This window comes from Lepidochelys kempii, chromosome 5, assembly GCF_965140265.1.
Source record: "Lepidochelys kempii isolate rLepKem1 chromosome 5, rLepKem1.hap2, whole genome shotgun sequence".
In the NCBI taxonomy this organism is placed as follows: domain Eukaryota; kingdom Metazoa; phylum Chordata; order Testudines; family Cheloniidae; genus Lepidochelys; species Lepidochelys kempii.
Genome location: NC_133260.1, coordinates 126,412,025 through 126,556,203, shown reverse-complemented (window position 1 = coordinate 126,556,203; position 144,179 = coordinate 126,412,025). Strand labels below are relative to the sequence as shown.

Genomic DNA, 144,179 nt, shown 5'->3' with positions numbered 1-144,179 from the left:
ACATAAATATGTAGCAAATGACAGTTCCTGCCCCAATAAGCTTACAGTCTAAAAGAAGTGTGGCTGAATTAACATTGCAGTGGGAATATTTTACATTTCCTGGCCTTTTTTGTATATAAGCTATACAACCTTAATGTTGCACTAGATGTTTTGTGCATTTAATTTTAATAATACATAATCTCATTCATGGTAAGTGTAAGTAGCTCATTAAAATATGACCACTGCACTACTCTCATACTAACATCACTTAGCCTTTGACCTATGTCTTAAAACACCACCCACTGTAGAATGTAGTAGCAAAGAAATGCACTGCTTCTCTTCTGTCATTATGTAAGTGTGATGTTCCTCTCTGGTGTTATCTGGACCAGTGATCTGCTAGGTCACTCCAATCCTTGACTCTAGGAGCCAACCTGACCCTGCACTGCTGTGAGAACCCCCACTCCTGGGCTGTTCACACACAGCCTCTGGCATGTAAGCCGCTCCTTGAATTGTGCAACCAAATGACACTTGCCAATATTTCCGGTCCCAGACACAACCCTAGGAACCTCTATCTTGCAGTGTCTGGTTATGCCCACTGGACACTGCAAGCTTATATGAGTTTGTCAATTTAACAAAGAAATTGATATGTACCAGGCTTGTTATTGCATGGGGAGTCTCTGACATGCTTCAAACCAAATGCACTGCTTCAGGTAGACTAAACAAACATTTATTAACTACAAAGATAAATTTTAAGTGACTATAAGTCAAAGTATAACAAGTCAGATTTGGTCAAATGAAATAAAAGCAAAACGCATTCTAAGCTGATCTTAAAACTTTCAGTGTCCTTACAAACTTAGATGCTTCTCACCACAGGCTGGCTGGTTGCCCTTCAGCCAGACTCTCCCCTTTGATCAGCGCTTCAGTCGCTTGGTGGTGGTGTCTGTAGATGGAGTTGGAAAAGAGAAGAAGAGCATGGCAAACATCTCGTCCTTTTATCATGTCCTTTCTTCCCTCTCGGCTTTGCCCCCACTCTTAAGAGTCAGGTGAGCATTACCTCATCGCAGTCCCAAACTGACCAAAGGGAGGGGAGGAATCACTGGAGAGTCCAACAGATCCTTTTGTTGCTGCCTAGGCCAGCGTCCTTTGTTCCTGTGAGGCTGGGCTGGGTTTGTCCCATACATGCCCTGATCAGGTGTGAACTGCCCCTCTGCTCTTGGAGAGTTTTCACCTGGGCTTATTTTAAGCCATGAAGACACATTTTCCATCTCATAACTATATACATGAAATTGTAACCTATAACATTACTGTAACAACAATTACTATAACATCACTATAGCAACAATGCTCAATGCATCATGAGCCTTCCGAAGACACCTGACATGACAAACTTTGCATTGGATACGACACAATCATTTTACAAGGATGACCATAGGAATGCTGGGTGTTCCCCTGAGGTACAGAGTGTCACAGTAAGTATATGTCTATCTGCTGGTGTTTTTACTTTCAATATTCATTTAATTAATGTAATGTAATTTAATTAATGTTGATCTTTGGTTCTCTCCCTTTGTAGTGATTTTGTTGTTGTAGGAAAGCTGTAGAGAAAAGACAGAGGTGTCCTCCCGGTGATAAGATCTGTGTTCATTCTAATCTCCTGTAAAAGAGATTTCTAGTGCCATGGGCCAGCCGCTGAGAAAGCTTCTGCAAGCCTCACTACTGAACTTGACATATCAGTTTGTACTGTGTATGTATCACATCAAAAATCGGCATTAAAGGAACACTAAGGTTGCAAAGTCAAGCACTCAAAATTAGGAAATGCAAGAATTAAAGTTGCCCATGCAACCCTAATTCGGCCCCCTTTTGTGTCTGCATTATGGCGCAATTTTGAATTACGTGACCCTTTTTTTTTTCCACTGGACCCCTGCCTCATTCAGTGTACTCACTGAGTAAGTAGCTATTCAGTATTTCACTTTACTCTGTCATTCAGTGTGGCCCCAGTCATTAAATTCTGCACACCATAAAAACCCTGCTCTGAATAGTGAATTAATAATTTCCACATGGGCTTTTCTAGGATGCTCACCACTGTAGCACCCGAGTGCTTCACAGACATTAATTAGGGCCACAACACCCTAGTGAGGGGTATTATTATCCCCATTTACCCATGGGGAACTGAGGCACAGCGACGTTAATGGCACAAGTGAGCGCTAATTTTGGGGAGCCAGTCTGGGACACCTAGGACCTGATTTATCAGAGAACTTAGTGTTTGATAGCATGTTGCACTCAGCTCCCATTGACTTCAGTTGCACATGTCAGTGCTAAGCATTTTTGCAAATCAGAGCCCAGGAAATGAGGAACACACAGTTAGTCGTCATCTGTGAAAGGTTTGGAGACATTGTCCAGCATCACCCAGGAACTCTGTGGCAAAGGCAGGGCTAGAATCCAATTCCCCAGGGCTGCATTCAACAGACCTATCCAACAGATTGTCCTTTCTCTTCCTTAAGTCCCCTGCTTCATTAACTACAAATCTTCCAACGGAGCCATGAACATGTATGCAGTGCGGTTCAAGAACTCCCTGGATGCCCGGCCCTTTTGCAGCAAGAGGGAGACCCTGGCACCCACTGATGTAGGATGCATCAGGTTGCACCCCTCTTCCAGCTCCTCCAGAACCTCTTACTGAGGGTCTGGCTGCACTTTTCTCTGCACTTCCTGATCTATGCACACCCCATCTGGGGCTCCATAAAATGACAGGATCTCCTTCTCCTCCCGGTGCTGGCCGAGAGAGCCATCCATCACTCCAGGAGGAGGAAGCTGGATGTGAGAGTTGGCGGTATGCTCCATGATTGTGGGGCCTATTTCCGGTTCCTTGTCCGCTGAGGTCTCCAGCCAGAGTTCATCTGGGCAGTGTCCACTGACTGCCTGGGGATGCCTTTGTGGCGTAGTAGGCACTATCCAGAGTTCTCTGCTCAGTGTCCCCTTCTAGATTCCTGATTTTTTACTGCTGACCTCACTCATGTTCCTGTTTTTTCATTTGTTGTCCCAAGAAACCAGTTGTGTCCTGGGCCTATTGATTCCTACCCCTTAACTGAGGGGGCAGGTCATTAGTTAGTGGCAGGCCTAGACCCGCCTGATTCAGTACTACAGGTAGTACAAAACTTCCAGCTTCTGCAATGAATGAAGCAAGGTTCCTTCAGACAATAGCCTTATTAACTACATCACGGAAATTAATTCCCAGGGCACTGTCCATCCTGTGCACTGAATGAGGGAGGGCCTCTGTGGGAAAAATAGTAGGTGACCCTGCAAGCAAAGACCGTCTCATAATACACAGGCACAATGGAGCTGAATTAAGATTGCAAAGGCAATATTTCTTCTGGCATTTCCTAACTGGGGAGTGCTTCCTAACTTTGCAAAGTTAATGCTCTTTTAATGTATTGTGTGTTTTTCTAGAAAAATCAAACTGAAAAAGCAATAATTCTACCACGTGGAATCATATTGACACCCCCATGGGCCATCAGCAGGGTGGGAATCTTCAGATCCACAGCACAGAACGCTGATGTTTGAGATAACAGAGTATCTGATATCAAGAGTAGGCTATCATCCAATACATGGGCCAAATGCTAGAAGGAGATGAGGCACATTTTGCCAGTGGGTTTCACAGCTATTTGCTCAAGACCCCTGGCTTCTATTCCAGGTTCTTAGGGAAGTGGGTTGAGTGGTTACAGGTCATTCTGCTCCCTTTCCCTTCAAGCCCAACCCCTTCTTCTTCTGGCCCCCTACTCTGTTGTTGTTCCACTCTCCTCCTCGGCCTCTCCTTGGCTCCTTGTCCCTGTCCCTCATCCTATCTCAGCTCCATGTCACAGTGCCCCTGCACCCATCTCAGTTCCTGGATCCAGTTCACATACCCCCACCCCTCACTCCTCATCCAGGTTGCCACCTGCTCTGCACTTCCATCTTGGTCTCCCCTTTTACACTCTCCTGGCCCCTTGTCCCACTCTCCCCCATTGCCACCACCTCCTCCTGAGGCCTAGGTCCTCCCTCTTCTGTACTCCAATCTCATGGTTGCCCCTCCCCCATGGGGCAGGGCAACCCGCCTGACAAAGTGCAAGTCCCCGCTCTAATGTATGGAGGTGCCTAGCCTAAACAACTGTAAGCATTTTACAATGTATGTTCCCCGGACCTTGCTCTGAGATGTGGCTGAACGGTTTTAGCTGAAATTCCACCCACCCCCCAGAAAAAACTACTCTGAGGCAAAGACCCGTCGTGGGAAATGGCAGCCCGGATGCTTAGAGTTTGTCAAAGTTACAAGCAACTGACATCAGCATCTTATAATGGACTGTGTGAGTCAGCATTCCTCAGGCTGGGGGTCCTGACCCAAAAGGGGGTCACAAGATGACTGTAGGGGGGTTGTGTGATCAACTTTTTCCTTGCCTTCAGTGGCGGGCAGCTGGAAAGCGGCAGCTGCTGGCTGGGCACCCAGCGCTGGCCCTGCACAAAGGTGGTTACTTAGCTCTGTAAGGGTCTTCACTAATACCGCGAAAAGTACAGAGGGGCAGGGAAGAGTCATCCCAGCCTGAAATATTTTCGAAGGGAAGCCCTGCCAAAAAAAAGTTTGAGAACCCCTGCTGTAAGTCAGCTTTGATTAGAGCTCCCTCTACCTGCACTGCCTTGAGAAGACTCACCCACGTCCAACACACAGTATGGGATTGGAATGTCTCAAATACCTAGGAAAGGATTATTCTGGATCTTGTAACATCATCTTAAAAAGCACAATATTTGGCCATAACTGCTTATGTGTTTGAGGGCAGGATCAAGATGCATATGTGGAAAATTGACCCTTAATCCCTAGACAACTTGCCAGTTCCCTCGTGACTGGCTCATGTCCAGGTTTTTAGCAAGGACAGTGGGGATGGTGAGCCAGGGAGAACAAAATGTCTGTAGTTTCTGGAAGATGAGGTGGGTTGTGAGTCAGCGAGTCCGGATCTACTTCACCTCCCCTCTACTTGGAACCAGGCCTTCTCCATCAGCTGCTCTTCCTGCTGCCAGCTTCACATGCTGTCAGGTCCCACACCGCCTGTGTCCAGGAAGCTCTAAAAGGAAAGTGCATGGGTCTGCATCAGACGGTGGGGAGGGAAGAGGTTTCCTGGCCTATATCCCAGAGTGGCTCGGTAGTGAAGAGTAGGCCAACTGAGAAGAATACATGGGTGGGGAGAATGAAACTGAATGCCTGAAGTGGGTGGGCACTGAACTTTGTCGAGAACTTTCCAAACAGAACCGTTTTCCATTGGAAAATGCTGATTTGATAAAATCAAAATATTTCTAGAGAATGTAGTGTTTGTTGACATTGTCATTGGGAATGTGGTGGGCCTGGCACCGCCCAGCCCCTTTGTGGCAGGGGTGAGATGGGGTTTCGGAACCATGCCACTCCCAAGTTTGCGTGTTTACCTCTCTGTGGGTGGCCTAATGCGGCCTAATGGCCTCTCTCCATGCAATCACCCCTTGGGCGGGGTAGTGTGCCCTAACGGCTAGAGACCATATAAATCGCTCCCAGCATTGGAGCAGTGCGGCCCAATGGCCAGAGTCCATATAACTCTTCCCTCGCAGGTGGGGTAGTGCGGCCTAGTGGCAGAGTCCATGTAACTCACCCCAAGTGTCAGAGCAGTGTGGCCCAATGGCCAGAGTCCATATAAATCACTCCCAGCATTGGAGCAGTGCATCCCAATGGCTGGCGTCCATATAATCATCCCTCTCAGACAGGGTAGCGTGGCCTAGCAGCCAGAGTCCATATGATTCCTGTGGCGTGTGTGTGTGGGGGTGGTGGTAAGGGGACCCGGGCCCGGCCTCTCCACCGGGTCCTGACCCAGGGCCTTGGTAGTAGCAAGTTCCCCTTGCCACCAGCTCGGCAGGGATCCGCCTAAAACACGCCAAGCGTCTGTACGGCTCTAACGCCGTTTTCCTCTAAAGTTCCCCTGGGTCACTTCCTACCATAAACTCCGGGTTCTGCACTTTGGGGGGTCCTCCGGTCTGTTCTCCTCCTGTGACATACTCCATCTGGGTATCAGAGTCCTGGCTTGGCTGGCCTCTGGATCCTGGAGTGCAGGCTGTCCCTCCTCAAGAGCTGGCGGCGTGCCTCCTTCCCCTCCAGCGGTCAGCCCCGACTGAGCATCTCTGCAGGCTTTTATACCTGTTCTCCAGTTGGAGCATGCCCAGCAGAGCCTCAGGGGCGTGGCTTCCTTTGCTAGGAAGGAACGGTTAACCCCTCTGCCCCGTCACAGGGAGCACTATTGAAACATTTAATTTGGATAGGGGTGAAATGCTTTGTTTAGTTTAGACATTTAATTCCTCTTACGTTATATTATCATTTAGACTAATTCTAAGGGAATTATAGACCGCGTATCCTAACTTCAATACCTTGAAAGCTATTGGAGCAAAAAATACTAAACAATTAATTTGTAAGCACCTGGAGGATAATAAGGTTATAAGAAATAGTCAGCATGGTTTTGTCAAGAAAAAATCATGCCAAACCAACTTAATTTCCTTCTTTGATAAGATTACTGCCCTAGTGGGTGGGTGGGAGCCATAGATGTGATATACCTTGATTTTAGTAACGCTTTTGACACAGTTCTGCACGACATTCTCATAAGCAAACTAGTGAAATGTGGTCTAGATGAAATTACTATAAGGTAGTTGCACAACTGATTGAAAGACCATACTGAAAGAGTAATTATCAACAGTTTGCTATCAGATTGGGAGGGTATATCAAGTGGGGTCCCACAATGGGTCAGTTCTGGGCCCAGTACTATTCAATATTTTTATTAAAGACTTGGATAATAGAGGGGAGATTATGCTTGTAAAATCTGCAGATGACACCAAGTTGGGAGGGGTTGCAACCACTTTGGTAGACAAGTTTAAAATTCAAAATGACAGTGACAAATTGGAGAATTGGTCTGAATTCAACAAGATTAAATTCAATAAAGACAAGTGCAAAGTACTTCACTTAGGAAGGAAAACTCTAATGCACAACTACAAAATAGGGAATAACAGTTTAAGTGGTGGTAGTGCTGAAAAGGACCTGGGGGTCACAGTGGACCACAAACAGAATGAGTCATCAATGTGATGCTGCTGCAAAAAAAGACTAGTATGATTCTGGGGTGTATTAACAGGAGTGTTGTATATAAAAGACACAGGAGATAATTGTCCCCTCTACTCGGCACTGGTGAGGCCCCAGCTGGAGTACCGTGTCCAATTCTGGACACCACAATTTAGGAAGGATGTGGAGAAACTGGAGAGAGTCCAGAGGAGAGCTACAAAAATGATAAAAGGTTTAGAAAACCTGACCTGTGAGGAAAGGTTGAAAACACTGGGCATGCTTAGTCTTGGGGAAAGATGACTGAGGAGTGATCTGATAACAGTCTTCCAATATGTTAAGGGCTGTTACAAAGAGGACTGTGATCAATTCTTCTCCATGTCCCCTGAAGGTAGGACAAGACGTAATGGGCTTAATCTGCAGCAAGGGAGAGTTAGGTTAGATATTAGAAAAAACTTCCTAACTCTATGGATGGTTAAGCTCTAGAATAGGCTTCCAAGGGAGGCTGCGGAGTCCCCATTAAGGGAAGGTTTTAAAAGCAAGTTGGACAAACCCCTGTCAGGGATGGTCTGGGTTTACTTGGCAGCTGCCACTGCACAAGGGGCTGGGCTTGTTGACTTCTTGAGGCCCCTTCCAGCCCTATATTTCTATCATTCTAACATAATATAAAAGTCAAAATCAAAACAAGGGGGCGATAGCTGACCTTTTGAGCTCCCTTCTAGGCTTATATTTTATGCTTCAATGAAAACAAAACATATTGACCATATCAAAACAAAACAGTCCAGAATTGCAAAAAATTCCAAGTTTTGACTTGTCCTGACTTGGGCCAACCCCAAGTTTCACTCTATTAAACGGAGCTGATGGGGGCTTGGAAAGGGTAAGGAAAGTTAGGGAAAGGGTGATTATGAAGAGGAAAGAGAGGGGAATACCGCTATGCTGGAATGGGACACCGCATTGTCTAGTAGCTAGAGCAGTAGGTGGGGAATCAGGAGGTTTGGGTTCTATTCCCAGGTTTGCAACTGACATGCTGTGTGACCTTGGGCTCAGTTACTTCATCTCCCTGTACCTGTTTCCTCTCCAACCCTGTCTCTCTTCTGTCCATCTAAGTGGCAAGGCCTTCAGGGAAGGGCCTGCCTCTCATTAAGTGCACAATGAGGCTCTGACCTTGACTCAGAAATCTAGGTGCTGACATAATAATAGATTCACATATTACAAAGGCCAGAGGGATCATTGTGATAGTTTGGTCTGACCTCCCATACAGCACAGGCCATAGGATTTCCCCAAAATAATCCCTAGGGCAGATCTTTTAGAAAAACTTCCAATCTTGATTTAAAAATCATCAGTGATGGAGAATCCACCCTGTTCCAGTGGTTGATTACTCTCACCCATCAAAAATTTACCCCTTATTTCCAGTCTGAGTTTAATTTCCAGCCATTGGATTGTGTTTTTCTCTGCTAGATTGAAGAGACCATTATTAAATATTTGTTCCCCCATTTAGATACCTATACACTGGGATCAAGTCACTTCTTAGCCTTCTCTTTGTTAAGCTAAATACATTGAGCTCCTTGACTCTATCACTGTGAGGCATGTTTTCTAATCCTTTAATCATTCTCATGTCTCTTTTCTATTAACCATCTCCAATTTATCTACATCCTGTGACAAAGCTCTGTCCTTGCCTCTGTGGGTCCCACGTTTCCTGGCGGATTTCGCTAGCCTCAGAGGCTCACTGTGACCCTCCACATAACCCTTCTTTCTCTAGAGACAAGGGTCACAGTCTACTGAGCCATTTTCATCATAAGCCAGCGAGGGAGGTGAGGAGAAGTTATCCTTCCTTGCACAGTCTCTGTTGTCTCCCAGTCTCAGTGATTAATCAGGGGGCAAAAGGGGAGGGGAGCCCGGGCCCATCTTCTACTCCGGGCTCCAGCCCAGGGACCCTAATAGTATCAGCTATGGTAGCTGACCTTTTAGAAACATGACATGTACAATTCCCTGGGCTACTTCCCCCACAGCAGCCCTCACTTCCTAAAGCTCCACTTCACCCTTACCTCAGGGCCTCCTTCCCTGTGCCTGATATGGTGTGTACTACTCAGCCTCTCCAACAGCGCAACTTCCTCCCACAGCTCCTGACATGCACACCCACCTGACTAACTGGGAGGCTTTTAACTAGTTTCAGCCAGCCCCTGATTGGCTTCAGGTGTCCCAATCAACCTAGCAATCTCCCTGCCTTCTGGAAAGTTCTTAATTGGCCCCAAGTGTCTTAATTGACCTGGAGCAGCTGCCATTTCACATATCCTGGTACCAGGGATTTGTTTAGCCTGGAGCTAATATTTCTATCTCCCACTACCTTTCTATAGCCATCTGGCCTTGCCCTGTCACAATCCTTCTTGAATTGTGGGCACCAGAACTGGACACAGGATTCCAGCAGTAGTTGCACCAGAGCCAAATACAGAGGTAAAATAACCTCTCTGCTCCTACTTGAGATTCCCCTGTCTATACATCTCAGGATCACATTAGTCCTTTAGGTCAGAGTTACACTGGGAACTCATGTTCAGCTGATTATCCACCATGATCCCCAACTCTTTCTCAGAGTCACTGCTTCCCAGGAATAATGGTAATAATGACTAGAGGATGGTGTCTAGGAAGCTGTGTAGCAAGCAGAGGTGGCTTGGACAAGACCTGAGGTGCCCTGAGCACCTCAGTGGAATTTATTGAGTACTCTAGGTTCCTAATGGCTAGCATGCAACATAAGGCCATGATGTTATGGACAGTCTGATGAATTTATGTATCATAAAAAGAAATCTCAAGTCATTTATTTGGGTTGCTGGAATACTGCCATAAAGATACAGCTCTGTAACGGATGGGTTGGATTATGGACTTAATGAAAGTTGGAATTTTTCCTCCCATTCTGTTTCATTTCTCTTCACTCTTTTGTCCTTAATTAAACAAGGATCAGGGAAGAGAATGGAAAAAAAAATTCAAACACTCCTCCAGAAGTAACAACTTTATTTATTTGTGTATTAGCAGTGGGTATAAAGATGGCCCTATATATAAGTTATAGAAACACAATGGTGCTGCATTGTTATGAATGAAAGATAAGCCAAGGGAATGGTATTGGGATCCAGATCAGGATTATACCTAGTCTAGGATTCAGGTATGAGGTTGGGAAATATAATGTAGAGAATAATCCTGTACTGTCAGATTCATATTCACTGGGGCAGAAATTTCCAGAGCTATTTTGCAAGACTTTGGCTCCCCCTGGTGGAAATATCTCACTATCAGGTATTCCTATGAAAATTTTAGCGGTAGCTGATCCAGTACTGTCAAATAGGCCCCTTTGAGTTTGGGCCAGCCTGCAACACTCATCAGTGCATACGCGTCAACCCTTGAAGCTGATGATGAAACCAAAGGAGGATTCTACTTCAACCTTGACCAAATTCTCTCCACCATCCCTAAAGAGGACATGCTCATACTCCTTGATGATTTTAACACAAGAGTTGGACGTGATTCAGAGTTTTGGAATGGCATGATTGGAAAGGAAGGAGTGGGCAAGACCAGTTCCAGTGGAATTCTTCTCCTGACCAGATGCATGGAACATGGCCTAATTTTCACAACACCAGGTACGAGACATTGTGGGAACACCCACGATCTAAGCATTGGCATCTGATCTACTATGTCATTGTCTGTGCTTGTAATCACCAAGAAATTTACAATCAGCAAAGCGATGACTGGTGCTGACGATTGTTGGACTGGCCATCGCCTTATCTGCTCCATCACTTCCATCAAACTGGCACCAAAATGACAAATGTGGAAGAAATCAAACAGACGGAAGATCGTCAAGAGTCTTAAGGATCCCACTAAATGTGACCTTTCCAGCAATGCCTCACTAAGAAACTGATGAATATCAAAACCGAGATGAAGAGCCCCAAATATCACTGGAAAGAGTTCAAATTGACTGTCCATGCTGCATGTGAGGGAACACTGGGTTTCTCAACGAGGAAGCACCAAGACTGATTTAATGAGAACGAACAGGAAATCCAGGACCTGATCAACCGTAAGTGCAAGGCCTTCTGTGCTTGACAGAATGACCTCAATTCCACGATCAGCTCAAAGCTGAAATTCAAAGGAAAACCTGCAAAATGAAGAACAAGTGGTGGGAGAACAAAGCAAAGGAAATCCAACAACTTATGTGGATTCTTCAATGCCACCAAAGCCCTCTGTGGACTCAGCACCCAAGGGATAACACCCCCTCGGATTCAGGGTTGGATCCAACCTCCACAGGGACAACAAATAGATCAGTGCACACTGGAAGGAATACTTCAAAGATGTCCTGAATTATGACTCCAATGTTGATGAAAGCAGCTTTGACTTAATCCTTCAACATCCTATCAAACCTCAGAACCCCACCAACATACGTCAAGGTAAAGAAAGCCAAACAGATGAAGAACAATAAGGCATCTGGACCTGATGGAATCCCCACCAAAATCTTCAAAGAAGGAGGAGAACTGACTCACCAGCTTCACGTCTTAATCCTCAAGATTTGGAATTCAAAAGAAATCTCAGCTGATCTTAGGGATGCCATGATCATGACCATCTTCAAGAAAGGAGACAAATCAGATTGTGGAAACTATTGAGGAATCGCCCTGTTGTTCACCTCCAGAAAGATTCTTGCCAGAATTCTCCTCAACCAGCTGCTTACCTTCGCCTAGGAAATCCTCCCAGAATTGTAGTGTGGATTCAGACCATCTCGGTACAACTGACATGATCTTCACTGCCCACCAACTTCAGGAAAAGTGCCATGAGCTACATCGTCCTCTGTACATGGCCTTCACCAATCTCATGGAAGCACTCAACTCCATCAATCGTGATGCCTTAAATTTGGATGCCTGCCAAAATTTGTAGCTGTCCTCCGACTCCTCAACAACAACATCTCTGTGACAGTCATCAGCAATAGATCCAAAACGCACCCTTTCCTAGTCAGGACAGGAGTCAAGCGAGGTTGTGTCATCGCTCCAACCCTTTTCTCCATCTTCCTTGCTGTCATCTTCCTTCTGGACTTGACATCCAATACAGGATGGATGGCAAGCCTTCAACCTCAGTCACTTCAGGTCCAAGACAAAGACTATCACTAAATCAGCCACTGAACTCCAATATGTGGACCACTGTGCCCTGTGTGCCCACTTGGAAGGAGATCTTCAAAAATTGTTGACATTTTCTCTGATGCCTACAACCAACTCGGCCTCACACTGAACACCAAGAAAACTAAAGTACTTCACCAATAGGCTCCGAATCACCAGGGTTCTGGTCCTGTAATTCAGAGCAATAAAGAGACCCTGGAGAACATCGAGCACGCCCTTTAGCTTCGCAGCTCTCTGTCACAGAAAACTGACATTGATGAGGAAATTCAACACCACTTTCAATGTGCCAGTTTTCAGACGCTTGAGAAAATGTGTCTTTGAAGATCATGACATCAAAATTCAAATCTAGCTTCCTGTGTACCAGGCCGTTGTTACCCCTGCTGTCTTGTACGGTGCCAAAACCTGGATCACATACAGCAGACACCTCAAGGTTCTAGAACGATACAATCAATGGTGCCTCTGCAAGGTCTCCCAAAATCAAGAAAGATGACTGATGCATGAACATCAGTGTTCTGTCCCAAGCCAAAACCTCCACCACTGAAGCTATGATCACCCACCACCAACTCTGTTGGGCTGGTCATGTTCTTCGAATGACAGAAAATTGACTCCTGAAGCAGGTTATGTTCTCACAACTGAGTCATGGCCAACGGACAAGTGGTGGGCAAAAAAAGCACTTCAAAGACACCCTCAAAGCCAACATGGAGAAATGCAATATTGACAAACTCATGGGAAACCCAAGCCCTCAAGTGACCAAAATGGAAATGGAACTTGTGGTTAGGATCCTAGTATTTCAAGTTTCAATGGAGACAATGGAAAATGGAGAAATGGGGAAGGAGAAAGAACAAGCCTCAGCCCGACTCAACAATCCAGATCCACCCTTCCATTGGGAAATGTCTGCCCCAACTGTGACAAGAGCTGTGGATCCTGGATCGGTCTCATTAGCCACCTGCGGATCCACCAGTGATAACTGGCTATCATTTTATGGAAGACAATTATCCTTGAACTCTGAGGGATTGCTGGCACTTCTGGTTTGGGTTCTGACAGGGAACCAAAACCTTAGGAGTAGATTTGAGTTTATGGTTAAAATTCAGACCTCCCTGAAATTATTATGGATTCAGATTCAAAGGTGCACCAACAGTAAAAATTAGATATAGGCATTTCTAATCAATGTCAAAGAGAGGTGTACCAAAACACAGCACGTATTGATTCAAAAAGGTTGTGAATCAAGATGATTGGCATCTGACTGCACCAGTCTCCAGTCACCTGTACATTTTGAAAATCTCACCTTGGATAATCTCTGGGAACAAATTTCTAAGCTTTAAAAGAACTTTTAAAATGACCTCTCCTGACAGAAATACAGAGCGTATTCTATTGCGGTCAAAATGAAAGTGGAGAAAAGAAAACAGCAGGCCAAAAAAAGCTTTGGTTTTTCAAGTTGCCTCCTACACAAAACAGCATCTAAAGAAGGGAGCACAAATGCTTCTGACGCTTGAAAATCATAAAACAGTAGGATTAAAAGATGGGGGGAAACAATTTGATCTGCCTGGCACCTGGGTGGAATTCTCTGGTTGTCTTACACAGGAGGTCAGACTAGATGATGTAATGGTCCATTCTGGCCTTAAAAATCTATTAATCTACGATGCTACAGTATTATTTCCCAGTGCTCTATCCTGTCCAGTTGTACTTTCCATCCAGTGGGAGACTATTCCATAATCAGATAGATCTAGAAAAGGATCTTCATTTCACGTTTGTAGCTTTCCTGTGTGTGAATTATGGCCCCAGCTTTGCTGATCTGTGAGGATAAAAATAGTATTTTACTGCCCACCATTGCTTATATTCTACTCTATCTTAAACCTCTATAAACTAAATATAACTTCAACACACAAATGCTACTTTCAGGGTTGATGATCATTACATTGGTTTGAACTATTCAGCATGAACAATCTTCCTTATGAACGGAGCCTCTTTCTTGGTTACAGAGTAACAGCCGTGTTAGTTTGTATTCGCAAAAAGAAAAGGAGCACTTGTGGCAGTACTCCTTTTCTTTCTTGGTTAGTTAATGGTTTGTCAGCAGATCCTGATTTCCTTTCAATGTATATTTTCAAAGTCACTAGCAAACACGTTGGATGAATAATTTTCAGACTGTGGGTTTTTTGTGAACTTTTTTGTTCATCTATTTATTATTCTTTCTTCATGCTATGTGGTTGGTCATGTGTGTTCCATGGTATTATTTCATGCCCTTAATTGGGTGGCTGAATTTTTTAAAATAGGAGAATAAAAAATAGCACATAGCAAATAACACAGATTATTTATCCAAAAATGCCTAACCCTTCATGACATTTGAGATTGAGAAACACGTTCATGAAAATGTGGTGGTTGTCTGAAAACTCACCAATAAAGAATATTACCTCACCAATGACAGCATAGTAAACTCTACACTTTTAGTGGCTGATCTCCCCCCCCTTTGAATATAACAATACTGACATTTCCATTCCGATAATTTTCAATCCCTTCTCACAAAAATCAGAGCTATTTAGGCCATACGTTTTTTGTGGCAGCAACTTCCTTTTATTATGTGTTTGTACACGGCCTAGCACAGTGGGGCCTCAATCTTAATTAGGCCTTGAGGTGCTATTATAATATAAAGAATAAAATATTTATTATCTTACTTTTAACTGAATTACTTCAGTAGGCACATAACTCCCTTCCTAAGAAAACTTTCTAAAGTCTCCTTTACAGTATCTGTTCATCAAGGTAAGTTCTTCCATCTTAGAAATCAAATTATGTTGTCAAGTACATATATTTTGTGTACCTAGCACATACAGGTCTCCCATTTGAAATGGATCACAATTCCTACAATCAGGCTGGTAACATGCACTCAAACTCCATCCTACCTCTATTTCTAGCATAATCAACACACAGCAACAAAGCATACTTCATACAGTAGAATGATACAAATAATGGCCCCAGTACCACAAACATTTATACACATGGGTAACTTACATATGAGTAGTCTCATGAAACTCAACTGAACTCAGTGAGACTACTCATGTGCATGATGTTATGCACATGTATGAAGGTCAGCAAGATTAACGTCAGTTTGTAAGCTCTTTGAGGCAGGGACATCTTTTTGCTCTGTGTTTGTATCGTGCCTGTACTCCATGGGGTAGTGCTCCATGACGGAGGCTCCTAGGAGGAGCTGTGTGAAGAACAGAATTTCTACTTCTCATTTTGGGGCCTACTTTGCCACTCCTACTCACAGTGAGTAGTAATCCATGAGGCTCCTTGTGGAAGGAGGCGCTACTCAGGTTGAGTGGCAGAAGTAGGCTCTTAGGTCAGGATATATGACTGCCACCATTGTTTCATGAAAACGTTGTACCCTGGAATTCCCAATGAAAGCTTCAAAGTTATTAGGTTTCTGATTCTCTTATTATTGTGCCTCTAATGCCAGATGGTGTTTTTTTTTTTTTTTAAAACAACAACAAGCAGTTTAAAGAGCAGACAGGAATGTCTTGAGTCAAAGCAAGAGGGACATTGACCCTTTTAACTTCTGCAAGAAAGAAGCTGAAGCTCAATCCAGTCTGGTCAAAGTCTGTTGTCTTCACCAAAGGGAGTGGCAGAAATTGCAAACAGTATTAAGAAGAGGTTTATGCCTCAACTGCTGCAGAATCGCACAGAACAGCTGTCAGAAACCTTCAGGCGAGTCTCGTGATAGAGCAATTGTGGTTTGGTTTACAGCACTAGTTGTCATTGATCAAGTCTAGCTTAGGTATTTATATTGCCTCCATCAACGTTGTATCTGAGCACTTCCATCTAATGTATTTATCCTCATAGCATCCCTCTGAGGCAGTGCTATTGTCTCCATTTTGCAAGTGGGGGGTTAGGCACGGAGAGACTTGCATACCCAGGGGGTCAGATGGCAGCTAGCCAGAGCCGACATGGCCACATTTCTATTTTTAGCATGCTAGCTTCAGCGGAGCTAGCATGTGTCTGTATACTCATGCTGGGAAGTGTGTCCCCAGCTGCTGTCTAGACACACCCTCTGTGACTTCTCTCGGGTCACACGGGAATTCTGTGCCAGAGCAAGGAAAGGAACAGACATCTCCCAGGACCCAGGCTAGCACCCTACCACTGGACAATCCTTCCTCTCTAGCCAATCAAGCTAGGAATTATTTTGGGGAAGCTCTAGGAATTGTCTTATGCAGGAGGTCAGACCGGATGATCACAATGGTCCCCTCTGTCCTTTGAATCTAGGAAAGAGGGATCCAAACCTATGATCATTTGCATACAAAGCATGAAACTTTCCACTGCTCTGCTAAGCAACTATGGCAGGCATGACTGTTGATTATTTATAATCAGCATGACAATTTTGACAGCAAATTATTGATCTGAGCATCATGGCCTGTAACTACTTCTGAGAACTAGACAGACTTTCCATTTTCGTTTAAAAAAAAAACCCCTGCTTATTCTCTTGATTAAAAAACTAGGGATGTGAAATGATCAGTCAGAATTAGCAGGCATATTGGAAAGCTTTGTGTTTCTTGTGCCAGGCTATTTGTAAGTCCTTGAAGTAACCGACTCGCTCCATCATGGCAAGTTGCCAGGAGCATATGGATTCTCAGCAGATTTGTATAAAATTTTTTGAGCTTGATCCTTCCTCAGCAGCATGGGGCATGGATCAACTAATCAGTTCCTTGCTATTATCTGAGCATGTCTCATCTAATCAATTCCCTGACATTTGCAGGGACTTGAGGCACTGCTGACATCTGTACTCCTGTACTCTGCCTGTGGCACACACAGTTTAGTCTTCAGAGGATTATAATGCTATGGTTTAGCTAATGTCATTGGGCTCAATGTAGGGCAATTTGAGTGTAATGTAATGGCCTGTGATATGCAGGTCAGATTAGATGGTCTAATGGTGCTTTTTGGCTTTACACTCTGGAAATAAACACCATCAAGCATAGTGATTACTATCATGGATCATCCCATTAAAGCAAAGGGGATTATGCATGAAAGGGTTTGTAGGATCTGGCCCTTAAAAAGCACTTGGTATGTAGAGTTTTTAACAGAGCCCTTGTGGATGGAACTTTTATGCGTGCTATGCTACAGCCAGCTGGAGATATGGGAATCTGCAACAACTGTAGGCCTATTTCACTGATTTCTGATGTCTGTGAAATATTAGCCAAAATATTGGCATCAAGGCTTGTCTGGGACAAAATTGCCACTTTCCATTGTTGCAGAATATCCCCAAAGTTCCACTGGAGAAGACACGGTACAGAAACTGTGCCTTCTTGTAGAATTGCCTCCCCGGATGATACACAAGGTTCAGGTGTCTCTTTTCGATCTGCCATCAGATTCTGACACTGTTACCATGCGGTTTTGTGATGTGAGTGAGAGCTCTGGCATGGGTAAGTGGAAACATCTTTAAGGGGTTCAGTGCCCCATGAGGGAGGGGGCGCACTACGGCCCACTGAGGTGCCAAAGGCATGCATGGCTATGATGAGATGTAGATCTGGGGAAAAAAAAATGGCTAAACCTTTTTTCATTGAAAAACACTAAACTAAACATGGCAACACTAAAACATTTTGCAAGTTTCTATTTTGCCGAACGGTTTGAGCTGAAAAAAACCCCAACCCTCCATTTCTTATTTTTTTAAAAAAGTAGAACATTTTGATTTTTTTCCTCAAAACAACTTTTAATTTCTGAATTTCCTTCCATTTAAAAAATTGCTCAAAATCAAAGCAAAACTCCCCCCTCCCTGACCTTTTGATTTGCTAAAAGTTCTGCAAGTTTTCATTTTCAGGTTGACCCCAAATGATTTTTTAAATTTTGATTCAGCAAAACGGCCAGCAAATGGAAACATCTGTTATTCGCACAGCTCTAATGAGATACGTATCAGAGGGCAACGGCTGCAGCCTTCTAGCCAGCAGTAGATAATAAAAACTACTCCAGGCCAGCACTTTGACTTGAGAATCCAGCAGCAGCAGTGCACCCTGGAGGAACTTGGCAAAAGGGGAGCAGACCCTGCAGCCACCTACCTCTTTCACTGCTTCCCCACAGCAACAAGCATCACTTCCCTCTCACCAGGGCCAAGTCGCAATCAGTTCACCTCCATCCCTTCACAAGCTGACTATGGCATGCAACCAGTCCTGTGCCAGAGGCATTGTTTAGCTTGCAGAGAGAGTAGCAGCCAGAGAAGTCCCCCACCAGTGATCAGATCTGCTTTCCAAACTCCTCTTTAGAAACAGTAAAAACAGAGTAAGTGGTTTTGAAGGCCCTACTGACGGTGTTGTGTTTTTGCTATAACACAGCCTGAAACAGAAGCACCAGTTCTCTTCTCATTTGGAACATTTCCATGTAAGAGAGTGATACACACAAATAATCCCAAGGGCCTTTTAATCTGAGCAATCAGGGTTTAGTAAAATGTACTTAGACTGAGCAAAAACTTGGAATTGAAATTAGCACTGCTAGGAGGCAGTTTCTCAATTAAGGATTAGCCTTCCTATACCCTTTCTGCAAAACTTGCTGCTTGCTTCATATCCTTTTACCAAAGCGCATCATCAAAGTGATAAATGTGTGTTCTCCTGTGGGAAAGTCAAGCAACAATGGAATTACAACTCATGATGCTCTCTCAGGATAGGATGCTCATTAGCCAATATCAGCTCTTAGATTGTAGCACTGGCCTTCTCTTCCCTCCTCAAAGTCTCTGATTTTGTTGTGTGGTGCATTGACATTAGCCTTCAGTTGTTTGCAAAGAATCCTTTTGCCCATTCTGCTTCTTTCTTACACAAGGCAGAACCATCCATCCAGTTGCCTGGCAAGAGCACACAATCTGTTTTCCAGTATCCTTTTGACGGAATAAGTGCCTCTTGAGCACTTTTGACCCATGGCAACTTTAACAGAACCCTCACTGTGCCTGTCAAATGCAACAGTTATTCTCTTGAACTGTGCACTGGCAGCAGTACAGATTCCGTAAACACACTCGCCGCGTCACCGCGTATGATGGACCTAAGCATTTTCAGTTGCTGCTACTGGTTTTTTGTCATCTCTGAGCATATAGCATTGCTCCTAAACTGTAACAGATGGTTGGCGTCTCAGTGCCCAGTTGTCAGTGGGAAAGCCATTGTCAGCTCTCTGAACAGGAGCCAGTAATGAATTTCAGAGTAGCAGCCGTGTTAGTCTGTATCCGCAAAAAGAAAAGGAGGACTTGTGGCACCTTAGAGACTAACCAATTTATTTGAGCATAAGCTTTCGTGAGCTACAGCTCACTTCATCGGATGCATTCAGTGGAAAATACAGTGGGGAGATTTATATACACAGAGAACATGAAACAATGGGTGTTACCATACACACTGTCAGGAGAGTGATCACTTAAGATGAGCAAATACCAGCAGGAGAGCGGGGGGAGAGGGGGAAGAAAACTTTTTGTAGTGATAATCAAGGTGGGCCATTTCCAGTAGTTGACAAGAACGTCTGAGGAACAGTGGAATGGGGAGGGGGAAATAAAAATGGTGAAATGCATCCGATGAAGTGAGTTGTAGCTCACAAAATCTTATGCTCAAATAAATTGGTTAGTCTCTAAGGTGCCACAAGTCCTCCTTTTCTTTTTGCGGATACAGACTAACACGACTGCTACTCTGAAACATGGGGAAATAGTTTTACTTTGTGTAATGACACATCCACTCCCAGTCTTTATTCAAGCCTAAGTTAATTGTATTCAGTTTGCAAATTAATTCCAATTCAGCAGTGTCTCATTGGAGTCTGTTTTTGAAGTTTTCTTGTAGAAGAATTGCCACTTTTAGGTCTGTAATCGAGTGACCAAAGAGATTGAAGTATTCTCCAACTGGTTTTTGAATGTTATAATGAATTTGTTTCCATTGTCAAACTCCCGCTGCATTCTGCCACTGACAACTACTCTATCACCCATTCACGTTGTAGTATCTTTTGAAGATTCACTTTTCTGCCATTTTAGAAAACTAGGATTAGGTAATGCAAACTGGCTTGGGCCAGATGCTCGTCTGGTGTAAACTGGGGTTGCTTCGGTGACATTGATTTATACCAGCTGAAGATCTGTTCCTTTAACTTTAAATTCTTTCAGGAATCTTCTGATTTGTTTCAAAACCTTCCATTAATAAAGATAAACAGTAGTTTCTCCAGGACATTCCGCATGCAAGAGAGATCAGTAGCTAGGCTTCTATGTTCTGTAGTGTGGAAGAAGACACATCTGCGGAGAAAATTTTGAATTCCTGCAGGGGAGTCATCACTGCACATCCATCATTGCGGTCATGCTGTTTCCCAGCCCTGGGAAGGTTAATGGTGGATGAGATGTGTGACAGGTTGGGTCACAGAAACCGCCCTGGGGCTGCCAACTGATGTGCCAAGACTACTTCTGCTCCTGCTTTCCCTGCCATCTTGTGACTCCAGAACCCTGCCTGGGTGTGCCAGACATGCTTGCTGACCGCAAACACAGACCCAGGGCTGAACCATGTCCCACAAACTGCAGGCTTAACTGAAAGCAGCTTAAGAAGTGTTCTTGTCTTTAACACTCAGATGCCCAACTCCCATTGGGGTCCAAACCCCAAACAAATTGTTCGCCCTCTATAACACTGATAGAGAGGTATGCACAGCCGTTCCCACCCCCAGGTATTAATACATGCTCTGGGTTAATTAATAAGTAAGAAGTGATTTTATTAAATACAGAGAGTAGGATTTTAGTAGCTCCAAGTAGTAACAGACAGAACAAAGTAAATTACCAAACAAAATAAAATAAAACCTGCAAGTCTATGCCTAATACAGTAAAAAAAACTGAATACAGATAAAACCTCACCCTCAAAGGTGTTCCAGTAAGCTTCCTTTTACAGACTAGTCTCCTTCTAGTCTGGGTACAGCAAACACTCACACCCCCTGTGATTACTGTCCTTTGTTCCAGTTTCTTTCAGGTATCCTTGGGGGTGGAGAGGCTATCTCTTGAGCCAGCTGAAGACAAAATGGAGGGGTCTTCCAGGGGTTTAAATAGACTTTCACTTGTGGGTGGACACCCCTCCCTTCCCCTATGTAGAATTCCAGCTACAAGATGGAGTTTTGGAGTCACATGGACAAGTCACATGTCCATGCTGACTCAGAACTTATAGGTAGCAGCCATGGTTCACATGCTATCTTGAAAGTCCTCAAGTAGATGTCTTATGTGGATTGGAGCCTTCCAAGATCCATTTTCGTTTAGTGTTTATTGATTGGTCACTTAATTTGCACATTCCTTTCTCAGGAAGCTGACCAAATGCTTTATTAAGGTTACTTAAAATTAAGCAAGTACACGGCCAATATTCATAACTTCGAGTACAAAAATGGCACATGAAAATAGGATGAATATATTGAGTAGATCATAACCTTTACGGAGATATGTTACATGGCATATGTATCATAAAACATATTTCAGTTATGTCATATATATTCATAAGAATATTCCCATGAAGCATTATGGGGTGCAATGTCACACCCTCCTCCTGAACTTACTGCCAGAGACTTGGACACTGTCCGTGGCAGAGGCAATACATGTAAAATCCCTGTTTGTCTTTGGTCACACTCCCTATGATGTCATTCATAAGTGTTCTAGCAAGTTTTGGGGTTCCTGGTCCCCGGGTGCCTGAAAACAGGTTGGGGTGTGGTATTGCTAACAGAATGCGGACAGCAATATCTGTTAAAGTGTAGGTGTCTTGGCATTTAGCCACCAATGTCATGAGGCGGCATGCCTCAGTTTCCCCTTCTATACAGCAGCATGGCCCTGGTATGCTTTTGCTGCTGTGCCAAGCTTCCAGTCTGTTCACAGGTATAGGCTGAAAAGTAACAGGCTTGTGGGGCTGTCTTGTCACCATCCCTAGCATGTACAACGGTTTCTTCCACAAATCAGGTCTGTCCCTCATCTTTAAAGGGTTTACCACTAGTATTAACTCCTTTGTCTTGAGCCATAGAAGAAGTAGCAAAAGACACCAGATTAACAGCAAATCTATGGCGGACAGGCTCTGTTCACACAATTTGATTTGTTTAATGTCTATTACCTTTTTCACTTCCTTTGTGTACCATGATAGGTGCCCAGATGCAGATTCTTCTGCCTCTTTGGAGAAGGCTTTTAATTCAGGCATGTGTTTGAGGCTTTGGCAAGGAAAGGGTGTACTGCAATCATGCCTGCCCTCGGCCCCTCCCTCTGGAATTTCTTTGGGCTGGACCCCACACACTTGTGAAGTAATGCAAAGTTTTTCTTCCTTCTGCCTTGAAGAGACAGTTTTATCTCTTACAGGTGTAGCAGGCCAGGAACATCTTTCAGTGCCTTGGATTGGTAAGACCCCTTTGGACACCCCACTTCCTGTTCCCAACAGGTCAGCTGGATGGACTCCCCCCTCCAGGAGATCTGACCCCTAGTTTTCCCTTAAAACCTGATCCACAGGGGAGGGGTCTGGCATTTTAAATGCAGATTTTTCACCCTCCTCCTGGGAAAGATCCTCCCTAAAAAAGGTGGGCAGACTCTCCGGTCCTCCCTCACTTTCCACCTTTAGGATAGTACCTGAGTCACATTTTCAAGCTCTTCTCTGCAACCACAAGGGCTAGAAACTTACATGTTCCTTAAAATGATTGGTTTCAGAGTAGCAGCTGTGTTAGTCTGTATTCGCAAAAAGAAAAGGAGTACTAGTGGCACCTTAGAGACTAACCAATTTATTTGAGCATAAGCTTTCGTGAGCTACAGCTCACTTCATCGGATGAAAACTAAGATTCTCACTTGAATCCCAGGAGCTGGAGATTTATGAAAAACACCAGATATCCCAAAACTCACAGTAAAATAGCAAGAGTTGGCAACACCTGAGTGGAGCCCCCATTGACTTCAGTAGCCATGCATGTCAAATTGGGGGAAGGATAGCTCAGTGGTTTGAGCATCGGCCTGCTAAACCCAGGATTGTGAGTTCAATCCTTGAGGGGGCCATTTGGGATCTGGGGCAAAAATTAGGGATTGGTACTGCTTTGAGCAGAGGGTTGGACTAGATGACCTCCTGAGGTCCCTTCCAACCCTGATATTCTGTGATTCTGTGTAAGCATTTATCTTACACCCATCACCCGAGCATCAGATCACATATGGACTCAAAACGCTCGAGCAAACAGTTCCTTGCTGAAATCATAGTACTGCATATCTGTTTGGTCTTAATGCTCAAGATTGTAGGCTGGTGCATTTTAGCAAGGAGAGCAGGTGTCGATAGACATTTACCCTGGGAAAAGGTTGCCACACACCCTACCGCACCCGTATCCCCAACCCGCTGCAGCTACATCCCATTCATAGGTGCCATAATGTATTTTAAACTGTTTGGTGCTTAAATATCAAAGAAGCTGGGCTGGTTTTCCAATGGCCGTGTCAATGAGCTACATACTTGTTGCATTGTGCTTTCCCACACTTAAGTGTTACAAGTTTTAGCCATGTACCAGAATTTATCTGGGTGTGGGTGGCTGTTTCTCTGGCCTGCAACATATGGAAAGTAGTGTGTGTCTGTGACAGAGTAGAGGAGGTGGAGTCGGTCACTTTGGAGTGGAAGACTACACTCTTAGCTATGACTATGCTGGCTGTCCCTTGTATTTGGAACGCTTTCAGTAAGTCATGTCTCCTTTTAAACTCTTCAAACCATTGCTCCAGGGCTACAAAAGTAACCAATGTTTTATTTCTTTTGCAGAGCTCCCACTGGAGCAGGAAGGCATGCGTTTGGCTAACAGGTTTCAGAGTAACAGCCGTGTTAGTCTGTATTCGCAATAAATTGGTTAGTCTCTAAGGTGCCACAAGTACTCCTTTTCGTTTGGCTAACAGTAAATTCTCTCCCTGATTTAGGTTCAAGTCTCTTATTAAGAGCCTGCATTTCTTTGCAGTCATGAATTCTTTGAGGACAGGTATACTTGGACAGAGCCTCCCACAAGTCATTAGGTATTTGCTGTGTAAACAAATGTGCAAAAATAAAGAAGACAGTGCTATGTTTAAATTCATTTATGAAGCAATGTAGGGCAGTTCTAATAACCAGACTAACACGGCTGTTACTCTGAAACCAGAGTAACTAAGTATGCTCTGCTCAAATTTTGACACATTTGCTTGGTTTCCGGGGGAACGAAGAACAGCCAGAGGTTCATCCTCTGGTACTGAATGTACCTGTGACAAACTGCTAAAAGGATTCTTAAATACAAGGAGTGTTTTCCAGAAACTGGCGAGTGTTATAAATTACCTGGTAATAACGCTCCTGAGCAATGGAGCATGAAACTTGTATATCAGGGACAGAGGCTCACCAAACACTCTGCTGATCATAGAATCCTCATTGACAGGTCAAGCTGGAAGGGACCTAGAGAGGGCATTGAGTCCAGCCCCGTGCTGGGGCAGAACCATGTAAACCTAGACCACCCCTGACAGGTGTTTGTCCCACTTGTTCTTAAAAACCTCCAGTGAAGGGATTCCACAACCTCCCTTGGAAGCCCGTTCCAGAGCTTAACTGTCCTTAGAGTTTGAAAATTTTTCCTAATATCTAACTTAAATCTGCCTTGCTGCAGAGTAAACCCATAATGTCTTGTCCTGTCTTCAGTAGACATGGAGAACAATTGATCAGTGTCCTCTTTATAACAGCCCTTAACATATTTGGAGATTATCATCGGGTCCCTCCTCAGACTTCTTTTCTCAAGACCAAACATGCCCAGTTTATTAACCTTTCCTCACAGGTCAGGTTTCTAAACCTTTTATCATTTTTGTTGCTCTCCTCTGGGCTCTGTTAGGATATAGATATTCAGGCCTTTCTGCAAATGCCTATACTTTAAGAATTTAGATATATGTTTATCATTTAGCTAGTTATAGAGGTATAAAAGAAAGAATCAAAATCACTGTCTGACTGTATGAGGCCTTTTCTCACTGTGATAGTCTGAGGCCCTGTTCTTAGGCTAAGGCCTCTGGCTAAGCAGCAGAGGCAGCCATAAGCTGGGAAGCCAACGGTCACATCCTCACATTCCAAACTAGTCACATTGAAAGAAGGTGCTATTGGGCTGTTAGGAATACAATCCTGTCCTGATAATGCCTATAGCCTTCAGAGAAAGGGAAGTGCCTAGAAGATGTAAAAGGAAACATAGTTTGATAGCATCCTGTCTGGCAAGAACTCACTTATCAATAGCTGGGATGTGAAATCCTCATTTCTTTGTTGTTCTATCACTGTAGTCCCCATTTCCCTATTGTTCGTCTGCATAATCTCTGTCTGGTTCTGTGGTTGTTTCTGTCTGCTGTATAATTAATTTTGCTGGGTGTAAACTAATTAAGGTGGTGGAATATAATTGGTTAAATAACCATATTACAGTATGTTAGGATTGGTTAGTTAAATGTCAGTAAAATGATTGGTTAAGGTAGAGCTAAGCAGAACTCAAGTTTCACTATATAGTCTGCAGTCAATTGGGAAGAAAGGGGGGGACTGGGAACAGGGGTGGGGGAATTGGAATCATGTTTGGCTAAGGGCAAGAATGGGAACAGGGACACAAGTAAGGCTCTGTGGTGTCAGAGCTGGGAAGGGGGACACTAAGGAAGGAAATTGGAATCTTTGCTTGCTGGAAGTTCACCTCAATAAACATTGAATTGTTTGCACCTTTGGACTTCGGGTATTGTTGCTCTCTGTTCATGCGAGAAGGACCAGGGAAGTGAGTGGGTGAAGGAATAAGCCCCTAACAGGCTCTCTCCAGTTTGTTCACATCTTTCCTCAAGTGTGATGCCCAGAATTGGATACAGCACAGAGGTAAATAGCAGGGTTCCCCCTGGATCTGTACTGGGACCAGTGATGTTCAACATATTCACAAATGATCTGGAAAAAGAGGTAAACAGTGAGGTGACAAAATTTGTAGATGATATACAATTTTTCAATATAGTTAAGTCTAAAGCAGACAGCGAAGAGTTACAAAGGGATCTCACTAAACTGTGTGACTAGACAAGAAAATGACAAATGAAATTCAGTGTTGATAAGTGCAAAGTAATGCACACTGGAAAAAATAATCCCAACTGTACATACAAAATGATGAGATCTAAATTAGCTGTTACCATTGAAGAAAGATCTTGGAGTCACCATGAATAGTTCCCTGAAAACATCAGCTGAATGAGCAGTGGCAGTCACAAAAGTAGAATGTTAGGAAAGGGATAGATAATAAGACAGAAAATATCATACTGTCACCATATAAGTTTATGGTATGGCCGCAGCATGAATACTACACGCAGTTCTGGTCACCATATCTCAGAAAAGATATTTTAGAATGGGAAAAGTTGCAGACAAGGGAAACAAAAAAATCAGGCATATGGAACAGCTTCCATCTGAGGAGAGATTAAAAAGACTGGGACTAGAGACTAAGGGGGGATATGATGGAGGTCTACAAAATCATGAATGGTGTGGAGAAAGTGAAGAGAGAAGTGTTATTTACCCCGTCACATAAGACAAGAACTAGAGGTCACCTGATGAAATTAATAGGCAGCAATTTAGAAAAAAAAACAGCATAAGGAAGTACTTCTTCACACAACGCATAGTCAACCTGTGGAACTCATTGGCAAAGGATGTTGTGAAGGCCAAAAGTATAACTGGGTTAAAAAAAATTAGATAAAATCATGGAGGACAGGTCAATGGCTATTAACCAAGACAATCAGGGGTGCAACCCCATTATTTGGATATCTCTAAACCTCCAACTGCCAGAAGCTGGGACTGGATGAATCACTCGAAATTGCCCTGTTCTATTCATTCCCTCTGAAGCATCTTGCACGGGCCATTGTCAGAGACAGGACACAGGCTTGATGGACTATTGGTCTGACTCAGTATGGCCATTCTTATGTTATTCTAGCTGAGGCCTCACCAGTGCTAAGCAGAGCTCAACAATTACCTCCTATGTCTTACATACGACACTCCAGTGCCAACAGCCCAGAAAAACATTAACCTTTCTTGCAACTGTATCACACAGTTTGTGATCCACTGTAACTGCCACGTCCCTTTCAGCAGTCCTATCACCTAGCCAGTTATTCCCCTATTTTGTAGGTGTGTATTTGATTTTTCTTTCCTGAGAGTAGCACTTTGCACTTGCCTTTATTGATTTTCATCCTGTTGATTTCAGACAATTCTCTACTTTGTCAAGGCTGTTTTGAATTCTAATAGTCTTCTCTAAAGAGCTTGCAGCCCCTCCCAGCTTGGTGTCTTCCATAAAACTTTTATAAGCATACTCTCCACTCCATATCCAAGTAATTAATGAAAATACTGACTAGTTCTGGACAGATCCCTGTGTGATCCTACTAGGTACACTCTCCCACTCTGACAGCAAGCCATAACTAAACTTTAGTACGATCTTTCAACCTGTTATGCTCCCACCTTATAGTAATTTTATCTAGACCACATGTCTCTAGTTTGCTTATGAGAATGTCATGTGGGAATGTATCAAAAACCTGTCTCAAGTCAAATCATGACCAGCTTCCAATCAAAGTAGCAAACTGTTGAGTATTGACCCTTTACAGGAGCATCAAACCTAAAGATCTGAACTGCCCAGGAGAGGGCTGGCCAATGCAGAGCACACGTTTTTGGGACAATCCAGGATGGAGTGTGTGGGGGTCACCCTGCAAGTAGTAACCAAGTCTGGTCAGAGCCAGAGTGTGGCTGGAGTGTTGCTGACAGGTCGCTGGGGTCAGAGCTGCTGGCTCAGGGCTGTGGCTATACAGACAATCAGGGTGTGACCTGCATGCTGGTAGGCTGCTTGTGAGCTGCCCAGCATGGGAGCTACAGTAGCAAAGCATCATGACACAACCCCTTAATTGTTCTGGACTGCACCCTGGAATGTGACAGTGGAAGAGGCTGATGGGGTGGCAGAAGAGCCGAGATTTCCTATGTCTCTTCTTCATTACCAGATCTTCCCTCAGCTGCCTCCTCTTTCCTCACCCAATCCATTCTCTCCCCACCTCCTGCAATGGATGGTGGAGAAGGGGTAGCTTGAGAGCTGTATTCACTTCCCTGTGCAGCTCACTTACTCTACCATGGGCATCTGTAAAATGGGCATAGTACTTCACTACCTGGCAGGAGCACCGTGAGAGTAAATCTGTTACTGCTTGCGAGGTGCTCCCATTCTGTGGTCAGAAGTGCCATCTCAGACTCTAGGTGGACAGGAGAGCATTCACTGCACTCCCATTGAAATGTTATACACCAAACTAAACAAACTGAAGGCAGGATGTTTCTCACAAAGTAAAGTGCTCCTCCGTGTGAGCAAAGGTAGCGAAATCCAGCCCTAAATGAGTAACATTTAGGTATTTAAGTAACTATTAGGCATTAAATGGTAGTAGATCATAATGGAAAAACAACACCTTCTCTTTTCTTTCTGGAGCTGCCTTTGCCAGAAATGTGCTGCAATCTGTTTGTGCATAGCAGCAGCATTCGGCCCTGTTTCTCCCTGCTGTAGTTTGAGCTTTTCCTCCAGAGGTCCAGACGGCACCCATCAGTTATCTGAATTATTCCCAGCTCTGTCTGATTGGTGATTTATAACCTTGTTTTGCTGCTAATGCATACAATACGGTTATCAACCCAACGGTGCTAGAGCTAGAGATCAGCTCTGCTGTACGTTTGTTGGCAAGAACAGTAGTTTGGAAGGACAAAACAGATTCAAGAGAACAATAAGCTATTCAAACCCAACCCAATTAGCATACATCCTCTGCAACGACACCATCAAAATAAAGGGGCAATGCGCTGACTGCCTAGACACGTTACAAACCAGGAGCATCTTATGCAAGCAAGAGCCCCACATCCTAATTATAGGCAGTCACCAGGTTGCACTTGTCACAAATCACATTTTTGTTACAGTAATTCAGAGCTCAGGTCCCAGAATAGTACGTTTCCCACCCCACTTTGTCACGAGAAATAAATATGCCTGACAAAAATATTTCAGGGCCCCATAATGGGAGATATAAGCACAAGGCTGATGGCGAATGTTTGTGACACATGCAGAATCTTGTACGTAAGCCAAAAACTCAACAGCAGGAAGGCTGTTCCTGATAATAAGAGGAAGGGTAAGAAACTGTTGTGGAAGAGCATTGCATTGAATCACCAAATGCAGCCCATTGGATGTTCCCATCAGCATGTTCGAACAGCTAATGTAACTGAATGATCTGAGATCACATCCATCTGTGCGCTAAGAAGACTGTGTCATCTACTAAATGCCAGATTCTGTTCTCACTTATGCTGATGTAGCTCTGTGTTGGTTTCAGTGGAGTTACTCCTGATTTACACCAGCTTAAGCTGAGATGAATATCAGTCACAAAATGCATGAAGTGGGCCTGAATCCCCAGTGCTGTGAGCCTCATGCAGTCGTTTACCCTTTGTGCAAAGGTGGGTGTAAAGATGCGACTGTCCTGATTTGTTAGCATTGTTACCCCAGTGCAGAAGGGATGTATAATGACTACCAGCAGGTTTTCTGTTTCCTGGCAATTCCAAAAACTATCATTTGGGGCAGAAATCATTTCAATTTGGGTCAAACGAAATTTGAAAATTTTGTTGAACTGAAAAGTAAAAAAAAAAAAATTGTTTGAGGTTAAAAGGAATGTTTTGTTTAAAGGAAGTATTTTAAGAGGTTTTTTTAGCAATTTCCTTTGATTTTATTTAAAAGTCATTTTGAATTAAAAAAAAAATCTACTTTTTTAGTTTGTCGTGAACAATTTGGCAAAACTGACTCGATTTTGTGAAACATTTTACCATCTCCAAATCTGCATTTTTCACCAAAAAGTTTTGGCTGAAAGATTTCATCCAACTCTGGTGATTACACACTGTGGAACATCAGGCCCAGCAATGCTACCATTGGTAGAAGAGATCGTTACTTACGTACATTGATGTAGCACAAACTGTTGCATACATCGTTTCCTGGGGATTTATGATGAAGAGGCTGCCTGGTGATATGCGGCTCTTCTATTCAACAGATCACAGCATGAGCCACCAGACTTTCCCACCACATCCCAAAGGCTTGCCTGGCCCTCGCTCACTTTTCCTTCTTAACAAACCCTGTCAGATCTAATTACTGAAAGCACAAAAATCCTGGGGTGCATCATTAACACTTTTGCACATGGAGAGTCTGCCTTCGGTCATCACACTGCCTGTACACGGACTGCACTCACCCAGGCTCATTTGAGACATTAATTCCTTTCCATCCCAGCCTACGTCTGCCTGCCATGGCCCCTGTAGCTTTTATTATAACAGCCCCCATTCATCTCACTCTAATTAACAGCAACGCCTGTATAATGGAAGTTAGAATTTGGCTTTAAAAGTTTGCTTTGGGCTGGAAGCTGGCAAACGAAATCCAGCAACCCAAGGGTGTGGGATCTTTTTGGTTTGTTTGGTGTTGTGGTTCATGAGAAAGAATAAACCCAGCAGGAGCTGCGGTTTCGTCTGTGGCCCTGGCACAGGGAGAAAAATAAAGTTTAATCTGTCAGCTGAGGCTGTTTTTATTAACCTTGCAGAGTTATATGGATCTCATCCCTGTAGTATCTGAACACCTCAATCTTTAATGCGCTTATCCTCACACACCCTGGGATGCAGGACAGGGATTTTATCCCCATTGTACAGATGGGGAACTGAGGCACAGAGAGACTGCAGCTGTTTTTATACATAGGGCAGTGTGTAGAGTACAGGCATGACACATGTAGCTCCACGTTGCAATGAAAGGGTGCATCAGCAGGGAGGTAGCAGAGAGCTGCTGGAGCCTTTCCCCTGCCAGAGCCATTCACTGCGGCGGGGAAAGGCTCTGGCAGCAGGGACGCTGCAGGACAGTGTGCTGCTATAAAGAGCAGCATAGACAGGGGAAGCACAGGTTTGGTGTGTGGGGAGGCCATGGCGGGTACATACCCTAGGGACAAGCCTCTAACCCTAGGTTCTGAGGGGAACCTGGCTGAGGAAAGAGCCTGCTCAGACAACTGATTCCCTCAAGACATTTGCCGGTACTGAGGACAGTAGGTCAGGCTGTGGCTTGCCAGAAGCTCTCCAAAGGAAGGGAGGCCTGCGGCACCTTTGGGCCTGTTCATTTGTTTTTCCATTTCCTGGGTTTCTCCTCATATAGTAAGCCAACAGTGGGATGGGTCATGGCTCCCTCAGGAACTGCATGTTTTTACACCATTCACCAAGAATACCCTAAACGGGGGCATTAAGACTGATGAAGTCCACAGTGAATTTCTTGAGAGAGACAATAAAAGGGAATTTTCAGTAGTGGTGTTTAGCTGTGGGACTCCAGACCATCAGAGATCAGGTACTGCCAAGATTTCTATGAGAAAGGCAAACCCTCATATCCTCCCACACCCTGCACAGGGCAGAAGATAGTGGGGCTCTGTAGTCTGGGCATTGGCTTAGCAGTTGGGAGTTCTATTTGTGACTGTGGCCTACTGTGTGGCTATGGGCAAGGTCACTGCACCTCATCGCATGGCACTTTCCCCATTTATAAATTGAGAATTATGTTCACCTGTTCTAGAAAGGCCCTTTGAGATCTTTATTTAAAAACAAACATGCTGGCACGATGATCCCTTTCCCTAGTTATCATCCTCAGCATTTCCCCTAAAAAAATGCCTCCCCAAGGGAAAAATGGAGAAACTAGTTGGTTCCTGGATAGCAATGGTTTCTTCTAAAAGCGGTACTTTACCTTTAAATGTTACATTGAGGGGCATTACCAATACCCAAGACAGCCAGACTGATATATAGGCCATGTCTGCACTACAAAAGTACTCTGATTTTACAGAAGTCGAATTTTGGGAACAGATTGTATAAAGTTGAGTGCATGCGTCCACACTAAGCACATTAATTCGGCGGTGTGCGTCCACAGTACCGTGGCAAGTGTTGACATTCCAAGTGGTGCACTATGGGCAGTGTGACAAAGCTCTGTCCTTGCCTCCGTGGGTCCTGCGTTTCCTGGTGGATTTCGCTAGCCTCAGAGGCTCATTGTGACCCTCCACGTAACCCTTCTCTCTCTAGAGACAAGGGTCACAGTCTACTGAGCCATTTTCATCATAAGCCAGCAAGGGAGGTGAGGAGAAGTTATCCTTCCTTGCACAGTTTCTGTTGTCTCCCAGTCTCAGTGATTAATCAGGGGGCAAAGCCGGGGCGGGGAGCCCGGGTCCACCCTCTACTCCGGACTCCAGCCCAGGGACCCTAATAGTATCAGCTATGGTAGCTGACCTTTTAGAAACATGACATGTACAATTCCCTGGGCTACTTCCCCCACAGCAGCCCTCACTTCCTCAAGCTCCACTTCACCCTTACCTCAGGGCTTCCTTCCTTGTGCCCGATATGGGGTGTACTACTCAGCCTCTCCAACAGCACAACTTCCTCCCACAGCTCCTGACATGCACACCCACCTGACTGACTGGGAGGCTTTTTACTAGTTTCAGCCAGCCCCTGATTGGCTTCAGGTGTCCCAATCAATCTAGCCTTCTCCCTGCCTTCTGGAAAGTTCTTAATTGGCCCCAGGTGTCTTAATTGACCTGGAGCAGCTGCCATTTCACTTATCTTGGTATAAGGGATTTGTTTAGCCTGGAGCTAATATATCTATCTCCCACTACTTTTCCATAGGCATCTGGCCTTGCCCCGTCACAGTAGCTATCCCACAGTTCCTGCAGTCCCCACTGTGCATTGGAATTCTGGGCTGAGCTCCCAATGCCTGATGGGTCCAAAAATTTGTCACAGGTGGTTATGGGTAAATGTCATCAGTCAACCCTCCCTCCTGCTGTGCAAGCAATGGCAGAAAATCATTTTGCGCCCTTTTCCCTGGATTGCCCGAGCAGACGCCATAGCACGGCAAGCATGGAGCCAGTTCAGCTCACCGCAGCAGTTATGACCATTCTAAACACCTCACGCATTATTGTGCAGTTTATGCAGAACCAGAACCTGAAAAACCAGGCAAGGTGGCGACGGCAGGGCAGTGATGAGAACATGAGCACAGATTTCTCTAAAACCACGGTCCCCCGCAATTTGGAGATCATGGTGTTACTGGAGCAGGCTCATGCCGTAGAACGCTGATTCTGGGGCCAGGAAACAAGCACAGAGTGGTGAGACCGCATAGTGTTGCGGGTTTGGGATGATTCCCAGTGGCTCCAAAACTTTCACCTGCGTAAGGGCACTTTCATGGAACTTTGTGACTTGCTTTCCCCTGCCCTGAAGCGCAAGAATACCAAGATGAGAGTAGCCCTCATAGTTGAGAAGCGAGAGTCAATAGCCCTGTAGAAGCTTGCAATGCCAGACAGCTACCAGTCAGTCAGTAATCAATTTGGAGTGGGCAAATCTACTGTGGGGGGTTGTTGTGATACAAGCAGCCAATGCAATCATTGAGCTGCTGCTATCAAAGGTAGTGACTCTGGGAAATGTGCAGGTCACAGTAGATGGCTTTGCTGCAATGGGATTCCCTGACTGTGGTGGGGCTATAGACGGAATGCATATCCCTATATTGGGACCAGACCACCAGGGCAGCCAGTACATAAACCGCAAGGGGTACTTTTCAATGGTGCTGCAAGCACTGGTGGATCACAAGAGACATTTCACCAACATAAACGTGGGATGGCCAGGAAAGGTTCATGACGCTCGTGTCTTCAGGAACTCTGGTCTGTTTAAATGGCTGCAGGAAGGGATTTACTTCCCAGACCAGAAAATAACTGTTGGGGATGTTGAAATGCCTATAGTTATCCTTGGGGACCCAGTCTACTCCTTAATGCCCTGGCTCATGAAGCTGTACACAGGCACCCTAGACAGTAGTAAGGAGCTGTTCAACTATAGGCTGAGCAAGGGCAGAATGGGGTAGAGTGTGCATTTGGACGTTTAAAGGGTTGCTGGCGCAGTTTACTGACTCGCTCAGACCTCAGCGAAACCAATATTCTCATTGTTATTGCTGCTTGCTGTGTGCTCCATGATCTCTGTGAGAAAAAGGGGGAAGACTTTTATGGCGGGGTGGGAGATTGAGGCAAATCGCCTGGCTGCTGAATATGCGCAGCCAGACACCAGGATAGTTAGACAAGCACAGCAGGAAGCGCTGTGCATCAGAGAAGCTTTGCAAACCAGTTTCATGACTGGCCAGGGTACTGTGTGACACTTCTGTTTGTTTCTCCTTGATGAAAACCCGCCCCCTTGGTTGATTCTAATTCCCTGTAAGCCACCTGCCCTCCCCCCTTCGATCACAGCTTGCTTGCAAAGGAAATAAAGTCACTATCATTTAATGTATTCTTTATTAATTGATTATAATGTAACCCTTCTGCCTGTCAGAGTTGGCAGCAACAAGGGCTGGGTTCAGTATCTAGGGGTTCCATTCCAATAACACAATGCAAAACTGGCTCGAGCCCCCACCCAGTGACCTGGGACAAATATATACCACCCCCCCCCGGGTGCCTCCAAGAGGCAATACTTCCCCTCTCGCAAGTACATAGTCTGAGTGTAACAAAAAGCCTTTTAATAACAGAGAGAAACAATGACTAATCTAATCGCCTTTTATGATGAGATTACTGGTTCTGTGGATGAAGGGAAAGCAGTGGATGTATTGTTTCTTGACTTTAGCAAAGCTTTTGACACGGTCTCCCACAGTATTCTTGTCAGCAAGTTAAGGAAGTATGGGCTGGATGAATGCACTACAAGGTGGGTAGAAAGCTGGCTAGATTGTCGGGCTCAACGGGTAGTGATCAATGGCTCCATATCTAGTTGGCAGCCGTTATCAAGTGGAGTACCCCAAGGGTCGGTCCTGGGGCCAGTTTTGTTCAATATCTTCATAAATGATCTGGAGGATGGTGTGGATTGCTCTCTCAGCAAATTTGCGGATGATACTAAACTGGGAGGAGTGGTAGATACGCTGGAGGGGAGGGATAGGATACAGAAGGACCTAGACAAATTGGAGGATTGGGCCAAAAGAAATCTGATGAGGTTCAATAAGGATAAGTGCAGGGTCCTGCACTTAGGACGGAAGAACCCAATGCACAGCTACAGACTAGGGACCGAATGGCTAGGCAGCAGTTCTGCGGAAAAGGACCTAGGGGTGACAGTGGACGAGAAACTGGATATGAGTCAGCAGTGTGCCCTTGTTGCCAAGAAGGCCAATGGCATTTTGGGATGTATAAGTAGGGGCATAGCGAGCAGATCGAGGGACGTGATCGTTCCCCTCTATTCGACATTGGTGAGGCCTCATCTGGAGTACTGTGTCCAGTTTTGGGCCCCACACTTCAAGAAGGATGTGGATAAATTGGAGAGAGTCCAGCGAAGGGCAACAAAAATGATTAGGGGATTGGAACACATGAGTTATGAGGAGAGGCTGAGGGAGCTGGGATTGTTTAGCCTGCAGAAGAGAAGAATGAGGGGGGATTTGATAGCTGCTTTCAACTACCTGAAAGGGGGTTCCAAAGAGGATGGCTCTAGACTGTTCTCAATGGTAGCAGATGACAGAACGAGGAGTAATGGTCTCAAGTTGCAGTGGGGGAGGTTTAGATTGGATATTAGGAAAAACTTTTTCACTAAGAGGGTGGTGAAACACTGGAATGCGTTACCTAGGGAGGTGGTAGAATCTCCTTCCTTAGAGGTTTTTAAGGTCAGGCTTGACAAAGCCCTGGCTGGGATGATTTAACTGGGAATTGGTCCTGCTTTGAGCAGGGGGTTGGACTAGATGACCTTCTGGGGTCCCTTCCAACCCTGATATTCTATGATTCTATGATTCTATGTGGCATTATGTTGGGGAAACACCACTAACAGGATTCATAACACAACCCATGAGCAAAAAACCCACCCCAAGCAAATTGGGGCATGTCCTTTCCCTTTGGTTCTTGAGTCCAGCAACCCAAAATCACCCAAAGTCCCAAAAGTCCAATGACCCAAAAGTCTCTGTCCCTGGTCAGGGCAGCCCCAGAGTTGAAAAGTTTATCTGCAGAGTTTTACCTCCCAACCTGGGTGGAGATTGGGGGAGGGGGTTAAGGGGCACCTTATGTGGTCCAAAGCTGATGGCCCCACCTCTCCATGGGGCTCCACTCTGCCAGTCGCCCCATGAGCTGCTCTAGGCATCCAACTGCTCTGCTCCACCAGCCGCTCTGCTTGCCGTCCCACAAACTGCTCCACCATATATCTTCAGGTTCCCCCCACTACTTAACACAACACTCAGTGATTTCAGCTCTTAGTCAGTTCAGCTCTTTTGTGATTTCAGCTTGTAGTAGGGGAGCCTCAGTGCTGGTGCACCATTAGCCCAAAGTGAATTCAGCTCAGCAGCCTATCACTAGACTCCTAATGGAATCAAAATTAGCTCTGATATTCCACAGTGGAGAGAGGAGGAAGTGCAATTAGCATGTAAGGCCCTCACCAGGGGGCCCATACCACCAAGTATTAATACCTGTCCCCAGCCTCTCTCAATTCACAGAGAATTGGAACCCATGTCCCTTGCCTAGTGAGTGCTACTTAGTTGATGGTGAGTCCCTCCATCATAACAAAAGGCCAAGTACAGTTCCACTGTCCTTGATTCCCATAATCAGGGTAATAACAATTTATTCTTCCTGCCCAATAACAGAGACACTGGGGATCCCACAGCAGCCAAAGTGACCATTTGGGCAGCTATGGCCTCATTCTAGGTGGAGTGAGTGTGCTTATGCAAATGAGATCAGCCCCTGAAGTTCTTTTCCACAACTTGCCACACCTCACCACCAGATGTCCGGGTGGAGCTCATCTTGACTCTGCTTACAATAAAAATAGGGAGATAACTCATAAGGTAGCCCGGGGTGGGGTGTGGGAGGAGGGAAGGAAAAGGCCACTTCAAAACTTGTTGAATGACAGCCTTCTGTTGCTTGGGCTGTCCATGGGGTGGAGTGGTTGGGTACCCGGAGCCTTCTCCCCCTCCCCCCCGCGTTCTTGGGCATCTGGGAGAGGAGTCTATGGAACTTGGGGAGGAGGGAGGGTGCTTAAACAGGGGCTGCAGCAGCAGTCTGTGATCCTGCTGCCGTTCATGCAGGGCCGGTGCAAGGATGTTTCGCGCCCTAGGTGAAACTTCCACCTTGCACGCGCCCCTCCTCCCCTGTCGGTCTAAGGAGCCACATGCGGCAACTCCCCGCCGCTGCCCCCCCTCGGCCCAGGGAGCCGCAATCAGCTGTTTGGCGCCACAAGCCTGGGAGGGAGAGAAGCAGAGCGGGGAGGTGTGCTCGGGGGAGGAGGTGGAACAGAGGTGAGCTGGAGCAGGGAGCAGTTCCCCTGCATGCGCGCCCACCCCCGTTACTTGCTGCAGGTGGCCCTCTCCATGCTCCCCTGCCCCAGCTCACCTCCGCTCAGTGATGAGCTGCCAAAATCTGAAGAACTGGTTCCTTCAGTCGCTCCAGGTCTTCGGCGACACGTCCTTCATTTGCTCCGGGTCTTCAGCAGCACTGAGGGACCCACTGCAGAAGTGCCGCCGAAGACCTGGAGGGAGTGAAAGGCCTGCCACTGAAGTGCCACTGAAGACCCAGAGTGCTGCTGGGTGAGTAAAAAGGGATTCTCAAGGGGAGCCTCCCCAGCCGGGAGCTCAGGCAGGCCAGACAGGACGGTCCTGCGGGACAGATGTGGCCCGTGGGCCGGAGTTTGCCCAACCCTTTAACAACCAGTTCTAAACCGGCTTCTAAATTTAACAACCAGCTCGTGCGAACAGGTGTGAACCGGCTCCAGCTCACCACTGCCTCTGCTCCACCGCCTCCTCGGAGCGCGCTTTTGGCCGCCCCCAACCACTTGGCGCCCTAGGCGACTGCCTAGTTCGCCTAGTGGTTGCACCGGCCCTGCGTTCACGAACCTCCACCAGATGCTGGCGCATGTCTGTTTGATCCTGCAGTAGCCCCAGCGTTGCATCCTGCCTCCTCTGATCTTCCTGCCACCACCTCTCCTCTCATTCATCGGCCGCTTTCCTGTACTCTGCTCTTGTGTCCCTCCACACATTCTGCTGAGCTCTGTAAGTGCCGGACGACTGCATGAGCTCAGAGAACATTTCATTGCACGTGAGTTTTTTTTGCTGCCTTATCTGAGATAGCCTTTGGGACGGAGGAGGGAGGCTTGAAACATTTGCAGCTGCGGGAGGAATAAAAGGGAGTGAAGTATTTAAAAAACAGATAAATTTTACAGAACAATGGCTATACTCTTTCACAGTCAACAACACTATTCACATTACATAGCACATGTGATTTTGGTACAAGGTCGCATTTTGCATCTTATATTGAGTTCCTGCGGCTTTGGTGTTAGAGATCACACACGCAGGGCCGGGCAACAGAATTCAGCTTGCAGGCGGCCATGGTAAGCCATAGTCTTTCGGCTTCTGCAACCTTCATAACAGCAGCGCCCTCCTCTCCCATACCAAGCAAAGCCCGTTGAGTTGGCCATTTAGTGCTGCGGTTTTCCTGTTAACATGCAGCAGCAGAAACCAAACTAACCCCTCCCCCACATCCAATTCTCTGGGATGATCGCTTTCCCCCCTCCCCCCACAGCGTGGCTGGTATCAAGGAAGATCCCTGCTAGCCAAACGCAAACAGCTCAGCACCAATGCCCCACTGTGTGGCTAACTGCGGGGAGGATTTCTTTTCAGCCACAGGCAAACAGCCCAGTAGGAACGGGCACCTCTGAATGTCCCCTCAATTAAATTCCCCTATTTCAACCAGGTTACCATGAATGATATCACTCTCCTGAGGATAACACAGAGAGATAAAGAAGGGATGTTGCTTGAATGCCAGCAAACACCGGGACCATACACTGCCAGGCTTTGTCATGCAATGATACCAGATTACTTGCTACTAGCATGGCGTGCTGAAGTGTCCTACCACAGAGGACAGAATAAGGCTGCTCTCCCCAGAAGCCTTCTGCAAAGGCTTTTAGAGTACCTCCAGGAGAGCTTCATGGAGATGTCCCTGGAGGATTTCCGCTCCATCCCCAGACACGTTAACAGACTTTTCCAGTAGCTGTACTGGCCACGAATGCATCCCAAGTCCTCAGGGCTACTTAATCATTAAAAAACGCTTGCTTTTATAACATGTATTATATTTCAAAAGGTACACTCACCAGAGGTCCCTTCTCTGGCTTGGTTGGGTTGGGAGGGTATTTCAGTTAGGGTGATAAAAAGATCCTGGCTGTCGGGGAGAACTGTGTGCTCTCCTCAAGCTCATCCTTCTCCTCATCTTCCCCATCTGCAAAATCTTCAGGCATTGCAAAGGGTACCCCATCATTGGAGTCCATGGACAGGGGTGGGGTAGTGGTGGCAGCCCCCCCTAGAATTGCATGCAGTTCAGCGTAGAAGCGGCATGTCTGGGGCTTTGTCCCGGAGCGTCCGTTTGATTCTTTGGTTTTCTGGTACGCTTGTCTGAGCTCCGTAAGTTTCACGCGGCACTGTGTTGTGTCCCTGCTGTAGCCTCTGTCCCTCATGGCCTCAGAGATTTTTTGAAATGTTTTGGCATTTCGTCTTTTGGAACGTAGTTCTGATAGCACGGATTCCTCTCCCCATACAGCGATCAGATCCAGTACCTCCCGTTCGGTCCATGCTGGAGCTCTTTTTCGTTTCGGGACTGCATGGTCACCTGTGCTGATGAGCTCGCCTGGCCTAACAGGAAATGAGATTCAAAAGTTCCCGGGGCTTTTCCTGAAAACTTGGCCAGTGCATCCAAGTTCAGAGCGCTGTCCAGAGTGGTCACAATGGTGCACTGTGGGATAGCTCCCGGAGGCCAATAACTTCGAATTGCGTCCATGCTAACCCTAATTTGAAACAGTGATGTCGATTTCAGCGCTAATCCCCTCATTGGGGAGGAGTACAGAAATTGGTTTCAAGAGCCCTTTATCTCAAAAAAATGGCTTCATTGTGTGGATGGGTACAGGGTTAATTCGATTTAACGCTGCTAAATCGAACATAAACTCATAGTGTAGACCAGGCCACAGAAATCTGCAATCTCTAGAAATGGTAGAGGGGATTGAAATATTGCATAGACTTCCAATTATAGTGGTTCTACAAGAAAGTACTATAATTGTCCCTGTCTTACTATCAGTGCTGTGTTTATTTTAACTAATATGTTTTAGAAGGCGTCATCAAGCTTGTTATTGCTTGTGTGCAATTCTGCCTGACAGCATAATGGATTAGCCTTTATTTATACCTTAGTAAAGTCCTATGTCTCCCACACGAGGTGCACAAATATAAAGGGAAGGGTAAACCCCTTTAAAACCCCTCCTGGCCAGAGGAAAAATCCTCTCACCTGTAAAGGGTTAAGAAGCTAGGATAACCTCGCTGGCACCTGACCAAAATGACCAATGAGGAGATAAGATACTTTCAAAAGCTGGGGGGAGGGAAAAACAAAGGGTCTGTCTGTGTGATGCTTTTGCCGGGGACAGAACAGGAATGGAGTCTTAGAACTTTAGTAAGTAATCTAGCTAGATATGCGTTAGATTATAATTTCTTTAAATGGCTGAGAAAATAAGCTGTACTGAATAGAAAGGATATTCCTGTCTGTGTGTCTTTTTGTAACTTAAGGTTTTGCCTAGAGGGATTCTCTATGTTTTGAATCTAATTACCCTGTAAGGTATTCACCATCCTCATTTTACAGAGGTGATTCTTTTTTACTTCTATTAAAAGTCTTCTTGTAAGGAAACTGAATGCTTTTTCATCGTTCTAAGATCCAAGGGTTTGGGTCTGTGGTCACCTGTGCAAACTGGTGAGGATTTTTACCAAACCTTCCCCAGGAAGTGGGGTGCAAGGGTTGGGAGGATTTTGGGGGGAAGACGTTTCCAAACAATGCTTTCCTAATAAATAAACCCAGATAAACGTTTGGTGGTGGCAGTGGAAGTCCAAGGGCAAAGGGTAAAATAGTTTGTACCTTGGGGAAGTTTTAACCTAAGCTGGTAAAAGCAAGCTTAGGATGTTTTCATGCAGGTCCCCACATCTGTACCCTAGAGTTCAGAGTGGGGAAGGAACCTTGACACGAGGGTATTCACACAGTCCCTTTATGGCAAAGGAAGATGTGTTGATATAAGTTTTCTATGTTACTCAGCACACTGGTCCCTTGTAAACCCTGCTAGACACAGCCCAGTATCTCAGCACCTTCCATACAGAGCTTTCTTTGGATAGCCAAGGAATAATGCACAGCCCATTGAAAACACGCATGGGATCCAGTTGACTTTTCCATTCTGAAACCACTTTGGGTGAACTGGACCCACAGGACCAGCTCCTCAGCTGGTGTAAACTTGCATAACTCCACTAAGCAACTCCAGTTCACACCAGCTGAGGAGCTGGCCTGAGGAGTCTAGCAGAATGAGAGAAATTGCCCGTCACTATGTTTGCCACAGCAGAGAAATAACCCTCTGGTAGTTTTGGTGCCTTCAGAGGTAGCTAATTTTACTCTTGAGGAAAAAAGAAAAAACCCAAAAAACAAAACAAGAGTCAAAATGAAAACACGTTAACTCTTAGTGACATGGACACAATCTCCTATAGCTGCCCTGCAGCATTTCACTTGTTTTTTTCTCATTTTCATGCGATAAATCCCATGGTGCATTTTTTTTTTTAATATGCTGGTTTCAGGAAACAGAACAATAAATATTTAGAGGAGAGAAAGGAACAGAAGCAGATTTTCACAGCATAACTAAACACTCAGCCATTCCCTTTGATTATCCTTCAGCACATACATTTAACTTGTAAACAAAAGTCTTCAAATGAGCTTTAATTTCCACACTCAGAAATATTTGCAGCTCTTGGCAAGCGAACATGTATGAGACATATTCTAAGTAATCTTGTGTTTTTCTATTATGTCTCACTACAATAAGGACTAGATTTGATGTTCGAGGGCTTTCCCCCCTAGCAACTACAAAATTGCAGCTGTTCCTAACATGGTATGTAGCAGTTACCACAGAATAATTAGGAACTGCAAATATGTATGAGGGTGTGTGATACAGATCTATATTTATCTTGACACTTTGGACCTTACAGCTCTGAGAAAGACTGATTAAAGGCATTGGAATGGGGATCAACACACTGTGATTCTACTCTCTGCCACAGACTGCCTGAGACTTGCACTTCATGTCTGTGGTGGAGTTTCTCCATCTATAAAACAGGCATCCTGGCTCCCCGCAATCTCTCTCCAACTTGATCCATACCCCATTCCAGCAGAGGCCTGTCCCTCTCGAGAGTGGGCCTATCCCCAGTACAGCCATTTTAAAGCAGCCATGCCCTCCAGCAGGAAGCCAGCCTCCCTCACTCTGCCCACCTGATCTCAGCCATCAGCATAGCTTTGGTCTTCAGCACACATCCAGTATGAACCACATGGCAGGATGTCTCTGACCTCCGCATGAACCGTCCTGCTCAGTGCTTCTTGGATGGAAAGAGGAGGTGGGTCCCAGCAAAATGGGAGGGCAGTTCTCACAGAGGGTCAGCCAAGGGAAAGGAGGTTGTTTCTGAAAAAGGGCTACAGGATTCCGAGCCCAGCTCCTCTTCCAAGGGATCTCAAACCCATCCTGCTCCCAACACAGCATCCCTAGTGGCTTCAAAGAAATGAAAAGTAGACAGTCCATTGCACAAACAGTTGAGATCTTAGGAGTGCTTCTGACTAGTATCTAGGATCATATCTCCTTTTTATGACAATCTCTCTCATGCTATGTAGATCAAATATGCAGCAAAAGGCAATTTGGAGCCAATGAGAATTTAAACGTTTTTATTTTATTGTATTTTATGGTTTCTGCCTGTCTGTTGAACCCGAGGGAGGTGAGCAGGGAACATATCTCCAGATTAATTATAAGAAATGTCACTACAATATTGCCCTATAGCAAAAGAAAGGCTAATGTGATCCTTGGATGTATAAACAATGGAGTAGCGAGTAGGGAGGTGATTTTGCCTATGTATACATCATTGGAGAGATTGACACTGGAATACTATAACCAGTTGTGGTATCCACAATTTTCAACAACCTTTGCAAAATGAAGAAGGTGCAGAAAAGAACCACAAAAATGGGCTGGAGAAAACATCATACAACGAGAGACTCCAAGAGCAAAAAAGAAGATCAATACATGATTTGACTATGGTGTCAAAGTACCTTCATGGAGAGAAAATACCAGGTACTCAAGAGTCTTTACTATAGTGGAGAACGGCCTAATAAGAACCAACGGCTGGAGGCCAAAGCCAGACTAATCCTCATGGGAAATAAGGCCCAAATGTTTAACACTGAGGGTGACCAACCACTGAAAAAACAAAGTACCAAGGGAAAAGGTGGATTCTCCTTCTCTTGGATTCTTAATTTGAGGACTGGATGTCATTCTGGAAAGAAGTGTTTTAGTCAAACACAAATGATTGGGCTCACCCCAGCAGTAACTGAATGAAATTCTATGACCTGAATTATACAGGAGGAGGTCAGACCAAATGATCTAAGGATCCCTTCTGGCCTTAAAAAATAATCTATGAAAAAAATGGACACAGCAAAACTCAAAAGACAGAAGGGTCCCAAAAACGTGCTCTTTGTGAAAGCACTGGCCAAACTGTTAAGTTCAACTCAGGGAAAGGAGAGGGAATAATTTATTACTCACAGATTGGCTGAGTATGTCCCTTTCTCACAGGGAGCAAAGCCGAGGATTTATAGGAGATACTATAAAATGAAAGGCCACACATCTCATATGAATATTATTATGTGAATGAGGTGAAGGGGAGACTACAGAGACAAAACTACAGAAGTCATTGTAGAGAAGGCAAGGACTTACTAGAACAGTCGATTCACTTTCCTCCTAATACAATATTGCTCCTTGCAGCACATAGTATGGCTACATTGCAAATGAAAGTGTGATTGTAGTGGCTATACCCTATTGTGATCTAGCTAGTGTGGGTAACAATGACATGGTGGGACAGGCTTTAGCATGGGCTAACTGCCCCAATACAAACCCACCAGGGGCCCTGGGTGCACAGTTGCTAGCCCACGCCAGAGTCCATGCTGCTGTGTCTTCACCGCTGTTAGTTGGATTAAAGCACGACTGTACTGTAATTCCACCGCAATTTGCAGGGTAGATGTACCCATACAGAGAGGCAAGCAGTGTTACTACCTAAAAGGTTCAGACAAGAATAGTTACAGGCCACAGTTGTACCTTTCAAGAAGCCAGGAATATTACCATAGCAGTATTATCTAGGGGAGGGGTGGGCAAACTACAGCCCAGGGGCCGCATCCAGCTCTCCAGATGTTTTATTCTGGCTCTCGAGTTCCCACCGGGGAGCGGGGTCAGGGGCTTGCCCTGCTCCGCATGGTTCCCGGAAGCGGGGGCATGTCCCCCTCCAGTTCCCATGCATAGAGGCAGCCAGGGAGCTCCGCATGCTGCCCTCACCCCAAGCACTGCCCCCGCAGCTCCCATTGGCTGCAGGGGTGGCGCTTGCAGACCCGGCAGCGCGCAGAGCCGCCTGGCTGTGCCTCCGTGTAGGAGCCAGAGAAGCTCCTGCTGCTTCTGGGAGCTGCTTGAAGTAAGTGCCCCCCAGAGCCTGCACCCTCTGACCTCCTTCCATGCCCCAACCCCCTGCTCCAGTCCTAATCCCCTTCCCGCCCTCCGAACCCCTTGGTCCCAGCCCGTCGCACCCTCCTGTACCCGCAACCCCCTCATCCCTAGCCCCACCTCAGAACCCGCACCCCCAACCGGAGTCCTCACCCCCCCCACACACTCCAACACCCAATTTCGTGAGCATTCATGGTCTGCCATACAATTTCCATACCCAGATGTGGCCCTCGGGCCAGAAAGTTGGCCCACCCCGATCTAGGGGATAAAACACAAAATTGAGAGTCAGGAGACAGTGTCTATTCCTGACTAATACTGATTTGCTGGGGGACCTTGGGCTCTCTGTGCTTCGCGTTCCCACCTCAACCCTTTGTCCGACATTTCCTGTCCTTTACTATACATTTGTACGGTACCTAGCATGCACAGTAGTAGGGTGTGACAAAGCTCTGTCCTTGCCTCCGTGGGTCCCGCGTTTCCTGGCGGATTTCACTAGCCTCAGAGGCTCACTGTGACCCTCCATGTAACCCTTCTTTCTCTAGTGACAAGGGTCACAGTCTACTGAGCCATTTTCCTCATAAGCCAGCGAGGGAGGTGAGGAGAAGTTATCCTTCCTTGCAGTTTCTGTTGTCTCCCAGTCTCAGTGATTAATCAGGGGGCAAAGGTGGGTGGGGGGGGAGCTCGGGCCCACCCTCTACTCCGGGCTCCAGCCCAAGGACCCTAATAGTATCAGCTATGGTAGCTGACCTTTTAGAAACATGACATGTACAGTGCCCTGGGCTACTTCCCCAACAGCAGCCCTCACTTCCTCAAGCTCCACTTCACCCTTACCTCAGGGCTTCCTTCCTTGTGCCTGATATGGTGTGTACTACTCAGCCTCTCCAACAGCGCAACTTCCTCCCACAACTCCTGACATGCACACCCACCTGACTAACTGGGAGGCTTTTTACTAGTTTCAGCCAGCCCCTGATTGGCTTCAGGTGTCCCAATCAACCTAGCATTCTCCCTGCCTTCTGGAAAGTTCTTAATTGGCCCCCGGTGTCTTAATTGACCTGGAGCAGCTTCCATTTCACTTAACCTGGTACCAGGGATTTGTTTAGCCTGGAGCTAATATATCTATCTCCCACTACTTTTCCATAGCCATCTGGCCTTGCCCCGTCACAAGGGCTACATTAATTAAAACAAAATTGATCATCACATGGCCGCACAGCTGACACCACACTTAAGAGTTCCATTTATCCTATTTCAGGGTGCTGTTCAGAAGGAAGGTAAAATTCCTCTTGGACTTTTTAAGGTGAATATTGGAAAGTGACAGCATCTCTGAACTCAGTCAAATGGATGCTACTGTGTGTGAATGATTAGTGAATGCATAATGACTGCTCCACTTGTTTACAAGTCACTGCACACAGAGATACCTTGAAAATGAAAAAGAAAAAAAAACACTTCTAGAAAACTGCATTTTGTGCTGTCGAGCTAAATGTTACTCACTCCTCAGCAACTTAGCACAAACTGGAGGAGACCTGGCAAACTTTAGCGGGGAGAGAGAGAGAGAGAGCGAGAGAGAAGAGAATCCAGTCTCAGCCGCTGCTCATGCAACTTCTGAACTTGGGACCAGATCCTCAGCTTGCAGAAACCAATGAAGCTTCACTGCAGCCAATGAAGCTATACAGATACACACCAGCCGCAGATCTGGACCTTCAATAAACTGATAGCATAAAACTCACAAATTAATTCCTTCTTCCCTCAATGAAAATATCACCTCCTTTGGGTTCCAGAATTTACAATATTGTCCTCTACCTTCTGAGAGCAAGGACAGTGGATTAAATATAAACAGGTAACTGACTTATGAGGCTATAATTCTCTCCAAAGTTCTGGTGATATAAACCCCAAGAGCAAAGCTCAAGTGGTTTCTGTAGTCAGCAGAACTCTTAATTCAAAGATGTGGACAAATTGGAGAAAGTCCAGAGGAGAGCAACAAAAATGATTAAAGGTCTAGAAAACATGACCTATGAGGGAAGATTGGGAAAAAAAATTGGGTTTATTTAGTCTGGAGAAGAGAAGACTGAGGGGGGACATAACAGTTTTCAAGTACATAAAAGGTTGTTACAAAGGAGGGAGAAAAATTGTTCTTAACCTCTGAGGACAGGACAAGAAGCAATGGGCTTAAATTGAAGCAAGGGTGGTTTACGTTGGACATCAGGAAAACACTTCCTCTCAGGGTAATTAAGCACTGGAATAAATTACCTAGGGAGGTTGTGGAATCTCTGTCATTGGAGATTTTAAGAACAGGTTAGAGAAATACCTGTCAGGGACAGTCTAGATCAATGGTTCTCAAAGCTGGTCCGCTGCATGTTCAGGAAAAGCCCCTGGTGTGCCGGACCGGTTTGTTTACCTGCTGCATCCGCAGGTTTGGCCAATCGCAGCTCCCATTGGCCGTGGTTCGCTGCTTCAGGCCAATGGGTGGGATAGCTCAGTGGTTTGAGCATTGGCCTGCTAAACCCAGGGTTGTGAGCTCAATCCTTGAGGGGGCCATTTAGGGATTGGGGGCAAAAATTGGGGATTGGTCCTGCTTTGAGCAGGAGGTTGGACTAGATGACCCCTCAAAGTCCCTTCCAGTCCTACGATTCTATGTTCTCCTGTTTTCACTTGCATACAACATGGCTCAAAATTCTAGGTCCATGCTGTGGAAAGGTCACTGCTCCTTCTTGCCCACACTCTGCCCCTTTTTTTTCTCTCTTCCTACTCTATAGTCCTCGTTTCCCCCTTAATGCCATAATCTTCTCCACTGAACTCTACCACTGTCCCACTCGCACCTCTGCTGCTCTCATCTCATTAATTATGGTCATGTCTAGAGGCCCAGTCAGGGATCAGGGTCCTGTTGTGATAGGGGCTGCCCACACACTGAAAATATGGCTTCCACCCCTGAAAACCTCACAATCTAAGCAATCTACAGTCGTCTTCTTCACTGAAAGTGCAGCTTTGTCCTGCCACTCTGGCATCTCTCCACTGCTGCTGGTGCAGTCACTCAGACATTATTGATTTGTGACTCTCATAATTCACAGAGGTTAGATTTATACTCCAGAATTAGGAGATTGATTTTATATGGATTGTAATATGTTTAACAGCTATCTATGCATTCCATACTGTTCCCACATACAGGGCCAAAATTCTGCTCTTAGTTGCATCCATGCAAGTCCTCTGATTTCAGCAGGGATGCAGGAATATAACAAAGCAGAATCTGATCTTCTGTCTTTTTACCCCAGGGAAATCTTTTCCTCATTTTCAAAAGAATTGGAAGGCAAGCCATTTTCTCTCAGTGTGACACCACTTAAAACTAGGATAACAAATGTAAAGTTCTTACAAATTAAGAGTACTGAAGGCCCTGATCCAGCAAAGTACTCAAGAACATGTACACCTTTAGGCACCTGAGAAGTCTCATTACAGTCATGTGGGTCTGCTCAGATGTTTAGACCCTGACCTAGCAAAGCATGTATTTCAGGAGTCGGTTTCTTCATAGAAAGGTCAAGAACTTCGACAGGTCAAGAATTCACTATACAAAGAAAGCCCTGTAAAGATGAGCCAAGCATTTAAATAACTCTTTGTCCCAAAGCCCCACAATTCCAGTTTCTATGGTACTTCTACAGATCTTAAATTCAGAATTATAGCTTTTCATCTCTCAGCCATCCCCCTTCTGGTACTGCACTCCAAGCACAAGAATCATGTCATTTGCTCTTGTCTGTGCTATTGCAACCCACTGATTTCACTGGTGTTGCGGTTCAGTGATGAGACAGAACACAGCTTTATGCAAGCAAACAGGCTGGTCAGCGGAGATGGGCTGTTCTGCCCCCCCTGCCTTCCACCTTCTCCTTTTATTATATTTCTCCCCCTAAGCATTACACACTGCTACACAAAGGAATGTATGACGTTGATTCATATGCTTAGTTACCATCCTCTATCTACTACAATCCTGGTTCTCAGGCCTTGAGCCCAGGCTAAAGAAACCTCCCACAGTTGCTGTCCAAACAATCAAGTTCTCAGGGTTCATATCTAGCCCTTGTCCTTGGATAGAGCAATGTGTGCATTGCTCCTAGGAAACAGTCAGGGTGTGCCCCGCCTGCTTCCAGGTGGAATAGCTAGACATTAACCCTTCATCTCCCCTTTTTTTGTTTATTGAAGTTGGCCATCTCATGGTAGCCGCCAATTTGTTTTGTCATGCTATTTAACTCCCAGACAGACAAGGACATAACCTGGGGAGCTTTCCAGGGCAAAAATTTTACAAAGTCTTAACAAGGAAGGAATACATTGTACACAGCAGCAACAAAAAAATAAGCCCAATGATTACAAACACAAAATAACCAAAAGCTTAACATCTGCAATATAATCATCTAAAAGGGGTACACTTCTTTTACTACAATTGTGACCAGCAAAAGGCAATATAAGTATCATTCTACTAAGACAGCAAAGGGTGCCATCACTTAAATTTGCAGGAATATAATTAAAGGTGCATGAACCACAAGTAAAAACCCATCCTGATGGTAGGATGATATGGCCATAATTATATGAAACATTAACAGCATGGGAACAATTTAAAAGGGATTGAGAAATTTTTTGACAGCCCAAGGGCACCTTTGTACTAGTGCAGTTAACTACACGCGCACAGGTGACATTGTGAGCCCCGGCCGGGTACGGTGTGTGGAGGGATATAGCCGTGCGAGGCAGAGTATAGTTGGCCGGGCCCCAATTAGCCATGCTAGAGTACTGGGAGGAAAGATTAGCATAAGCAAAGAACAGTGTCTTATTCTCCTTCGGGCTTGTAACGGGGGAGGCGCTTCTGAGCCAACCCCTACAGGAAATAGCAGGCACAAAAGGCACACAATCATCACAGAATTTAGCAGTGATTTGGGCGAGAATCGCCACAAACAAAGTCTTAGGAGTTTCTGGCTGCTGATCTGCTGCCAGTTTTCGTTGAGCCGTGGCGACCAATGCTTTTACTGCTCCCCATGTCACGGGCTGGCTTGGGACGCTACGCCTCCTCCGTTTCCGTCCCGCCGTTGTCGACTCGGGGGGCAACGCGGTCTCCTCCAAGGTCAGCTGAAACTCTGGTATGGGATTCGACAGCCCCTGGTGCCATGCCATGTTGTTTAAGTGCTGGTCGCACGCACCGGGCTGGAACCCACAACGGTCCTGCAGGGAGAGACACAGCAGCATATCCCCGACCCCAAGTGATTAGAGGTGCTGGGCCCAGCCACTGTGGATCGGGCAGCTGACGGTAAAAGACACGCGGTCTTTCCAGTACCTCAGATTTGTGAAAATGCCGATCCGCAGGGGTCTGCTGATCTGCATTCAGTGTTAAATTATTTAAAGTAAACAAGAGGATATACATTTGTTGTTGAATGTCTCCTAAGGTTCGGAGACGCAGCTCCCCTTGTTTTAATTGTTTATCTAGCAAGGTTTTGAGTGTGCGATTGGCACGTTCAACAATGGCTTGGCCCGTGGAATTATAAGGGATTCCGTGTTTAAGACGGACGTCCCAGCGGGCACAAAAGGTGGAGAGGGCTGCAGAGCAGTAGGCTGGGGCATTATCTGTTTTAATTTGGCAAGGGCGACCCATAACAGAAAAGCAGGCCAGCAAATGGTGAATAACTTTGTTAGTGGCTTCCCCACATTGTGGGGTTGCCCAAAGGAAGCCTGAATAAGTATCAACGGAAACATGTAAAAATGAATAGGGGCGGAATTGTGGCACATGAGTAACATCCATTTGCCACAGCTGATTTGCTGCGGTACCTTGGGGATTAACGGCATAAGAAAAAGTAGGAGCAGCAGCAGCACAGTGGGGGCAGGAACGAACAATGGAACGTGCATGATCAGCAGGAATGTAAAACTGCCGGGCCAAAACAGAGGCAGACTGATGAAAAAAGGCATGGCTTTCAATGGGGTCAGAAAAAAGGGAATTTACCTGACCACGCAACGCGCGATCGGCTCGTGCATTGCCCTCAGTGAGTGGCCCAGGCAGAGGGGTATGACTGCAAATATGAGCAACAAAGTAAGGGAAATGACGAGTGGCAAGAAGATGCTGTAAAGACAAAAACAGGTGAAGGAGGTCTGCATCAACCTGAGGGGTAATGAGGGCAAGGGGTAAATGATCAATTACCTGATAAACATAATGGGTATCCACAATTAAATTAAAGGGACAATCAGCAAAAAGTTGAAAGGCCAAAATAACAGCAGCTAATTCTGAACGCTGTGCCGAACGCTGAGGCAGTGTAAAACGAGAATGCCAACGAGGGGGGTCACCCAACTGATAAGTGACTACACCTCGGTGGGGAGAGCCATCAGATGTTAATATCGAGGGTGTTGTCTAACTTTGTAAGTAAATCACGGCCCCAAATATTGAGGTGGACAGGGAGCACAAAAGGGCGGATTGTAGCAAGGGCACGGCCTCCTGGTTTAGAGACCGTGACCCAAGACAAACTTTGGCGCCCGGGTTTGCTACCCCCAATCCCCCACAACTCTTTAGAAGGAACCGTAGGCCAACTAACCGGCCACTCCAGATCACGAATCACTGTAACGTCAGCTCCAGTGTCCACCAGCCCTGTAAAAGGAACATCATTTAAGAGAAGTGTTAACTGAGGTTTCGAGGGGCGGACTGACATTGTCAGAGCAACAAGTGGAGAAGACGCGCTGTGAGACGGCGAGTGAGACAACGTAGATCCAAAGCCTCCTCCGCCCCGAGTTCGATCCTCGGCAGCTGGCACCTGATAGGGGACTAAAATCAATTGTGCAATTGACCGTCCACGCGGGAGCGACTGTGGAAGATGAGTCCACACCTGAACCTTAATAATGCCAGTGTAATCAGCATCAATGACCCCTGGAATGACAAAAAAGCCCTGTTTCCCAGCATGTGAGCGAGGGAGAACAAGACCTACAAAGCCGGCAGGGAGAGGTCCCGTCACCTGTGTAGGTATGGCACAGACCTCCCCTGGCAGCTGAAAGTCAGTGTCCTCCTGCATGATCAAATCAAGCCCTGCACTTCCAGCAGTCGCTGCCCTCATAGAGTCTACGGATTCCAAGGCAGAGGAGCTATTGCCTGAGTAGGAAACACCCCTGTTTGGCCCTGGGTTTGTGGGGGACCCGTCGCGCGGTTTCCCGACCCGCCATGACACTGATTAGCCCAGTGATAACCTTTCCCACACTTGGGGCACTTCTTTGAGGGTCGGGCTGGTGCCTTAGATGAGCGGCACTCCCGCTGAAAATGACCCTCCTTACCACAGCGGTAACAGCGCTTCCCCTCCTTCCCAGTTTTTCTGAGGGCGGCAGCCAGAACTCCAGCCTTGTGGGCTTGTGTGCCAATGTTCTGGCATGCCCGCAGCATGTCTGAGAGCTCTAAAATACCAGAGGCTTGTGCTGCCTGGAGAGCACGGCGGCAATCCTCATTTGCATTTTCAACTGCCAATTTTAACAGGAGCTTGTGAGCTGCCTCAGTGTTATCCACCTGTCGGAGGATAGCCTCCTGCAATCTGTTGGTAAAATCCAAAAAGGACTCTAAGGCACCCTGACGGATACTGACAAAGCTTTTGGTAGGCTTGCCTGAATCCGGGACCTTCTTAAAAGCATGCTGGGCACAGGTGGAAATAATGGGGAAGACGGCCTGAGGGAGTTGAGACTGCATCTCAGTAGTAGCAAACTGGCCCTCCCCTGCCAAATGCTCATAAATGATACCTTGCTCTCTATATACCTGGGCTTGGCGTTCTGCCATCTGCCGATACTCACTAAGCCAAATAACATACTGACTGGGTGACAACATCATGCGCAGCAGCGTTTTCCAATCCTCAGGGATTAGGGAGTACCCAGTACCCATCCCTTCAATGAGACCACGCACAAAGGTGCTAGTCAGGCCAAATTCACGAATTGCTTTCTTTACCTCTCTAACCACCGAGTATGGCAGAGTGGTCCAGGTGCCCACGGGGTTGCCCTGGTCATCATTCTGCCAGGTCACCGGGCAAACGGAGACCAGATCAGCCAGCTCCTCTGCTGTAAGATCTGATCGAGCTTTCGCTGCGTGAACCATTTGTTGCACCAGCGAAAGCTTCTGAGCAGATGCAGATGACTCTCCGGGGGGCCCCACGCGGGGAGGGTGATCACACACCGGCTCCGGTGGGGAAGGCCAGGGAGGCGGTGGTAATAGAGGCACTGGGGGCGAAGCAGGGGGAGGGATGGCTGCAGGAGCGGACGGGGGTGGCAGGATCGGCAGCTCCTCTGTTGGGGCTGGAGAGGGCCTTTCCGAGGCGACACGCTGTGTCGCATCGCCAGGAGGGGGGATGGCTGCAGGGGCGGACGGGGGCGGCGAGAGCACCAGCCTCGCGAGGGAGGGTCTGTCCGAGGCGACACGCTGTACCACGTCGCGGCAGAGGTGCCAGGCATGTAAAGCCTGCACGGGTGCCCGAGGCTCTTTGTGCAATGTCTGGCCCAATCGCTCCCAGTCCGCTAGCTTAAGGCTTCCAGCTTCAGGATACCACGGGCACTTGGCACGCACCTCCTGTAGCAGGAGAGTGAGTTCTCGAGCCGGGCAGTCATGCTGAGCCTTACGCAGCAAATACTGCAGCTCATTGCAGTGTTGCACTTGCAAAGCAGAGAGGGAGCTTCCCATACTTACCACAATGAAAAATACTCACCGGGATCCACGAAGCGGATGAGTGACGCGTCTGAAACCCTTGCCGGGCGAGGTGAGTGCTGAGGGCCCCACGTTGGGCGCCAGTTGTTGCGGTTCAGTGATGAGACAGAACACAGCTTTATGCAAGCAAACAGGCTGGTCAGCGGAGATGGGCTGTTCTGCCCCCCCTGCCTTCCACCTTCTCCTTTTATTATATTTCTCCCCCTAAGCATTACACACTGCTACACAAAGGAATGTATGACGTTGATTCATATGCTTAGTTACCATCCTCTATCTACTACAATCCTGGTTCTCAGGCCTTGAGCCCAGGCTAAAGAAACCTCCCACAGTTGCTGTCCAAACAATCAAGTTCTCAGGGTTCATATCTAGCCCTTGTCCTTGGATAGAGCAATGTGTGCATTGCTCCTAGGAAACAGTCAGGGTGTGCCCCGCCTGCTTCCAGGTGGAATAGCTAGACATTAACCCTTCACACTGGAGTTGTACAGGTGAACCCAGAGCCAGATCTAGCCCCATGTCTTGAATTCTGCCACCAAGACTTACGCTACTCATCTCTTCCCAGTACAAATGAGTACTATGATACCTAGGGAGGTGGTGGAATCTCCATCCTTAAATGTTTTTAAGGCCCGGCTTGACAAAGCCCTGGCTGGAATAATTTAGTTGGTGTTGGTCCTGCTTTGAGCAGGGGGTTGGACTAGATGACCTCCTGAGGTGTCTTCCAACCCATATCTTCTACGATTCTATGATAAGGAAGCCCTAACACCCCTGCATGCTAGATCCAATCCTTATCTTCTGGGAAAGGCCCATACCCCACGACTTTCAAGCTACCGTCTATATCCCATACTCCAAGGCTTTTTACTTTCTTTTTATTAAGAGGTTTTGAAAAGCAAACAGGGCATTGCCAATAGCACTTTGTATTTTAGAAGTGTATCCATATACCTAGAAATAGTCACTAAACACAAAACGCAACGATACAAAAACCTCCAGCCCACATGAAATACCAGATCTCTCACAGGAGCAAAGCAGCACGCTATGACTGAAAGAAAGCGATACCTCCTAACATGAGGGGGGAAAAAATGACAAAGACCCTGGGAAAGTCTGCCCTTGGAAATGTTAAATCCAAGATCTGCACTTCAAACAAAACAAATATTTCACCACATTGCATGTTCGGCTAACGATATGCTGAGAGGCTCAATACATAAATCACTGGACAAAACATATGGACTTAGCTCCATCAGGAGCAGTCAATCCAATATAACACTATAAACTAGGATATAAAATTGCCAACCAACATGGACATAACTAGATTGGCTGTAACCTTCAACTTCCTCAAACCTGCTCATCCAACAATCAATAGCAGCCCCTGCTGGGGAAGAAAAAGCTACCAGGATAGAGGGGGGAAAAAAGAAGAACCCATTTATAGAATGTAGAAGGAGAATGGAGACTGAACAAAATACCTGAGTATTAATTAATTTGGATAAACCCCACAGCTTTCACAATGGGTATGTCTACACTGCAGTCAGAGGTGTGATTACAGCATATGTCGACATATCCAAACTAGCTTTAACCTAGCTAGCGTAGGTACCAAAATAGCTATGAAGCCATGGGTGCGGACTCAGGCAGCCAGCCTCACACTGAATTCCAGGCTGCCACGGCTTTATTGCTATTGGTACCTGAGCTAGCTGGGCTAAAGCCATCTCGCGTACGTTCGCCCACACTGCAATGACACCGCCAATGGCAGTGCTGGCCTACCCAGCGTGACATCAAATGAACTTACAGTAGTCCAGACAGAACTACATTTAGGCTGAACATTTCAGAAAAGCTGAAAGGATTTGGACAGCTAAGTCACATTCAGATTAATGGCACCTCTGTGTCAAATGCAGCCGAACACTGTATCACGGGCAATGTGCCCAGAATGCTGGGTGTTGTTTCAAAGAACGAACAATGTGGACACAATGATTCACAAGGGAAGCAGGTTAAACAAAGCCATGTGGACACGTTAATCAAAGCAGAAAAACAGTGAAGAAAGCTTTCCTGTATAGACAGGGAGTAGAAGTGACTCACCAGGTGGCACAGCCTCTAATGGCTGGGCCTGGCCTAGCAGACTCTCCTCCTCTGGCACCTCCTGCTGACAGCTGCTGCAGCCCTGCCTCTTCTCACATTCTCTTCTCCCTGCCAGCCAAGTCACATTCAGTCCCATCGCAGGATAGTCCAGTCACTGCCAGTGACCACATGCCAGATCTTTGGCCCTGCTCTGCTCTGATGTAAGGACTACATCAGGGAGTTTCACACCACCCTCCTCAGGCTCTTCCTCTACTCTGGTTCTTGTCCAGGGACACTGTAGCAAACAGAAAAGGACTGATTCCTCAAACTCCTTGCTGTTTTCCTGGGCCACTTCCTACCTCCTCCTGTCTCTAGGCCCTTTTCCCCAGCCCTTTGCTGGGACCACTCCTCCCTAGACTGACTCTTCACCCCCTTCCCAGGCTCTGCAGAGTCCTTTCTGGGTCTTGTCCGGAGGCCCAGCTTCTGTCTGCCTCTCCCCAGGCTCTTGGTGTGTCTGTGTCTCTTCCCTCAGAAACCTGCCACCCAGGCTCCCTTCCCGAGACTCATGTCCTTTTGTCAGTGTTCACCACAGGAGCTCTCTCAAGGCCTGTGGCTTTACAGTGCTTCTCCTGGCTCTTTGCTAGAGCTCCCTTCTCAGGAGGCAATCCCAACATCTACTCTCCCTCTAGTCTCCCTTCTACTCCCTTGAAGTCCTTCCTTTATTAGTCACCCAGCTTCTCCCCTGCTGGGCTTAATCCTAAACTGGACCTGGTCTACTCTACAGGTGCAATCAGGAGCACTAATTGTTCTGCCTTCAGTGAACTCTTTCTCTGCTTGTGTAGGATATACATGCCAAAGTCTATCAGGCAGCTTTGCAAGTCTCAGCCTTGATTGCTCACTCCTATGTGGAGATATATATATATATAAACCACCCCCCAAAATGCAAAACCTACACAGGCCAGATTCTGCAACTCTCAGTCACACAAACATCAATGAGTTGACTCCACTGAGCACAGGTAAGAGTTGCGTAGTCTGGCTCTGCGTGCACTTCTGGCTTTAACATTCCCAAACACTCTAGCAAGATAAAAGAAAAGCTCCAAAGAGAACTGAATGGAAACAGTCAGACTGCAATTTTTCAGTCTTCACCCCATATTTAGCCACCTCTACTTGTTATTAAGAATTGCAGGATGCCTCTGCTCCTACAGACACTGTGAAGAGACACCTCTTCCCTCCCCCAAATGAACTTAAAACCCTTGAAGGATAATTCACTGCATATTCAAGATTTGAGCTTTTTGACTGCAGGTCTGTTATTGAGCAATGCTGTGGGACAGATCAAGCAGAGGGTACAATGAGCCTCGTTTCTTACAGTAAGGTGTCTGGGTAGTCTTGATATATTTGGAATCTAGTGATCCCACAGCAATGAATGGATAATTATCACTTCTCCTTGATCTACTTTGAGGCGAACAAAACGGATGGTGCTGGTAGTCCCAAATGTTGCAGTTTCACACAGCCCTGTGAATATACAGGCTTCCTCTCTTGTATCTTATCCCTACTATCAATGATACATATGCTGCAGAGCCCTCAAATGATTCTTCAGTTCCTTCCCCTGGTTTCTGTGTCCTGGAAGAACTCACAAGCCTTCATGAGTAGTCACATGTTTCTGAGAAGTTTTCACTGATTTGGATGTGGTGTCAGCCTGAGGTGTTGTTGAGTTCATTGTGCTCCCCTCAGTTGCTTCCAGTGGGGCTTGGCTACAGCTGAGGTTTCTGTCCTGTATATTAAACCAATAACTGTCTCTGTTTATAATGTTAGGTCCAGACCCTCAAGTGCTGTAAATTTGTATAGCTCTGATGACTTTAATGGAACTGCACTGGTTTACACCAGCTGAGAATCTAGTCTCTGTTTCATTAGTAAAATACATAAGCAGTAGGAAGGCAGAGTTAAAGGAAAGCGGTTTATTAATTATGCTGAGTAGACTCTACAGTTTGAAAGATAGCAGCTTGGCCTCTGCTTGCATTCCTGAGCCCCCTGGTGACACAGCAAACATACTGAAGCCTGACCCTCTTTCTCCACCTCCACTCACTGTACTACTGATTCTTAATGGCCCCTCAGCCATGGCTGGCTACTCTTGATGTAAATCTGTCTCGTGGTGTTACCCAGGAATAAAACATGTTTAGTAACAAGCATATAGTAAAATGTCATGGCTTCATACCCAGTGATGATCTACGCATTTCACTGAGACAGCCCTGTTCCACAGATTACAGCTCCTCCAACGATACCTTACAAAGCATACCTTGTGCCAGACTTATCGCAATTGTGTAACAATATCAGTGTAGACGGTCATCTTCTTTTTACACAGCATCACAATTATCATTGCCCAATCACAATTAGCATTGTTTCTGCCAAACTAGCAGAAGGTATTGTCAGAAGAAGAAAAGCTGGCTTTGAATGATGTAAAAACGCCTCTGATTTTGTTTTAAAAACCCCAATGCACAATTATTAGTAAATAGTGATATTATGGTAGGCCCAAAGACCTTAGTTGGGGCCTGTACAAACACTGGAAAACAGCAATGCCTGCCCCCAAAGGTTTGTAGTCTAACCACACAAACAGGCGGAAAGGGTATAAATGCCTCTGTATTGAGTGCATTTGATCTGTCTCCAAAATGTGATTGATTGTGCTTGATTTATAAGATTGTGTGTTACTGACGGTAGGTCTACTCTTCCGACAAAATGTAGAGTACAGACCCTGCATGCCCACCTAGCTTGGGTATAAATAGCAGTGCAGACAGTTAGGCACTGCTCAAGCAAGTAGAGACACACCAGAACCCGAGGCTATACACCCTGCACACCTACATGCCCAAGCAGTGCCTGCCCATTCGACATTGCTCTTTTTAGCACTGTAATGTCCCGCTGCCTCCCCGCGGCCGGAGCCTTTCCCCACTGCCTCTCCTCTGCCAGAGCCTTTCACTGCTGCATGTTGCTGCACACCGCTGTGAGTGTGGATGCAGCCTGCCTTCTGCTGCAGGGTGTAGCTACGTGTACCCTACACATCACTGCCAGTGTAGTCAAGACCTCAGATGGGAGTGAAGGAGCTCCACCTACTCAGACTGTGTCAACATCCTCACTCATGGAGGCGGCACAGTCATCCGGCCAGCGATTACAACTCATTAAAACCACATTGGTCGAGCCACCCACATAAGCAACAGCCTACATGGGGATATCCTCTCTGATGGGCCCTGCTGGATGCTCTGGCCAAGTGGGAAAAAACAGTCTAAGATGGTAGTGAAGAATTCATGCCTGGACCCTGAAACAAACAATCAGCTCCTGAGAATGATAGTAATGGATTCCCTCTGGAGTAGCAGGGCCTCCCTTCTACTCAAGAGAGACTAATTAGGCCTTGTCCATACTTAACAGTTTAGCTGGCATCGCTATATTGGTTAGGAATATGGGGGTGGGGGAGAATTACACCTCAAACTGACACAGCTATGTTACAAAAGCCCTAGGGTAGACAGAGCTATACCAGGAAAAGAGAGTCCTTTTGCCAGTATAGCTTAATTCATTCAGAGAATTCGTACGAGTTATACCGGCAGAAGAACGCTGTTGCCAGTGTAAGCTGTATCTCCATTGGGAGGGTTTGCAGGTATAGCTGTAGTGTAGAAGTGGCCTTGTCTACAGGGGAAAAACTTGTCCCTATAACCTCAGCTGTGCATTTAAACTGATACAGTGGCACTGGTACTACCTCCCAGGTGAGCACTCTCATTCCAAGATCAGTGGCTTTTTTTTCAAAAATGTGCAACGAGCAACGACGTGTGTAAACAACAATCATGGTTTATTCCAGTTGCCTGAGTTGCATGATTTCAAAACACTGGGGAGGATCCTCCTCTTTCCAACCAGATCTCACATTTGTTAGTCTTCCCGATTTATGGTAAGGCCATCGTCTCGCACTTCTGCAAACACATTCCAGCTCTTCCTTGTGAGGTTAATTCATAGCTCCCCTCTGCCTTAAAATGGGGATCTGGGCCAGTTTCGTAATGTTGCCACTTTTACTTCAGAGGAAAGAATTGTCAAATTCCCTTTGAAGCACACATTTCCCCAGGCCTGCTAAGTGGGAGGAACAAGCAGGCCTCGCTCAGTCCTGCAACTCCACCTTGCCCAGCTGCTGAATAAAGAGAGTTACTAGGAAAGCAGTTAGCTACATGGAGCTTTTGCCAAGCACATGCCCATTGAGAAACCCAGCATAGCACTTAACGATAGGGTGAATCTGTCAAGCATCTATCTTCCCAGCAGCATCCGTTTGTGGACTCCAGCTCAGGAGCAGGCCAGGCATCGCAGGCTCAACCAGTATAAAAGCCTGCAATTATTCCAGAGGCTTTTGTCTTTCTTAGTTGCTGTGGAGACAGTTGTGATCTCTGATTGAGCTGAAGTGATAAAACAGACATATTTAGTGAGTTTTAAAATCCAAATTATTCAGCCCTGTTATTTATATATATTTGCACTCCTTTAAAAAGACAGATGTCTATATTTAGCTTGGCACAGAGGTGGAGGCGTTTATTCCTAGTCCACTGAGAAAAATGACATACAAGTGAGCAGCATTCAGGGTGTGTGGCTGGAGGGACTCGAGGTGAAACCAGGCCATGCATTCGGGGACGTATCTATTTCAGCGTTAGGAATGTCATTACTTGCATATATATTCCCAGCACTCCCTTGCTATATTGCAATTTCCACTTCTTAAGTCATTTCAACAGCAATGAAGATTAAAGTCAACACCTTATTTTTATTTAGCAGCTGTCCCTCAACCCGCCACTTTAGCCACATTTCAGATGCGGAGGGGACAGTATTTTGGGCAAAGACCTCATCTTCCATACGGATGAAAAGAACAATATTAGGAGCACATCTTTCCTGTGTTCACTTCCAAGTGATGCAGATCATGGATCACATGAAGATCTTCTGTAGGATTTTTCTCTTGAAAATTAAATACAGATGGAAAATCCACTGTCCAGGCTGCTGGCAGAAGACACTCTGTAGCCAAGACGATCGGGGTAGTGCAGAGAACTCTGCTCTTATAGACCAGACTCAACACATCTCAACTGCAAGAGGTCTGAAATCATGGTAAATACATAGAATCATATAATATCAGGGTTGGAAGGGACCTCAGGAGGTCATCTAGTCCAACCCCCTGCTCAAAGCAGGACCAATTCCCAACTAAATCATCCCAGCCAGGGCTTTGTCAAGCCGGGCCTTAAAAACATCTAAGGATGGAGATTCCACCACCTCCCTAGGTAATGCATTCCAGTGCATTAGATAAAAGCCAGACTGAGAACTGATGACTCAAATGAGGTGGTGGCTTCAGTGTTGGAAACCAGCCATTAATTACGTTTCCAGTTGATGCTAAATTGATGGCGAAGTCCTCAAAGTTTTCCCCTTTTTCCACCAGCATGTCCTCCATTTTACCCCAAAGCCACAGGCTCTTTATCCTGGCACTGATCTCCGCGAGACACTTGCTCAGCTGAGAGACAGGGCTGTTCACATTTGATGTAAAACCTCGACAGAGCAGTTTGTGGTCCGTATGTCCTGCCGGCCTTGAAATCCATGCTCTCTCATGAGCTCTCCAAATGACTTTACCAAAAGATCAGATAGGACACAGAGAGAGGATAGGGCCTTGTGTTGCTAAGCAAATGAGGGCTCTGGAGGTGCAACTGCCCACTATGGTACATTGGGATGAGTATTGCAGGCAAGATATAATCATATTAAGGCCCAATCCTGCTCCCCTTGAAATCAATAGAAGCTGTGCTGTGGTCTCCCATCAGGCATTTTCTTTTACCCATGCCAGGCATGGCAGTGGCATCTCACGACTGACTGTTGAGTGCTGGTGAGAGAGATGCTGGTGAGAGTTATCAGTGGTTTCCCTTGGTAGATCATCCGAGATGTCAGTGGCAAAGATCAAAGCCATCGATCTGGGTGATTATGAGATACAGCCCAAGGTTCTAGACAAAGAAAAACAAGCAGAAAGAGGGGGAAAGAAAAATCAGAAGGGAATCAGTTATAAGGGAATCTTTGGAGCATGGCCATGTCTGCTTATGTTTATGGGCACTGAGCATGCTTTGGAGTTATACTACTACTACAACTAAAAATATAGGTGGTGATTCAGGAAAGCGCTTAAGCACATTCCCATTCACTCCCACTTGACTTCAGTGTGACTCAAACTTATGCTTATTTTAAGCAAGTGCTTATGTGCTGTCCTACTCAGGGGCATGATGACTGATCAAGCTGTAAATAGTTTGCATATATTTTAACCCTGGTAAGGAATTCAGACACACCCTTTTCTCTAGATATGTACCTAGATACATTTAAGTGGAGACAAGAATGGGTGAGAGCACATTTCCAATAGAACTTTTCTGGCGAGTGAGAAACGGTCAGAAGGGGCTATTTGGCAGTCTATTGCTGAATTTATCACTGGCGATTAGTTTTGTGAGTGGGTGTTTCTTCTGCACAGCAGACAGTCTGTATTTTCCACACCTGATTTAACAATGGGAACATGATCTGCAAACTGTCCAGTATACTGCCAGAAGCTGCTATCTGGCCAGAACAAATATTTAGAAATCCAATAAATAATGAAGATGGCGGTAACGCCCTTTTCTATCAAAGACACCACATGGCATGAGAGCAGGAAATTAATCACAGCCACAAATACAGGAATGTGCACTGTTGCCTCATGATCACAGGCATGAAAATAAAGTGGAATGGGCAGCAATGGGATTCCCGCAGGGCCGTGGAATAGTCTGATACTTACAATGCAAGAAAGTGTTAGCATACAGTATTATATGTCAGTATTTGTTACATTCTGGAATTGTGACAGAGAAACCACAATCAGATTTTCATATCATGTCAACAAAGTGTTCTACTCCAGTCTATTTAGGAACTTATAACATGTCCATCTCTGTAGAATTTGGGACCCAATTTTGCAGCCTTTGCTCATGTAGGTAGCCCTTTTCCCACTAGTCCTATTGACCCACATGAGCAAAGGTTAGAGAACAGGTACCAGGGATATTAAGCACATAGGGTGTGTCTACACTGCAATAGAGAGGTATGACTGCAGCTTGTGTAGACAAACCCAAGCTAGCTTTGACCTCAAGTATCAGCAGTGAAGCCGCAGTACAAAAGGCGGAGACATGGGCTAGCCCTGCCCACCCAGGACCCTGGATACATACTGGAGTGGCTAGCCTGGGCCACCACCCATGCTGCTGTGGCTTCACTATGGTTATTACTTGATATCAAAGCTATCTTATATCTGCATGTGTTGCATTCACACCTCCCGACTGCAATCTAGTGACACCCATGGAGTATTAACTATTGATATTTCTATTATTGTTTATTTCTATTGTGGTGGTGTCCAAAGGCGCTAATCTGGGATCATGGCCCAGCTGTCCTAGAAGCTGAGCAAACATAGTAAAACGATTGCCTCTGCCCCCAAATGCTTACAACTCACATAAACCTAAAAATTCTGATTTCTAATTGATGGTGTTTTTGTTTGGAAATCCTCCCTGTCACAATACTTCCAAAAACCCCTACAGAGTATCTGACAATACTCACAGGGCAACTTTGCCATGGGGTGTATACACAGGAAAGAAAGGGGTTAAAGAGCTGCTCAGGACCCAGGTGGGCCCTCCCCACCCTACCTGCAAAGCCTGCACATTCTGGAGGATGAATTTAGAAAGGGGAGCTCAGTGGGAGGCGGGTGGGGGAGGTGAGCTGACCTACACCCTCAGCTCCTGCGAAGGAGCACTGCTTGCTGCCGGAAGCCCAATGATAGTAACCTGACCAAGCCAAAAAACAAGATACAAGGTTCTGGACCACGACACTCTGACTTAAGAGGGACACTCTCACTTAGTCCTGCAGATCTCCCTGTTATGGGACACTTTATATGAACCCCGAAAGGTGTGTACTTCAAAATGTGGCTGGAGGGCTGAGTCACTCAATGGCCAGACCACGACAGGGCGAAATGGTAGTGAGAAAGGGGAATGCCTGGGAAGAAGACAACCTCACTATGCCCCTGCCCAACCGCTAGGCTGGTGGTGAGTGTTCCCCCTCATAGCTTCTCAGACTACCACCTGTGAAAGGCAATAGGAGTTTCATCATAAGGTGCTGGCTCACAAAGCAGAGAGCTGCGCAGGCAGATGAACTGGTTGGATAATCCAGCAGCCACACATCTGGGGGACTAGGAGGCTCACGGACGGGACGGCATGTAACAAACAGCAATTACTAACCAATGATGCTTAGAAGCCATCATGTTAGTTCCACTGCTTGCATGCAGTGTGGGGAGAGATGTTTTCGGAGTTATGATCTCTGCAGCGAGGACTGTGGGTCAGAGACTTCTGGGAAGAGGGCTGAAGCATGATGAATACACTTATCATAAATATAAAGGGAAGGGTAAACACCTTTAAATCCCTCCTGGCCAGAGGAAAAACCCTTTCACCTGTAAAGGGTTAAGAAGCTAGGATAACCTCACTGGCACCTGACCAAAATGACCAATGAGTAGATAAGATACTTTCAAAGCTGGAGGGGGAAGAAACAAAGGTTCTCTCTGTCTGTGTGTTGCTTTTGCTGGCACCAGAGCAGGAATGCAGGTCAGAACTCCTGTAAAGGGCTAATAAGCAATCTAGTTAGATACGCATTAGATTCTGTTTTGTTTAAATGGCTGATAAAATAAGCTGTGCTGGATGGAATGTATATTCCTGTTTTTGTGTCTTTTTGTAACTTAAGGTTTTGCCTAGAGGGATTCTCTGTGTTTTGAATCTGATTACCCTGTAAGATATTTACCATCCTGATTTTACAGAGGTGATTCTTTTACTTTTTCTTCAATTAAAATTTTTCTTTTAAGAACCTGATTGCTTTTTCATTGTTCTTAAGATCCAAGGGTTTGGGTCTGTGTTCACCGATGCAAATTGGGGAGGATGTTTATCAAGCCTTCCCCAGGAAAGAGGGTTTGGGAGGATTTTGGGGGGAAAGACGTTTCCAAGCAGGCTCTTTCCCTGTTATATATTAGTTAGACGCTTGGTGGTGGCAGCAATAAAGTCCGGGGGCAAAAGGTAAAATAGTTTGTACCTTGGGGAAGTTTTAACCTAAGCTGATAAAAATAAGCTTAGGGGGGATTTCATGCAGGTCCCCACATCTGTACCCTAGAGTTCAGAGTGGGGAAGGAAACTTGACAACACTCAATGCAGAGATGGGATCCCAGGTGTCTAGATCCCCAAGGGAGAAGGTCTGAAGTAGGGAGGGGGACACAAAAGGGAGGTCTCTTGTGTGTTTTGGGCAGTTTGTGCCGTTGGGGTAGTAGAAGGGTAGGTATGAGCAAGGTAATGCAGGGCACTGAAGGTTAGGACAAGGAGCTGGAATTCAGTACTGAAGGGGAGCCAGCAACGGGATTAGAAGAAGGGCTGGACGCAATCATGGACACGGATAAGGTAGATACATCTGATCATTGTGAGAAGTGAGGAGAGAGGATGCTAGAGAGGAGGAGGCTTCAGTAGTTGAAACTATAGATGATCTGGGACTGAACAAGGCCTTTCATGGTGGGAATGGAGCGTGTGCCAGGGTGGAGGGACCCCATCCAGTGCATGGTGAGTTCACCCTGTCCTTCGAGCTGCCCTCCGTCTCTAGGAAGTGAGCCCTAAGGGCTAAAGTCAATAGAGTTGCCCTGATTCGCAGGGCTATAAGGCCTTGAGGACATAGTCTATATAATCGTACTGATCTGCAGGGCAGTAGGGCCTTGTGGCCCAAATCAATGGAGTAGCCCTTCTTCCCAGGGCAGTGAGTCCTAATGGCCAGAGTCCATAGAATTACCTGATTCACAGAGCAGCGAGACCTAGCAGCCAGAATCCACAGAGTTACCCCAGGTTCGCAGGGCAGTGTGGCCTGGCAGCCAGAGTCAATAGAGATACCCCAGGCTCACAGGGCAGCGAGACCTAGCAGCAGTGTCAGTAGAATTACCCTGGTTCACAAGGCAGCAGGGCCTAGCAACCAGAGTCCACAGAGTTACCCCGAGTTCGCAGGGCAGCGAGGCCTAGCAGCCAGAGTCCACAGAGTTACCCCGAGTTCGCAGGGCAGCGAGGCCTAGCAGCCAGAGTCCACAGAGTTACCCCGAGTTCGCAGGGCAGTGAGGCCTAGCAGCCAGAGTCCACAGAGCTACCCCGAGTTTGCAGGGCAGTGAGGCCTAGCAGTCAGAGTCAATAGAGTTGACCTCTGGGGAGGGGCTGTATGGCCTACCAGCCAGTTGGGGTGTGTGGGCTGCCACGTGGGGGGTGGGTGGCAAGCAGGGTAGGGGGATCCAGGCCCTCCCTGGTCCGCCAGCTCCCAGGCCAGCATGCTGTCAGTGGCGAGTGTGTCCCCCACGAGTCAGTGGGGATCTGTCCACAACACGCTGACCATCACTGGGACTTTGGCTAGGCCCCCCCGGGCTACTTCCTACTGTGATACTCGTGGTGGCAGTCTGTGCCTCTTTGGGGTCTGCGGGTTCCTCGGTCGGTGCTACTCCCTGTCGCTCAGACCTATCTGTGGCATCAACACATAGCTGGACGCATAGGCGCCATCTCCATGGGTGCTCCAGGGCTGGAGCACCCCTGGAGAAAAAATGGTGGGTGCTGAGCACCTGCTGGCAGCCCACCTATCAGCTCCCTCCCACCCCACCCCCAGCGCCTCCTGCCCACCGGCCTCACAGATCAGTACCACCTCCTCCTCCCTCCCTCCCTGCACCTCCTGCTTGCCACAATCAGCTGTTTCATGGCACACAGGAGGCTGGAACAGAAGGGGAAGGAGTGAGGATGTGGTGCACTTGGGGAGGGGGCAGGAAGAGGCAGGGGGGTGGAGCGGTGGTGGGGTGAGGTGAAATGGGGGCAGGGCCTTGGAGGAAGGGGTGCAGTGGTGGCAGGAAGTGGCAGGACAGGAGTGGGGTTGGGAAGAGGCAGAGTGGAGGAAGGGCCTGGGGCACAGCCAGGGGTGAAGCACCCCCTGGGCATTTTGGAAAGTTGGCTCCTGTGGCTGGACATCTGCTTGGGTCTTGACACCCGCTGGCTTCCGTGGTCCAGGGCCTCAGCTGCTCCTGGGCAGGAGCCAGAAAGGAGCATGCTTCCTCTTCAGCAGTCAGCCCAGATTGAGCTGGGCTGCTCCCTCTTATACTGGTGCTACACCTGGAGCATGCCCAGTATGGTCGTGGGGGCGTGGCTTCCTCCACCCATTGTGAGGAGTTAACCCTTCCCCATCCAGTGTTGGGTGAGTTCACCCTGTCACAGAAAGGAATGGGTGGATTTTAGACCTGTTGTAGAGGAATAACTGCTATGACACAGTCTGTGCTTAAGTCCCATTAAACACACCCTTAAGTGTTTTGCTGAATTGGGGTTTAAGACATAACAGGTTCTCTTGTGCTGGGATATTGCTACATTTTGCAGACATTCTTAGACATGAAGTCAAATGCATGGAGAGCACCATAAATGTACACAAAGTTTTTGTTTGATTTTTATGTAGCTTCTTACTTTTATACTGGAACCCTATGATACATCTGTATTTCCCTTAAAGAAACATCTGCAGCAGAAAAGGATTTCCAAAACACAGATCCAGGAACTCTGACACAGAGCGAAATCCTGTTCCCCTTCTCGTGCATTGAAATCAATGGGTCCACTTGTGTAAACAAAGTGTGGGGGATATGATTACCAGACCACGTGTAATTATTATGATACAAATAGGTCCCCGAACTAAACAGGACCACTAACTTCTTATGGTATGAAATATATCGTACACCGCGGTCCTGTTCACATATATACATCCTTTCTCCTCTGGTACATTAAGTTCTTTATCTACAGTATTCTACATATCAAATTAGTTAATTAGTGCTGCCACCTTCTGGTCATGTAAATTCTGAGTATTAGAAACATCATGCACTGCAGAGAAAAAAATGTTACCATAGACATAGGCCATATGGTACTCTGTAATAATACTCAGCAACAGGCCTTTTAGTGTCAGATTGCTTTCTATTTTCTTCACCTGAACTGTACAAAGACCAATGCTCAGTTGCTCACTCCTGAGAAACCTGATCTATATTAAAAGGATCATAGAATCACAGGACTGGAAGGGACCTCGAGAGGTCATCTAGTCTAGTCCCCTGCACTCAGGGCAGGACTCATATTATCTAGACCATTCCTGACAGGTGTTTATTTAACCTGCTCTTAAAAATCTCCAGTGATGGAGATTCCACAAGCTCCCTAGGCAATTTATTCCAGCGCTTAACCACCCTGACAGGAAGTTTTTCCTTATGTCCAACCTAAACCTCCTTTGCTGCAATTTAAGCTCATTGCTTCTTGTCCTATCTTCAAAGGTTAAGAAGAACAATTTTTCTCCCTCCTCCTTGTAACAACCTTTTATGTACTTGAAAACTGTTATCCTGTCCCCTCTCAGTCTTCTCTTCTCCAGACTAAACAAACCCAATTTTTTCAATCTTCCCTCATAGGTTATATTTTCTAGATCTTTAATCATTTTTGACAGGTTTCAGAGGAACAGCCGTGTTAGTCTGTATTCGCAAAAAGAAAAGGAGTACTTGTGGCACCTTAGAGACTAACCAATTTATTTGAGCATGAGCTTTCGTGAGCTACAGCTCACTTCATCAGATGTTTACCGTGGAAACTGCAGCAGACTTTATATACACACAGAAATCATGAAACAATACCTCCTCCCACCCCACTGTCCTGCTGGTAATAGCTTATCTAAAGTGATCAACAGGTGGGCCATTTCCAGCACAAATCCAGGTTTTCTCACCCTCCACCCCCCCACACAAATTCACTCTCCTGCTGGTGCTAGCCCATCCAAAGTGACAGCTCTTTACATAATCAAGTCGGGCTATTTCCTGCATAGATCAAGGTTTTCTCACATCCCCCCCACCCCCATACACACACAAACTCACTCTCCTGCTGGTAATAGCTCATCTAAACTGACCATTCTCCAGGTTTAAATCCAAGTTAAACCAGAACATCTGGGGGGGGGGGGGTAGGAAAAAACAAGAGGAAACAGGCTACCTTGCATAATGACTTAGCCACTCCCAGTCTCTATTTAAGCCTAAATTAATAGTATCCAATTTGCAAATGAATTCCAATTCAGCAGTTTCTCGCTGGAGTCTGGATTTGAAGTTTTTTTGTTTTAAGATAGCGACCTTCATGTCTGTGATTGCGTGACCAGAGAGATTGAAGTGTTCTCCGACTGGTTTATGAATGTTATAATTCTTGACATCTGATTTGTGTCCATTTATTCTTTTACGTAGAGACTGTCCAGTTTGACCAATGTACATGGCAGAGGGGCATTGCTGGCACATGATGGCATAGATCACATTGGTGGATGTGCAGGTGAACGAGCCTCTGATAGTGTGGCTGATGTTATTAGGCCCTGTGATGGTGTCCCCTGAATAGATATGTGGGCACAATTGGCAACGGGCTTTGTTGCAAGGATAAGTTCCTGGGTTAGTGGTTCTGTTGTGTGGTATGTGGTTGTTGGTGAGTATTTGCTTTAGGTTGCGGGGCTGTCTGTAGGCAAGGACTGGCCTGTCTCCCAAGACTTGTGAGAGTGTTGGGTCATCCTTTAGGATAGGTTGTAGATCCTTAATAATGCGTTGGAGGGGTTTTAGTTGGGGGCTGAAGGTGACGGCTAGTGGCGTTCTGTTATTTTCTTTGTTAGGCCTGTCCTGTAGCAGGTAACTTCTGGGAACTCTTCTGGCTCTATCAATCTGTTTCTTTACTTCTGCAGGTGGGTATTGTAGTTGTAAGAAAGCTTGACAGAGATCTTGTAGGTGTTTGTCTCTGTCTGAGGGGTTGGAGCAAATGCGGTTGTATCGCAGAGCTTGGCTGTAGACGATGGATCGTGTGGTGTGGTCAGGGTGAAAGCTGGAGGCATGCAGGTAGGAATAGCGGTCAGTAGGTTTACGGTATAGGGTGGTGTTTATGTGGCCATTGTTTATTAGCACTGTAGTGTCCAGGAAGTGGATCTCTTGTGTGGACTGGACCAGGCTGAGGTTGGTGGTGGGATGGAAATTGTTGAAATCATGGTGGAATTCCTCAAGGGCTTCTTTTCCATGGGTCCAGATGATGAAGATGTCATCAATATAGCGCAAGTAGAGTAGGGGCTTTAGGGGACGAGAGCTGAGGAAGCGTTGTTCTAAATCAGCCATAAAAATGTTGGCATACTGTGGGGCCATGCGGGTACCCATAGCAGTGCCGCTGATCTGAAGGTATACATTGTCCCCAAATGTGAAATAGTTATGGGTAAGGACAAAGTCACAAAGTTCAGCCACCAGGTTAGCCGTGACATTATCGGGGATAGTGTTCTTGACGGCTTGTAGTCCATCTTTGTGTGGAATGTTGGTGTAGAGGGCTTCTACATCCATAGTAGCCAGGATGGTGTTATCAGGAAGATCACCGATGGATTGAAGTTTCCTCAGGAAGTCAGTGGTGTCTCGAAGGTAGCTGGGAGTGCTGGTAGCGTAGGGCCTGAGGAGGGAGTCTACATAGCCAGACAATCCTGCTGTCAGGGTGCCAATGCCTGAGATGATGGGGCGCCCAGGATTTCCAGGTTTATGGATCTTGGGTAGTAGATAGAATATCCCAGGTCGGGGTTCCAGGGGTGTGTCTGTGCGGATTTGATCTTGTGCTTTTTCAGGAAGTTTCTTGAGCAAATGCTGTAGTTGCTTTTGGTAACTCTCAGTGGGATCATAGGGTAATGGCTTGTAGAAACTCGTGTTGGAGAGCTGCCGAGCAGCCTCTTGTTCATATTCCGACCTATTCATGATGACAACAGCACCTCCTTTGTCAGCCTTTTTGATTATGATGTCAGAGTTGTTTCTGAGGCTGTGGATGGCATTGCGTTCCGCATGGCTGAGGTTATGGGGCAAGTGATGCTGCTTTTCCACAATTTCAGCCCGTGCACGTCGGCGGAAGCACTCTATGTAGAAGTCCAGTCTGCTGTTTCGACCTTCAGGAGGAGTCCATCTAGAGTCCCTCTTTCTGTAGTGTTGGCAGGGAGACCTCTGTGGATTAGTATGTTGTTCAGAGGTATTTTGGAAATATTCCTTGAGACGGAGACGTAACCCAGGAACTTATCCTTGCAACAAAGCCCGTTGCCAATTGTGCCCACATATCTATTCAGGGGACACCATCACAGGGCCTAATAACATCAGCCACACTATCAGAGGCTCGTTCACCTGCACATCCACCAATGTGATCTATGCCATCATGTGCCAGCAATGCCCCTCTGCCATGTACATTGGTCAAACTGGACAGTCTCTACGTAAAAGAATAAATGGACACAAATCAGATGTCAAGAATTATAACATTCATAAACCAGTCGGAGAACACTTCAATCTCTCTGGTCACGCAATCACAGACATGAAGGTCGCTATCTTAAAACAAAAAAACTTCAAATCCAGACTCCAGCGAGAAACTGCTGAATTGGAATTCATTTGCAAATTGGATACTATTAATTTAGGCTTAAATAGAGACTGGGAGTGGCTAAGTCATTATGCAAGGTAGCCTGTTTCCTCTTGTTTTTTCCTACCCCCCCCCCCCAGATGTTCTGGTTTAACTTGGATTTAAACCTGGAGAATGGTCAGTTTAGATGAGCTATTACCAGCAGGAGAGTGAGTTTGTGTGTGTATGGGGGTGGGGGGGATGTGAGAAAACCTTGATCTATGCAGGAAATAGCCCGACTTGATTATGTAAAGAGCTGTCACTTTGGATGGGCTAGCACCAGCAGGAGAGTGAATTTGTGGGGGGGGGTGGAGGGTGAGAAAACCTGGATTTGTGCTGGAAATGGCCCACCTGTTGATCACTTTAGATAAGCTATTACCAGCAGGACAGTGGGGTGGGAGGAGGTATTGTTTCATGATTTCTGTGTGTATATAAAGTCTGCTGCAGTTTCCACGGTAAACATCTGATGAAGTGAGCTGTAGCTCACGAAAGCTCATGCTCAAATAAATTGGTTAGTCTCTAAGGTGCCACAAGTACTCCTTTTCTTTTAATCATTTTTGTTGCTCTTCTCCAGACTTTCTCCAATTTCTCCACATCTTTCCTGAAACGTGGTGCCCAGAACTGGACAAAATACTCCAGCTGAGGCCTAATCAGTGCGGAGTATAGCAGAAGAACTACTTCTCATGTCTTGCTTACAACACTCCTGCTAATAAATCCCAGAAGGATGTTCATTTTTTTCGCAACAGTGTTACACTATTGACTCATATTTAGCTTGTGGTCCACTATGACCCCCAGATCCCTTTCTACAGTACTCCTTCGTAGGCAGTCATTTCCTATTTTGTATGTGTGCAACTGATTGTTCCTTCCTAAATGGAGTACTTTGCATTTGTCCTTATTGAATTTCATCCTATTTACTTCAGACCATTTCTCCAGTTTGTCTAGATCATTTTGAATTTTAATCCTGTCCTCTAAAGCACTTGCAAGCCTCCCAGCTTGGTATCATCCATAAACTTTATAACTGTACTCTCTATACCATTATCTATTGATGAAAATATTGAACAGAACCGGGCCCAGAACTGATCCCTGTAGGACCCCACTCATTATGCCCTTCCAGCATGACTGTGAACCACTGATAACTACTCTCTGGGAACAGTTTTTCAACCAGTTTTGCACCCATCTTATAATTAGCTCCATCTAGGTTGCATTTCCCTACTTTGTTTATGAGAAGGTCATGTGAGACAGTATCAAAAGCTTTACTAAAATCAAAATATACCACGTCTACCGCTTTCCCCCATTCACAAGGCTTGTTATGCTGTCAAAGAAAGCTAACAGGTTGGTTTGGCACAATTTGTTCTTGACAAATCCATGCTGTAAATTATCACCTTACTATCTTCTAGGTGTTTGCAAATTGATTGCTTAATTATTTGCTCCATTATCTTTCCGGGTGCAGAAGTTAAGCTGACTGGTCTGTAATTCCTCAGGTTGTCCTTATTTCCCTTTTTATAGATTGGTACTCTATTTGCCCTTTCCCAGTCTGCTGGAATCTCTCCCGTCTTCCATTAGCAAAATAATTGCTAATGGCTCAGATATCTCCTCAGTCAGTTCCTTGAGTATTCTAGGATGCATTTCATCAGGTCCTGACAGTGGGGTGGGAGGAGGTATTGTTTCATATTCTCTGTGTATATATAAAGTCTGCTGCAGTTTCCACGGTATGCATCCGATGAAGTGAGCTGTAGCTCACGAAAGCTCATGCTCAAATAAATTGGTTAGTCTCTAAGGTGCCACAAGTACTCCTTTTCTTTTTGCGAATACAGACTAACACGGCTGTTACTCTAAAACCTGTAATTGGTCTAAGTAATTTTTAACTTATTCTTTTACTATTTTTGCCTCTGATCCTACCTCATTTTCACTGGCATTCACTATGTTAGACATCCAATCACCACCAACCTTTGAGGTGAAAACTGAAACATAGAAGTCATTAGCACCTCTGCCATTTCCACATTTTTTGTTATTATTCCTCGCCCTCATTGAGTAATGGGCCTGCCTTGTCCTTGGTCTTCCTCTTGCTTCTAATGTATTTGTAGAATGTTTTCTTGTTACCCTTTATGTCTCTAGCTAGTTTGATCTCGTTTTGTGCCTTGGCCTTTCTAATTTTGTCTCTACAAACTTGTTTGTTTATATTCATCCTTTGTAATTTGACCTAGTTTCCACTTTTTGTAGGACTCTTCTTTGATTTTTAGATCATTGAAGATCTCCTGTTTAAGCCAGGGTGGTCTCTTGCCAGATTTCCTCTCTTTCCTATGCAGTGGGATAGTTTCCACCTGTGCCTTAATAATGTCTCTTTGAAAAACTGCCAACTGTCTTCAGTTGTTTTTCTCCTTAGACTTGTTTCCCATGGAATCTTACCTACCAACTCCCTGAGTTTGCTAAAGTCTGCCTTCTTGAAATCCACTGTCTTTATTTTGCTGTTCTCCCTCCTACCATTCCTTAGAATCATGAACTCTATCATTTCATGACCACTTTCACCCAAGCTGCCTTCCACTTTCAATTTCACAACCAGTTCCTCCCTGTTTCTCAAAATCAAATCTAGAACAGCCTCTCCCCAGTAGGTTTCTCCACCTTCTAAAATAAAAAATTGTCTCCAATACATTCCAAGAATTTACTGGATAATCTGTGTCTTGCTGAGTTATTTTCCCAACATATGTCTGGGTAGTTGAAGTCCCCCGTCACCACCAAGTCCTGGGCTTTGGATGATTTTGTTAGTTATTTAAAAAAAGCCTCATTCACCTCTTCTTCCTGGTTTGGTGGTCTGTAGTAGACCCCCTACAATGACATCACCCTTTCTTTTTACCCCTTTTATCCTTACCCAGAGACTTTCTACAAGTCTGTCTCCTATTTCCATCTCAACCTCAGTACAAGTGTATACATTTTTAATGTATAAGGCAACACCTCCTCCCTTTTTCCCCTGCCTGTCCTTCCTGAGCAAGCTGTACCCTTCTATACCAATATTCCAGTCATGTGTATTATCCCACCAAGTCTCTGTGACGCCAACTATGTCATAGTTGTGTTTATTTACTAACATTTTGAGTTCTTTCTGCTTATTCCCCATACTTCTCGCATTAGTATACACACATCTAAGATACTGATTTGATTCCCCCCCACACACAGTTCTGTTTTGTCTTTCCTTTATCCCTGCTGTAACAGCCCATGCTCCCTGCAAATTCCGACCCTTCTCCCATGTTTTTTATTTACCTGTTGGCTTTGTTCACATGCCCCCTTTGAATTTAGTTTAAAGACCTCCTCACTAGGTTAGCCAGTCTGTAGCCGAATATGCTCTTCCTCTTCCCCAATAGGTGGACCCCATCACTGCTTAGCAGTCCTTCTCCCTGAAACAGCATCCCATGGTCAAGGAAGCCAAAGTCCTCCTGGTGACACCATCTTCGCAGCCAGGCATTTACTTCCAAGATGCATCTGTCCCTGCCTGGGCCCATACCTTTGACCAGAAGGATAGAAGAGAACACCACCTGCACTCCGAACTCCTTCACCCGTTCTTCCAGAGCCCTGTAGTCACTTCTGATCTGCTGAGGGTCATACCTCGCAGTATCATTAGTGCCCACATGGATGAGTAGCATGGGTTAGTAGTCAGAGGGCCGGATGATCATGTGTGCTTGCAATTACCAGAGTACTGTCATTAAAAACTCCATATTTTCCATCTGGTGATCTGTTCTCCCTGAAATGCCTGGATTTATCAAGGACACACGTTTGCAAAGTGTTTGGGATGGAAAAACAGTGACTTTATTCTAAGAAATAGTGCTGTACGTCATTCATGGTAAATATTAGTCCTCATTCATCTCCTTAGCCTAGTGGAAAGGAGTTTTGCTTTGATGAAGGAAACACCATGTATCACTGCAATGAAAAGAAAAACAGGAAAGGTGTATGCTGAATGTAACCCACTAAATTGTAAATTGTTTGGGGCAGGAGTTATCTTTGGTTATGTGTGTGTATAGTGATTAACACAACAAAACTAGGGCCTCTAGGCACTACAACAATAATAATAATAAAAATATCCAGAGCTTTCAAAAATAACGTATTAAGGAAGCTGAGCTCCCAGGAGAAGCAGTTTGTAGATGAGGTCATGCTATCACAGATATTATTTGTGGAACCATGCACACAGCACCAATTGCATGCTCTGCCACTGTTTGACATATTTCTTTCCCTGGCTCTGATGCCAACCAGCCGCACACATCAGGGTTTTGTGCATGAACTGTTGTTGGAGGAAGTACAAGAAAAGAAGCGAGGCTCACAGGGTGGTTTCCAAGACACCTCTAAATTTGAACACCAATTTTTTTCTTGCCATCACAAGTGGAATGTTCACACCCTAACAGGATTCTTCCATGCACGTTGTTTGAATTTTATGAAGTAACTCATTGTGGAGCCTTACAGGCCCAGCTGCATACTACCAAAAGAGCACTAAACTATTGTAGACACTCCAAAACTCGGGCATTCCTTAGGCCACCACCATGGAACCAACTCATCTTCTGAAACTACAACTGAATTGTAACTAGTGTGGTACAAGTTTGCAGCCACGGAACAGATTCTGAAGCAGTGGGGGCAAAAGACATATTTGGCTTCAAGATTAAGCTTGATAAGTTTATGGAGGGGATGGTATGATGGGATAGCCTAATTTTGGCAATTAATTGATCTTTGACTATTAGCAGTAAATATGCCCAATGGCCTGTGATGGGATGTTAGATGGGGTGGGATCTGAGTTACTACAGAGAATTCCTTCCTGGGTGTCTGGCTGGTGAGTCTTGCCCACATGCTCAGGGTTTAGCTGATTGCCATATTTGGGGTCAGGAAGGAATTTTCCTCCAGGGCAGATTGGCAGAGACTCTGGGGATTTTTCGCCTTCCTCTGTAGCGTGGGGCACAGGTCACTTGCTGGAGGATTCTCTGCACCTGGAAGTCTTTAAACCACGAGTTGAGGACTTCAATAGCTCAGACATAGGTCAGGGAGTTACAGGAGTGGGTGGGTGAGATTCTGCGGCCTGCGTTGTGCAGCAGGTCAGACTAGACGATCATAATGGTCCCTTCTGACCTTAAAGTCTATGATTCTATGATTCTCTTTAACCCACTGTGGCAGAATAAAGGAGCCAGAGCAGCCTCAGAAGACTTCCCCCAGTGCTGGGATGGCATAGAGATGATATGGGCAGCCCCACACCACCATCCTGTTCTGCAAAGCCGGAGGGAACAGCGGCCAAAATGCAAAGCGCTCCACTTATTCCAGGCTGCAGAGCAGATGCTATAAGCTAGAGCAGCTCAGAATTCGAGGACTGTGCGATCCCCCAAAGCAGCCCAGAATTCAGGAGGCACAAAAATGGTGCCTAGCTCTTCGCCCCTCCCAGGCTGTCCTGTCAGGAGGCTCAGCACAGGATCTGGCTCAGTGGGGCCACTAGAATTCACACATTCTGCTGAAGCAGGGAAGGGGATGGTTATTGCATTGTGACTAGATATCGGGCCAGAGTACGGCGTTTGGCCACTGGCCCCAGGAGGGGGCAATGCAGAGCTGTGCTGCCCTGTGGGGAACTTGGGAGGAACTGGGTATCAAGGAGTGGCCCAGTGTGCATGAGGAATGCCCAGGCTGCACTGTCTCTGAAGTGGGGCTGCCTACTCCCCTGGTGCAGAGGCTAGTGCAGAATTGGGGGAGACCAACCCCCCACTTCCTTTGGGGTGCCAGGCACAGAGGGAATAATATCTAGGCTCCCCTGTGCAAAGAAGCACCGTGTGAGAGCCTGAGACAATCCAGCCTGTGGTGGGGTGTGGACGGAGCAGGGAGTGATGATAGAAAGCCTCTCTATCTCAGGTCTGTAAAATAACCCTTTGCCAATGGCACGCACATTGCCCAGAACTAGGTTTTCCAGTACAATATATGCTCACTGATAAAGCACATGCATCAAGGCTAGTATGGTGATGTTGCTCTCTCCCCTTTTAGGGTGTGCGCCCACCATTCTGTACCTGTGATTGCAATCTGGGGGTTATATTAGATCTCCCACTGCTGCTGGCACACAGCAGCAGCGTCCAGGAGTGCTTTTGATCATTTGTGGCTGGCCAAGAGATTGCAACCATTTCTTTCACATGTGGGGACCTCACAACCACCATCCAGACATATGTTACCTCGAGACTGGACTACGGCAGTGCTCTCTATGTGGGGCTACACCTTAGGTCAGAAGCTGAAGGCAGCAGCCTGTCTACCAAGCATATGCAGCACTTGTCTATTCTCCATGTTCTGCGCTGGCTGCCTTTCCATTTCTGGATTGAATTTAAAGCGCTGGTTTTGATCTATAAAGCCCAAAGGGACGGGGCCTTGAGAAGCCGCCTCTCTCTGCCTGCCATACTGCCAGAGCTGCAGTCAGTGGAGGCGCTTGAGTTGGATTCCCCATGATTAAGAAAGTGGCCTGGCGGTAGAGCGTTTTCTGTGACAGGCTCTCAGCTGTGGGACCAGTTTGCAGGACAGAGCCCAAATCTGAAAGACATGGATTGCCTCGTCTGGGCGAGAGAGGCCAGACATGTTGGAGAGCGGGGAGTTGGGTGTTCTGAGGGTGATCTGGTTTTGTTTTTGTGCTCAATGTGAAGATGATGCACAGGCTCTAGCTGGTAGAGAGTACAGCTTCCTTGGTTGCTGGGAGCACATGAGGCCTCTGCTCAAGTCCCTCCATTTGCTCTCAGTCAGTTCAATGCCTTGGTCCTAATTTTCAAAGCAATTAATGGATCAAGGCCCAGCTACATCAAAGACCAAAATTCAGTCTCTGAAACAACTTCTCTGGACAATGAAGATCACAATGCCCCGTGATGCACGTGGGAACTGGGGACAAAGCATTTTCTGTCAAGGATCTGGCTATGGAACAGGAGAATCCTGAGTCTAACGAGTCTTTGCAAGGCCTTCCTTTTTTCCACCAAAAGTGATGCTCAAAATTCAAACCCCCACCCTACTGCAACTCCCGCAAACCTACTATTAGCAGTTTTGACCCCCAAAAGGGAGGAGTGCCAGAGACTCCAGGACATCTACTAGGGATTTTACTTTTGCTATAGAATTTACATGGATAGTGCTCAGATCCTACCTTGATGGGTGGCAATATCAAACTAAGAGAGCTAGAATGTCTGGTGAGATAACTAGATAGATTATTTATGGCAGGGGTGCCTACAGCCTTGGCTAGGCCCCATTTTTCTCCTTTGCATACAGGTATCAATAATCATCACCGAATGAAGGGTGCTGTCAGTGTGAGAGGCTTGGTTCAGCTTGCCCTCACTTCTAAGAAGTCAAGTCAGAAGCTTGTAGTCTGAATTCCATGTGAGAAGAAGAAAGTGGAGCCCTCTGAGTTCTCAGAACTTCACTACTGGCCACATCCTGCCCAGTTTTCTGCAGCGCTTGTGATGGGACAGAACCAGTGACGTTCTGCTGGCAGGGATTCGGGGGCTGAGGTAGTGCTGGCTGGAGGAACAAGAGCAGCATGATTAATGCTTGGGCGTCTGTTTTTTTTTGGGGGGGGGTATTAATTTGGGGGGTTATTTTGAGCAATTTTTGAATTTTCTGTAGACGTCCAAAAATTGAGTTGGGAGCTCTTAGTTGGGGGCTGTAATGAGTAATGGGCCATGGGTCACTTGCAGGTTTAAACAAGTGTAAATGGTGGATTCTCTGTAACTTGGAGTTTTTAAATCATGATTTGAGGACTTCAGTAACTCAGCCAGAGGTCAGAGGTCTGTTTCAGGGGTGGGTGCGTGAGGTTCTGTGGCCTGCGATGTACAGGTCAGACTAGATGATCATGATGGTCTCTTCTGACCTTAAAGTCTATGACTCTCTGAGTACTGTATATGATAGATGTTACTTATTAGAGTAGTACATATTGTAATGAGTAATCACTTTGTACTGTTCCCTAGTATGCTTTAATGTAGTATTGTTTCAAACAGCACAGTGTTGCAGCACACTAGGGAACCTTTAGTGTGCAACATCAGGGTCTACAGGATCAATTAATGCACAACACGTCAGCACGCTTTAGAAATCATGCCCCATAGTCTACGTTACTGCTCTCTGTAGACAAGCCCTTAGATACAGGTAACTATTTCTGGTGTTTTTTGGATAAACATTTGTCATAAATATAAAGGGAAGGCTAATCACCTTTAAATCCCTCCTGGCCAGAGGAAATAACCCTTTCACCTGTAAAGGGTTAAGAAGCTAAAGATAACCTCGCTGGCACCTGACCAAAATGACCAATGAGGAGACAAGATACTTTCAAAGCTGGAGGGGGGCGAGAAACAAAGATTCTTTCTGTCTGTGTGTTGCTTTTGCTGGGACCAGAGCAGGAATGCAGGTCAGAACTCCTGTAAAGGGCTAATAAGCAATCTAGTTAGATATGCGTTAGATTCTGTTTTGTTTAAAAGGCTGATAAAATAAGCTGTGCTGGATGGAATGTATATTCCTGTTTTTGTGTCTTTTTGTAACTTAAGATTTTGCCTAGAGGGATTCTCTATGTTTTGAATCTGATTACCCTGTAAGGTATTTACCATCCTGATTTTACAGAGGTGATTCTTTTACCTTTTCTTCAATTAAAATTCTTCTTTTAAGAACCTGATTGCTTTTTCATTGTTCTTAAGATTCAAGGGTTTGGGTCTGTGTTCACCTATGCAAATCGGTGAGGATTTTTATCAATCCTTCCCCAGGAAAGGGGGTGTAGGGTTTGGGAGGATTTTGGGGGGGAAAGACGTTTCCAAAGGGGCTCTTTCCCTGTTATATATTTGTTAGACGCTTGGTGGTGGCAGCAATAAAGTCCGGGGGCAAAAGGTAAAATAGTTTGTACTGTGGGGAAGTTTTAACCTAAGCTGGTAAAAATAAGCTTAGGGGGGTTTTCATGCAGGTCCCCACATCTGTACCCTAGAGTTCAGAGTGGGGAAGGAACCTTGACAACACTGATTTCATAGTTTTTGTGTCAGGGTATTTTAAGTGTTTCTTGGGTAAAACTGAAAATGAGAAGCCCTATAATTCCCTGTATGTGTGCAGAGCAAGGAAGGAGTGGCAGATGGTACCAGACAGTGGCTCTGTGACCACTCCATGGTGAAGGGGGAAAGATTTCTTCCCCTTAGTCCATGCCAGACCCCCAGCTACCATGCCTAGAGACCTGCGCCTGGCACCACAGGAGGATTTAGCCACTCCAGTGCAGTTTCACAACAGCCAATGCTGCACTTGACACATTCCAATGCACTGAAATGATCTGGGGCTCTCACTAAGGAGATATTCACTACCTGCATGTTTATGATCTCTCCTGATAGTAGAAATACAGACTGTATAAATACACTTACTGGTCAAAAACGGAAACCGGGGTTGGATTGTGAGTATAGCTTTAAAGTCTAATATGTGAGGCCATGAAACACAAACTTCAGGAAGCTAAAAAGCAATGATATCTTACCTATATGACCACATTATTACACACACATTTCCCCAGGGAAGGTGAAAAATCAAGATTCATTTTGAACTAGTGGTGGGAAAAGCCACCACATGAAGGGTCACTCTTCCTCTCACATTTTCTTTGCTTGTATTAGGGCTTCCGCCAGTCACCTGCAGGGGTCAGGAATGAATTCCCACCACCCCTAATGTCTTCCATGTGGTGGGTTGTTTTTTTTTTTTGTTTTGTCTTTTTGTCTCCTTCCTCTGAAGCATCAAAGATGTCCATAGCTGGAGATGGGACATTGGATGGGCCAGAACTCCGAGGTGGTACTGAGCATTCTCTCTTTTGGCTGGCTGGTTCTTGCTCACATGCTCAGGGTCTAACTGACCACCTTATGTGGGCCTGGGAAGGAATTTTCCCCAGGTTAGAATGGCAGTGACCTCTGGGTTTTTTGGTTTTTTTTTTGCCTTTCTCTGCAGTATGGGGTGCAGGTCATATGCCACGATCAACTGGGTGTACCTCACTTTAACCAGTTCCTTACCATTACAGGGGTCTGGGGCATTGGTGCATCTTCCTCCCTCCTATTCTCTGCCTGTGGCACACAACAGCGTAGCCTACAAGGGTTGTAATACTTTGGTCTACATTAGTGTGCAGGTGCTGGGTGGTGTTGGTGGCCTGTGATACAAAGGAGGTCAGACTGGATGATCAGGTGGGCCCTTCTGGCCGTAACCTCTATGACACTATTGTCTCATCCTTTCCAGTCTAGTTTTCCATATCCTCCTTGCTACAACCCTTTACCTACACAGAAAAAAAAAAAAAAAAAAGGACTCTACCTTCATTTGATGTTTGCAGAAGGATGCTCACATTTTAAAACATCAAATGAAAGATGATTATTTTATTTAAGTATAAGTAAGCTTGGAGGGATTCAATTTTTATCAATAAATGTTGGTAATCTTGATTTAAACTTACACACAAACCAACAAAAATATTTCCATCAATAATTATCAAAATTTACCAGTAGGCAAAGTAAGAAAAATGCTTCTTGTGGCTGTATTAGAGTTTGATGTAGGGGTATTTACTTGACTTTGACAATTTGTGTTTTAATGGTTATAAAACTTTATCTTTTTGAATCTGAACATCTATTGTCATTAAACAATTATTGTCTGATGCTCCCATAATTCCATGCAACTGTGAACATTTAAAGCAATAATCTTAAATAATGCTTAAATATAAACACTGATAATTATTTGTCAAAATTATTTTTAAAACATTGATTGTTGCTAAGCCTAAGTATAAGGAAAGAAATTGTGAGGATAGGGATGGGGAAAGCTATTTTGGCAGGTAAGGATCCATGCAAAAAGAAAAACTTAGTTTTCAATTCTCACTTTAACACATTTGCATCTTTTTTTACAAATATCAAATTAGGTTAATTCCTCATTTCACATATTTTAGACAGGTGCCATCAATTAGTGGCCAGCAGTTTGGATTTGATTCAGTGAATAACTGTGCAACTGCTCTGAGAGGTTGAAACATTTCTGGTTTCCTTTAAAACACCAATTTGAAAATGGCTTATTCTCAGAAATTGCATTTTAAAGCGAAACTAGAGCCTCTTATTCAGCTAGATCAGAGGTGGGCAAACTACGGCCCGCGGGCCACATCCGGCCCGCAGGACCCTCCTGCTCTGCCCCGGTGCCCCTGGCCCCTCTCCAGTTGTCCTCCCACCCCCACAGCCTGAGTGCGCCACGCCGCGTCGCCAACGCTCTGTCCCGCAGCCCGTGACTGGCTCTGGCGTGGGAAGGGAGCGGGAGGTCCTGGGGCGGCAGTCAGGGGACAGGGAGGCAGGGGGGTTGGATGGGTCGGGGGTTCGGGGGGGGCAGTCAGGGGACAGGGAGCGGTTGGATGGGGTGGAGGTTCTGGGGGGGGGGTCGGTCAGGGGATGGGGAACAGGAGGGGTTGGATAGAGCGTGGGAGTTCCAGTGGGCCTGTCGGGGGTGTGGATAGGGGTTGTGGCAGTCAGGGGACAGGGAGCAGGGAGGGTTGGATGGGGGGGGCAGTTGTGGGCGGGGGCGGTCAGGGGACAAGGAGCAGGGGGGGTTGGATGGGTCAGGGGTTCTGAGGGGGGCAGTCAGGGGGCGGGGGCCAGGCTGTTTGGGGAGGCACAGCCTTCCCTACCTGGCCCTCCATATAGTTTTGCAACCCTGATGTGGCCTTCGGGCCAAAAAGTTTGCCCACCCCTGAGCTAGATTATTGTGAAACCTAACAAGTAACATTGGATCCACTTCATCACTTTTAATATCTTTCCTACCAATGAAAGTGCTGCCCAGCACTGAGCTATTCATGTACACAATATAGTTTTTAAATAACTAGCCTGACTGTGCGACCCTTATTCCCATAAGTATGTGATTGCTGCAACTGATTTCACAGGGACAATTTATAGTGTGGGTAAGGATTACTCACGTGAGTAAGGATTGCAGAACCCAACCCAATATCTGTTATTTATGGTAAATAATCTACACAGCAATCAGATTGCATTAGGGTCTCTCCAGATTTGCCATCATTTTCTTAGCACAAGGAAGCCTTTTTCCTTTTAAATCTATCTAATATTTTGTAAACTACGTAGTCTAGACATATTTAGGAGGCGACTTTAATGAGACTCAAAGGCAGCACTCAGCACAACCAAGAGCCAAATGGATACACACTGTCACATCAGTCACACATGGCGATTTTGTTTCTTTTTAACTTTATAAACCACACAGATGGAACTTTCAAAACAAAACGAAACTAGGGATTCACAGTGTTGCCCACCCTCATAATTTTATCACAAGTCTTGTTTTAATTTAAGCCTCAGCTCTTGGAGTCCTGTGATTGCACGGAGTCTCTCAGCTTTCTTTCTTTCTTTCTTTCTTTCTTTCTTTCTTTCTTTCTTTCTTTCTTTCTTTCTTTCTTTCTTTCTTTGACATTTCTAACCCTTATGAACGTTGGGAAACACTGGAAAATGCAACCCGCCCCCCCCCCCCAAGCCTCCAAAACCAGACTGCAAATTAAGAAACCCCAACCTCTCTTACTTTTAAAACTCCCATGTGTTTCAAGGCCTGATTCACAATAGTTGAACAATCTGGACTGGCACCGAGGGGGGAGAAATACTTCTTTTAGAATCTTAGGATATTATTCCATATGGGGGAAGATCACCTCTATGCACAGAACAACTGTTTAAGCCCTACTCTGTGGGATCAAATGACGTTATTTTTCTTTAATGTAGAGGAGGACCTTTAATATTTGTGCCTTATCTATGTGATCATTAGGTCCATCTCCCTGCCAGGATAGGACTGTTACCTGGAGGACATTTTAGAGTGTTTTTTCCAGTCTAGCTTTAGAAGTCCCAAAGGGCAAAGCTTCTACTTCTTTCCCTGGTAGATTATGCCACAGCCTAATATGTGTCACCATCAAGATTTCCTTGATATTCAGTCTAATAATATCTGGTTCTTACATAGCACTCTCTATAAGAGGTCAGCATCTTTCTGCCCATTTTGCAGATGAGAAAACTGAGCCACAGAGGGAGGAAGTGACTTGTCCAAGTCATACAGCTCGGCAATAGCTAAGCTGAGGAATGAATCTTGGTCTTCTGAGTCCCAGGCGGATGCTCTATCCACGTAGGGCAAGTCTATACTTAGTTGGGGTTGATCCTGCTTTGAGCAGAAGGTTGGACTACATGACCTCCTGAGGTCTTTTCCAACCCTAATTTTCTATGATTCTATGATACACTTCATTGACATAGCCAGGGCTGTCCTTGGGGCAGGGGGGCGGGACCTGGGACAACCCCCCACCTGAGGGCCCGCCCCCACTCCACCCCTCCCCAAGCCTCCACCCCGCCTCTACCCGCCCCTGCTCCGACCCCACTCCACCACTTCCCCCAAGCCCCCATCCCGCCTCTTCCCGCCCCTGCTCTGACCCCACCCTGCCCCAACTCCATCCCTTCCCGCAAACTCCCACTTCGCCTCTTCCTGCCCCCGCTTTGACCCCGCCCTGATCCCACTCCACCCCTTCCCCGAGCCCCCATCTTGCCTCTTCCTGCCCCTGCTCTGATCCTGCCCCAACCCCACTCCACCCCTTCCCCCAAGCCCCTGCCCCGCCTCTTCCCACCCTGAAACTCAGAAGTTTCATGGCAAAAAGAAAACCACCTTCACGAGAGGCATATAGCTCTTACCGCTGTTCTTTTTGCACTGTTGTGAAAGTGAAGACACATTCTACCAGTGTAAACGCCTTTTGGCCTCCGGAGGATATCCCACAGTTCCAAAATTGGCCACTCTGGCCAGCATCTCCGCTGCTTGGATGCCAGGTAAAGGGACGTCTGCCCCTCCCCCTGTAAGCCCCGGGAAGTTTGAAACTCCCTTTCTCTTTGCTTGTAGATGTGGCGGGGAAAGCAGCCAGACAGCAGAGTTTTTTTAAAAAAAAATGCCAGGAAAGAAACAAGGAAGTAGTGGGGCTGCTGGGACATGACGCAGGGCAGCGCGGAGCACTGAGCAGGGACCCAGAATGCCTTCCGCTCACCCCCCCCTTCCTACAAGACCTATGGGTCGGGGCTGCACTGTGGGATAGCTGCCCTACAGTGCTGCTCTCATTGGTGATGGAAGTGTTGCCAGTGTAAACACTCTCTGACGCCCGAGGAATTGAATGAGTACACAAACCAGCGCTTTACTTTCACTGGTTCCCTATCACCGGTGAAACTTACAGCGCAAAAACTCTACAAGTGTAGACATACCCAAAGTCGATGTAACTTACTTCACTTGGGGATGAGGGGAGTGTCGTTTTCACACCCTGAGCACTGTAAGTTACATCGACTTAAGCAGTAATGGAGACCAGCCCTAAGACCAGGATGGGGGAGGGATAGTTCAGTGGTTTGAGCATTGACTTGCTAAACCCAGGGTTGTGAGTTCAATCCTTGAGGGGGCCATTTAGGGACCTGGGGCAAAAATTGGGGATCAGTCCTGTACTGAGCAGGGGGTTGGACTAGATGACCTCCCGAGGTCCCTTCCAACCCTGATATTCTATGACACGCTGCCTCTCATTCAAAGTTCTTCCCATTGCTCCTAAATGGGAGACCTGCTCTCTGTCCTTGATGTTTACACCCATTGTACAGCTGTAGAATTCTGTTTTGTTCCCCTCACCCATATTGGTAGCTTTTGGCTAGCCAAGCTGCACTTATTTCTCTCTCCTAATCTTTCCTCTTAAATCAATCTCTCCAGCCCTTGATCTTTTTGTTGCTCTTCTTTGAATTCCCTTCAACTTGTTAGTTTCCTTCTGGTCTGATGGTGCTCAAAATGAACACAATAGTCTAGATGCAATCGCACCAGAGCCCTGTAGGAGATGGTACTGCCTCCCTATACTGTGGCTTGAGTCTCATCTTCTGCCTATGCAGCTCAAAATTGCATTGACCTTTTCGGCAGCCATACTGCTTTGTGAATTCATGTCTAATTTCTTGTTCACTAGGGCTGAGGTCTTCAAAGCTGCCTGAGGGACCTGGATGTCCAATACCCGCTGAAATTACTGGGCATCCAAATCTCCCATGTGGTTTTAAAAATCTCAGCCTGTCTCTTTCAGCATCACTGGTTCACAAGTCTCTCCACTGTGCCTCCGTTGCAGTCAAAGTGTTCTAGATTATTTTTCCCCGGCTGTGTTAGTTTGTTTTTTCCCCAAGTGCAATTTCATGTTGTCATTTTTTACTCTATTTCTAAACAGCAACCTTTGTATTGTTTTCCTGTCCTAATGAGAGTTGGCAACTCCTTCCAGTTTAACAGGATCTGCATAGGTTGTTAGCAAAACGCTGCATGTTCCCTCTCTTAGGTCATCAGTAAACATATTAAATAAGATATAGCTTAACATCACTCCTTGTACTACCTGCCAGATACTTCCCACCAGTTCAATACATCTCTGTCTACCAGTCCCCTTTGTTGGCAGTCTTTTAGCTTTCAGTCCACATGAAAGTATTCGTAGCATGCCAGTTTGGATTATTTTTTCAAGTGAGATTTTGTGAGACACGGTATCAAATAGTTTAATAAACACCAAATATGTGACATTTACTGCATTCTCGTGCACTAATTTTGTAATTGTTCCTAAAATGTTCTAATATAAAAATAAACCAATCAAATGTGTCTAACATGGCCCAGTCTCCATAAACCTAAGCTACCTATTCATTATGGAATCATTACATTCTGCTCATAACTAAAACTGTACTAATAGCAACTGTAGTCTTCTTAATTAACAACATTTGGATTCTGTTTCCATGTTCAAACCTACCATAATTAACTGCTGCACAACAATTTAGGAACAATGTCAACGTTTTAGGTGAAATATTTACTATGGGCTGTACAAATTAAATATTTGCATGCATCCTATAAAAAGTCTCCTCTTTTGAATGCCAAAATGGCAATAATCAGTATCATGTGATGTTCTCAATAGCAGAAGTTCCTATAGTATTTGTGTATAGATTAGAGTTACTAGAAATCTCCTTGTTAAATCTCTGGAGTACAGCGGGAAAATAAACATGAATCTAGAAAGAGGGAAGAAGGAGAAAGAATTATCAAATGAAACTCAGCCTACAAAAATACAAGCTAATCAATTTCAGGAAAAAAAAAAATCCAGAGCACAGACATACCATGTAATGAGAAAGGAGACAGCTGACAAGCAATAACATAGAGAAAGATCTAGCTAGGATAGTGGATAGCACATTAGGTGAGGGGCCAGATTTGCATTTGGTGTAAATCCACCCTACACCAGCTGAGGACCTTGCATCTGAGCTTCCATGGGATACAGCATTACAGAAAAGCACTTGCTTTACTGGGCAAAGGCATCAGCTCACAGAATCAAAGGAGTTTGGTTTTAATATCCCATGTGATGGAACTTCCCCATTCCCTTTGGGAAACTGCTTACAGGAAAGTGCCTTTAAAAAAAAAGAATTAAAATAAAGATCAACCCTTTCTTCCTTTTTGCATTGAGGAGTAATGGTGGAGAAGCCGTGGTAGTAGTAGAGGGGTAGCGACAGCTATGGGAGGCTCTTAGGCAGGATGGGTCAGGATACGGTGGAACATTTGGATTCTGTTTCCATACTATGTTGTAAAAGGTTGCATTTTTGGAAGAAGCAGCCTGTGCCAGTCCTAACCCAAAGAAAACATCTTGACTGCTCCTAGAGGCGTTAGCAGAGCAAAACATGAAGCTCAAATCCCAACCAGATAGGGGACAGTCATGACCACATTAGACTGCCCAAGACCAAAGAACAGCAGCTTCCTTTGGAAGCCCCCAGAACCGCTTAGCGCAATGGCAATCCACACTGGCTCCCCCAGATTTAGAGGTTTTTTAAGGCCCGGATTGACAAAGCCCTGGCTGGGATGATTTAGTTGGGGTTGGTCCTGATTCGAGCAGAGAGTTGGACTAGATGACCTCCTGAGGTCTCTTCCAACCCTAATCTTCTATGATTCTGTGAATCCGTAAAAGGACTTTCCACCAGGCACTGTGAACATGAAATGGCAGGCTAAGTGCTACTCCGATTTAGGAGCACAGAGACTTGCCATGCCAGATCAGAGCAGCGGTTAATTCAGTGTGGTGTCCAGGAGACAATGCAAAGAGGGTTAGAGAAGAAATTGAGCAACAGTTTGAGGAGGCTGGGCCTGAGAGCACTGAGGGAATAGGAGACAAGCTGTGTTGCTAGCCCTAGGCATTCAGAAGTCAGGCTGACAAATCATGGGATTGGCTTAACAATCATAAGATTTTGCAAATAACTTTTCTGGGGACCTTCTGGTGTTGGAGATTTTTGTGTTCCCATTTTCAAATTTTTCTCCACAATGGCTCGAAATTTATTAATTTTTTTAAAAGAACAGTGAGCCACACATAATCCCATGTCTCCAGGAGCTGGGGCTTTGACACAAGCACCACGAGACTTGTGGCAAAGTGGCAGGAGTCAGTGCCACAGGGTTGTGCTAGGGAAGGCAGCACTGTGCTAGGACGGCTCGGTGTGGAGCTGTGCGGGGGGTGACATGGTTGGGCTGGCACATAGCCCAGCTCCATGCCTGGACTTAGAGTTGCCAGGTGTCTGTTTTGGACCAGAACACCCAGCTGAAAAGGGACCCTGGCTGTTAAAAAGTCCAGTTGGTGGCACAGCGGGGCTAAGACAGTCTCCCTGTCTGCCCTGGCTCCACACGGCTCCTGGAAGCAGCCGGCATGTCCCCCACTCTGGCTCCTACATGTAGGGGCAGCCAGGAGTTCTGCACGCTGCCTCCGCTCCAAGCACCAGCTCAGCTGCTCCCATTGGTCGGGAACTACAGCCAATGAGAGCTGCGGTGGTAGCACCTGTGGATGGGGCTGCGCACAGCGCTGCCCGGCCATCCCTGTACCTAGAAGCCGGCGGTGGGGACATGCTGGCTACTTCTAAGAGCGGCCTGAGGTAAGCACTGCCTGGAGCCTGCACCCCCTCCTGCTCCCCAACCTCCGGCCCCAGCCCCACCCCAAAGTCTGTACCCCCAGCCAGAGCCCTCACCCAACCCCCTGCCCCAGCCCTGATCCCCCTCCCGCCCTCTGAATCCCTCAGTTCCAGCCCAGAGCACCCTCCTGCACCTCAAACCCCTCATCCCTAGCCCCACCCCAGAGTCTGCACCCCCAGCTGGAGCCCTCACCCCCTCCAAAGCCCAACCCCCTACCCCAGCCCAGAGCCCCCTCCCGTACTCCGAACCCCTCAGCTCAAGCCCGGAGCCCCCTCCTACACTCCAAATCCCTCATCCCTGACCCCACACCAGAGCCTGCACCCCCAGCTGGAGCCTTCACTCCCCTGCCACTCCCCTGCACCACATCCCCCTGCCCCAATCCGGAGTCCCCTCCTGCACCCTGAATCCCTCATTTCTGGCCCCACCCTGGTACCCGAGCCCAGAGCCCATACCCCCTCCCTCACCCCAAACCCCTTCCTGAGCCCGGAGCCCCCTCCCACATTCCAAACCCCTTGGCTCCACCCCCAGCCCAGAGCCCCCTCTTGCACCCCAAACCCTTTATCCTTCACCCCACCCCACAGCCTGCACTCCCCTGCAAGAGCCCTCACCCCCCCTCCACCCCAACTCCCTGCCTCAGCCCAGAGCCCCCTCCCATACTCCAAACTCCTTGGCTCCACTCCCCAGCCTGGAGCCCCCTCCTGCACCCCAAACCCTTCATCTCTGGCCCCACCCCAGAGCCTGCACCCCTAGCCCAGAGCCCTCACTGCCCCTCCACCTACCCCAGCCCAGAGCCCCCTCCCACACGCTGAACTCCTCATTTCTGGCCCCCCCCTGGAGCCTGCACCCTAAGCTGGAGCCCTCACCCCCTCTTGCATCCCAACCCCCTACCCCAGCCCAGAGCCACCTTCTGCACCCCAAACCCCACATATCTGGCCCCACCCCAGAGCCTGCACTCCATGCTGGAGCCCTCACCCCCCCTGCACCACAACCCCCTGCCCCAGCCCAGAGCCCCCTCCCACACCCCAAACCCCTCATTTCTGGACCCCCCCCCCCGAGCCACACCCTTTGTTAGAGCCCGCAGCCCCTCTCACATCCCAACCCTCAGCCAGCCCAGTGAAAATGAGGGAGTGAGGGAGGGTGGAGAGTGAGCGGGGGCGGGGCCTCGGAAAAGAGGCGGGGCAGGGGAGTGGCCTATGAGGGCACGTCAGGGGGCGGGGCTAGGGTGTCCCATTTTGTGCAAGTAGGAATTTGGAAACCCTAGTCCTCCCTGTGAGATCCGTGGGATGGGGGAAGCAAATAACGGCCCTGGTCCCTGGGCCCTGCCACGCCCTCAGGGCACGCGCGTCTGAATCAACCTCAGGGACGTGGCCGAGCAGGCCAGGCCCCGCACAGCCCCTAAGGCAACTCTAGCCAGGACTGAGGCGGCAGGGTAAAAGCCACTCCCAACATGGCGTCCAGCTCAGCCCACACCGCCACCGTTGACCCTCCTTCCATGAGACTCCCCGACACATCCCGCCCCTTCCGGGACGCCGCTTCGATCCGATTGGTCGGCTGGCCGCCGCGGCCGGAAGAAGCTGGGTTGGTAGGGAAATTTAAACGTTGGAAGCAGTAGGAGCCGCGGTGGCTCGCGCTCGTTGTTTTCGACCTCGGGAGCTCCGCGTTGCCTAGAGACCCCTCCCGCCGGGCAGGTGAGCGGGGTTCGGCGGGGCGGGATAAAATACAATAAAATAAGCTAAGCTGGGATCGGGGCCGTCAGTGCGTGCGCCCCCCCCCCCCCGCTTAGTTGCCGAGGCCCCTCCCAACGCTCCGCTGCCGCCCCCGTCGTCCTGCCCGGCTCGCTCTTCCCGCCGGCCCCCCGCGGCCCCTCCTGGCGCTGCCCGCCCGGGCTCCTCCCATCAGCCGGCCCCGGGCTGGGGCTGCGCTGTAGCCTCCGTTCCTGGGGCTGGGGGCTGTGTCACTGCCAACCCCAAATGCTCAAAAATCCCCGGGCAGGAGCCTGGCAGCGGTTTGGGCTCTGGCGGTGATAACCGGTGCCCGAGCCTTTAGGGCTCCTCTCCACAAGGGCTAGAAACGCTTAAATGCTTCAGAGGTAGCAGCCGTGTCAGTCTGTATCCGCAAAAAGAACAGGAGGACTTGTGGCACCTTAGAGACTAACCCATTTATTTGAGCGTAAGCTTTTGTGAGCTACAGCTCACTTCATGGGAGTGAGCTGTAGCTCACGAAAGCTTATGCTTAAATAAATCTTAATCTCTGTGGTGGCACAAACGCTTAAATGTAAGCTGAGGCTCCTGTCATCACTGGACTCCAGGAGCTGGAGCTTGGAGCAAAGCCACCAACTAGCATGCAGGTTGGGATAAAATCCTAAGAGTTGGTGACACTGCAGAGAGGTTTTATCTGGAGTTAATTGATTGTCAGTGAATTCATGGTAGCAATAGATGTACAAAGGCTAGTCTGGATGCTGCCCAAATGTTTATTCTGGAGCTTAGTCTATGGTAAAGCACAAACCCTGTGTCCTGGAAGAAATGTGTGTGGCGTGATCAGATGAACCTATATAAATGTGATAGCTAACTTGAGTTACCTGGCAAGCCATTAACGCTGAGTAAAACGTGTAGTGTGGATATAATCCTAGGCTGATGGAGCCAGCTTTGACCCTGACTAACTCCTGTGTTAACACCGGTTTATGTCAAGTGTATTGGTGCAGTTGCCAACCTGTTAGCCTTACCCATAGCTGACAAGATTTTGTCATGGATATTTTTAGTAAAAGTCACAGGCAAACAAGAAAAATTAACAGAATCTGTGACCTGTCTGTGACTTTTACCAAAAATATCCAGGACAAAATGGGGCTTTGTGGATCCCCACACTGCCTGAAGGGTGGCAGCTGCTCAGGGGCTAGAAGCTGCCTGCTGCAGGATACCCCTGCAGATCTGGAGATCCCCTGCTACCTGTGGGGTCAAGGAGCTGTGGGGTGCCCTGGCTCCTGTGTCAGCTGGGAGCTGTGGGGTACCCCTCCCCCTGTGGCAGCGGGGGTTCCTCTGTGGCAGCTGGGAGTGGCAGGCTGGGGGGACCCTGCAGCTCCTCACTGCTGAAGTCATGGTGGTCGCTGGAAGTCATGGATTCCGTGACCTCTGTGACTAAATCATAGCCTTAGCTTGGGTCATGACCTATTCCCTGGCCTAAACTAGACAAGGCCTGTGTCTCTAGGGCCGCTGTAAATTGTGGGTTTTGTGACCCAGGTATGTGTGTTCTTATGATCCTATTGTGATGGGCATAACTATGGTGACTGGCCTGGCATAGTACCTGTTACAATATCCTTCGCTCCAATCAGACTAGCCCGATAAGGAAGGGGAAGCTGGCACTGTTACAGCAATGCTGCTGTTTGTACACTATGCAATGCAGTTATGAAACTGGAGTGCTGACCTCTGCACGGGGTTGAAATCTGAACCTTTTCACTGGGCTACAGAGTAAGTGCAGAAGTTCTAATTTACAGTAATCAGTAAACACCAGCCAAATTTTCTTATTCCGAATAAATTAAAATGTTCAGTAGCATCAATTACAGTCTTGATGTGGGAGGTCAAGTGTCAGTGCCGTTAATGAGATGAAAGGAAAGCCACAAATGGGAGCCGGTGAGCACTTTAGCTTGTAACTTGGTTAGATGGCAGAAGTAATCGTCTCTTGGGTACTGACATTTGATATGATAGTGTGGAAATATACTCTATTGAGTTTGCAGTTAGACTCTAACTTCAGCATGTTCTAGGCATACAGAAACTTGCTATTGAAGCAGATTTTCAAGTAGATTGTGTCTTCAGTGAATGTTAAGTTTCAAGATCACATTTTGACTATATTTTGTTAATATAGTAGAGTTTCTTAGGTAGAGATCTTAAAACATAATTGATCGTGTTCTCCTATGTCATTGCCAGGATTTCAGAAGTACTGCTAAACTTTGCCTATCTCAACATGGGTGTAGATGACTATGAGGAAATTCTCAAGTACTATGAATTATATGAAACCATTGGGACAGGTACATTTTCTTATCTCTTTTAAGACTAAGTTTTTGCTATTTTACTTTGTTTCAGCTTCCCATCCAGATCAAAACCAGATTGCTATGGTAGCAACTAGTCTAGAGATCAGATTTCACATGCTAATTTTGCTGAATAAAATTCTGAGATTTTTAATCCAGAAGTAATTCTCTTTAGTACTTTTAGCTGTAAAAAGCTTTCTTTAAACTGTAAGACTTGCTCCTGTCGTGTGACTTTATTAAAGGATTATTGAGGAGAAAATTAATGTTTATCTTGGATTCTTACTGCCTCTCTTCTAAATTCAGGTGGCTTTGCCAAGGTTAAGCTAGGTCGCCAGCTCCTTACTGGTGAAAAAGTTGCAATCAAAATCATGGACAAATTGGCTTTGGGGGTAAGTCTAAGTAGCATGCTGCTTGAAGTTCAGTTTTGTAATGGGAGACATCCTCCACTTTTACTCATGTGAAATGTTTGTCATGTGTAGAACTGTTAGCCACTCTTCTAAAGTCTCTTTCTAAAACCAGCAGAACTTGCAAGAACGTTATTAACTTCCCCAAATGCTCATTTTTGGTGTCACTGACATTAAGACACTCATTACATTATTTTAAACTGTGAAAAGTTGCTCCAATTTAGACCAAACAATTTCTTGACAACTTTTGCAGGGAAAAAGTAAAACTTTTTCATTGTAACAATTGCATTAAACTTGTGTGTCTCTGACCTGTGTACCAAATTCTGAACTCTTATAAGTTATACCAAACCTTATACTTGGTTGACCTTAATTATATACACTTGAAAATGTCCTTAATTGCAGTAGTGTTAATGGTAGGAGCACTGCATAGGATTTAGAAATAGCCATATTTAGCAACTGTATAACTGGCTTTCGTCTCTTAGGATGATTTACCTCGTGTTAAAACAGAAATTGATGCAATGAAGAACTTGAGTCACCAACATATTTGCAGATTATACCATGTGATAGAGACATCCAAGAAGATATTCATGGTCTTGGAGGTTAGATATTCCAGAAGCATTAATACTGTGAATCTAATGTTACTAATTCAATCTTTATGTATGAGATGGCTAAAAAGCTCATCTTTGAGTCCCCAGCAATCCCTCAGTACAGATGACTAAATAGGGCAGACATTGTAAAAGGGACACCAGTTTAAAATAGGTTACTTTCAAAACTTGTCTTATAGATTCCCTCAAAAGCCTCTCAAAATTTAAATCAGTATGTTTGGAAGGATTCAAATAGTCACTTGCAGTGCGTGCAGCCTGAAATTGTGGCTCTGTTCTTGAGCAAGAGAGCCATAAAGTGAAATAAGAACCTAGCAGGCAATCTAAGATGACAGCATCCCTCCAGCCTATCTAACATCTATATGCCTCCCCCTGACCTCACACGAAAAGCATCTGCATAATCCTAGTCCATCCTGCCATTGATGCCAAACTCACTGCTCTATTAATTTCTCAAAGAGTTTCTATTTTCATACTGCCCCCAGTCAAAGTGCTCTTTACTGTGGTTTGTTCAATCACTAATCCTTCCCTCATTCAAGTTGCTCCTAAAACTTCACTCCAGCAATGCTCACAATGAGTCAATATTCACTCATACTTTCACCTTTTAAAAATATGGCCAAGAAGTACACCTGCTTAGATGTAGTTATTGCATAACCAAATTCTGCCACCTTCCTACTGCATGTGATGCTGCTGTTATTACTAAAAATCTGTTCGCCCTTTCAGACAGGGGTCAGGTCTTCCTCTTTAGTACAGCACCTAGTACTGATTGGGGGACCTTTGGGCACTACTGCATTAGAACTAAAATGACTGTGTACTAGACAAGGCGGGCCAGGACATCTTCTTTACAATGTATTACAAGTGTAAGGTTACTTAGTAGATCACAATTTTTGTCTCAAATACCATTTTCCTGTCTCATTGCAGTATTGTCCTGGAGGAGAGCTGTTTGATTATATAATCTCCAAGGATCGCCTTTCAGAAGAGGAAGCTCGTATATTTTTCCGTCAGATTGTTTCAGCAATTGCTTATGTGCACAGTCAGGGGTATGCCCACAGGGATCTCAAACCAGTAAGTTTGATTTGTTTCTAAAAATCTGACTACTGCTTTTAGTACTTATCCAGTACCCTTTCAAATGGGATGGAATCTTCTTTAGCTGCTAAACCTCTCCTCCAAAGTAAGCTACTCTATAAGGACTGAAGGTTTTGTTTTTATTTCTTCTGTGTCTTTAGCTTCCTTTTTTTTCCAAGGTATGTTTTTTTTCCTAGCCCAGTTCTACTCTCTCGGCCAATAGGTGCGCCATAGTTATATATGGCTCCCTTTGGAGCCTGTAAATGCTGTTTCAGAAGGGGATCACCAAAGATCAACATCAGAAGGTAGAAAGCTTACTTACAATGAACAAGGGAACACTTTGTACTCAACTCCAGACTTCAAGCTAGTTACAGTCTGTCCTTCTCTTTCCTCCATATTCCACTTCTAATAGCAAATCATACCTTTGTTGCCCCTCCATGTCACTGTATTCAACTCAGCATCACAAGTGCCATGTTCTTTCTCAGATCTCCTAATTGGTGACATTAACAGGGGTGTGGTGGGAAACATCCTGCTGTTCTCACCCTATGACTTATTAGGAAACCCACTCCTTCAGCATGCACTCGTAGGAAGCAGTTTTGTATTTATGGACTGATTAGAACATTTTGAAGGGGATGAAATCCCTAGGGGAGGAACTTCAGTGCATGACAGCTTACTGCACAATGTGTGGAATATTGGTCTCAAAAGATACCATCATCTGGGGAAGAGGCTGAGCATTGCTTGTAGCCATTAGAAGAGATGGGCCTATGGCCAAAAGGATGGTGGTCAGGACTAGGAAAGGATGGTGTACAGCACTGATCGATGGCTAGAAGATCTGAGGGAAAACTAAATCATCCTGTGGCTGGGTTATCCTGTAAAGTGCTCTCATTACCACCACTCTCCTTTTCTTCAGGAGAACTTACTGATTGATGCAGAGCATAACTTGAAGCTGATAGACTTTGGTCTCTGTGCAAAGCCAAAGGTGAGTGTGCAAAAGTAAATTATTTAAACTACATAGTAGTGCATCCAAATACTTCAGACGTTTAAAGGGTGTTTAATAGCACTCAAGTCTCCAGCCAACACTTCAGTTACTTGAATTCCAACTACTCATTGTAAAGAGTGTTGATGGGCAGTGGGTGGGATTCTACTTCTAGCTTGAACTACTGTGTGATCTTGAATTGTTTTGTCTATTTTTCTCTTCCACCCTTTGTTATCTGTTGTAAGTTCCTCAAGGCAAAGTCCAACTGTTAATATTGCACTTAGCACACAGAGGCCCCAACAGATATCAGGATCTCAAAGTGCTAATAATTAAAATACAGATGACTGGATATGCCTACTAGAACTAGATATGGGTATGGGTGTTCCAAAGGTATTTATCTAGGGGGTTGTGGACCAGGAGACAATTGTCTGTACAGGTGGCATGCAGAGGTCTGACTTCCAAACCTTATCTCAAAACTTCTCAGATTTAAAGCTGTGGTGTTACCTTTAGACTTCTACATTTAGTAATCTAAACCTTGAGCAGGCTAGACTGAGATGGATGGTAACAGGAAGCAATCCCCTGGGTAGAATTCAATGTAAAATCAAAGCAGAGGGTTTGCTGTTGCCTAGAACTCTGTGGTTTAGTGGACCAGTAAGATGTTCTAATTTACGAACTGATTAAAAGTACAGAAGAGGGCCGATCACTGATTAGGTATTGGAATGTCACTTCAGTCCTGCTGTCCAGAACACATCCCTGTCAAACACACCGCTTGCTTTAATGTGTCAACACTATAGATATGGACTGGTTTCCCACTGTTGTGTGTCTTGTAAAGAAGGTGTGAGAGCTATCTGACACATTCTGTGTAGGTGTAACTGGTCCCATAAAAGAACATTAATTTCACTCTCTAGATGGGGAGATGAGCAGCTGAGAAATAGAATAAGTGACCTGCCCATGGTAATACAGGAACTACCAGAGCTGCACCTAGATTTCCAGCATAGTTGATGGCTTAGCCAGAGCATTTCTGCTTAGCACTGGTATATATAATCACACAAGACACCTCACAGTGGAGAGTGAGGCCCATAATCTTGTGCTACAGTATAGTTAAAACTAAATAGTTAAATTTCCAATTCAAGTCTAATGTGTCTGTTCAATTGTTCTGCTGTAGGGTGGCCTGGATTACCAGCTGAACACATGTTGTGGGAGCCCAGCTTATGCAGCACCAGAGTTAATTCAGGGCAAAGCTTACATTGGCTCAGAGGTATTTAATGCAATGTCTGTCCTTGATACAGAGTGTCTTAAATATGCTTTGAACTTTACATATGTAAACACTAGCATAACTAGACTTGGCTTTAAAGTCTACTTCCTTATGTAATTGCCCCTGCAAGTCTTTACTGCAGGAGTCTTGCTTAACCGGGATAGTGGTGGATTCGTGCTAAAGTAGCACACAACACACCATCTTTAGCACACTTCTCACTGTTCTTCTTGACTAGTTCTCCTTAGACTGCTCCTTCAATGTCTTCTTGGCTGTGTCCTGCAGAGCAACATCCTGAGCTCCCTCCAACACTGAGCCTCTTCATGAGCTCATCCACTCCTGGAATTGCCTCTACACTAATAACTCCCAAGCTTTCCTCTTCCCTCTGTTCAGTCTCCTCTGCTATTGTCTCAGACTTCTCTTCTTGGAATTTGTGTTAAGTTAAACAGAACACATTAGAGCTACTCCTCTGAAGAGAATACCGCAGTTTGTTCCCTTTCTAAGGCCTACTGTTGTCTTTGCCTCTTTCCCTCACGTTAAAGCTTCCCTTTTTTCCATCCCTGCTGTGGAAACAGAAGATCAAAGCTAGGCTAGATAGCTGTAACCTGCTGTAACCTCCTTTTCTAACACGCATCTTGTACCTAACCGATCTATCAAGGTGTCTTCAAACTTCCTGAATTGCTGCTCTGACACATCAGCCTTATCCCAAAGTTTCTTCACTTTCAGTCCTCCTAGACATCAGTGTCAAACTCCTCCTTGCTCTCCTATCTCTTTGCACCAGTGTCTTGGCCTATATCTTGCTTGTCACTAGTCGCTCCTGCTTGTGGGACTTTTGCTCTCCACCAGTTCAAACTCCTTTCACATTTCCCTGTTTCTGCTTAGCGTTTCCTTTCAGGCCAGAGTGGGGAGTGCTTGCTCTGGTGCTCTATACCTAGACTTGGTGGATTTGATTTAAATTGATAGAGCCCAATAAACCTCTATTTTGGCTGACACTGAAATCAACCAAAAAAATCCACCAGTAACGATAGTGGGCATGTGCACAGCCTCCCCATACATACCTTATGCCTGCAGGGATTTCATGTCACTGGCCCCATGGCCATGTCACAGCTCCATTCCCTCCAGGATGGTGGGGCCACAGAGTGCTCCCTACTTGGTCATGGGGGCCAGTGACACTGGATTCCTTGCAGGCACAAGATGTGGAGAAGGTTGTGGTCCTGGCAGAGCAGAGACAGACACACACACAACTTTCCATGTCCAGACACAATGTAGCAATTTCTCTCCCTATAGAAATCAAACAAATTTGGCTGCACTTGAAGATCTGGGAAGAGGATGTGGCTTTAGCAGTGCTCTGATGAGTAGCAGTTACTACAAAGTTGAATCAGGGAAAGCTAAACTAGCCACTTCTGAGGTGTGCTCTTCTTTGGACAACATCCTTTAGCTCCAATATCCTTTGATGTAGTAACAAAATTACTTCAGTGATGTGTGGTGCCTGTATTGAGAACGGATAGAACATTGTTTCTCATTAAGCAGTTGTACATATCCTTGGAAAATGTTGAGCTGCCAGATCTTTTAACCTCTACTCACTTTTACTTGACCCTTCATGGTGTTGGTTTGTTCCTTCTAGGCAGATATATGGAGCATGGGGGTTCTCTTGTATGCTCTGCTATGTGGATTTCTCCCGTTTGATGATGAGAATGTCATGGCTCTCTACAGAAAGATAATGGTACGTAGTGCCTTATGAAATCCAAACTAACAAGCGTAAGTGAAGACCCTTTGCATAGCAAATAGGCAAGATGTCATGCTTCTTGGCCTATTGTTCTCTGGTGATTGAACGTATTGCTATTGTCACGTGTTTAATAGTTTCATGGTCTTTGCTTTTGTGCTGTTTACAGAATATGCACTCTCTGTTAGAGAAACTGATCCAAGAGTAAACTTTTTTCAAATCCAAAATGGGTACATCAGTGCAAAAGTAGCTCTAAAATACATGTAGTGAAATAATGTAGTCTGTTAGTTCTGCTTTTTGTCAAAATAAAGGATTAAAAAGACCTCAGTTTATTATACCCACTGAGAAGCAGGACCCTTGTAGAATAGGGCTAATGGTTCATTTATCAGGTTTGTGATAAGGGATCAGTATAAAGCGAATGCAGATACAATAGGATTTAATAAAAATTCTTCAGCTGAAGAGAACTCTTTAAAATACCCACAGAAACAAAACTAGATTTAGTTTGTAATGACAGGGCAGAAATCAACTTTGGGTTGGAGGAACTTTGGATCAAGTGATTGTAGAAATCAAATCTACAGTACAGAAGTAGTGAATCACCAGTGAAGACTAGATCCTAAAACGAAAGGAGCAACCTCTCCTCTTTTCTATTTCTGAGGCAAACTGGGTGGGGGGCAAGAAAGCTGAGTGCAAATACTGCAGATATAGAATGAAATGGTTTTCCAAGGAGTTTCCACTGAAACTTGCAACCATAGGGTTAGAAGGGACAGCAAGGGACATCTAGTCTAACCCCCTGCCAAGATTCAGGATTTGTTGGACCTAAACCATCCAAGACAGATTGCTATCCAGCTTCCTTTTGAAAACCTCCAGTGAAGCTTCAACCTCCCTAGACATCTGTTCTATGGTCCTACTGTTATGCTATGCTGTACTTTGAACCCGTTGCCTCTTGTACTGCCCTCTGTAGCAAGAGAACAGCTTTTGACCATCTTTTTTTTTTATGGCAGCTTTTCAAGTATTTGAAGACCACGATCATGTTCATTTCCCCCCCCCCCCCCGCTTCTTTTCCAAACTAAATATGCCCAGTTCTTTCAGCCTTTGCTTTCCATACCTTTTGATCATCTGTCATTCGCCTCTGGATCCTTTCCAGTTTCTCTACATCCTTTCTATACACTGGGGACCAAAATTGGACACAGTATTCCTGCTAAGGCCTAACCAGCTCTGAGTAGAGCAGTACTATCACCTCCATGACTTGCATGCTATGCCTCTATTAATGCAACACAAAATTGCATTTTGCGCTTTTTTGCCACAACGTGGCATTGCTAACTCATGTTGAGGTTGTAATTCACCACAACTCCCAGATCCTTCTCAGCACTGCTGCTGTGGCACCAGTTATTCCCCATTCTGTATTTATGAATTTGGTTTTAGATCTTGTCCCTCAGTCTTTTTAGAACTAACTTGTGTAGTGGGATCAGTAGTGATGAATTAGCAAGAGCAAAGGGATTGTCAAATGAGCATAGTAGCCCAACCTGCTTTCCATGATTCAGTGCTGCCTTGGGCACGGTTTCATTGTACTGATACGAAAGATGATGCAGCAAACAACTTCCCCTTGTCTCCTCTCTGCTCTTGTATATTTGTTCACTTCCACCCTCCCCCGACCCCTGTGATACCACAGGCTGGCTGGCTGTCGTACGGATTACAAGCAGCATTTGGGAAGAAGCATACTTAGCAGCACCTGACTGTTGGGCTGCACTATTGCTCCTCATCCTGTACTTGAACCACTCATGTACAAATGTGTATAAATCACCTTGACAAGCAGAAATCACTCTAGGAGTCTTCTCTTCTCCTCCCCCCCCCCAACAATATAGCAATTACTTCTGAGCTGTAGTATAAGGATGTGGTACCAACCTATTGCTATTACTTTTCTCCTCAAAATGGAGAGGGGTGAGAAGGAAACCATGAACCAGCTAGACTAAATTTCTATACCAGGTAAAGTGGAGTAAATCTGGCAAGTCAGGAAGTGCTGCTAGTATGTGGTCCCTTCCTATGTGCTCCTGCTTAACTTATCAGTCAAACATGCTGCTTGGATGCAGGAATTTGGCTTGAAGCATCCCAGAAGGTCCCTTTCTTTGTCATGGCAGTCAGAAGGGGGAGGGGGCATGGAAAGTGACGGACTCTGTGACCAACATGGAGTCCTAATATTAGTAAACTGAGGAATTTTAGTTGGGAGTGCTAATGCAGGCAATACTTGATGAGGATTGTTACGTAAATGTTCCTGGACCTAGAGGCTCTGGCATGTACTTTCTCCAATAGCTTTAAAAACAAGTACTCACTTTCACACCTTCTGTTGAAGGTACATGTTCTGGTATGGCCCAGAGTGTAGATAAATGCTTTAAATCAGAGTTTAGAAAACATATAGATGGCTAGGCTATAACCCATACAAAGGACTCAACACAAGAGTCTGAGTTGAATCTTGCATAGTACTTTCATTGTTATGCCATATGCTCTGGCACTAGAGTTGACTGATCTGAATTCACAGAACATTGGCCACCTAAACCTGTCTAAATGCATTCAGATGAACATGCTTTAAGAACTTATGTTTGAGGATAAGAAACAAGATACAACCTTCCTAATTAAAAGATCCACCAATGTAGGCTTGTTTCTACCACTCTGAATTCCAGTTTCAATTTTTGATTTATTTACAAATTGGAAAATTGATTCAAATTAGGACTTCTATGCATTGTTGTGGAATTTAATTTCCCACATTATAGATTTTGAAATTTACTGTAATCTCAGCTCAGGACTAATGTTCCGTGTCACAGTATAGTAGTCTGCTGGTTGAATCTAATTAGGGTGTTGTATCGCTTGCATACAGTATGTTTCTTTGCCTAGAATGCTCTACGGTTCCTCACTTGGGAATAACATTTGACCAAATGCTTCCTGCTTTGATTGAAAATCAAATAAAAAAAATTGACAGCTCCTCAATAAGAGGCAAACTTCCCTCTGATTATATTGTGCATTCACTGGCTATATTTACAAAAATGCTTAACTGTTTCTAGCATGACTACTAATAAATTGAGGGTTTGTTTTTTTTTTACTTCATTGCTGTTCATATGCCAAAGCTGTATTTAAGAGCCAAACCCATATATTACAGCTCTCCTTGGAATATATAAAACTATATATAGGTTTCACCTTGGATTACTTCTAGTGTTGAATTGCTTTATAACAGCTATCAAACAGTAATTTCTACATTCATTAGTCCTGACTAAAAATAAAAGCAATTAGAATTTTTAGATTTCTAATGTGAAACCACTGGGGTTAAAGAAATGTGTCTCTGTATATTACCCAGACTGTAACTGAAACAGCTGTCTGCAGAAATGAAACTCTCACAAGACTTAGTGCATTTCATTCCAGCTTGGTAGTTAAATCACATTTCACAATGATTCTTTACTGACTTCGTGTTGGTTTCATTTAGTGTATGTGATGCCTTTGTAGCAATTTCAGTTTGCCTTTCCTAAAATTTGGAAGCAATTATTAGTGTTGATGTACTAGTCAGATGTGCTACATGAACAATGAATCATTGGATTAAAAGAAACGCACATACTCTAGGTTTTTAAAAATCCTTTGCAGTTTTTCTAGTTAGTGAGTGCCAACCTCTACGGCTCATGTCCAGCATTAGAAATATAAATAAATGGAAAGCGGCTAAATGCAAGGCTGCTCACCTTTTGGTGTAACAACCAATCCTACTATAAAAGCACAGAATGTTAAAGCCAGATGAATTTTAATACTTTGTCTAGAAGTTGATTTAAACCTTCATACTGTTTTTAAGTACAAATTACAGTAGCACCCAGAGCTTAATGAAAAACAAGTGCAAGTACTACACTTGAGAAGGGAAAAATCAAGCAACTATAAAATGGGAATAACTGGCTAGATGGTGGTACTGCTAAGAAGGATCTGGGAGTTGTGGTGGATCAGTAACTGAATGAGTCAAACATATGATGTAGTTGCAAAAAAGGCTAATATTCTGGGATGTATTAACAGGAGTGTTGAATGCAAGGCATAGGAGATAATTCTCCTGCCCTATTAGGCACAGGCGAGGCCTCAGCCAAGGTACTGTGTCCAATTCTGGGCACCACTCTTTTAGAAAAGATGTTGGGCGTATTGGATAGTCCAGAGGAGAGCAGCAAAAATGATAGGTCAGTTTTTGTAAACCTTATATGAGGAAAGGCTAAACTGGGCATGTTTAGTCTTGAGAAGAGACTGAGGGGGCGGACCTGATGTATGAAGACTTACATTTAAGGGCTGTTGTAATGAAGATTATGATCGATTGTTTTCCATGTCCTATCGATGCTAGGATAAGTATTAATGGGCTTAATCTGCAGCAAAGGAGATTTAAGTTGGATATTAGGAAAAACTTTCTAGCTCTCAGGGTAGTTAAGCTCTGAAACAGGCTTGCAAGGGAAACTTTTTTTAATCCCTATCATTGGAGGCTTTTAAGAACAGGTTGGACAAACCCTTGTGAAGGATGCTCTGGGTTTACTTGGTCCAGACTCTGCGCAGGGGACTAGACTTGATATCTCAAGGACCTTTCCAGGCCTACATTTCTGATTCTATGCTTAGTGCCTCATTGTGCTAGGTGCTATAGAACCACAGTTCCTGTTCTAAGCACTTGCACTCTTAAGACCAAATGCCACAATTGGTCCAACAAAATGGAATGAATAAGGGCTGCGGAGGCAAATATGTGGCAAAGCTGATGGTTGTGTTTCTCTCATCTAATTTACCTGCTATCTCGTTTAATTGTGTTCCTGGAAGTTCAGCCGCCTTTCCACGGGACTAACCTAGCATGAATCTATTTTAACTTAAAATCTAGTCACACTTGTCTTCAGTGAAAGTAATGGGAATGATGACCCCTTTTTGTCAAGTTAGTCTAAATATGCTGAAAATGGCAGTTCCTCTAGCTCCACATTCTATTATGGGTTTTCAGACTGAAGATAAATGCCCGTAAGACATCCAAGCAATTTAATGAAGTTATTTGTACTACTTGGCCAAAGTTCACTCAAACTTTTTTTAAATACAGAGAGGAAAATATGAGGTTCCAAAGTGGCTTTCTGCTAGCAGTATACTGCTTCTCCACCAGATGCTGCAGGTAAAGCAATTGGCTCTAGCCCAGAGGCGGGCAAACTATGCCCGCTGGCCACATCCAGCCCACAGGACTGTCCTGCCCGGTCCCTGAGCTCTGGCTGGGGAGGCTCGCTCCCAGCCCTCCCCCCTGCTGTCGTTGTCTTCCCCCCCACCCCTTCTCCTTTTTCTCCCCCCGACCGCAATCTGAGTGCACCACGCCACCATCACTCTGTCCCACTGCTCTTGCTGGGCAACACAGTGGCGTGGCTGGCTCTGGCATGGTAAGGGAGCAAGGGCTCCTGGGGGAGCAGGGGGGATTGGATGGGTCAGCGGTTCTGGGGGGGCTGTCACAGAGTGGGTGGAGTTGGATGGGTTGGGGGTTTTGGAGGGGGCAGTCGGGGACAGGGGATCCTGGGAGGGGGTGGTCAGGGGACAAGGAGCAGGGGGAGTTGGATGGGTTGGGAGTTCTGAGGGGGGAAGTCAGGGGGCGGGAAGTGGGAGGGGGCAGATTGGGGAGGCAAAGCGTTCCCTGCCCGGCCCTCCATATAGTTTTGCAAACCCAATGTAGCCCTCGGGCCAAAAAGCTTGCCCACCCCTGCTCTAGCCAGACCACGCTTTTTACAGTACTGTTCCACTACTCAAAACAGTATTGAAATATTGACCCCCAAAAGCCTAAAATACATCTTATTTAAGAAACTTTTCAAGAAAATTTAACCGGTCCCTCTGCTGAAAGGGCTGTGCTCATAGAACATCGCCTTAAGCACTCTGCATACCATGGTGCAGCTATTATGTTGCTAACCTCAAAGTTGTCTTTCAGCATCTAACTTGTATTCAGGAGATTGTAACCTTACTGTATAAACTTACTGCCTAAGTGTGCTTTTATAGCGAGCTAGATTTATAAAACACAAATTAGCTGCACTACTGTTAACCATGGTGACAGTGTCATTCATCCCTTCAGCTACTGTTAATGTAGGTTTCCTTAACTGGCCTTATGTTTCTGGGGAAAGAAATTGAATCTAAAATATCTTGCCAATTTCTACTTGAAATATGTTAAATCCAATATTCTAGGCAAAGGATTAATCTTACTAGCCTCTTATTTCTCTGAATAGTAACTGTGGTATCCACTTTATGAAAACATTGACTGACTAGATTCTCACTGCCCATTAGGTGGATCCAAAGAAGCGAATTGCAGTTAAACATCTATTGAATCACCCCTGGCTCATGCAGGATTACTCCTATGCTGTTCAGTGGCAAAGCAAATACCCAGTGAGTACACTAACTAGAGGATTACTATACCACATTGTGACTGGGGTATAACTTCTTCCTGAATTTGTGCCTTAATGGATGGTGTATGGCGACAGTATGAAGGCTTAAAACCTTCATTCTTCTGAGGGGCCGATCTAAAGATGACTGGTTACTTCAGCAGCAGCTACTTGCTGAATGAATTCTTCAAGATTCTCTTCTCAGAATGCATGTCCAAGATGACACTCCCTGTAAACTTCTTAATCCCTATGAGGGGGAAAGACCTCAGTGTGCTAGCTACAGCCTTTGCAATCTAGTTAAGTGGTGGGTTGTGTGTGTTTTTTTTTTTTTTAAAGGACCTGGTGGGTATTTTCATATCTAACTGGCCAGTTAGACTCCAAGTACTTGTGATGCAAATGGATAGTTGTATGCAGTAAGGTATAGATTTTTTTGAAAATCAGGTACCTCAGGCAGAACCATTCAGACCTAGGGTATGGAGTGACTTGTGTAGTGCTATTATGCAATTTTATTAATTTTCCTGTAAGCTCTTGTTTGGGATAGTCTTAAGTGAGTTTTTATTGAAAACTCTAAAATTATATCCCCGTCACCAAACACTGCACTAGTCAGAGAAGTTAAGCCAGCACAAAAATGAAAATCTAGTGAAGATTAGGTGTAGGTGATAAGCAGGAGGGAAAATATTCGAGTATGTACAGCCAGTACCCACATTTGGCCATTGGGTGTCATTGTTTCTCTATGCAAAGAGCTTCTTTACTGTACATGCAACATCAGTGTTAACTGTAAGCATTGTACAGCTGCACGCTTTAATAATTTTTTGTTCCTTTTTAAGTAGGGGAGGAATTGAAGTGCACCAATTTTTATCTCCAACAAAATCATGTCTCTTTAGCAGTGACTATTATTTACCAAGTGGATTGTCGATCACTGGTGGTTTTTAAAAATCAAGGTTGGATGCTTTTCTAAAAGATCTGCTCTAGGAATTATTTTGGGGAAGTTCTCTGGCCTGTTAGACAGGATGTCAGGCCAGATGATCGCAATAGTCCTGTCTGGAGATCTTGGGCTATGAAGCCAAGAGCCATCTGGCTTCATGGGAACATCCCATTCAAAGGCTGATCTAGAAGATTTCCGCAGTCTGAAGCTTTCACATTACCAACTTGTTCTTGCAGCTTGGGCATCTTGATGATGACTGCATAATAGAGCTTTCAGTGTTCCATAAATGCAGCAGGCAAAGTATGACTAAGTTAATTTCAGAGGTAAGTAACCCAAATAACTTCGACATATTAACAACTGACTCCAATACTCATTGATTCAAGTATGAAACTTAAAGCTGTCCAGTGTAATCTGATCTATGGATTGCATATTGATTACTTAAGAATTCCCAATTATCACTCAGAGGTTTCGCAGGTTCTTGTCGCAAGAACAGGCAGATTATTAAAATTACTGTTGAGTTGTGAACCCTGATGTGCACTGTTGAAACACTCTTTACGAACTCTTCTGTACTATTTATAATTTATTAATACATTATAAGTCAAACACTCTAACCCAGCAAGGTAGATAGAGATAATACCGAATGTACATCTGAATATCCATACTTACAACATCCCTTGCAGAACAACCTGAAATGTTAGCCATTGTCGTCGTCCTCACCAGTGGCCATCCTCCTGGCACCTCCCAAGGGTCGGTCAGTCTCTCTTCTCTCCCTGCACACAGGCTAAGATAAACATATAAAAGTTGTATGTTACGCAGATGCCACTATGCCTAAGGTTTCTCCCCTCTTCATTTGTATTTTCTCACCATACTAATATCAGGGTGCCCTTTCCTATAGGTTAAGATGATAATAAATTGGGATCATTAATATACTATGTCAGTTCGTTGCAATGCTACTCTTGTGGTGTGCAGATGTTTCTATCCTAAAATATCCAAATGCTGGTGTTTTGCTCATACTCCCTTAGTTGCCTGGTGTTATGTACAAACTTTCCTCTTAAGTGGTCTATTCCCAGTTCCCCGAAACTTGGATGAGCATTGAGCCATTTATTGGTGCCAAAGTTCATAGGCCTCAAGTCTTATCTAATTCCTGTAAGACACTGGCTTCGGCATACAGGCCTGTAGGTTCCTTGAGTTACTGCTAAATAAAATAAAGGCTAAAGCTAGCTCTATGGGCTACACAAGACAGTTATTTTAGAGTATTTTAATTTTTATTTTATCTATTTATTTTAATTGTAAGCTCAGCTGTAGTTAGGACATTAAATTTTGTATTTTTTTTTTTTTTATTTTTCCCCTCTTTTCCCTCATGCATCATTCCCTGGTGTTTCCTAAACTTTGACATCAAATTTTTAACCATGATCCTAGTGTCCTATTTGGAATCCCTTGAAGATGAAGAGAAAGTTACAGTGGTTCTTTACTAGCTGTGACTCTATGTCCTGGGATGATTGTTTCAGAAATCATTCAATAATTTCTTGGAGAACAACTTTAGAATACTATCTAAACAGAAGAAATCTCAAATGCAATGCTGAATAGGAAGTAGAGAAGCAATGTCTTGGTGTTTGAAAATAAAATGGGAAAAGTGGTGGAATAATGTAGCTATTCCATTGATTAGTACAAACAACATGAAAATCTGGATTGTATTTATGGCTATTGTGCATTTTTGTTGGAAGTTTCCTAGCTGAATTCCACATAGGAGTATAATGGTTCTGATACTCCTAGTTTCTATAAGATTTAATAGTTAGACTAGACAGTAAATACTGTATGCTAAGCTATTGAATAGTGAAAATAACTTAGCTACTTGGCAAACTTGAGAACCCAAATTCATATGTAATGTCACTGCATCTAGTGGTATGCTGAAATAGCTCTTTCAGAGGGAAAGGCAGTTCTCCAGGCAGTTGTAGAAACCAACTTCTTGATTGGAAATTGCATAGTGTGCAGCTAGTATGACCCACATCTGGGGGAATGAGAACTGCTGGCTAACACATCTATACTTACTCCTGCTCTACAGCTCTGGAACTAACTTCAGAGATTACATCATGGTTCTCTGGCTATTAAGATAAGTAGCTCTGTTCATCCAGGATACACAAATGATGCACTGACATAGTGCTCCTTAAATCCTTTTAAAAGGATTTAATGAACCTAAAGTAAGCCTAATCTCACACCCCATCCTGGGAGGCTGGCAAGGACATACTTATCTTCCAGATGGGGAAACTGACACAACTCCATTTGCCTGAGGTCCTACATTTCAGTGACAACTGGAAAAGAATCAAGACGTTCTGGCTGAAACCCTGGCCCCATCGAATTCACTGGGAGTCTTGCCATTGATTTCAACTGGGCAGGGGTTTCACTCTCTCTAGCCTCTGCTGTAATCTCTAGACCACATTTCCAACTTGCTTGCAGGAAGGGTGGCAGAGTAATAACAAGCACAACCTTGATTCTGATTTCCTCCACACCAGTACAACTCCATTGAAGTCTATGGAATTACAGTGGTGTAATGAAGAGTCCATAACAGGTAGATTGTCCTTTGTGCAAGAGAACAGGTGTAACTTAAAGCAGTGTTTTAACATGACTCTCTTGAATAGTAGCATTCTGACAAATTCCTCTTGGTTTTAGTGGAAATACGATCAAATATCAGCAACCTACCTCTTGCTTCAATCCAAGAAGGCTCATGGTAAGCCTGTCCGTCTATGTCTTCCCTCTCTATCAGTAGAACACACTAGCATCACACCATCCAGAGAACTGAAGGTAAGTTGTAGGCCTCAGTAGTGAACCATGTTAATGCAGTGTTTGCTTTTGCACTGCCTTGAAAAATAAGATGACATTTAAAAGGGACTGTATAAAATCTAAATTGCTCTGGTCTCATAACATGAAACATATATAGAAGGACATGTACTTTCAACTGCATTTTCGTGGACTGAAATAAGCTAAGGCTGTCACTGAAAACTCTTATCTAGTCACTTCCTAGCTTTATAAAGAACAGAAGTTTCTGCTTAAATTTCTCTTGGTACACAGTTAGATTTATAAATGTAATTTCTTCCTGACCTAAAAATGGAGGGCACTAGTTCAGTGTTTGGGCACTGTGTACTACAGCCCTATGGGGAATGCCATGAGCAAGTGGGCAGTTGCACCCACCCAAAGACTAGACTGGTGCTTTTCTGTATTTTAAGAGCAATTCAAAGAATGCAGTGATAACTAGCACAAGCCCTTCATGGGTGTGTCCCAAGAAACCACCACCACCACACTATGTTCTATTTCAGTAGTTGAAATAAACTGTTACAAATGGCCCTTAGATTTAAATGTCTAAAGCTGGCATGGAGTTTGACTATTTAAACTTAGATTGATTCTCTATTGATCTGATGGACTTCATCTTCAGGCAGCTGTCCAGGACCTTGTATAAAGGGTGATAAAAGGCTATATTCAATTTAACTTGGCGTTTGACAGCTTGTATTCTGATAATTAGGGCCCTAGCAAATTCACAGCCATGAAAAATGCATCACAGACTGTGAAATAGGGTCTCCCCCATGAAATCTGGTCTTTTGCATGCTTTTACCCTATACTGTACAAATTTCACAGGGGAAACCAGCCTCTCTCAAATTGGGGGCCCTGACCAAAAGGGAGTTGCAGGGGATCATAAAGTTATTTTAGAATGGCAATACCATGACCCCTCTTACTTCTGTGCTGCCTTCTGAGCTGGGTGGCCGGAGAGTGGTGGCTGTTGGCCAGGCACCCATCTCTGAAGGTGGCACTCCACCAGCAGCAGCACAGAAGAGTGGTGTAATAGAGCCAGACTCTCACCCAGTGGTGCCTCCTGCTGGTTGTCCTTGGGAATTGGCTCATCAGCCTCCAGAGCACCCCCTGCTGTCTGGTGATCTGCCTTACCGCCAGCCCCAGTCCCTCCCAGGACCCAGTGCCTCCTCCCACTGGGGTGCTGCCCCTGGCAGTAAACCCCAACAATCCCTGAGGGTCTCCCCTCCCTAGGGAACCCCACTCACTACCCCACCTCACCTCAGTCTTGGCTACTGCCAGTCATCGCTTACCCTGCAGTCTGCCCTGGGGAGTGGGGCTATCAGCCACTCATCACAGGCGAGGGGGTCTGGACCTGCTGCCTCTGTCTACTTGTGGGCTGCCTCCTTGCAACCCCAGTACCTAATCAGCCCTAATCTAGGCCTCACAGCCTGGGGGTTTCCAGGCCAGAGCTCGCCTGCTCCCAAGGCCTTTCCCCCTCAGCCCTGCTCCAATCTAGGTATTCCCTCAGGTCCCTGCAGCCAGACCCTTCCCTCTCTGAATGCAGAGAGAGACTCTGGCTAAGCTTCAGCCTAGCAGCCCCTTTATAGGCCCAGCTGCTGCCTGATTGGGGCATAGCCCATTTCCCCAATCAGTCTAGCTTCTCTTGCCCTCAGCCCTGGCTCTCTCCCAGGGCTGGCTTTTAAGCCCCACAGGGCAGGAGCAGGTAAACACCCCAGTACAGGCGGCAATACCATGCTCTCCTTACTTCTGCACTGCTGCCTTCAGAGCTCGGCAGCTGGAGAGCGGTGACTGCTGACTGAGGGCCCAGCTCTGCAGACAGTAGTGCAGAAGTAAGGGAGGCAAAAGCCTACGATGTCATCCTTCTGTGCTGCTGCTGGCGGCGGCTCTGCCTTCAGAGCTGGGCTCCCAGCCTGCTGCTGCTGCTCTCCAGCTCGGAAGGCAGCACCACCGCCAGAAGCTGCACAGAAGTAAAGATAGCAGTACTGCAACACCCCCCTAGCTTCTTTTTGGGTCAGGACCCCCTACAGTTACAACACCCTGAAATTTCAGTTTTAAATAGCTGAAATCATGAAATTTACAACTTTTAAAATCCTATGACTGTGAAATTGACCCAAATTCATGGTCCATTTTGTAGGGGCCCTATTGATGATGGCCAATCTTGTGTGTAACTTCTGTGTCCACCAAACAAAGCTGTGTATTTTAAGTGCTACTTCCTGATCACTTGTTACTGCCATTTGAAACTGCAGATTCCAAAGAGTTGTGTACTTGAGTCCTTAAAGGTTAAACCTGCACTTCTGAAACACAATTCGCGTGAACTCTTCATGAGCAGTCAGTCCTACAGCTACATATTTCATATATTTAAAAACTCCTCAAAAGGACAATCAGTCTTGTGCTCTGCTTTAAGTCTCTGGGCCTGTTCTGTAATTCCCAATTCTCAATTGCTAAACCTATGTACATACCATATCTGTGACCAGGTCAGTCACTTTTTTACTTACTATAAATTGAAAACCACTAAATTCCCAGTTTGAGACAGCAGAAATATAAACTCCAGGGTAAAACATGCATCTATTCGAATATAAAATTTACTATTAGGAAAACATTTCCAGATTGTTGGGGCTGCACATGAGGAGGCATCATGTCAAGAGCAAAAAACAAGAGGCAGTCTTTCTATACAATTGGGGTGCAGCTATTCCTCAAATATTATATTCTGGGCATCCCTTATTAAAACTGCATTGACAAATGAGAAGGTCAGCTACAAACAGGCTTGAGAGCAGGTATCGTGAAGAATAATGGAGTTAAATATGTATAATGTGGTTAGCATGGTTATAGGTGGCCATAAGTTTGTCACTAAAAGGTATAAATTTCAAATGTAGGATTTGTTAGGATGAGGTAAGGGAATGGATGGACCTGAGAAGGCAACCTTCCTGACCACATCTATTACCCTGGAGACTTTTTGCCAGGATAAGCTATGGAAGCCTCATTGGGATATTTAAAAGTAGACTTGGCAAAACAGCACCATTAACAATAAGAGCAATCCATCAGAGATGAGCCAGATACCTCAAATATCTCTTCTGTAACACAGCACATTAGTCCCACTATGATACACTGGGGATACACTTAACTGCTCAGTACCTCTGCACAGTAAGTGCCCTACAATGTACCATCTGAAGATCTGTTGATCAGCCATTTCAGCATAGGGAGCTGACCTACTGTCCGTGAAACTAAGCTGGCAGGACTTCTTAATTTAGAGTTTGTGTTTTGGCTGTGGTGTTAGTGGCTTGAACATAATCAACTGTTATGACAAGCAGCTTGAAGTACACAGGTTTTCCAAAAGAATGACTTAACTAAATCCTGCCTGGAATGACAGCTGGAAATAGTTTTTTCAGTGACCTATAGAAGCATTTCTATAATGGAGTGAATTTCTCCTTGTCCATCAGGCGCTGTTCAGCTATTCATGGAGTAATGGGACATAATTTCAATTACAGAGTCTGGCTACTGTATTCTTGGCTGCTGTTAACAGGTGTCTGATAAGGTCTTTATAGTAATCATCAGTGGCACATCTGGTCATATAGCAGAAAGCTACACTTTGGCTTTCAACAGTAATGAAAAATCTGATCTTGGCAATATCCTTGACCACTGGCCAAAAGCCATTTGTCTCCAGACAAAACACGATCGTTCCTTTTTATAATGGCCTTCCAGCTGAGGACTGATAGCTGACTTTATTGCTTGCCATTTCGTTGGAGTGGTACATAACAAAACGAGGCCTTCCAATGAGTTTTCTGCAATACACAAAAGGATATATTGAAAACCATCTCCTGTCCAGTCACTCTGGATTAGAAATTAAATATGTAGATTGTTGTGAGACTTGTATTTCATTGGGGGTGGCGGGTGTTCCCTAAAGCTTGGAGCTAAACAGGTTCAGCAGAGGGTTGGAGGAAATGCTGTTCTGGGTTGACTTTATTTTTAGTTTAAATACTAAACCTGACACTACCATGTAATGCTAAAGGTTGTTCACACTTTGTAAAACTGGAATTTGACTTGAAGGGAGAATTGATCATGGATCTTAAATATTTGATCTTAGACCATGAGGGGTGCTATTTCCGCCCCTTTTACTACAAAAAGCAATATAAGCATCTGACTTACCACAAAGCTAAGGCAGGTCTACACTAGTGCTTACTTCAATATAACTGAAGTCGCTCAGGGGTGGAGAAAAGCTGCCGCCGCCTTCTCTCCCACCGCCCCCCCAAAATCTAAGCACTAGTGTAGACAGCAGTATGTCGCCAGGAGACACGCTACCACCCTCGAGGAGGTGGAGTAATTATACCAACAGGAGAGCTCTCTCCCATTGGCAGAGTCTGCGCTAGCCGTGCAGACCTGCCCTGAGTCGCACAGCATATGCCACTAGCTAAACTGAAGGTAGCATAGCAGGAAATGCCCCCTGGAGAAAACAAATGCAGGTTCTCTTTAAAAGATGTGGGCCATGACATTACTACACAATGGCAGCAACTAAGGCTGCAGCATACAGAAACGTGGAAGCAAACTCTTCCTTACCTCTGGCAGTTTGAAGGAGCCTGCACACAGAATTGTATGATTTGACATCCGTTGAAACCTTCTCATTTCCACCAGAAAGTGAAGGTTTTTGCTGATGCACTCAGCTTTAAATAGTTGACTTCCCATAACTATTTGTTCCAAGGTATCATATGTAATATGACTTTAACCAGCTGTTTCCCATATTCCTTCACTATATTTCCTTTTTGGTTTGTATATATTTTGCATCTCCTCATGGGACCGCTTTTGTAGTGTTAGCTAGTGTGGCAGCAAACTAAGGAGCTTAATTGTAGAAATCAATGGCAGGTTTTGCATTTTTCTGCACTTGATGCATAGGCTCCTTGTGTGCGTTGGTGCTTTCATTGGCTTTGCTTATTAAAACTTTCATTGCAGACTTAGCCCTCCAAACATGATTTTCAGATGACAAGTGACCTGAATGAGAACTTCCCATGAGATACTACCCATAACTAGAAACTCTAAAGGGCAAAGCTGTAACTATTAAAACTAACTCTAAAAGTAATGACATTCTTCTGGTGAAAGTTTTCACTTCATGTCTCATTGGAATCTTTCCTTTTTTTTTTTAAATAGTCTAAAAAGAACCTGACTTATGAAGATGTGGAAGACTGTAGGGAAATACCCTGTGCATTTGGATCCATGGAATTTTCAGATGTGCTTTATAAGGAGTCTCCATTTGCAGGCTTTGCTCTATATATGCCCAAAACAAAGCAGGTGCTTGAAGAATTACAATGATTTCCTAAAACAGTTGCTCTTAATTAAAGGGAATCTGCATCTTTAACTTTTTTTTTTAAATGCACGCTGCATTTATGTTTAAGTATCAATATCAATGCTTAGTGCTACATAAGAGAGTCCCTGGCCAGAAGATCTTACAAATTAAGACAGAGACAAGAACCTTTTGGTTGTCAGATGGCTATTACCATAAACTGTAACCCCTTTTCCTAGCTTGTGGGTCCTCATTTACTTTAATGAGGAGAGGCAGGGGACCTGATGCTCACCTTATGTGTATGGGCAGTGCAGAAGAAGAAACAGAAGTGGGGAAGGATACAAAGGGGATGGTGAGGCTGGCATTACTGGCAATGAGGATGTGCCCAGAGACAGGGCAGGGGGGGAAGCAGCCAGGCTCTCAGCCCCCCATGCTGTCCCTCTTAAGTTAGTGGAAGTACTCCGAATGAGAACACACACTATCCTCCTTCTGTCAGTGGTGTGGACATGAACCACTGCAGTGGTTGTAAGTAGACTTAACATAAATAGACTTAAGTTTCTAGTGTAGACATGCCCTTAACTACTTTGTGGATGGGTTGGAGAGAAGTGATCTGGGATTGGGAGGCCAGGATGGGAAGCTGAAAGAACTAAGGAGGATTAGGGCACAGGGTAGAAAGGGTTTAATTTTTTTGTTCAGGAGAGAATAAGTAGTGACTTAGATGTGTGGGCAAAGAGGAAGAAGTCTGGAGCACTGGGCTGCATGTGTCGCTATATTGACCTGACCCTTGTACTATATACTGTGTATGGTCAGTATACTGGCAAATTTTTAACTTTGTCCAGAGTTAATTCACCATCACTCTCCCTTACCTAATCAAATTTCTTGTAGCATTCAAAGCATCAGACACCATTGGATAGTGTAGAATTTACACCACCTCCAACTCCAGTGGCAAGAAGAGCAGCATCAAAGAACAGTGAAAACAAAGAGAATTCTGACTTGGCATTTACTATCAAGAATGAAGAGCCATTTGTGCTTCCTGCACCAAAGACTCCTCTTAGTAAGAGCCAGAAGGGGAAGAGGATGCAAACCACACCAAATCAAGAACTTCCCTCCACAGGTGTGTCTTACTCTAGACTTCCATTAGCTATGTATGTGTGGTGCTTAGGGTTTGAATAGCGGAAAATGTTCCACTCTAGCTAAAACTTATACCTACAAGAGTTCCTGGGTGGCTTATTCCATCTTGTGATCCTAGACTGTACAATATTCACCAGCCCACTCCTCTTGCTGTAAGAGGTTACACCACACTACACAGAGGCAATGCATCTTAGCGCTACTGTTAGCTTACTATGTGCTGCTCTACATGTCACTTCTTCTCTTCCTCCTCTTGTCGCTGCAGGATTGTGTATACTTTTTGAATGTACTTGGACACTTACAGCAACTAGCTGAAGAGTTTCCACTGTATATAGTCACAACTGACTGGCACATTACAACTTAGATACTAGAAGAGCGTGAAAGGCAATCTCCCGTCCCTTCTTTGTTGCCTCAGGATAACTGTTTTGAATGGAGATAGGAGCATTTCCAATAAGTCCTCTGCCTGGGCTTCAAATCACTCCTTTGGGTTACAAAAATACGTCCGCTTCCTTTCTCTTCCCTGATTTAGTCTCCCTTTCAGATTCTCATGCACTAGCACAATGTCGGCATGTGAAATCTAAACATTGCAATGGAGACACTTCTTACGCTACACAAGTCAATAACTTAAAAGCGCTGTTCTTTCTGGAGTTGTACTCCTACGGCTTTCTTCAAAGCAATCTTCCCAAAGCTTTCCACCCCAACTAGTCTACAGATTGTTCTAATGGGAACAAACAACCTAACCAGGATTAAGATGTAGCTTTATAACAAGTTGTAAGATGGGATTGCATGTGAGCAGGGAACTGGCCTCTCACCCAGGATGTCCCTTTCAGTTTCCTATTACATTCATATGAATTATAGATCTTACAGCCATCCTGCCTTCCTCTTCAACCTACTAGAAATGTTTGCACTATTGCCCATTGATGCTATACGAATTGTTTGCAAAGCTCAGACATGAGATTCCCTTTGTAGTAGGTGTAACAAAGTATTTAAAACAGGTGAATGTGCTGCTCCATATTGTGCAAGGGAATACAATTCAGAATCCTCTTGTAGCTTTCTACAGGCTTTCAAGGATTTTCAGCTGACAAAGGATCTTGACTCAATGCTCAAGCAGAACATCCTCATTTAAGAGTATTTCAGACCTTAATTTTATACTGACTTGATTGTACCCTAAAGGCAAGAGTGAGGCACAGTAATTAATCTGTATATGGTTTACTTTCGGCTACACTTTCTGTGGAAACATAAGTGGCAGACATAAGGCCTAGAAAAAAACCAGGGTGATTCTGTTAACCTGAAACCAAAATGTAATTAAGGCAAGTTTTTCTTCAGAAACTGAAAATACTTCCATTTCAAAAAAGGAAATACCAGCACTCCATGATAAAGACCGAAGCTGATATAGATACTTAAGGCAGTGCATGGCATTGTGCCATATTTATGCTTGACCTCCAAAGTTAAAGATACATACACACAGAATTGTGGAAACCATAACAAAGTAGCCTTTACCAGATTAAAGTTTGAGGATTCACTAATGCACCATATATGTATTTAAACAATTTTTATTATGGCAAGGTTAGGCCTTTACCATAGTTTGCCATAAATTCAAATTTGATTTTAAACAGCAGTATTAAAATTTAACTATTTTTCTTTTTTTTTTTTTTTTTTTCCCCCTCCCTGTTCAGAACAAAATCTGAAGAGGTGGCCATAATGCAGTTTCTGGATGGAAGCTGTTCAGGCTTTTTCTGGTTAAAGTTTACTGGTACTTCGTGTCTGTGCTAGGGGTCCAGCATCTGCCACAATTCCACGGCAATAGTGGCAGAGTACCCACCCAACTGCAAAACTTGGACCTCTGTAGCAACCCTGTAGAAATCACTCACTTCTTCCCAGCCTGACACTCAGCTGGGCACAGCAGGGATACTGGTGATCAGGACCACCACAGGGAAGGAAGGAAAGGGATCAGCTGTTGGCTCTAGGAAGGGACTTGCTCTCCTCTCCTTGACCCCAAACTGAGAGTGGAAAGGAAAGTAAGAATCCATGCAGTCCCTCATCCCTGAAAGAAAATGGAACCTGGGCAGGGTTGTAGCAGTTCCTCTTCCCTGCTAAACCAGACCTGCATTCATCTGCACATGGGATCTAAACTTCCAAATTAAGGTCTCCTGATTTCTGCTGTGTATCTCACTCCATTTCTACAGCAAGCTTGAATGTATTTCAAACGTTCAAATAGGGTTTATTTAATTGATTTCTAATTCCCTTGTTCATTTACTGGAATTTTAAAGAACTATTTGAATGCATCTCTGCATTTCCATTTCAGGACTTGTGCTCTGCAGAACTCTATGGGAAGAGTAGACTGAGTGCAACTCTTAAATGATCTAGTAATACTCCTGTTGAAGGAATGGGATATGCAATTCAACCAAAGGGGATCACTGGGTTGAGCTGAACTTAAATGTTTCTTGCCCCCAAATGCATTGGACTTGGAGCTACACACAGCATAGCTCTCCTTTGAAGAGAGGCAACATGTACTGCTTTAATCAGCAGATCACCATGTATTTTAGCATACCTGTTTTCTTAGAGAAATGTTTGCTCCTGTTGGCTTGGCTGGGCTACTGTTGCCTGATAAGACTTTTACCAAAATCTTAGGAGGCAACTGTTCTGCAACCCAGTGCCTTCCATGGGGTCACAGGTGGGTCAAAGTTGGCCTGCATAACTTATCACTGGCAGTAATGTGTGATGGACAGAAACCTGGCTTCAGCCTTGGTTCCCAGGCTGAGTTTGCAGGGCTGTCTCCTTATGATTAAAGGCATCACTATATTGACATTTAGGTTTATCTATAATGGGGTGGGGATAAGGGAACAGAAGCATTACTTGTATCTTAACAGCTTGGATTTCAAAACCAAATTGAAGTACAACACTGTACTGAAAGCACTTGAATTTGCCCACTCTGGCTGTGAAAAGTATCAAACAGGAAACTTAACTAGACAAATAGCTGTCTTGCCACAAATGCTGATTAGACTATGCCAGGCACATTAGTTGTAATCTTGAATGATAGAAATGGCAGTCCTAGAATACAAAACCCCATGGAGGAATGCAAAAGCACTCTTGAGGCAGGGGAAGGGACTCTGGGGGAGAGTGTACAAACTGGGATCTAAGTAACTGATGTCTGGTCTTGGTGTCTACAAACCATAATCCTCAACCTCAGGAAGTGGGTACTTTAAATATCTATGCCCATTTTACAGAGAGGAAATGGAGGAGGTGACTTGCCAAAGGCTATACATTGAGTCACTGGCAGAGTTGGGACCAGAAGCTAGTTTTATCAAACCCTCATCCTATATTCTAACAACTTAACTATACTGCTTGTCCCAAGTCTGAGCAATTCTTAGTGCCCTGGAGAAATGCCTCACTCAGCCTGAATCTTAAATATAATAGAATATCGGTTGGAAGGGACCTCAGGAGGTCATCTAGTCCAACCCCCTGCTCAAAGCAGGACCAATCCCCAACTAAATTATCCCAGCCAGGGCTTTGTCAAGCCTGACCTTAAAAACTTCTAGGGAAGGAAATTCCACCACCTCCCTAGGTAATGCATTCCAGTGTTTCAGCACCCTCCTAGTGAAAAAGTTTTTCCTAATATCCAACCTAAACCTCCCCCACTGCAATTTGAGACCATTACTCCTTGTTCTGTCATCAGCTACCATTGAGAACAGTTTAGATCCATGTTCTTTGGAACCCCCTTTCAGGTAGTTGTAAGCAGCTATCAAATCCCCCCTCATTCTTCTCTTCTGAAGACTAAACAATCCCAGTTCCCTCAGCCTCTTATAAGTAGAGTAATAGTACCTTGTGATTCTTATTTAAAAGCAGTTACGGTATTCTGTATGGTTTCAGAGTAACAGCCGTGTTGGTCTGTATTCGCAAGAAGAAAAGGAGTACTTGTGGCACCTTAAACTAACCAACTTATTTGAGCATAAGGTTTCGTGAGCTACAGCTCACTTCATCGGATGCATACTGTGGAAAGTACAGAAGATCTTTTTATACACACAAACCATGAAAAAATGGGTGTTTATCACTACAAAAGGTTTTCTCTCCCCCCACCCCACTCTCCTGCTGGTAATAGCTTATCTAAAGTGATCACTCTCCTTACAATGTGTATGATAATAAAGTTGGGCCACTTCCAGCAGAAATCTAGGTATCTCTCCTCCCCCCCCCTCCCCCACACACACACAAACCCACTCTCCTGTTGGTAATAGTATTCTGTATGTTGCAGAGATGTTAAGGTGGGGACAAGGGGGAGTTGGTTTAAAATGACTGCAGCAAGGAATTTCCATGATCGAAAAAACATACCCAATTTGGTTTTGGTCCTCTTTTTCAGCTGAGAGAAGTCAGTGCGTTAAAGACACCCCAATTAAGAAACCCACAAGTCCAGCAAGTACAGGTGAAATGGCTGCAGCAGTCATTAGCCCGGAAAGACGGTAAGTATCTAGTTATTCATGCCTATTGCTGATTTTAAAACTGGACTACCTTAATCCTCATATAGACTAGGAAGGCTTGTTACAACAGCACCTACTCTTTCATTGTCTTGTTTTTTTTTTTTTTTTAAAACCTCCTTAAACCCCTTTCCTACATAGTAGGAAAATATTAAAGGCAGAAGAGTTTAAAATTACACACCTCAGTAGTCTTGGACATATTCCTGTTTTCCATAATTACAAATTCACCCTTATTCCACTGCCCCAGAGGGCAGCTGTTTTCTATACACAATTCCATTTAAATCCCAAATGACTATTGAATGGTAATTCTCATAGCATCCTCTTAGTCTCAGTTTAGCTATAATGTATTCCACTTGTCTTTCTAAATACAGAGCTGGGGTCTGGTAATACTTTAGTGATGCATCTGAAATGACTGACTTTCAGGCACTGAGAAAATAGGCCTATATTTTTTTAATCTCTTAATGTGTCAGGTGTCGCTCAGTAGACATGGATCTTAATCAAGTTCACGTGGATAGTGGCCAAAAGAAGAAAAGAGCCAAAATGTTTGGAAGTCTGGAAAGAGGCCTGGATAAAATGATCACAATGCTAACACCAGGCAAAAGGAAAGGATCCACAAGAGATGGCCCAAGGAAATTGAAGGTAAGATTGCTAGGATATCTCCTTTATTTAAAGGAGATGGATTCTTATTGGGAAAGTCAATGATGTCTCCACATCACTGTTTCGAACTTCAGTTGTCTGAACTGTGTCCATTCTGCCTCTACAATAAAGTACAGGTGCCTTTGCAGTATTGCACCAAATCTACAGAAGCCCCACTTATTGCCAAGGGCCTCTGCTAGTCATGGCTCAGGCTAGGTTTGACCAACTATTGCAGCCAGTTAGTTTTGTGGAAATCACTGCAGTCTGCCTCCCTTCCAGCTGATCTATACTTGTCATCCTATAGGGAATGCAGCTGCAGTCAGACTCCTCTGGATCCTGCTCAAAATTCATTCTTGCCAGCAAAGTGTCAGGGTAGCACTGGTAATCAAAACCCCAAGCTGGTATAAATGCAGCATCTTGATATAAAAGCCTTGATACGAGTTGCCCTATCTGAAAGTATCTTATGACAGCTCAATGAAATCTGATCTGTCTCCGCTATTTAAATCCTTAAGGGGAGATCGTCACCTTGAGTGCTTATAGAGGAAGTTAACAATGACAGTGACTAGAGTCTTTGGAATCAAGAGAATTTGGACTTAATGAACTGACTGTCCCTAGGTTACAAAAGGGTTTCTAGTGCTCTAGGGCATTATAGAAATCAAATGTCCTGGGAAGTGTACATCTTAAATCTTATCCCCAACTAATGTATCAAAAGTTCATTAGGTGTTGGACTGTTTAGGTATTGCCTGTGAGCCCAAATGAGGGGCTTGCTGCCAACGTACTCAGTTGCTTGTCTGATTTTCAGTCCACTCAGACTCTTGATATTGGCAGCCTCTCTGGTTCTTACTGGTTTCCAAGCAGGAAACCTAAGGTGAGGTTGAAGAGATTAGAGAAATGTTAAACTATAAATCTCAAATGCTGTTGGGATGCCTCTTGGGCTCTTAAGACCCAGAGGTATTTGGGCATATACGTGCTTAATACTCTCTCTCCAGGAGAGCTTATCCATCTTTTGTATTATAGGGCTTTCAGTATACGCTACCATTAAAGCACTAATATAGTATCACCTATGTTAAAGGTAAACTAAAAGACCAATGCGGCTGAATTCCACCAAACTACCATAATGCCAATAAACGTCAGTGGCGTGGTAATGGACGTGTGCGTGTATTAAACAGTGACTTGTACAAAACCTATTTAAAGAGTGGTGGTGCTGCTGCTGGTGCATCAGAAAATTCTGCAGCTTATAATACACCGGAAATTTCATATAAATAGAGCATGGAGGAAAAACTGTCTTGATTCATAACTCTGGAAGTGGTGAGGCTTTTTTGAGGCCTAAAACAAGTCTATTCAAATAAGTGATGTATGTCTTTAGCTGGCTAATTACTTCTTGAGGCACCTGCTGACTAAAAGCTAGTTATTGTCAGGAACAGCTATCCTGGGTCAGACCAAAGGTCCATCTAGCCCAGTGTCCTGTCTTCCGACAGTAGCCAATGCCAGGTGCTTCAGACAGAGTGAACAAAACAGGCAAATCGAGTGATCAATTCCCTATCATCCACTTCTAAACCTCTGATTACCAGATGCTGGGACACCCAGAGCATGGGGTTGCATCCCTGACCATCTTGGCTAATTGCCATCAATGAACCTATCCTCAATGAACTTAGCTAAGAATCTGGTTATAGTTTTGGCCTTCACGACATCCCCTGGCAGAGCTTCACGCAACGCCCAGTCAACCTGTAGAAAAGTACTTCCTTATGTTCGTTAAACCTGATGCTTATGAATTTCATTAGGTGACCCTGGTTCTTGGGTTATGTGAAGTAGTATATATCACTCTCAATGCCAGTCACTATTTATTTATTTTATAGACTTCGATTATATCCCCTTAGTCATCTTTGCCAAGCTGAACAGTCCGTCTTTTTAATCTCTCCTCCTATGGAAGCTGTTCTAGAGCCTTAATCACTTTTTGTTGCCCACCTGCTAACTGTAAAAGCTGGTTATTGTCAAGAAAGCTGAGCGCTAAGGATGGTGGAACTGGGTTAATGCAGTGCTGTCACCACATTCCAGTCCAGAAAGCTTTTGCCAAATGGCACTGGCAGTATTGTCAGTCATCCTCTGACAAGTCCAGCACATACTGGGCTATGAGCCGACCCATCTGATAAGGAGTCCAGACTGCACTAGGAATACAGAAACTTGGGTGCCAGCAGGCAAGTGCGCGCCAAGTCTGTACTCCAGATGTTGCTGCCATGGAGTCCGTTTCTCAGGCCTGCGGTACCTGCAAAACTGCTAGTGTAACTTTGGATGCTTTGGAGTAGAGCAATGCAAGATACTCAATTTTAAAGTTCGTGGAGAAGCTCTGCCAGTGAGTTGGCTTCTATTAGATTTCATCTCTAGGCCTCCCATTTCAGACTCACTTCCAGTTGCTTCTTGGAAATCTAAAAGTAATCTTTTAGGACATAGACAAAGTGCTTGTACAGCCACCTTACAGTTGGGAGGAACAATACTGCATACAGTGTACCCAGCTTCTATGCCTAACGTGTGGCTATAGGAGCCTTTTGAAAAGGGATATCGTGTCTATATATAGACACGATATCCAAGTCCCTTATGTACAGTGGTAAAATATGTAAGCTAAAATGGCTCCAATACTCCAAGGGTGGGTTTCTGTACTATGCTGCTTAGAGGCATGGTACACAACTTGCAGCCCAGGGGAAGGGTCCTATGGTGGCTTTAAGCCACTTCTTTTTCCCACCCCCTCCCTTCCCATTCTTGGGTTGTTCCAGGATTGAAGAGTCCCACCCCCGCCAAGGTAACTTGGATCCCAAGTGTTGTCTAAGTTATAGCAGTTTCACAGGTTGTCCTATGGGCTACAGCACTGCTCCAAATCCCTGCAGCGCTGCAAGTTGTGGCCATTCCCTTGACAGGCCACCTACACCAGGACTTGCAACGAAGTCTTCTTAAGACAACCTTAGGGCTGTCCTCCATGGTGCCTATACCAGGGAATCCTCCCCTGCCATATACATGTTTTTTTTGGGCCGCTCTGTGACACTCTGGGCCTTTTGATCCAGTGTAAAAGGGCCAGAGCAGGGATGAAGATCTCGCCCTTTCTCCCTGATAACAGGGAGAGTTGATTTTCCTCAACGCTGAAGCTTCTGTCCGTCTTGTAACAATGTCTGACCTTGAGACACTGTTGGAACAAAGCATTCCTTGTTGCTGTTGCTTAGTTTGATTACTTCAAGTAGTGTCCCTATGGGTGCTCCACTTCAGGTGCACATGCACATCCCAAGCCCCTAATCAAAATTTTCCATTGGTAGTGTCTGTTCAGCCTGCGCATGTGCTCTGCTACTTATGCCACACACCAGGGGTACGTAAGGCTGCCTGGGCAAACTGCCCTCAGTTCCTTCTCTATCGCCTCAGCCTGAACCAGAGCACTAGCATGTCTGCCTTGAGTGTGCCTCAGTGTGTTTTGGTGGTGGTGGTTAGTTGGTATTTCTATTAGTTTTCATTGTTACCATCTAACTAATTCTATTGTGAGAGGTTTGTGTGTGGTTCCCCCCCCACCCCCACATTTCCTCACTCTTTTCTGGGAAGCTTATTCAAAATGGCTGGGCATGCCTGGCTCACCAGGTTTCAAACAGTGCCTCTTGTTGGGAGGCTATCCCAATCAGCAATGGCCACTTGAAGTGTATCCATTGCTTGCAAGAATCCCGTATCTCACAGAAATGTAAGTTTTCGCCTGGCTCTCAAATCTAGACCCACTGTACATCTGTCTCCAGACAGATCCAGTGCCCCTTTGATGTCTGCTAAAGTCTCCCTTAAGAAGGGGAAGATCTCTGGCTCCAAAGAGGAGCTCAGTCTTGGCAGCTGGCTCCTTGTGGTGGAAGAGATTCTGATCTTTTACTAAGTCTACTGTGTCAGAGATGTTGACATCTCCACACTATACCATGCAGGCAAGACTCTTCCTCTGGTACCAGCGGAGCAGGGAGATCCTGGAGTACTTCAGAGAAGCCTGGCTCCAGCAGGTACCTGGTATAGCCTACAGGACTAGGAAGGTCCAGGATGTGCACTTCTCTAGATCAGCTCCATCTGCATCAGTCTTACCAGTAGTGTCTTTCCACTGAGCTCTGTTGGTACCAACAAAATTGAAGCACCAGACCTTTGCTGCTGGTGTCTGCATGCTCCAGACCAATGATACCATCCACTTCAACTGCTGTCGGTACCAAGAGTACCTCAGGAATTTTGCGACTTCAGGGACTTGTCAGTGTTTGAGCCTGAGTACCAGACAACTCTGTACAGAGACCAGGGTCTCAGGATTGCCATGGCTTCCCAGTGCTGCAGGGTTCTCTGCCCTTTCTGTTTTGGGAGAGGTCATAAAGGAGGATGAAGGAAACAATCAGTCTCCTAGTCAGTGCAGGATTCCCCTCTCCATTATAGAAACACATACTTTGACAAGGACTCTCATCCACCTCAGGGATGGTGGGATTGGTCCTGGGTCCTCTCCTGTATGGGCCTCCCCAATGTCCATAATGGGATCTTTGGATGGTGGTGTAGCAGCAGTTTGCTGGACACCTGCTCCATTGCACTGGGAGACTAGGGTGACGGTCACCTTAACCAAAACCTCAACACAAGGAGACCTTTGAAGAACAGGACGGTAGGGCAGGCAGAATCATAGAACTTCAGTGTTGGAAGGGACCTCAGGAGGTCATCTAGTCCAACTCCCTGCTCAAAGCAGGACCAATCCCAGACAAAGGCTACTCCTCAAACCCCTATTTTGTCTTCTCCAGACAATGCAGTTATGCTTCTACCATCAATGGCCAATAATTGGTCAGTTCCAGGACCTTGTCAAGAGGGTGGCTAGCTAACCTTCTCAAGAGGTATCTGGAGGATGACTCTCAACACAAGCTCCTGGCTGTTGCTAACTGCAGCACATCTATCTGGACTGCATTACCCATTAATGAAGTATTTTTGGATCTAGCAAAGACTGACGCAAACTCCTGTAACCATCCCACCAACTAATAAGTGACCTGATAAGAAGTACGTTCCCCGAAGGGACTCAAAATTAGTTTCCAACCCTCACCTAATTCCCTGGTGTTGGATGCTGTAAACAAGCAGGGTAAACAGCATTACTCCAAGCCTGTCCTTTATCATAAGGACCAGAAGAGGTTACCCCTTTTTGGATGAAAGGTGTACTCATTTGTGAACTTCCAATTTCAGATCAAACTATCACGTGATCGTGGCCAAGTATGACTTCATGAATTACAACAAGTTTGCAACCTCTACTGAACACCGTCCACAGGAGCTTAGAGAACACTTCCAAGCCATCATTAAGGAGGGTCAGAATCTCTCTCCAAGCATCCTTGGATGCTGCCGCAAGATCCATCTCCACAGCTATTGTCATATGCAGGGCACTGTGGCTCCAGTTGTCCTGGTTCCCTAGAGAGGTTCAGAGTACGGCTGAGGACCTCCTATTTGATGGTCAGAAGCTCCTCCTGGAGACTAGGGATGAGTCCCACACATGCTGAAGGACTCCAGGACCACACTGAGGTCTGGGGTGGGGGGTATATACCCCTACAAACAAAAGAAGATTTAGTGGGTCTCAAACTGCCTAGAGATTGCACCTGGGTCATTTCTCTGGCTTTCACAGAACCACCAAACCTGCTAGAAAGACCAATTCCACAGCAAAAGAGCTGTTCAACCTCTTTCAGCAAGTACCCAGTTATCACTGAAACAACTTTGATGGGTTGGCCGAGGGCTTGACTCCTCCCTCAGTTTGCAAGCTACAGCCTTTTGCCCACCTTCCCCATTTCTGGGCCCCATTTCCACTGGACCTGGTAATGTATTACAGACAAAGGGGTCATGGAGGTTAGCATCAGACTACACAATCCTCTGCATGTTCTCCCCCTTCCTCATCCCTCTTCAGGGACCCCTCTCATGAGACTATACTGAGTCAAGAAGTTCACTCCCTCCTTTTTATTTAGGAGCAATAGAAATGGCCCCATCCCTCACAGGGGGAAAAGGGTTTTACCCAAAGTGTTTTTTCTCATGTCAAAGAAGGACAGAGGGTGGAAATCACAAATTTGATCTTCTATGACTAATCAAAGATTAAAGTCTCAAATTCAGGATGGTAACTCTGGCAGCCATCTTCCCTTCTCTAGAGGCAGGAGCTTGGCTGTCAGCCCTTGACCTACAGTATGCCTACTTTGCCTGTATTTCTATATGGATACCTACATATTCCCATGGGCCTGAGCCATTTTACATTCGGAGTACTTACCTTTGGCCTTTCTCTTCCAGGAATTTGGTCTCCAGCTGAATGTTAAGAAATCATTATTAGCCCCTATAGAGAGAATACAATTCATAAGGGTATATTTGGATTTGTTGGCAGCCAGGGCCTGCCTTCCCACAGACAGATTCATAACTGTTGCCAAATCTGGTTGGGACAGTTAAGGAAGCCCTGTACTACAGTAAGGAACTGTTAGCAGCTCCAAGTCCTATGGCAGCTTGCACCTTTGTGACTGAGCTTGTAGGACTCTGCCTCCACTGCTTTCAGGGTTGGTCAGAAGAATCTGTTCCTCAGCCAGAGACAGCTTGGACAAAGAGGTCACAGTTCCCCTTGAGGTGAAGAACTCCCTAGGCCGGTGGGGAGGGGGGAGGGATCAATGAAATGTTTGGTTTGACCAGCTCCAACAATATCGGACAACACACATCACTGAGCGCAACTAGGATAAGGAGCACGACTTGGTACCCTTACAATTTGGGGCATATGGTCACCTTTGGGTGCTCCACTACCTGCCCGCCCTCCCTCCCTCCTGCTTTGGACTGGTGGTGGTTGGATGCTCAGAAAGAACTGAGGGCAGTTTGCCCATGCAGCCCTATGTACTCTGGGGGTGCAGCACGTGGTTGTGTAGAGCAATGGTTTTCAAACTGTGGGTCGCGACCTGACACTGGGTCGCAGCGGCTCTGGTCAGCACTATCGACCAGGCATTTAAGTCCCATCAGCAGTGCTGCCCAGCTGAGGCAGGCTAGTCCTACCTGTTCTGACACCATGCTGCGCCGCCGAAGTGGCAGCAGGTCCGGCTCCTAGGCAGGGAGGCCACGGGGCTCCATGCGCTGCCCCAACCCCAAGCACTGTCTCTACACTCCCTTTAGCCAGGAACCAGTCAATGGGAGCTGGGGGAAAGGGGGAGCAGTGCCTGCAGGTGAGAGCCTTGGGCAGCTGCTTGCGCATTGCCACCTAGGAGCTGGACCTGCTGCTGGTCGCTCCCAGGGCGCAGCGTGGTCCACAGTGCCCCTGCCTCATCGTCGACCAGGAGCTGCCCAAAGTAAGCCTGAGCCCCCAAAGTCCCTTCCTGGACCCCAAATCCTTCATCCCCAGCTCTGTTCGGTCACTGGCATCAACAGTTTTCTTCAACTGGGTCACTAATTTTTTTTTTTTTTTTTTTTAAACCACTGTTATAGAGCACATGCACAGGCCAAATGTGTGCTGCTAACAGGAAAACCACCTCTAATCAAGGTCTTGAGGCCTGTGGTGCGTCCTTAGGCAGACACCAGTTACTGCATAAGATGAGTAACCTCTTAAGACATCCATTGCCACAGAACCTCTGGTGTTTGGTGTAAATATTAAAAACAAGTTTGTCTTTCTGACTGAGCTTATTACATTTTTTTTTTTTTCAGGCTCATTACAATGTGACCACAACTAAACTACTGAATCCAGACCAGCTATTGAATGACATAATTACCATCCTCCCAAAGAAACATGTTGACTATGTACAGAAGGGGTAAGTAAAGTGTCAGGCAAAACTAATTCCAGCTGGTCTTTGCCCAAGTAGCTAGTTCTCTGGTTTTGCTAAAGCAAAGCATTCAGCTTCATTCTCCCCCCTCTCTCTCAGCCCCCTCACACTGCCTCTTGTTAAATATTGTACCTCCTATTAGACCACATGAGAGACACAATATTTACTACATGGATGTATCTGATGCTAAACAAATGTACCTGTAAAGTTCCTTAACTCTCACATATGGATGTTAATATCCTGTGCTGATCTGTCATGCATGTTGTAGCAACTTGCTTGAAAAGCTGAGCAAACTGAGCTAATCCTATCTCTTGTGATTTCATTGACAGCAAAGACTCATTCTGATACTGTGCTGTTTGCTGAGATAAGGCAGTTTAGTGCTATCATGATGGAAATCACTGTGACCTCCATATAATACCACTTAAAATACTATAAATCCTAGCTGACACAATGTGAGCCTTACTACCTGTCCGTACAATGCAAGCCATTGAATAGATGTGCTTTAACTTGCAGGGTCTGGTGGCTAGGGAGTGCTCTATTCCTGGTTCTGCTGCTAACTGACACTGGTCAAAAGACTGTATGTGTCTATACTGAAATTTCCTAGGGTTGTAAAATGGGGATCATAACTCAGGTAATGCTAGGTTTTGTTTATAAAATGCTCTTCCCTTCTTGAAGGGAAGGCATTTAAAAAGATCCGCCTCCTCGTATAAGTGTCCAACTTCATGTTCCAGGAAGATGCATTTAGCTGCATTAAAGTGACAAACTTCTGTGGCCTGGTGATTCAAAGATCAGAGCTTGGTCTTTCACTCCTCCAACTGGCAATAGATGATCTGTAGTTGGCCCTGTGCAGTGCTGCATCTGCAGAGAGCAGGATGGCTCAATTTCTCTTCATCTGGAAGATGGCTGCAGTCTGAGCCTAATGCAGGAGGCTGGAGCAGCCTCACAAGAGGGATGTTGTTGTCATATCTGCAGAAGATAGTCTGACTAGAGGAAAAATATAAAATCATCCCCACGCTTTCTATTCTTCACCATAGATCTCAATTCCCAGGAGAGGCAGGCAGCAGTTCTTGTGGCTAGGAGCCCTTGTGCTCCACATTAGCATTTGCAGACAAGGTATCCTCTTACAAAAGGGAACTAGCTTTCATTTCACCTAACCTTGTTTTGAGCTGTTTGCCCACACTGCTGAATCTCAATGCGCTACTTTGTGTGGGAAGTATTAATTGTACCCACTTAAGCTTTCATGTTGCTAACCTTCTGATGAGTATTAAAACAACTCAATGACTATTCTATTTCTCCTTGCCTTGTCTATGCAGCTATACCCTGAAATGTCAAACCCAGTCAGATTTTGGCAAAGTGACAATGCAATTTGAGCTAGAAGTGTGCCAGCTTAGTAAATCTGAAGTAGTGGGTATCAGGAGGCAACGGCTTAAAGGCGATGCGTGGGTCTACAAGAGACTAGTGGAAGATATCCTATCTAGCTGCAAAGTGTAACTGATGGAGGATTCATATCCTAAGTAAGGGTGGTTTTACACTGCTTCACACTAATTTTTTTAATCATCTAAAAATTGTTCGAAGAACAGATCTGTTTTTAAATACATTAATTTGTAAATAAATGTGACCAACTTATCTGTCCTTGTCTCTTAATCATGTGTCTTTGTATATCAACTGTCTCTAGATGTCCCTGTCTCGTATGGGTATGAACTTTCAACTATTTGTATTCTGCAAATGTAATTTTTCTGAAATAATAAACATTTTATAAATATATTAAGATGGGCTCCTCTCTTGGGTATAAAATTAAGGTCCAAATAAGAGTTGTTAATTTTCTAATACCAAAAACAATCTTTACAATGTCTTGTCTTAAAGTACATGTTGGGCAGAAAACAGATGATGATGATTCGTTTGCATAATTCTTTTCCTGCCTAAGTAGGATTTATTGAGATCGTTAACTAAGTCACAGCTGTGGTTACCGTTTAAACTATATGCTCATATATTGAACAAAATAGGATTGACTTCAATAAATATGTTAAGCCAACAATGCTAGGATTTAAAGTATTAAACTCATAAAATTTTATTATATGGTAATTCATTACTAGGCCTTAGTAATGGCTAACAACTGTGTGCATGCTTTCTGATCCTGGAGTGATAGCACTTTGAAGCTTCGAGCTACCTCGGGGATTCCAGTAACTTCTCCATCCAAGCTGATCTAGAGGTATTTCAGACCAGTGGGTGCAGAGGCAGTAACTAAGCAATTCAAACTGACATTGGGGACATGGCTGGAGTCTTGGTCTATGGATACTATTACTATTCAAACATGCACAGCTGGTTAAGCAAACCTACAGGAGGCTAAAGTTTTTGGTAGCTGTTGTGGCTCAATAGTTATAAGGTGGCAGAGTTGCGCTATTACAGACAAGGTGGGTGAGGCAATACCTTTTTATTGGGTCAACTTCTGTGGGTGAGAGACAAGCTTTTGAGCTTAACCAGAGCTCTTCAGGCAGATGTTGCCTTTACAGTGTGTTGTGTTAATCATTACTAAAGGGTGAACTGATTCTGTGCTTCCCTGTAAAATACCACATAGAATCATGGTGATACAAGTCGACACTAATTTAAATCCAAAGAGCAGTGGAAAGGAAGAATGGATTTGTTGGGATTATGTTTTTGCAAATGCACACAGAGCAGTGCAAAGAACGCTGCTAAAATGTTTTGTAAAATACAAAAAAGTGATAGTAACTAAGCATTTTAAGTAACTCTTCCTGGGCTTCCCTTTACATAGCCCTGCATATCTTACACAGCTGCAGCCTGACTTTGAGCCAATCAGACCTGGCAGAGGGAGAATATTATAAGTTACTAGGTGTTCCTGGTGGATGCAAGACCAAGATATAGTTTCCATAGAGCTGTGTCAAAAATCTAGAACACTCCTACAGACAAGATTTTTCTATGACCGCTCCCCAAACTGGGGTGTGCCCCCTGGGGGGTGCAGAGGAACACTGAGGGGGTTGCCATGACCCTTCTCCCCCACACCCCTTTCCTGGAGCCACAGTCCCAGGGAGTGGGGTTGCAGACATGCTAAGGGGGGATGAGGTAAAAGGCTTAGGGACCACTGTTCTGACATGCTGGTAATAGCTGGCTTGCTTCCCTCTGAGCACTGAACAGACTATTGTTGATGCAGAAGTGTTTGGATATAGACTCTTCATTAGTGTTCAGCTATCCCAATGATGCATTCTCTTTAGGCTATGCTACAGATTCAAACTGTTTGAAGATCCAAAGGGAAGAATGCCTTGCTATGTGCTAAAGCAGAGCAGCATAGATGGTTCTGTTGAAATCCTACCTTGTGAGGTAGATGTTGTAAACTACAGTTTACTAGTATGAATATTTGCATATGAAGAACACATGCATAGTCTTCCCACCTCCCATAACTCTTAAACAAAACCTATTTCAAAGACTGAAACACAAACCTTTTGAACAATCTGAATTATTGTACACTAACAAGGCTGGTCTAATAGTCTTCATAAGTGCATAAGAGCTGTATGGATGATTTAGACTAACATAGAACTTCTACTGGCTCCTATATTTGTGTGTCAGATTTCTGCTTCTCAACCCGCATTCTACTAATAACTTTATGAACGTAGCACCTGGTCTTCAGAGCATGACACTCTAGCTGCACTTGCTGGTCATGTATCATGGTAGCATCCAAAAGCCCATTGTAGGTGCTGCACAAGCATACATGGTCCTTGCCTTGACCTTAACTTAGATTCATCACCTATTACACTTTTTAACTTAACAGTCAAGTTGTCCAGGATCATGTCAGATTTTCTAGATGAGTACTTTGCTAATTCCTCCTTAACCTAGCCTACTTGGCTGACTTCATGTTGGTGTAAGAACATGTGAGTCTTCAGTGATTTGAAGGTCAGAGTAGTGGCCCTGAAACATGACCCTATGATGCTGGTCAGATGCAGAGATCTAGCAGAGGGTGATTGTGACAACACAGCACTATCATGAAGGCTTTAAATGAAAATAATTTGACAAAACTCAAACCAGGGTCCTTGGACATGAACTAGTTTCCTGGTTGACGGACTTGGCCAAGGAAAGGTAATGGCATAGAGAATACACTTTAAAGTTTGCAGTCTATACGAAGCTGGGAGGGGTTGCAAGTGCTTTGGAGGATAGGATTAAAATTTAAAATGATCTGAATAAACTGGAGAAATGGTCTGAAGTAAATAGGATGAAATGCAATAAGGATAACGGCAAAGTACTCCTCTTAGGAAGGAACAATCACGTGCACACGTACATAATGGGAAATGGCTGCCTAGGAAGGAGTACTGCAGAAAAGGATCTGGGGCTTATAGTGGATCATAAGCAAAATATGAGGCAACACTGTTGCAAAAAACAAAACAAAACACACAACCCCCAAACAAACCAATCATTCTGGGATGTATTGGCAGGAGTGTTGTAAGCAAGACACGAGAAGTAATTCTTCCGCTCTAGTCTGTGCTGATTAGGCCTCAACTGGCATATTGTGTTCAGTTCTGGGTGCCACATTTCAGGAAGGATGTGGACAAATTGGAGAAAGTCCAGAGAAGAGCAACAAAAATGATTAAAGGTCTAGAAAACATGACCCATGAGGGAAGATTGAAAAAATTTGATTTGTTTAGTCTGGAGAAGAGAAGACACAGAGGACACAACAGTTTTCAAGTACATAAAAGGCTGTTACAGAGAGGTGGGAGAAAAAAATGTTCTTATTAACCCTTGAGAGTAGAACAAGAAGCAATGGGCTTAAATTGCAGCAAGGGTGGTTTAAGTTGGACATTAGAAAAAACTTCCTAACTGTCATGGTGGTTAAGCACTGGAATAAATTGCCCAGAGATGTTGTGGACTCTCCATCATAGGAGATTTTTAAGAGCAGGTTAGACAAACACCTGTCAAGGATGGTTTAGATAATACTTAGTCCTGGCTTGAGTGCAGGAGACTGAACTAGATGACCGCTTGAGGTCCCTTCCAGTTCTATGATTCTATGTTGCCACTGCTGTTTGTACAGCAGCTGGCATGTTATGAGTGCTCCTGGCAACAAACACCTGTTGGCCTTAGAAGTAAGAGTGAGACCTTGCAGAATGGCAGAGAGAAACTTATATGACTAGCTCAGGGCTTGCAGGCAGCGATTGATCGATCCAGCGATGGTCAATATTTTCACCTTTGCTCAGGGGTCAATTTATCGTGTCAGAGGTGAAAGTATGCAGGTACGGTCCAGTATGGCATACCGGCAAGAGCCAGTATGCCGTGCCGGACCGGATCGGCTTCCCCAGGCTGGCGATTTAAAGGGCCCAGGGCTCCCTGCAGCGGCCGGAGCCCTGGGCCTTTTAAAGCGCTGCCCAAGCCCCGCTGCCAGAGCCCCGGGGAAGCAGCGGCAGGGCTCCGGTGGTGATTTAAAGACTTTGGGGCTCCCAGCCAGAGCCTCTGGGCCTTTAAATCTTGATTTAAAGGGCCCAGGTATTTAAAGGCCCTGCCTATTCCGGTTGAGGCCACGCCCCCCTGCTCAGGGTTCTGGAGTACCAGTGAGTCCTTTAAGTTGCTTTCACCCTTGCCACTGAGCACTCTCCCGTTGACTCCGGTACTCCACCAGAATGAGGAGCGCAAGCGGAGTCGACGGGAGAGTGAAGACAACCCGAGTAAGTAGATTTAACTTCGTCGACTTCAGCTACACTATTCCCGTAGCTGAAGTTGCGTATCTTAAATCAACCCCGCACGGTAGTGTAGACAAGCTCTCAGACTGTGCCTGTATGTGGCTTTTCCTACTTTGGAGTCCCATTGCACACATATACTCAGTGGGCTTCAGAGTATGAATCTGTATACTTGGGCTACAGTTGTCTTGTAATGAACTACCAAGTGTACAAACCATTACTGTGTGATGAACAGATTTGCATGGTTATTACTGTGCAAAACAAAGACTGCTACCTCCCTTGAAAGCAAATGGTTGCAGTGCAGCCATGAACTTACTGCTTCTTCCTGTCTAGTGACCTTACAAACAGAGAGGTAGGCTATTTTAGGCATCTCTATTTTAAAGTGCAAGACAGCAGTGGCTTTGCCATCACAACAGTCTAGTTCCTCTTAAGCAAATGCCATAATTGTTCATTTCAATTTCAGAAATAAGCATTCTCTAATGCATGTCATTTTGTGATGTGTTTAGAAGCACATCCTCCATCGCTGTCTGCATCATAGGAATGACAAGAGTGGGATGTTATGAAAGCAGACTGTAATTAAGATGTTTTGTGCCTCCTTTTTAAACTAAAAACAGTTGGAAGATAATTGATTCAAGTTGTCTTACATCCTCTGATGTGTGAAACAAGGTTCCTCTTTACAGGTTCCAGTATTGATTTATTGATTTATTTATTTATTGCCTGATATTCTTTACTCTGAAAAAATGACACATCAAGTTGAGAATCAGGGGTCGGGGCAAAAAGCAAGGTTCCTTTCAGTGCTTATGCAAAGCAGAGGAAGGACTGAATATGTCACCCATCCCATCTTCTATTTGGAGAGCTGCAGCTCTGGGACAGGTGAATGCAACTGGCATGCATGGCAAACACAAACAGATATTTTTTTTAAAAAGCTGAAGGCTACTAGAATGACAGAACCCAAGTACTATTTGAATTTTAAGTGTTGTGCCCTGATACAAGTGGCTTAGAGGATCCAGATTTGGATCCATGCAAAATTCTTGATTAGATGTGTTTTGACCAGCTGTAAAACTGGGCCAGCTCACAGGGGCTCAGTAACCAGCTCCTCTTGGCCGGTAGCTGCATAGTGTGCTCCAGAATCTCAGCTTAAACAAAATAAAGAAAAAACCTGGGCTACCCCTGCCCTGTCAAACTTGTGTGCCCCTAGCTGCTATAAAGCCCCAACAAACAGTACAGCAGGCACCCAAGAAACCATGCAGCTGCGGGCGTGCATCATGCTTTTTGGTGGCAGGGGTCTAGATGAAGATGAGCTCCTAAGCCCAGAGGTGGCCCCCTCCACAATGTGACCCTGTCTCATGTTTTGAGCATGCTCAGAACTGTCTGTCTTTGCATTAACCTCTCAGAGCTAACAGCTTCTTGCAAGCATAGAAGAATAATAGGGATTGATGTTGTATGCGGGTGTCCACTGAGGGGCAACAGCATGGCATCCTAGCTGCTGTAGGGTACCCTGATCCATATGGAGTTGTGCAGAGGGGAGGTGAACACCATCACAGCACGTCAGACTTTCTTACTGTAGCTGAGAAAGGTCATGTTTAATGAAGGGTGAGTTATAGGCTTCCCTGTCTTTGCATAGCAATGCCCATCCAGTGGTTTGGATACCGCATCTCAGGTGGGCTGTCTTGTCATTACGACTCTGGTGGAAAGAAACAGCACATGATAGCTCTGCATGAAGTGAGATGTACTGATGACGTTGGCGTGTGGTTCAAATCCTAACCCCATGCTGTGTCCACTGTGCCAAGCCTGGTGGATTACATGTAAGGTATGATACTAGATCTGGATCCTAGTGCTACTAGGGCAGCCAGTAATTCTCTTAGGTCTGTGTCCGAGGCACCCTCCAAACACAATTACTTGCCATGGTTAAATCACCAGCATTGGTGGGGTGTTGTGACATGCGATTTAAAAATAGATTGTCTATGGCTGCCAGAATGATTTGGTGATGCTTTTATAAAGTACGTTTCCAGGCAAGTCAGCAAGTTAACGGAGTTAGCTCTATAAGGTGCTAACCAAATTCACTGTGCAGGCAGGCAAACAGATAGGGGAAGGCATTTCATTAAGCACCGGGAGTTCATTTGAGACACCTCTGTTCTCAATTGGGATTTGTGGCAACTTGGAGCAACTCTAACTTACTCTAGAGTGTTAGGGCCATTCTCATAGCCACTGATGTCTGCTAAGTATGGTCCCTTGCACACTAGACATACCCCTTTTCTATGTGGCCAGCTGGACGGGTTTGTAGCATAAGTGCCAGGAGCATTCTTTACCCTGGTGCAGAATTGCTGCTCCGCAAACTTCACTGTCCCTGGAAATACGCTTGTACCCCATGCTTGCACAGTTATACAGTGTGCGGGGGTCCCTGGACTGTAGGACCGCTGAGTCCTCCAAACTTAAAGAGACTAAGTAAGCAGTGTCTCACCCTAACAGATGATAGAAGCGTGGGACCAAACTTTCCCAGTTCTAAGCCTTTTTCTTGTAAATCTTCTTCCAGGTGTTGAGATGTGGGGGCGGGAGAGGCCAAGTGATGATGTCACTCTCCCTCTTTTATACCTTCTTTCAGCTGCTAGAAAGATCCTTCCTGTGACTTGGGGGTCAGGCAGTCCCCATTGGTCAAGCAGTTTCCATTGCACATGTGCTTTCGCTAAGGAGTCTCTGGATAGTGGATTCTTTTCCAGATGGGCCATCATCACTATCTGGCCTTCCTTTGTTGCAACTGAAAGGCTGGCTGTGGGTGTTTCCCCACCTCACAACATAATTCATGTGGCAATAATTGCACATACAGTGACAGCACATACAATCCAATAGGCTATTCATGTTCAACAGATCAAGACTTTTAAAATGATACCTCACAAGACATGCAATGTACAAAACATAATCGTATGACAGTGGTGAATATGGGGGTTCCAGGATGTGACTTTGAGGTACAGAGTGTCACACATAGCAGGCGCAGGGCAGCTAGGAATCTGGTTCAAAATTCCCTGTGTTTAGGTACATTGGCAGCTTCTGAGGCCACTGATGATGGTTTTGTTGACAGAGGATCCCGGTGGTTGACTCTTCTTTCCTTGGGACAGGACTAGAGCTATTTGTGGGTAACTGGTCTTTTATCCAGGTGTTTGTGCAGGTTACTGTCCTTTGTATGTTAGAGTGTGTTAAATACACAGATGGATAAATATTCATAGATTCTAAGGCCAGAAGGGACCATTGTGACCATCTAGTCTGACCTACTGTATAACAGAGGCCATGCGACTACCCCAGAATAATTTCTGTTTGATCTACAGAATATCTTAAAAAAACAATAACAAAACCCACACCACAACTCTATCCAAAACTATTTGTCAGGCTAATGTGTTGACATATATGTGATGCGATGGGGTGTTCACCCCACACCAGCCTAGGAAGGGGTTAAGGAGGCTGAGAATGGGCCAGGTAACCAGCTAGGCCACAGATGAGGGGAATTAGGTGGGCTAAGTAATCCCCTGAGTGATGATGGTGCCCAACTGAGAAGGAACAGGCAGGGCTAGGATAGCTGGCAACAGAAGGGGGCCCCGGGGAAGTAGTCTCTAGTCACTCCCTGGAAGTAGGTGTGTTTGAGGCTACAGTGCCAGGTAGCCTGCAGTTACTCTGGGGAAGGAAGTAACTTTACCAGTTTGGGCTGGTAAATACAGAGAAAGGGAAGCCAGAAGGTAGAGCTGAGAAGTAGGAAGATGTAGGAAGGAGTCCAGGGGAAGAGCAACATGATCTGGGAGTGAGCAGGCCACTGTAGCTAGAGATAGGGTCCTTTGCAGAGGGCAGGCCTGGGTTCCACTGCCAGGCACAGAAGTGCATGAGTAGGCCACCTGAAACCGTTGGTATGGAAAGACTTTGATACCTCTGAAGGGGAAGACTTTAGCGACCTGGCTGGAGGCCCAGCCACGAGGACAGAGTACCCTGGGGGTCACAGGGAGCAAGACAGAGACGATAGGGCGTGCAGCAAGCAACAAAAGAGGACGTCAGATCTGAGTGGAGCTAATCCCCAGACATGGCCACGAGGAGGGGCCCCCGCAGTGAGTAGAGTGCCCCCTGACACGTGATATCAGCTGATGTTACTGTACAGTACGTGAAGAACCAGAAAGCCCAAATTGTTATTCTGGGTTTGGTCTACGCTAATGTTAGTAAAGATCTTTGCTAACCTTGAGAGACAGAAGCTGAAACAAAGATGAAAATGTGTTTTGAAGGAAAGGGGAAATAAACAGACACATTATTAATCTAAAAAAAATCAAACTGAGTAACTGTTCATGATGACAAAGTTTGGAATTTGGGCACAACATAGAACGTAGCTCAGAGAAAAACATAACAGAAATTTGTTTTTCAGAATCAGTCAGGAGCTCAGACTGTTAGACTAATTATCTGCCCTTTGTTTTACTTTAATTAAAGTCAATATATTAACCCAAGGGAATTACTGAGCTGACATCTGTAATTTATGAAAATAATGTAGCATTTTAAAAAGCAAACAAATAAGAATGCCATATGGAGCACCCCTCAAACGTCTAAAAGCCACAACCCATTATTGGTGGGACAGACTGATAACAAGGTTGTAGTTTGCTTCCTTTTAATACTTTTGGCAGTACTTGCCAGTGCCTAAAGCTTTAATCTGCTGGTCCTTGAAAAATGTAATAGCGTGACGTTTTCACCAAAAAGCTTACAATATAATGTTCTGTGATCACAGCCTGTCTAATTTCTGGAAAATGGATTTTGTTACCTCAGAATGCTTAAATACATTCACCGCTTTGTTCTGTCATCTGTTAAGCACCGCATATCTGCTGACTTTCATACAGGCCCAACATCACTGAAGGCAATGGAGTTGTCCGGGTGGTTATATAGGGCATATTTGGCCTGCAAGATCTTCATTATTGTTGATGATGATGGTTAAGCAAGAAAAGGAAAGAACTTTGCTTGCTGTATGATTCTATGATTCAGATCCTAGACCATTATAGAAATTAACTGAAGCGTAAGAAATATAGAACTAAGTGGGGCTGTTTAGTCATGTTTCAGAATGGAAACACATTTCATTGATTTGGTCAGCCTTTGGAAAGCTTTGATTTACTTAGCAGGGATTGGGGGGATTTTGTTACGTAGTAGGAGGTTGCACTGTAAGGTTTTTCCCTTTAGGCTTTTATTTTGTTTTAATTTATTAAATTCATAGAATTTTAAGGCCAGAAAGGACACGTTGATTCTCTTTCCAGTCTGACCACCTTCATTACCCAGACCAGAGGATCTTGTTTAGTAATTCTTGCAGAGAGGAATCATTGTTTTCATGACTGAAACCTGGGCACTTGGCAGTAGGTGCCCATAGAAATTAATTTAATAGCTCAGTGCAAGTGCTCCCTGTGTCATGGAATGTACTATGTCCCTACGTTTTTGAAAGTGAAGCACCTCCATTTCAGAAGAAGGAATTACCCCCCCCCCCAACTCCAGCCTGCGGTGGTCAAGATTTACCAATTTTTTAGAACTGAACTGAAATGTGTATTTTCAGACCGACCTTTAACGATCAGGCCCCTTTAAGGTGTCTCAAGTGATACACATTTGGAAAATTCCGACCTGTAATGTAATGAAATGAGCTCTAGTATACTAAATGAGCTCTAGTATACTTTCTAACCATCCTGACATGTAAAGGCAAAGAGCTTCAGTTATGAATTTTCTGTCATCGTAAGTCTGAAAATAGAAGACTAAAGGATCTGTTGGGTCCTTGGCTGCTTTGGAAACTCAGGCCATTCATGTAGCACCTAAATGTGGATTTAGAAACCTATATTTAGGGTCTTATAAATATTTGGTCAATGTCATTGGTGCATAGGCTGTCCATTACTTCAGTGTGTGTCTACCAACGTTAGCCAGAATGCCTTCATTCTCTCAAATTGGATCCCAAAGGTCACAAAGCTGACATGGCTACTATTTGGCTGGGTTTTAAGATACATATATATATTTATGGTAAAACCTCAGTGCTTATGCCAGATTTACACTACTGAAAGCTTGCCTGAGTATCTGTGATGAGCACCATATTAGTCAGCACTGAGGATTGACCCAGGGGCCTTTGGATTGAAAAGCTCACAGCCTCTGAGGGTTAGTGAGGTTACAGACTCACAATGTAAGACTCCAATCCTGCAAACACTAACACCTCTGAGAACTTAATAGGGCTCCTCAGGTACATCAAGTCACTCCTGTGCATGACTATTTCTAGGGTTAAGATCCAAGTTTCTCATCACTCCTGTCCAGGAGGGACCATTCCTTGGAGGAAGAAGATGGCTCAGTTTCCATGACCATTCAGGTCCTAGCCTGTGCTGAGCCTGCCTCCTAGCATCAACATTTGGGCTGGTTTTTGTGATGTGGACCCTGGCCTGAGGCTACCAGCTCCCCTCACTTCACTGACCAAATGAATAATGACTTCCTACAGATAATGACTTCCTGTTGCTGCATACTGGGCTGAGCCAGGGGTCCTGGCTGCTCACACAAGTGGTTCCACTGCACTCAATGGGGTACTACTCCCGTGAGCCAGGTAAAGTTGAGTTGGGGTCTGATCTTGCTCAGAACTACTTTTGATTTCAGTGAGACCAGCATTTCACTCCAGGCTCCATAGCCCATTTTCAGTCCCACAGTAAATCTGGTTTTGCTGTAGTACGTTAATATATTTTGTTTGGTCAGATCTGCACCTCGCATGTTTAAGTAGATTTGAATAAATTGGCTCCCTAGAAATCCTGTTTATTTCTCTAAGCATGTTCCGCAGTTGTTCAAGCCTTGACTAATCCAATTTTCCATAAGTCGGGGATATCAGATAGAGCAGATCAACTTATTCTGGGGTTTGCAGGTTTTTTGTTTTTGTTTTTGTAATGTTAAAAGGTATTATTTTATTTTGGGAACAAAATACATGGCATCATTTACACCCGTGTTCATCGAGTTAAAAGATCAGGCAGCCGGATTTATTTTTTATCAGTCAGCTCTGAAAAAGTGATATAGAATTAGACACCCTGTGAACTGCTTGTTTGGTCTAATGTGCGGGCTTCGCTTCATTAGAGGGTATCGAATAATCCACTGTCATCTTTGTTTTTATCGTATTAGTTTTTTGGCAGAGAATTTATTCAGTCTCCAGTATATAGTTATTTATGTGCTACCAACTCGCTTTTTTGCATTCCCCGGAGAAAGCTCCATTAAAACTCTTAATGTGACACCACATATTTTTACTAGACTCGAAAATAGTTAGAATTTTAATTTGAATTGAAATGACTAAGTAATAGCCGGACAAATCATTCTGAGATCCCCAGAGCTCTTAATTGTAATTCTCCATTGTTTCTATGCATACATTTTCTTTCCATGTGCTCATTCTGAAACACTCACTAATTTTTTAAAATGTTCTATACTCACTTATTTAATATTTTTATGGGTTAACAACTTCATGATTAAACTCTAATTTTACATATAAATGGTGGAAACAATAAGCCCATTCAAGTGTTTGGAAAATAAAGCATGTTTATATTTTAAGATGAGTTTAATTTAAGGAATTTGTAATTTAAAAAAAAAATTTTTAAAGGCGGCGGGCGGGAAGACAAGCTATCCTAGCAAAAGAAATGTTCGGAGTGTATTGTGGGCCGTAGCAGCGCACTTCCCACTGCTACGACGAAGAGCAGCATTTCCCCAGGATTGCCAACCCCAAGCATTGCAACATTGTGAGATTGGCTTAAAAGTAATGAGACTTTTTTTTTTAAAATGAGGTTTGTGTATTATCTGCCTCCTGATTCCTAAGCTCTACCAGAGAAGCTGCCTGCCTGCCCCCAGTTTGTGTATGTGATCATCTCAGATTCAAAACCCAGCCTTCGCTGCACATTTTAAAACCAGCCCTGCCCACTGGCTACTTAGCAGGGGGGATCTACTCACCTCTCTGCACCTCACGGGTGGGGAGCTGCCCTGTGGCTCTCCGGTTCCCCCTGTTTATCATTACCTTTTCTCCCTCTCACCGAAAGCTTCTGCCCACTCAAGTTCTCCATCATGCTGCCCTGGCTTTCCCTTTCTGTGACATGTTGTCTCCTATTCTTGGATTCTCCCTCACTGCTAACCCACGCCCTTACTTTCACCTCCTCAGGCTCTTCCTGCTGCATCCCACCTTCCCCTGCATCTCCTCAGTCTGCCTCCTGCTCCCCACACTCTTCTGACTAATACACTCCTGTCTGGTTTCCTAACACACTCCTCTTCCCTACTGCCCCCAGTCCCATTCCTGATCACTCCACATTCTCCTGGCCTCCACATGCGGACACAGGGACCACCATCTTCCCTGAGCACAGCCTTGCTTCAGCCCCATTGAAAACAATAAGAGATGGCAGCCATCTTTTACTAGGGGCACACTCACTTTCACCTGCAAAGGCTGTAGAAAAGTAGCAGCCATCTTGGTTGAGGGCAACCTGTGGTTTCACTTCCATTGACAACCATGAGAGATGGGGACCCTTTTGCATAAAGGCAAAAATGTCATGAGTGTAAGGTGAGAAAGCAGGAGATAAGCCATGAAACCAAAACAAACTATCACAGGACTCGCCAATTTTCAAAGTTTTATGGTAACTCTGGCTTCTTTGTGCTACACTTCAAGGGTTTATGGTACCTCCCACACACATTTCTCTGGGCACAGAACTGATACACACGCTGGAGGCCAAAGTATACCATTCAAATTGAAAGTAATGCATTTTGCCCATTTTTGGATAAGCTTGCAAAAAAAAATTAGAAGTAAAGGCCCAATTCTGCAACCCTGTTGACCAGGTACATTGAGGTTAAAACCAGAACTTGCTCTGTTTGCACTAGCATTTTACACCATGTTAGTTATCTTGTTGTAGTCTCACCTTCTTTTCCAATTGTCAACATGACCTCAGGCCAGCTCACCCTTAACTAGCCTCTCAGTAGCTACATCGAGAGATTCTGCAAGTGGTAATAGCTGTTTAATTTGTAAATCAATACTTCTGCAGTGGTTTGAGATTACCTTAGACCCCAGCCGTGGCAAGATATTTCAGCAAAGGGGAGTGAAAGAACAAAGTGGCCTTACTGTTAACTTTTGTAGAGAAATGCTTTCTCATGTTAAGCTAATCAGAACACACTGTTAAAGTCAGCACAGAGTATTTTGGAGGGGCACTGACTTGTCCAGGGATAACAAAGGAAGAAATGTCATGTTAATTAATTTGAAAGTTAATGTTACTTGTTAAGACTTGGTCACTTTTTTTCTGAAATAATCTGAACTGATTAGATAAAATACAACAGTGGGAAGGCAAATTGCCTATTGTAAGTTCCAGGACTAGTTCAAAATAATTATTTTGTAATGAGTGTTTTAGTGAGGTGAAAAGGACAGTCGCAAATACTTTTGTTTAAATACACTTACAAATGGTGGTTTTGCTAATTGCATTTAGCAAATTAAATATTGAGATCGTTCATTTCTCTACAGTATCTGTTCATGGTAATATGGACAGTAAATTGTCATGTTTAGCTAAAAAACCCCAAACCATCATCTTATTTTCATAAGTCACTTATAACTGAGACAGTTCAGTTTGGACTGATCCTTTCTGAAGTTACGTAAAAACAGGATAATTTGCAGCTCAGAGAAAAGGGCCTGGGGGCTACCAGAGAGAGAGTACCTCTTCTGGTGGCTAGTGATAATTCGAACTGCATGAGTCTCTTGGTAACTGACCTATAGTAACTTTGGTAAGGCTGACAATTCTACATAGTTGACACTTGAACTGGCAACTAATTTCATTACTTGTAGACAGCTGTTAGAATGTGTGATCATGTAATTACAGACTGTCTCAAATGCAATGCTATTATTTTATTTGTATTTCAATAGCGGCTAGGAACACCAGCCCTGGGCTAGGTGCGCAGTCTGCTACGGGCTGTACAAATACGTAACAAACAGACAGCTCTGCCCTGAATCTACAAATCTACAAATACTTTATTACAAATCTAGCAATACTTTATTTCACAGCCTTACGCACTTCTGCGTGCCAGTGTGGCCACAGAACAGTATGTAAAAATCACTAACATGCACAGTACAGATAAAGTTGGCTTGAAGTACCACAGAAGCATTACAGTAAAACTGCAGAGTCAGGGAATAACAGGGAGATTGGCCTAATTCTACCTGTGTGTTCAGGTTTTCCTCTCAAGTGTGGGACTAAGGAGCCAAGGTGAAGCCCTGCCCAGAAGGGGCAGGTGACTAGGTAGGGTCAGGGTCCCCTGAGTCCAGGCTGGAACTGGAAGCATGCCTGTTATGAAAGGAGTTGCCTG

General features: G+C 45.2%; 1 protein-coding gene across 4 annotated transcripts; it reads left to right on the top strand.

Moving 5' to 3' along the window:
• Positions 1-90,354: 90,354 nt before the first annotated feature.
• MELK (maternal embryonic leucine zipper kinase) lies at positions 90,355-129,878 on the top strand. 4 transcript variants are annotated; one of them, XM_073345742.1, is made up of 18 exons: positions 90,355-90,460; positions 92,690-92,790; positions 93,094-93,179; positions 93,677-93,793; positions 94,715-94,858; positions 95,769-95,837; positions 97,000-97,092; positions 98,711-98,809; positions 103,881-103,949; positions 105,092-105,190; positions 106,348-106,434; positions 108,779-108,910; positions 114,050-114,190; positions 115,068-115,296; positions 119,665-119,764; positions 120,250-120,418; positions 128,072-128,175; positions 129,501-129,878. In XM_073345742.1, exons 2-18 carry the CDS (start codon positions 92,727-92,729, stop codon positions 129,676-129,678), a joined length of 1,980 nt encoding a protein of 659 aa, XP_073201843.1. In that variant the 5' UTR covers positions 90,355-90,460; positions 92,690-92,726; the 3' UTR covers positions 129,679-129,878. The 4 variants fall into 4 exon arrangements, with proteins under 4 accessions (XP_073201843.1, XP_073201846.1, XP_073201845.1 ...); XM_073345745.1 differs by lacking the exon at positions 97,000-97,092; XM_073345744.1 differs by lacking the exon at positions 106,348-106,434.
• The last annotated feature ends 14,301 nt before the right edge of the window (positions 129,879-144,179 follow it).

Coding starts and splice junctions, on each gene's coding strand:
- MELK (XM_073345742.1), top strand. CDS start 92,727: ATGGGTGTAGATGACTATGAGGAAATTCTCAAGTACTATGAATTATAT. Junction 114,191..115,067: donor ATATGCCCAAAACAAAGCAG/GTGCTTGAAGAA, acceptor AATTTCTTGTAG/CATTCAAAGCATCAGACACC. Junction 115,297..119,664: donor TCAAGAACTTCCCTCCACAG/GTGTGTCTTACT, acceptor CCTCTTTTTCAG/CTGAGAGAAGTCAGTGCGTT.